Raw genomic sequence first — 141,513 nt, 5'->3', positions numbered from 1 at the left:
GAAAAATAGAAAAGTTTTTTCTGTTTTGTTTTTGTTTTAAGGTGAGAGAATTAAAGGGGAAAGGGGAATGGATTTCAGGAGGTGGGGGGATATCCGAGTCCAGAGAGTAAAGAGGGGCGGTGCAGCAGGGGGCAGGGCCAGCCAGCGCGCAGCCTGGGACGGCCCCTAAAGGAGCCCTCTTCGGGAAAGCCCCTCCCGGCTGGTGCGTGTGCTCGCGGGCCGAGATCCCCGGCTCGCAGCCCCGCCATCCAATCGGGGCTCTGCAGAGGGGGCGGAGTGAGGCGGGGCTTGCTGGCTCTGCGCTCTGCGAGTCCTCCTTTTTGCACACACACGAATACAAAGAGCCATACGACCTTCGGGTATCCTTTTTCCATTTTTTCCCCTCCTTAATCTTGTGTGTGTGTATTCAAAATTAAAAGAAAAAAAATAGAAAGTTTTTACAATGCTGGGGTGAGGAACTTGTTGTTAGGGGGAATTTGCTCTTCTCCCCATTTCTCTTTCTCTCTTTTCCTCTCTCTTATCCTTTCTTCTCTTTCCTGGTGGAGGTTTTAAATATACCAGTAAGTTGAGAGAAACAGGACTACCGTGTACAACTGCTTGCAGTCAAATTTGGAGGCATTTTTTCCTCTTAAATTATCACACCTTAAGGTTGAGGATTTTTTTTTTTCCTGGTTAAAGGGAAGACAAAAATTCAGTTGAAGTGTATATGCATCTATCTATATATAATATTACATATATAACATATGTAATATTATATATATATATATAGTCTACGGAAAATTATCTGTTTCCATCCCAGGTGAAGTCAAATGCAGAGATGTGAAGTTCCCTAATTTCCAAAGCTGATTGGTGTGCATCTTAACACACTCCCCAGTCCCCTAGCAGCAAAATTAAGTGGGAATTGTCCAAAGTCAACTGGTTTAAAATACTGTAATATTTTTATATCATAAGAGAGGTACCTTTCCTTTATCCCTTGGGAAAAGGTGAGGTAATTGCTTCTTAGAATGGGAGTGCTGCATTTGTGTTTTCTTTAGAACATTTGTTTCTCTGTGGATTTTTTTGGAGCAATAACATTTTAAGGTTATGTGTACTTGTGTATATATATGTTCAGTCTGTGTATATGTGCTACATGGGGAATATTTTATTTTCAGAAGTGTCCATCTTTTGGGTTTCTGTGTACAGATTGGCTTTAGGGATACACAATTGTCCATGTTGTGATGATCCCAAGTATAACCATAACAGGATTTCAGTAGGCAAGTATGCTAAGAAATTGTATGTTTCATATACAAAGACCCTTCTGTGAATATGTTGTTTTCATGTGAATGTTGTGTCTTTTCTTTCCATTTTCTAAAGGATTTGATTAGTAAGTAAATAATTGGGGGAAAGGGAAGATTACCAGTGATTCAATTGTAGTAATCAAGCAATCGAATCTATGGTTCAAAACCTTCTTTAAAGAACTGTTTTGCCTTAAGAAAAAAAATTTTTTTTCCTTTTATCATTTCTTTCTTTGAAATGTACAGCTGTGCATATTTTGGCCTTTATGTGTGGTTTAGTTGGTGTGTTATGAACAGAAATACTCTCTGGGTGATTTGACAAAATGGTCGTTTATAGATTGGAATTTAGTTTGAAAGGCTCTGCATTTGGCAAAGTTTCAGGAAAATAATCCAGGCAGGTCCAATTTTCAAAAATTTCTCATATGGATAGAAAGAACCAAGGCAACATAATGGGAAGGGTGAGAAATGTATTTTAGTTATGGTGTCACATTTTTGGAATGAAAATTCTTCCTATGTTGAATATCCCCAATGAGAAATATGTGAATTTGGGAAGGAGGGACTAGCAAATCAGAGTTATATTGGCAATATGGAAAATGTGCACAGCCTTCTAGGTATCACAAGAGCCTTATCCACATCACTGTGTTAGAACTAAGAGGGAATAAGTGCTTTTATGCAAAAAACTGCCACTGTTCCTAGTTAAGCAGTTAAAAACACCTCCTGAATTAGAGAATTCACATGCCTGAGAAGAGATACTATGTATCTTCTGGGTGATGAAAAGAAAATTGAAATGTCACAATTTCAGGAAAGCCGGTAGGCAAAAGCAGATATACAGGTCAGATCTCATCACAAGGAAAAAAGATTTCCAAGACCACACTAATGGCCTCATTAATGTTTAATACAACTAAATTTAAGGAGAACCTCCAAGAATCTGGACAAGCCCTTAGGATTTATGATGGAATTTGACCTGTATGACTTTTCCCAAACTTCATTTTCCCATATCCTCCTGGGGCAAATCAGCATTTTTTAAAAAATGGCTTCTTTGACATTGCTCACATCACATGCATGCCTGAATAGTATTTGAAAAGCAGATCAGTGCAGGTCAGCTTGGGCCTGAATGTCTTGGAGAGCCCCTCTGCCTGTGGCTCTAATCATTACTGTCATCACTCTTGGGATCTCTTTTGTAGTGGAAATTAAAAGGACTTGGTTACACGTGTCTCTAATTCCTTCTCTCCCTGGCCTCAGCATGGCATGTCAGCTCACCACATTAAACCCAGGTCTGACATTAGCTTTGCCAGGGCTTGGCAGAAGGGAGATGTAAGAAAGGAGGGCTCTGCACAGACGGGCATTTGCAGCCTGTCCCTTGAGTGCTCAGTCAGAGGGCTGGCCTCGGCCTTCCTTCTAGACAACTAGAACATTCCACCGGGGCTTCTTTACCAAAGGTTTTCTAGCCCGAAGTCGAACTGATTCTGCCAGGGGACCCCTGCGGTGCCCAGAGAGCTCTTTGTGCTCTCGGGGAGGCTCGCCTCTTTGTTCGGGAATTATTAGGGAGCTGCGCGATCGCTTCCGTATAGGGACCCAAATTATCTCACTGCATTCCGCCAGGAATTATTAATGGTATTCTCCAACCACTACCCTCCTCCCCCTTGTCTGGGGAGTTACTGAGAACAGAAGCGTGTAAACAAACACTCCGATTCAAGATGGCGCCGGGCGGCCATGAAAAAGCCACAGTCGTCGCATCCCTCCCTGAAGAGGCCCTCTCCCCTCCCTGGCCTGTTGAGTGACTGCGAATTGCAGCCAATTGAATACCTTCCTGCCTCCTTCCTTTCCCTCTCCCTCGCCCCCTTTCCCTAACCGCCAACCAGCGGGAAACAAAAGGAGGGGCTTTCCCGTGTGCGCGCCTAGGTACACGAGCCGCCGCCGCCGGCGGCAGCAGTTACTGGCGCGCGCGGGCCCAGAGCCCTTCTCCTAGGCAGCCGGCGCGCGCTTGAGTTCGTGTGCGCGCACAGCTTTCCCCGGCACACGCCGTGGAACACTGAGGGAACGGGAGCGGGCCCCGAATCCCTTGCGGCCGGCGCTGAAAATGAGGCTTTTAGCCGCGGCTTGACCCAGGCGAGGGATCCGTTGACCCACGGCCCTGACGGTTCTGTCCGCCGTCCCCGTGTCTAGCCGTTATGGGATCTCTAGACCCTCCGGCTCCGGGCCAGATCTTCCTGGAAGGGCTTACGTCGTGCCCGTCCCTCCTCATCCCCGGAGGTGCCTCCGGGCTCGCCACAGTCAAATGACTAATATTTAATCTTCGAACACTTACAGCGTATCCCCTAGGGACTCTGGTATTCTGCGCTACGTTCCAGGAACTAGCGTTTCAGTTTTTATAATTAACCCCAAAAAGGCACATCGGTAGAAAATTCTTAAACCAAATTAAGTGAATCCTGAATCACTGTACTTTTAGCAAATCCTGATTTTTCCTTTTTTGGCGGAGTGGGGAGAAAATAGTCTTGTATTGAAGTGAGCCCAATATTTTATTATAGTTAAATATGCTTAAAAAAAAAAAAAACTCAAGTCAAAACCGCAATTCTATCTCGTCTCTCTGTTTCTGTTCCCCCCTTCTATCCCATCTCTCCAAGTTTCCTAAATTTTCTTTCTTTTTCCTAATCCCAAATACTTTTTTCAATAATTTCAATCCATAAATATTTATTAAATGCTTACTACGTGCCAGCACTGTGCTAAATACTGAGCATAGAAAAAGAGAAGAAAAATCATTCTTAAGCATCTGTACACTGGATAAAGTTATTATAGAACGATATTTGGTCATCTGCCTGTGGTGTTAGCATCTCGATTCTAATAGAAAATGCCCTTTGAGCTGTCTTAATGTAATCTATTGAGTCATTTTGCACCTGTAAATGGAACAGCAGCAGGAGCTCAAAAAAAGTCTGTAGACTCAAATGCCTATTTGCTTATTTTAATAAGGCTTGAGGTATAAATGTTCTCAGTACATTTAAGAAAGTCCATTGCCATCTTGACCCTGAATGACTAAAGGACCTGAGATATATTATCATGGCCTGAAAACTTTTTATTTTTCATAGTTTGGAGGTGAAATCATTCGTGCAGAAAATGCAGACTCAAAATGGGGAAAAAAGTGAGGGAGCTGCCAAGAATGTGATATATTTAGTTCTAATACAAAACATGTGACTGGTGGAAAAGGATAGTTAAGGTTAGGGGCAGTTATACCCTGAACCACCTAAAAAAGATGAATTTTTGTTTTTCCTTTTATCTAAAATAGTGTTTATGAGAAAATATAAAAATAAAATATTGAAAAATATATTGACTTGCTAAGGCTCCTCTGTGAAGGGAGTCTCCTATAGAGAGTTCACTACACTGATGAAATCACATATCCAGATTTTTTAAAAAAATACTATCTATATTTAGGGAACTATGTGAAGTTCATAGGTTGGAAAAATAATTGAAATAAGAGAAGTCCTTCAGTCCTGATTATACTTTCCTGATTTTATTAATTTGGAAATTAATCTCAGTTTCTTCATCTATAAAAGAAGAAAAATAATACCTACCTCACCTTCTTAACAGAGTTGTTAGTATCAAGTTGGGGTCAATTTATATAGAAATGTCTTGAAAATTGTAAAATGCTGTGCAGATGTAAAGTATTATAGTAGATGGAGATCTTTTCCATTGCTTTTAAGCTAAAGACAAATATGATTTCAGGGTGATTAGTTTTCTTAATGCACTTTTTTTTTTAAAACAAAGTATATCTTAGAATTATTATTCTTAAATTATAAAATCAATGAGTACAGAAATGAACATTTTAAATGTTAACTAAGGGATCCAGACTTTGTCTCAATAACTAGTCTTACAAAACACACCATGGATGACAAAGTGTGGGTGACTTGACTAGGCTACAATAGCTTTACCTAAAACAAGTCATATGTCATAAGTTTTATATACACACATACTCATGCATGAACATATATGTATATACATTAATAATAGCAGCTAGGTAGCACAGTGGACAAAGTACCTCTCCTGGAGTCAGGAAGATATCTAAATTCAAATCTGACCTTACACACTTATAGTTGTGTGACCCTCAGCAAGTCACTTAAACTTGTTTGCCTTAATTTCTCATCTGTAAAATGAGCTAGAAAAGGAAATGACAAATCATCCCAGTGACAGTATTTTTGCTAAGAAAACCCCAGTCATAAAGCTTCCCATATGACTAAAAACCGAACTAAGGTTTTCAAGGGACTTGACATATATTATCTCAGTTTTTCCTCACAGGTAGATGAGATTGGTATTATTATTTCCATTTTACAGATGAGAAAATTGAGGGTGAGAGAGGTTAAGTGACCTGATAAAATTTACACAACTACTAAATTTGTGAAGTAAGCTTTAAACTCAAATCTTATTTACTCCAGGTCCACTGCTCTATCGATCATACCCCCTAGTTCCTTATACCTAAATAAATACACACACACACACACACACATACACATAAATATCCTAAGCATATCCATTGTTTCTCTGCAATCAGCATCCATGTCAAATGTGGCATTAAAAAAATGCTTTCTCATGTACTCTAACCTGCCCTTGCATTAGCAGATGTATGATATTTTTACAGAATGGAGAGATGGCCTGGCTGATCCCCTCTCAAAATGGTCATGTGACTATGACTAAATTATGTGTTTTTGAAAGAGTGGGGAATTCACTCCTATATCTAACACTAGCTCCTAAGTTTCTATTAGTGTACTATTTATACACTAATAACATTGACTCAAACATAAAACATTTACTAAACTAAAAGGCAAAAACAATAACATTTATTCAGTTGAAGACAAAGGCAGTAATAGACATCATGGTTATTCAGAAGGCAAAAAAGGAATAATCAAAATATCACAACATACATGAACTTTATTTAAAATGTCCCATCTATGCGTACAAGTTCTGCAGAAGAAATGTGTATAAACTTAGAAACTTAGGAGGGGGACATATGAATAGGGAAACTCATGCCTGGGACATCTTTAATTCTGGACTTCAGCTTTTGTTTACTTTTATCCCTTCAGGAACCATGTGTGCCATACAAAACCACTTCTACAAATTGCGCCTTTCTGGTCCCCATTACATTCTTTTTTTTTTTTTTAATAGCTTTTTATTTACAAGTTATATGCATGGATAATTTTACAGCATTGACAATCACCAAAACTTTTGTTCCAATTTTTCCCCTTCTTCCTCCCCCCTACTCCCATGGCAGGATGATCAGTAGATGTTAAATATATTAAAGTATAAATTAAATACAAAATAAGTATACATGACCAAACCGTTATTTTGCTGTACAAAAAGAATCGGACTCTGAAATATTGTACCATTAGCCTGTGAAGGAAATCCAAAATGCCGGCAGGCAAAAATATAGAGATTGTCCCCATTATTTTCTAAGCAAAGAAACTCTTCTTTCAGGCTTATGAATCATTTTACAATTTAATTTTTTAGCTTACAATCTCCCTTAGCAGGGTGCTGAGAAAGTGTTAACACTTTTAAAATCAAAGGATATATCAATATTGAACTTGGCCAGTAACAAGCAGTTCCCATAAGTCAGACAACTGCAAAGTTCCTCAAGTTGATACTGGGCAATGCAGACAAGCTCAACTAGTTCTTTGTTCCACAAGATTTTGTTTTGACCAGTAGCCTCTAGCAAAGTCAAGCCTTTCTAAAAAGTGTGGCTCACAGCAAAACAGAAGCAAAAGTTGTCTTTTTCCTTAATATTTCTCCCTCATACAGTGAGTAGAGCCATATTGAGCAATCAGGTACCCTGAGAAGGTTTTCTCCACTCAGGCTCTAGATGGCACTGGAGAGCAACAAGCAGAACATCTACCCAGCAGTTGGATTTCGCCCTCAGATCAGGATAGCAGTTAGGTTAGCAGTGTTTCTATTTCAGCAGCTCCCTCCAAAATAACTGAAGAGTCATCTTTCCTCAGTTAGAAGCAGTTTCTCTAGTAGTCTTTTAAGTCTTCTGTCCTTGTCTTCTTGTAGTTCTCCCTGTTTTGAGCTCACTCTCCTGCTTTAGCATATATCTTCTTTTGCTTCCCATAATCTTCCATTGTTTTGTAACTCATTATTTTATGAGGTAAATCAAGAAATCCATCTTTCTGTCACTATATAATCTTCCCATATCTCCCCAAAAAGTTCTCTTATTTACAGTTTCTCAGGTACAAATTTCAAAATCCTAAAAGCAATCACATGCAAATGAATTAATGGACCACAATCCTTGCAGCCATTATTAATGCAGTCATTGCTCTACCTTTAAAGAAGTCCTCTTAGTACATTCATTTGAGAAGGAACTGTACCTGGTCCTCAAAACAACTTGTGTCTAGTCTACATTTTATTAGTTTCTTTACTGTTTACCAGCCTTCTTCATACAAATGTGCCTTTTCTGCTCCTCTAAGTAATGAAAATGTCCATAGACAAGTGGGCAATATCTTACACAGAAACACACACACAGATACACACACACATGCACACAGAGGGTTGGTGAGTTTGTCAGTGTGAGCCATTCCTAGTATAGGAGCTCTCCTTGCCAATGCAGGCAGATAGCAACCCATTGTGACTGTAGATGAGTAATAGGGAACTGTTTGAAGCGCATAGGTTGTGACTTGCCCAGGGTCAAAGAGGTAATTGTCAGAAGTGGGATTTGAATCTGGATCTTTCTCATTCCAAAACCAGCACTATCTCCTATGTTGTAATAACTCTTACATAGGTATGCTGAAGGGACAGAATGTAGAGAATACAGGACTTGGAGTCAGGAAGACCTGAATTCAAATCCTGCCTTAAGACATTTGTGGCATGTGTGACCATGAGCAAATCACCTAATTTTTCAGTTGTCTCATCTATAAAATAATAATAGCACTTAGCACACAGAGGAGGAATGTTAGAATGTCACTGTTAGAATCAAATGAAGTAACATTTATAAAGTGCTTTGAAAACCTCATAGTGTTATATAAATATAGGCTATAACACTATGAGGTTTTCAAAGCACTTTATAATATTATAATGCATATATAGAGATCCTATACAAATATTAAAAAAAAAAAAACAAATTAGCTGGATAAAATGTAGGAGGTAGAGATTGCATTGCTAGAGGGAGTTCTTTCCCCAATAATTCCCTAATCCACTGATATCATAAATCCTATTTCTATTCCTTCTTATATTGGAAAGGTGACATTAACTAGAAAACTTTTAAATTTAGTATAGAAAACAAAAGGAATTAGATTTATTGTACTGATATGGAAGAAAAAACTCAAGAAGATACATTAAAAGATAATATCTGGTTATATATATATATAAATAAGCATACATATCGAGGAAAGGCATCTTTATCCATATATATATTTTTTTTTTTTTCAGAAAGAGAAAATGTGTAGAATAACTTTTTCTGCCTCATTCCAACTCAACCTATCTCTTTGCCCCTAAATCCATCCTCTTCTGTTTACCTCCATTATCTGAAGAAGAACTCATGGTCATCATGAGTCACACTCATAGTCACAAGTTAATTTCTCTTTGCATTAGATCTTATCTCTTTCTATGTCTGAAGGAATCTTGAGCCCATGTTTATCCATTTTCTTCTGCTTTTAACCATGTTTAAATTAGTGACATTGTTAAATAGAGCTCTATTACTGGTTCCATCATTAACAAACCTCTCTGGGATTGGGTTACTCAACTGTAAAATAAAGAAGCTAGATTATATTATCCCTAGGATCACTTTCTGCTCTAAAATTCTCTTTAACTTTAATTATCCTGCCTCTTTCAAATACTTTCAACTTCTGCCCTTTTCATAATTGTTGAATAAGTCATCTATACTTCCTGCCCCTGTTTCTTTACCATTGACTCCTTTAAAAATTCATTAGAATACACTTTAATGTCATAGAAACGTCTCTATAAAGCCTTCAAGACCCTCTCCTTAGCTATTTTAATCCATTTCAGTATCTCTGTTGTATTTGTCATCATTCATTAGCCCTTGATTCTTGAGGCTTTTTCTCCATTGACTTACCTCATTACAGTTTTCTCCTACCCCTGACCATTGTTTTTCTCTCTTATTAGTTCCTCTTCCTGCAGCACAGTAGATAAGAGTCAGAAAAAACCCAGAGTTTAAATCATCACGTACTTATTAGCCATGTGACCCTAAGCAAGTCATTAAACCTCTATTTGTCTTAAATTCCTCAACTGTAAAATGGGGATATCATCTACCTCACAGAATTGTTCTGAGTATCAAATAAAATAATATTTGTAAAGTGCTTAACACAGTGCTTGGCACATTGTAGGCCCTATGTAAATCCATTACCACAATTCTTCTTTTTCACCTTTCTGTCACTCAAAGAACAATTCTTCCTTTGCTGTTTTCTTTTGGAGACCATATTGATTCCCACAGTTTCAATTTACATCTTTAAGTCTAGCATTGAATGCATTTCACAATCTGGTTCCAATCCACTTCTCCTGCTTTCAGTTCACACTTAGTTCCCTCACATACTCTATATTCCTACTAAATTGGACTCCTCACCATTTCCTCAAATTTTCTTGCCCTTTCCTACCTTCCTGTATTTTTGTTCATGACATCCACTATGTTTGGAACTTACTCTCACTTCTTCCCACTCCCAGCCACCTTGCCTTATTGGAATCCTATTCATCTTTCAGTGTTTAGCTAAAATATATTCTCTCCCTGAACCTTTACTTGATTATTCAGTCCAAAATTTTTCTCTACTTCAGTGGAGCTCTCATGAAGATGACCACTCTATCCTATAAATCTTAAGTGGCAATGAAACAATTAGACTATATTTGTTTAAATACACTAAGGGAAACCACATACAAGGACTCTAAGTGATATATTTAAATATTTTTTGAAAGTACCCCTCTCTGCTTTGCCCCTTCCCCATCTCCTAGCTTTATCTTTCTCAGTTTAAGATCCCAACTCTTTAATTAACCAGTTCAATTTCAGTTGTCTTTGATTTTTGAATTCCTCGACACATTGTGTTATCTCTGCTTTTTTTTTTTTTTTTCCAAAATCCTAAACATAGATTACTTCTTCCTTCAGACTTTTTTTCTTTGCTCCTGGCTGCTTAAAAAAGTCACACAACTATACTGACCTAAGATATTAAAATTTTATGTAATCCAGATTCAGCTGAGTTCTCATTGCCACATGACAATCCTTTTATCCATCTTTACTGATTCTCCATTAATTAAGTTCTGAGCAACTGATGATTTGATGGATAGAGATCTGGATCTGGAGTCAGGAAGACTTTCATTCAAATGTATCCGTGGATACTTGCAGACCATGTGACTCCAGGCAAATCACCTCACTTCTGTTTGCCTCAGTTTCTTCCTTTGCTGTTTTCTTTTGGAGACCATATTGATTCCCACAGTTTCAATTTACATCTTTAAGTCTAGCATTGAATGCACTTCACAATCTGGTTCCAATCCACTTCTCCTGCTTTCACTTCACACTTAGTTCCCTCACATACTCTATATTCCTACTAAATTGGACTCCTCACCATTTCCTCAAATTTTCTTGCCCTTTCCTACCTTCCTGTATTTTTGTTCATGACATCCACTATGTTTGGGATAATAAAACTGTAAAATAGGGATAATAAAATGCAGGGTTGTTGTGAGAATCAAATGAGACACTATTTGTAAAAACAATAACAGCAACAACAAAAGGCCTGGTGTAGTACTTGGGCATTATACAAATGCTTATTTCCTTTTCTTGTCACAGAGTGTTCCAAAGCTTTTCTTCCTTCCTCTATTCACCTGTATTACCACTTTTCCCTCTCTTCTTAGCAGAAGACCTCACCTCTTTCATCACTGAAAATATTGAGGCCCGTCCATTGACATCCCTCATCCCCAATTCCATATTTCCAAAAATCTCAATCTGATCCCCTCCTTTGCCCTAGCCTCAGCAAATGAGACAGTCTTTGCCAATGCCAATCCCTTTCCTTCTGTCTTCCACCCATTCCCTCCCATCTTTCAAAATTTGACCTTTTGGACCCTCCCCAATGTTCAATTCTTATCTACTAGACTCCTCTGCTGCAATATCAACCATGCCCAGATCTCTCCCGTTCTTGAAAATATATGTATCTTCATTTGACTCTACTGCTTTGAGCTGTCATCTCTGGCTCTCTTCCTTTGTATTGTTTAATTAGAAGAAGCTGTTTATAGGTTGTCTCCACTTTCTACCCTGCCACTCAATTCTGTTGGGCTTCCAAAGCTTGATGGAAACTACTCTCTTCAGACCAATGTCTTTTCTGCCAAATTCAAGTCCTCATCCTTAATTTTTCTTCAGTATTTGTCTTTGTTGATTCCCTTCTCCTTGAGTTTTTAGGACATTTTTCTGTCATGGGCCATTTCCTACCGATAGAACTGATCCTTTTCCATTTTCTTTGAAAGTCATTATCCATGTCTTACCCCCTCTGTAGTTATATCGCAAAGCTCTCCGACCTTTTCTTTTTCTCTTTAAATTCTAAGTAAGGGATGGGGAAGGGCCCACAAAATCATTTGCATAATCAATTGCAGGTGATGATGAGCTGAAAGCTAGGTACAACAACCTCCCACTGCTTGCGTTCTGTAAATTGATAATTTTCTTTGGCCCTCGAATGATGTTATAAATATCCAAATGGCTGTTGGCAGGAAAAAAGTTCCTCATCTCTGCTCTAAGTGATCCTAATCTTCTCTATGCAGATGACTCCAAAATCTACATAATCCAATCCTCAGCTCCCTCTTCAGCACTAGTTTGACATCTCTATCTGCCTACTAGACTTTTCAAATTGGATTTCCTTTAGACGTGTCAAAACTCAACATGTGCAAAACATTATACTGATAACACCCATTTCCCAGGAATTTTGTGAGGATAACATGAGATAATATTTGTTTTGTATGTGTGTGTGTGCTTTTAAAAATTATTATTAAAGCTTTTTATTTTCAAAACATATGAATGGATAATTTTTCAATATTGATCTTTGCATAGCTTTGTGTTCCAAATTATCCCTTCCTTTTCCTCACTCCCTCCCCTAAATGGCAAATAATCCAATATGTTAAATCCAATATATGGAAACACTTGTACAATTATCTTCATGCACAAGAAAGATCAAATCAAAAAGGAAAGAAAATGAATAAGAAAACAAAAGGCAAATGAAAAACAACAAAAAAGAGTGAGAAAATGTTATGTTACAATCCACACTCAGTTCCTGCAGTCCTTTCTCTGGGTGTAGATGGCATGAGATAATATGTGTAAAGTGCTTTGCAAATCTTAAAGCACTGTATAAATGCTGTTATGGTTATTATTATTTCATATTTCTGTTGAGGGTAGCACCATTCTTCAATCTCCAAAATTTATAATCTATGAATTATCCTCAACTGTTCATTCTCTCTCACCACAACCAACAAGTTTTGTTGTCCTACCTCCTCACTATCATGTTCTGATATTTTTTCTTTACTCACAGTACTGTGCTAAGTCCTGGAGATGAAAATACAAGAAAATTCCATATTCTTAATATAAACTCTCAAGGAATTTAAATTCTAGCTGAGGATAATATTGTTGAAGTTGTGGAGCAGGCCAAAGAGTGAGATAAGTTGGGTGTTGGTATTCCCCACCCCCATCCCATGACTGATTTTATTTTGTATTATCCTGTATTTACTCATCTCTGAACCTATTATAAAACTTAGCTACTTGAGAATTGGGAATAACTCGCTCTTGTAAATGTATTCTCAACACCTACTGCAGTGCCTGACAGTAGTTAATACTATCAAATGTATTAATTGATTAATTAACTAATAGGTTGTTCATTCCAGAATTTCTATTTTGTTTTCTGCTTTTTAGTAAAACCTTATTTTGTGTTAAAAACAAACAAACAAACAAACAAACAAACAAACCAGAAAACCTCTCATAGCTCTTAACCCACTCTTAGATACTTTATTCTTATATTTTGTATTATAGTTACTAGTCTATATGTTTTTTCTTCCCTATCAGATTATAAACTTTCTGGGATATTTTCTTTATCTTTATGTCCTATAGCAGTGATTCTCAAACTTTTGTTTTCAGTTTCTTTATCCTATTAAAAATTATTGAGCATCTCTCCAAAGAGTTTTTGTTTATCTGGATTATATTTATAGACATTTACCATGTTGGAAATAAAAACCATTTTTGAATTTGTAGACCCTCTAAAAGGATTTCAGAGATTCCCTAGGATTCTCCAGTTATTCTCAAAGTCTGGGCCGGAGCATCCTGGGAATCTCTGAAATCCTTTCAGAGAGTCTACAAATTCATAATTAGTTTTTATTTTTAATGTGATCAATATCTATAACTATAACCCACATAAACAAAAACTCTTTGGACAGATCCTCAATCATTTTTAATAGGATAAAGATATTGAGAACAAAAGTTTGAGGACCACTGCTCTAGACCATACTTTGAGAACCACTGTCCTATAGCATTTAGCACAGTAAACCTTACATACAATAGGTGCTTTGTAAATATTTATTGAATTGATTTCAGAGCTATATCTCTAATTCTGACCTGTCACTTGTCATTAGTCTTTTATCCATAACTGTCTGTAGCATATATATCCCCTTGAACATCTTGTCATCACTTAAAACAAAATATAAAGGCAGAATGTATAATCTTCTCTAGAATACTAGCATTTGTATTTAACTTGTTCATTTTCTGTTAATGATGTGACTTACTCTTGTTCTCCTGGCTCTCAGTCTTGAAGCTGTCTGACTTCTTCTTTTATTCCTGCCTTTCCTTATCCTCCTCCTTAATGTCCTAAAATCACCAAATTCCACCATTTCTTCTTCCATAATGTCTCTGTTGATCCTTATTTCATTAAATTTAGATCTTTCACATGTGCCCAAATCCAGTGCCTTGCCACCTATATCTAAATTACTTGCAATCATTGACTAGCTATTTTTCTGGTCTCCAGCATGTTTCTCTAATTTCATTCTTTGAATTGCTACAAGATTAATCTTCCTAAAATAGTTTTTATTACATCTTCTAGTTCAAAACCCCACAAGGATGGCCTATTGACTTATTAGATCATATTCAAGGTTAAGATGTTCCACCTCCTTATTCTATCTTCTTTATCTGCCCATTTCATTCTTTCACAACTACCTAGCAAAACCAGATTGGTCGATCTATCCATCTGTCTATCTACATACACTTATATAGTATCCCTCTAAAATTTTCACAATTACAAAAGATAACCTTGAGTGAAACTTTGTTTTCTAGTTCCTTAACACTCAAAGTACTTCTTAAATGCTTGTTGAAAGATCCAGGATATATGTCACCATGTATACACCTTTTCTTTCTTAGTTCTTCAGTGGATCCATTGTTTAATGGATCACTCCACCAATACAGATCACAATTCCTAACCCCTATGCCAAACTCTGTCATGCACACTTTGTCATTGTGGGGATTAATGGACTGGCATAATATATGATTTCCTGAGTTATTAGTGGTCAATCTTTTGATTGTAGCCAATGTCTAGACTGAGCTAGGCTGATCCTTGGAGATCAAACACATACTCCATCACTGAGACTTGCACTCAGTAGGATCTGCCAGAATTTCTGTTCCTGGGGTAGTCTTTGGGATCCTAGGATCAATTTCTATGAAGCATCAGAGTTGAAGCCCACTTTGTAATAGTCTTGTAAGAAAGGGCCAGAAATTCATCAATGCATATGTTATTTAATTTGCCCAACCTTTAATGAGGATACCCAGAGAATATAATATACATTTATATGTATGTGTATGTATAGATCTTTGTATCTATGTATGTTTATAAATAGATAGACAGATAGATAGATTATCAAACTACCTTCAACAGACGAAGGAGAAAGTTAAAATAACCATGAGAAATTCAAAGAGTAACTCAACTCAAGGTGCAGAACCAGCAGGAGAAGAGTTTATGGGGATCAGGAGTGGGAGAAGTAAGTGCTGTAAGATAGGCAGATTAGGAAGGCCACTGCTACTGAGGGCAAGAGCTGGAGGGACAACATTGGAAAAGCTAGAAATACTCTGGGGGAAGGAGCAGAATCACCAGATGTTACAACTGTCAGATTGGGACCACAAAGGGGGTTGACAGCCCATGAAGCCAGCTGGAAACTAGGAGCCACGTGGTAGTCTGAGTTGATTGAATTTTAATTCCTAGTTCTATCAAGGCTATACACAGTCAACACAGCATTTTGAAGCCACCCTTTACTCTCCCAAAATGGAGTTTTTCTCTTAGCATTTGTGTTCAAGAGGTTTCTCTTGTCATAGTATATGTTATAAAAATCCTGAGAGAATAATGGGAGGAGGTTATTTAGTAGGAAAAAGATAACGATGACCACTATAGAAACTGACCAAAAAAAAAATCATATAATTCTGTTTTAACCTTTAGTTTTAATTTTGCTTTAACCTTTCATTTTAGATTTAGTTGAGTCTTTCAATGACTTTAATGACAAAGGAAACAGTACTGGATTTGGGGTAAGCCCTTTCAAATGTGCAGAGGCTGGGTTTTTTTTTTTTTTTTTTTGATATGGAGGTAGAAAAGAGCAAATTAAAAGCTATTCTTAATAACCAAATGTAATTAAAAGGAGTCATCAAATTAAGTTTCAGTACCTCAGAGGCACAGACATGTTGGCTGTTTCAGAGATGGGTTTGTGGATTCTAGAAAACTAGATCTACCAAAAATGAGCCAAATTATCTTGTGTGCTTTTAATTGTGATTTTATGATAAAATTAACAAGAGTAAGATAAAAATATATCTCTTGAGGAAATGCTAAACCTGCTTACATTTTTCTCACTTAGTTCACTGAGTTTCTCACTGAGTTCAGATAGGATTTTTTCTTAACTATAACCCAATATCATATAGAAAACAATAATATTTATAATGTTCTTTGAAGTTTTCCCAGTCATGGGACTGGGATTTTGGAAGATTTGGGGGTACAGGTTTAACTAGTTAAGTACCATAATTAAAAGGCTATAATATGATTTTTTGATAATATATTAGTCTTTTTTCAGAGGGGTCGAGGATCATGTGAAAGGAGGAAACTGATATAGTCCCTTCCTACCGGAAGCATTGATATTGGGATTAAGGAATTCATGAACATTAGTTCTCTGTGGTGCTGGAATTAATGGTAGGAAAAATCGACAGCTATCTGGATATAACATACATGGGCAAGAAGGATGGACCTTTTTTTAAAAAAAATTTTTATAAATGCATATGTTCTATTTTTAAAAAATAAGTTTTGTTTATACTTTCTGTTTTATAGATTGCTGTAGAATCACATGTATTCTTCCTATTTCCTATTCCAAAGAGTCATCCCGTATAACATAGTATTTATTGGAGATGAAAAAAAAAGTTAGCATAACTGATCAATATATTGAAAAAGTATGAAAACATGTGCGATGTGTGACAACAGTGGACCTCCCCTCTCCACAAAGGAGTAGGATGGGTCTGCCTTCTCATATCTCTTTTATTCAAACCCCACTTGATCGTGATAATTTGGTTACATTTACTTTTGATTTTTTGGTGTGTAATTGTTCTTTCCATTTACAATGTTGTAGTTACTGTGTGTATTGTTTTCTTGGTACTGCTTATTTCATTTTAACTGCCTGAAAAGTTTTTCCCTCATGACATATTTTTATTAGTTTTGTGATAAATCATGTTGTATGTGTTACAATGAAGAATCCAAGCCTTTGGTAGATGGTAATTCAATTCAATTCAACCAGTATTCATCAAGCTCATATTATGTGCTAGTTACTGGAACTACAAATACATAAAAATGAAGAAACTCCTTGCCTTCAAGGAACTTCCTTTCACTGTGGGGGAGAGGAAGGAGAGATGGGCAGAAAAGCACATGTATGCAAAAAAAGTAAATATTAAATACAAGTTTTTGGTGGTAGTGATGGGAAGTGCAAACAACTGGCAGAATAAGGAAGAATTAGAGAAGCTTCTGGATAGAAACAGTGACACGCAGTGGGTATGATTCTCAAGCTTTTGCACAAATTCTGCTTTGGCTGTCTGGATTTTTGTCTCATCAAATCACTTTTGAAAGGTTTGGAACAACAAGTAAAAGTAATTAAAAAAAAAAAAAAAGCCAAGTGCTCAGGGCTCATAAGAAATGCTGTCTCTTTTAACCAGTTCCTCATTTCATTCTTTTGCTATCTTTGCATCCCCATTCCTGGAAAAAAAAAATTAGGGTGATGTGCTCTTTATGACATAAGAAACAGTGTATGTCTATGGAACTCTTTTAGTAAAATCTGAGTATTCTTTTAATGGCTAAATACACCTGTAATATTTATAAAAGGGGTAATGTTCTTGACTTTCCATGTAAATAGGAAGCAGTAGTAAATAGTAATAATAAGAATAATAATTAATACAAGTAATGAACATTTATTAATCATTTTAAGGTTTAAGGTTGGAAAGAATGTTCTGGATTAAGAGTAACAAAACCAGATTTCTGTTGGCCAAGCAATGACCTTCAAAAGACACTTAATTTCTTTTTGCCTCATTTATCTGGATTTGGGGAAAATGTGTCTTACAGCCAGGACTGTGAAGATAAAATAACCTTTGTGAAGCATTTTGAACTCTTTAAAGAATGGTACCATAGCTGTAGGAGGTATTACTGCTGTTATTATAGTGATGATAGTAAAGAGACAGTCCTATATTTTCTTCCTTAATCTTCCAATTTTTCAGATGATGGTGGATCCTCTTTTCTATTTTATAGTCAGGTTTTTGGCAGGCTTCCATGACTGGGACCAGAAAGAATCCCTCTCATCTCCTGAAAAGTGAATTCATCAGAAAAGTTCCTGCAAGCCTTATCCTCATAGTAATCCATGTCTGTGATGCACCGTAGTGGGCTCTGAAGTCGGAGAGTGGCCCAAGGGCAGGCCACCGAGGCTCAGGGAGAAGGCCACGGAGAGCCAGCGGAGGGCTGAGGGGAGCGCTCTCCCACCATGGCCCTCCTTACCAGCTTTCTTCACAGCTCTCCTGCTGGCTGCCCCTGAGGGAGAAGAGGGAGCCTCTCCAGAGTCCAATGCTTGTTCTCAGCCCTGGGAAGCCAGGTCTGGCCCTGCACGTGCTCTGTAAAGCCCCGCTGGTGTGAACCCAAAGAAGCGTCGCTGACCCGGGCAGAATGTCCTTCAGTGCCACCATCTTGTTTTCCCCACCCAATGGCAACGAAGCCAAGTGCTGCTGTTGTGCCTGTAAGAGTGAGCCAAACGGCGGCCACACGGGGCCTTCGGGAGCTGACCCCCAGCCCTGCACCCCGATCACCGTGACCGGGCACGGCCTTGCCGTGCAGAACTCGGAGCAGCTCCTGCACATCATCTATCAGCGGGTAGACAAGGCCGTGGGATTGGCCGAAGCTGCCCTGAGCCTGGCAAAAGCCAACAATGAGCTGCTGAAGCGGCTCCAGGAGGAGGTGGGCGAGCTGAGGCAGGAGAAAGGCCCTTCCACTGACGAGGGCGGGGAAGACGGGGCCCACGGTACCCCACCTGAGGAGCCAGGGTCTCTCAAGGGGAGTCCTGGGGAAGCCTGCAAGTCACTCTCTGCAGTAGAAGAGGAGTGTGACAGTGTGGGCAGCGGCGTGCAGGTGGTGATTGAGGAGCTGAGGCAACTGGGAGCAGCCTCTGCTATTGGGACTGGACACCTGGGCTTCCCGTCCACCCAGAGGGATATCCGGCTTCCTGGCTGTGCCCTGACTTCCAGTGAGGTTGCCCCACTGCTCAATCCTGTATGTATGGCAATGAGGGAAGGGACGATATCATTCCCCTGCACACTTTCCATGCCCCATTTTCTCTCATTCCTTCTTTCTCTTTTTTCTAATCCCAAACCTTTCTTCTGGTTGTGACTGCAATAGAACTGAGAACAGTATCAAGTTTCTCTTGCTCCCAGAGAAAGTCATCCCTAGAGCTCTTACTTTTTCCTGAACCATGATGGCTTTGGCAGGAGGCATTTTTGGTGTGTGCATGGTGATGAGGGTGTCCTTCCCTCCCTCTCAATAGCTCCACATGGCACATTCTCCTCAGCAGCTGTCTCTGCTGCTCCATAGGCTCTGCCTTTCCTGGCGAGAGTGCCTGCCGTGCACAGACGGCTCATTCATATTTTATCACGGGCCCTCTGCTTGCCAAGGTTGAATTGAGAGAGGGGGATATAAAGAAGAGGAGAGGGAGACAGTGCTGGTGAGGGAAGATAGAAAGAGGAGAGGGAGAAGTACATGTTAAAGGAAGACAGAACGAGGAAATGGGGAAAGTTGAAAGTAGATGAGAGTTAAGTAAAAGGAAATAATGAAGAAATTAGAAAAATGGAGAGAAAAATCTAGATGGGAAGGGAAGAAAAGGGGGATTGAGGGAGGACAGGCAAAAGTAGAATAGAGAAAAGGAAATATTGAGGAAAAGAGATGAGGAGACAGTGGGAATCATCAACAGGTGTAGGAAGAGAGAAGTGAAGAATAGGTTTAATAACCTAAAGAAGCAAACATGGAAGGGGGGGAGGGAAATCTGTCCAGATTTCTTTTTTCCTTCTCCACTGCTCATAGTTATATATTGGTAAATCTGGCCTAGGTAAAAGGAAAAAAAAACAACAAAAAACAAAAGATATGTCACCTTATTGTACTGAGAGATAAGAGATACATAAAACTGCCCTCCTCTCTGTACTATCTCTACCCCATTCTCAGCTTTACATTCAATAATGAGTGAGGGTGAAGGAACAAAATATACAGGCTAGATGGGAAGAATGAAACTCCCAGACCATCTGCTGGTTCTGAGAAATGAATATATAAACTCTTTTCATCCCCCTCCCGCGTGGCACTGCCACTGGCCAGCTCCCTGGTCACAACTTTGTCCTAAGTATGGAATTGTGGGTAATGGTCAGTTACCTGAGCCTGATCATGACCACCAATAAAGTGGGAAGGTAGTGAGGGACTGAGCTGGGAGAATCAGGGAGGGGGGCAGGGGGGAAGATGGGAGGGGGCCAGACCAGGCAGTGCCCCAAGCTGTGTGTTTTCTTTCAGGCAGGGAAGGCTTCCAAGCCGACAGGATGGAATTAGATTTCACAGCGCAGAAAGCAGCTCACAGGTCTATAAATCTCAGCCTCCTCCCCCGCTTCTTTCTGTGCTTTTTCCCCCTCACTTTCACTGTTTTGTTTTCTTGGCTGCAGAAAACTCCCCTCCTTTCTCCTTCCCCCTGCCTCCCTCCCTGTTCTGTATGTCCTTGGGTGAGGGCACAGGCTAGTTAAATGGATGTCAGGGCAATGACATTCAGGTGCTGCCAGGTCAGGATCCAGGTGAGAACACAGTGCTGGCCTAACAGAGGGAATGGAGGGCAAGAGAGAACATTCAGACAGCTTCAACGCCGTTCAATGTATATCTCCTCTAGAGGTTTCTGTCTCTACCCCTCCCTTTTTCTGTCTCGTTCATCTTATTTTTCCCTGTCTGTTTCTGTCTTCTCTTGCTCCCGCTCCTGCTTAGTCTCCGTCTCCTACCACCCCACCCTCTCTTAGACAAAACATTAACCTAGATGCATTCTTGTGCCCAAGAGCAACCATTCACAAATGAGTAAGTACAAGTAAATACTCTAAAATGTGCTCCATCCATATAATCGGCCATGACAACCATATAACAGGAGAGACCCTGAACTCACAAAAGGCATTTGCCACCCTGCTTCTACTGAAGTCCCAGGAGAAGCCAGCCCTGTGAGGTTCCTCTGTGCCAAGGCCGCCTCCATTACTCTGTATGTTCATTATCTTTGACCGGGGAATGACAGGTGATGAACCCAGCTCCCTGCCCATCCCTCGCCTCCCCTCCCCGACCCCCTGGCTCTGGGCCTGACTGTCTAACAAGCGGTGTTTTTCTGTTCTTAGCTGGACGACTACGTGGCCTCTGAGGGGGCGGTGCAGCGGGTGCTGGTCCCTGCTTATGCCAAGCAGCTCTCTCCAGCCACACAACTGGCCATCCAGCGGGCATCCTCGGAGACAAGCCTGGAGAACGGGGCCAAGCTGCCCCCGCCCCGCCCGGAGGATGTGCTCAGTGCCGCCGCCGCCTTGGACAGCGCCTTGGAGGAGTCGGTCCCCGCTGGGGCTGGGGAGCTGAGATTATCCTTGGGGTTCGCAGCTTCTCCTGGCAGGGCCAGGGGCGGGGGGCAGAAGAACTCCAGGCGCAAGCGGGATCTGGTGCTCTCTGTGAGTGGGCTGAACTTTAACGTTCCTGAAAGGGCAAGCAGTAGATGGAGTGATCTGAAAGGGCAGCAAATTATACCACCTTTTTCAGTGATCTTATAATGGCCCTGACAGGATAATATTCCTTATGGGAATTCTCCAGGAATTCACTGGAATTGGTCTGCAGATTTATCCAGCAGCTCTGGGTAGGTGCCAGGGCCTCTCAGATTATAGCCGCTGCTCAGGAAGGGCCCACATAGGCTTACTCTTTGGACCTGAAGTAACTCCAGAAGGGGAACCTCATCTTCAGAAATGCCTGTCAGCTTTAAGAGACTCTTAAAGAATTTTTTTTGAAGCAGGTCTTTTAGAGCTTCCTCCTAAAAATGGTCTCAAAGGGCAGCCAGGTGGTACAGTGGAGAGAGCACCAGCCTGAAGGCAGGAGGACCCGAGTTCAAATCTGCCCTCAGACACTTAACACTTCCTAGCTGTGTGACCCTGGGCAAGTCACTTAGCCCCAGTTGCCTCAGCAAAAAAAAAAAAAAGTCTCAAACCCCAAAGGGGGAAGGGTTATCCATCTGAATGTCCTCTAGACTAGCAGCTGGCTATAGGTTAGTAAAGATATCTTAAAATAGTTGGACACAAGAGAAATAAGTTCCTAGTTCAGGTACCCTTCTGTTACCCTGCTCCTATTGCTAGGATCCTGGAATCTCTACCTGGTAGTGGGATAGTAGCTTCTAAACCCTTGTCAATATAGTCTCTTCATTAACAGAGAAATCCTGGGCTTTACATCTCTTCCTTATGTCTAACTTAAATTCTTGTTGCAGTAAAAATCCATTCCCCCACATTCTCCACAGTATATACCCATCTCTCAATCCCCCAGAAAATACTTCTTTAAGCTTAATTTTAGTGTCATTTGCCTTTTCTCAGAAAACCTATTTTTCAACCTTTCAGTTATCTCTGTGACTTTTATTTTTACCACTTCTCTCAAATGGGACCTCAGATTATGGTCTTAAGACTTCAGATGAAGTTACTTAGGTTTTCTGTTCCTTTGGAATCGCAACTCTGCTTTTGGTGGGGACAAAAATCAGTGAACTTTCAGGGTCTTTCCTGCCACAGTCAGATATGTTTAGTCTCTTCCAGGTGCATCAGTGACACCTCATACAATTTCTGACCTAATACAACTACTATTCCTGACTGAATTAGAAAGGGAGCAAAAGGACTCAGAAATGCATTAACATGTATGGTGGAAAGAAAACAATATAGGAGAGCAGAAGAGTCATGATATAACAGTGGCTCATGGACCCGTTAGCATTCTGGTGTTGCCTGTGGCTCCCCTTTCAGAATTATATTTTTAAATGCATAAATGAAAATATGGAGAATTCACAAAGGAAATCAATTATATTGAAATTTTGTGTGTTTGTGTGAAAGACATTTATACATCCCAGCCCCTAGATTGAACTTGGAGCCAGGAAGCTATGTGGCAAAGCAGAGAATGGAAATGGAGTCAGAAAAGTCCAAATTCCTATCTGGCCCCAGATACTTATTAGCTATGTGACTTTGGGCAGTCTTTGTTTCCTTGTTTCCTCAGTTGTAAAATGGGGATACTAATAGCATCTACCTCCCAGGTGTATTGTGAGGATCACATGAAATAATATTTATAAAGCAATAGCACAGTGCCTGACACACAGTAGGCACTTAATAAATACTAGCTATTATTATTATTACCAAGTTGAACAATAGTGAGATCCCTCACTAAAAGTTTTCAAGCAGGGGCTGGATGTTGAGTGTTATAAAAGGGATTCTTGAACTGGGGGGAGGAGGAGGGAGAGGAGGAGTTTGAATCAAATAAACTCAGAGTTCCCATATAACTCAAAATTCTTGGATTCAGGCTTGGGGTAACAATACCCAAGAGGTGATTTGGGAGCTCTAGCTGATCCCGTCTTTCCTTCCCTATCCTGTCTCCAATTAGGGAAAAAAATCTCAATTGGAAACTCTGAACCAAAGAGGTTTTCCTGCCAAGAAAGGACACCTATGTAATAAATAGTACTAAAGCTGCAGTAAGGTTCATACAGAAGACCCAGAGGGAGGCTAGTCTAAAAGTGGTCTTCCCTGAGTGGATAGTAACATATTAATTATATTACCAACAATATCAGCTAATAATAGCTAACATTTACATAGTGCTTTAGGATTTGTAAAGCATTTTATATAAGTTAATATTCACCATACTTTCTGTGATTCTATTTTTTCTCATTTCTAGAAATTGGTCCACAATGTACATAATCACATCACAAATGACAAGAGATTCAATGGGTCAGAAAGGTGAGTTCCTTCTAAATAGATGGCACCAGGAAGAGGTAACTCTTCTGAAGTAAATCTGGTGGGGAAGGAGGACAGATAGGAAAGGAGGACAAAAGGAAGTCTGAAGGATTGGGACCACTACTCCCTAATTGGAAGGTGACACCAGTAGAAAGTCCTGTATAAAAATGTCCATTTGGAATCCAGGAAATTCCAAATTTCCTAAAGGAAATTACTTTGGTGTCCATTGAGAACTGGGTGGTTTGTTTTGCTTTGTCCAGCATACACTGAAAACTGCTTTTTTTTTTTTTTTTTAATGTGGCAGTATCAAGTCCTCTTGGAACATTTCAGTGGTGAAATTCCTCCTGGAGAAACTCAAGCAGGAGCTGGTGACCAGTCCCCACAATTACACTGATAAGGAATTGAAAGGTAAAGGAAGCTTGGGGGAACCTCCATCTCTGACCCCTCTGTTTGCCACTCCTGGAGTCAGCAGAGAAGCATGAGCTAAGACATGAGCTGGTAGTTTTGGTATTAGAATGATGATGGCAGGAATTAGGTTTCCTTTTATCCTCTTCCCATCTAGACTCACACAACTAGCTCCAAAATGCCTATTTATCATTCCCTTTCTCAGAATTGAAAGTGAAATTAGGAGATAGAAGAGCACCAAACATTGTGATTTTGTATAGGGCATAAATCAAAGTTGGGGGGGAGGGGGAAGTAGTAGAGAGGAAATAATCAAAGTTCTCTGGCAGAGGTCTGACCCTTTGTCACAGGATCAGAGGATCAAAGATTTAAAGCTGGGAGGGATTAGTGAGGTTGTCCAGTCGAAGTCCCTCATTTTACAGGTTCTAGATAGCAATCCAGCCTTTTACCTCTTTGTTTCTTTTCTTCCTTACCTACAGTTAATACCCCAGGCTTATGAATCAGAAAATTCTGCCAAAGGGTGCCTTGTAAATCTTTTTTCTTCTTAGGGTTCCCACTAGCAGCATGCAGCAAGTGGCTAGCCCAGGGGCACAGGTATATGGTTCTGATGAAGGAGAAAGGCCAGATAAAAAAGGAATAAGTACATACTAACTTTGGCCACTTGAGGAATACAGCCTCTAAAGGATCTTGTGTCTATTCTGCCTCAGAGAGCTTCAGGAACTTCTCTTCTCTCATTGTAGGGGCTTGTGTAGCCTACTTCCTCACCAAAAGACGTGAGTATCGAAACTCCCTGAATCCCTTTAAGGGCCTGAAAGAGAAAGAGGAGAAGAAATTAAGAAGTCGCCGATACCGGGTAAGAGGTCTCCATGTTCTTCATTCCGGGTACCAAACCTCTGATACTACCACACTGTGGAGTTAGAGGGAAAAGGAACTAGGAATAGGGCTGAGACCCAGGAAAAATAAGGCTAAGGGCCACTAGGAGAGAAGGAGGGTAAAGCTTCCAACTCTAAAAATGATCTGAGGATTGGAACCCTATTGGCCAGAGCCTCAAATAGGGCAAGCAGAGAACAGAGCAAGCCCTCTGTGTTATAGAAAAGGCTCAGAGTCTCCGTAGATAAAACCGGAGATATTACTTTCTAAAACTTGTTTTAAATGTCTTCTAGTTCTGTCTCTCACACAAATCTCACTCATTCTTTCCCAGAATCCCTTGTTCCCCTTGATATTTCCTAAATTTCACCCACATTCTTGTCTCCCATTCTAACTTCTGTCCCATGATCCTGTGTAGCTCTTTGCTAACCGATCCAGTATCATGAGGCACTTTGGAGCAGAGGAACAGCGCCTATGGAAGGATGTGACAGAGGAATTAATGTCGGATGAGGAGGACAGTCTTAATGAGCCAGGGGTTTGGGTGGCTCGCCCCCCTCGATTCAGGGCTCAGCGCCTCACTCAACTTTGCTACCACCTGGACGCCAATTCTAAGCATGGCACCAAAGCCAACCGAATATATGGGCCTCCTTCAGAAAGACTGCCTTCGGCTGAGGCTCAGCTTCTTCCCCCAGAGCTCTATAATCCCAACTTCCAGGAAGAAGAAGAAGAAGACGGTGGGGATGAAGATGCACCTGTTTCTTCACCTTTTGACCAATCCCACAAAACCTTTTGCCCTGACTTGAACTCATTCATTGAAATCAAAGTAGAAAAGGATGAGTGAACACTATGACCAAAAGAAAAAACTCTGGCTCCTACCAATCCTTATTCCCTGGATTTGGGGTAATTGGGATTCCTAGGTTAACTGGATATTCCTTCCTTTTTGAGAAAGATTTTGCATCTTCATCCTTCATCTCTAATGAAAGTGGGAACTGCTCATTGGATAAAGTGGACATCAGATGGGAACGGCGGTGAGGGTGGTATATGGGACAAGATGATGAGAAAAAATTTATATTGAATGAAAAAAGTAATACTTGGAAAGGGCAAGCAAGAAAATGCTTTTTTTTTTTTTTTTTTTTTTGATAAACAGTGCCCGGAAATTGAGATAAGGATGAGGCAACAGGAGGGAAAGGAAGGAAGGGAGGGAGAGTTCTAAACAGGAATGTCATGGGTCCACAAAACAAGAGGCCTTTTTGTTACTTGTCCAAGCTTCTCTGAGTTTCTCTTTTTTGATTTCACCTCTAGCTCTGGGGAACAGCACTGGTTCCCCAGGTCTTGTGTCATGGGAGCAAGATAGGGTCAGGCCAGGCTAATGCCGCCACCTGGTGGGCAAAATCACTTCTGTGACTGAAAAACGGTCTTGCTTCTATAGGGAACTAGGCTTTCCCAGACTGCATGGGTGCTACTGCTCTTTATAATTTCCAGAAACGTGTTCCATGATCTGTCATTCAAGCTTTCTGGGGTGAAGATATCTCTGTATTGTAAAAGTCCCGGACTAGTTCCATACAGTTTAACTCCTAATAGCTCACAGGGATTATATAGCAACAACAGACAGACTTTATTTCATTTGGACCTCATGCTATAACAACTCTTTGAGGTACATAATGTAGCATCATTCCTATTTTACAGATGAGGAAACAGGTTCAGAGAGATTAGGAACTGCTTCAAGACCAAGTTTAGAGAGCTAATAAAAGGCAAAACTCACAATAGAACCCAGGTCGTTTGATTCAAAGCTCAGCCCTCTCTCCGACACATTTTGCTGCATCCCCTAGACTGAAAAATGTGAGTAGCCTAGTTCAGAAAATCCTTGCTACTTCTCAGGCCAGTCTAAGGAGTCATCATTTGTTAATAGTCACCACAAGAGTTATTCCTATCTATATTTTTTACTCTGCCTACCATTTGTCTTTGTGCACACCTTAATTATTTTATTTTTTTGAGATTGAGTCTCCCTATCTCTCCCAGATTAGAGCTATAGTGGCCACTCTTAAGTTGATCCCATCAATTATCCTCATAGGAACTTTGTTTCCAACCTGGTTCAGTTTGCCCCTTCTTAAGCAGCCTGGTGCCCTCCTTGGTCATGGGATCTCACTATATTGGTGCTTGACTTAGTGTGCACCCCATACTGCCTTAGCTCACAGCAGCTTAGAACTAATTTCTGATCTCCAGGGAATCCAACAAACTCACATTTCCCCAAGGCATGGATTACAGATATATCCCACTACACTGGACCACAGGCAGGATTTAAACCCACATTTTCTTCACTCCAAAACGCTAAGTACTTGAACCTCTACTATACATCATTCTGCTCTCCGAATAGTTTAAACGTTAGATGACATAGATAGGCCAGAACACTTAATCGGTTAACCCTCCCAGTTCCCTTTCCTGATTCTCAAGTTTCAGGCCATTCCTGACCACCACTTACTTTCTGCTATTAAAGCACCATCAAGCTCAGGGAAATATCCCAAAGTCTGATCAAGAAAATAGGAGGTCTAACAAGAGACTACAAGAGGAAGGAGACAGATTATTAGGTAGGATTAGGTTATAACAAATTAATTGCCTAAAAAGGAAGTTATCAGACAACTTTCCTTCTCCATTCCCTGGGGCCACTGAACTGTACTAGAATTTTAAAAAGTACCCAAAATGTTGATACAGGAATCACATTCAGGTACCTATGTATAATTTGCATAGTCATTTAATATTGATTGCAAATAAATCAGTCCTCTATATATTCTTTCCTCCACCTTCTAGTATGCTAATTAAAAAATCTGGAAGAAACCACAGGCTAATATCCAGAGGTATATTCAACCTTGGCTACTATTACTTTTTTCTTTCACTCCTGGACCTGCTAATCTGGTCACTCCTCCTTTATGTCCATCACTTTCCTTCATCTGGGTCCTATTTATTCTTTATTGGCAATCTGCTATGGGCTATCTAAAATGGTATCCTGCCTCTGACTGCTCGTCCCTGACATAACAAATACCTGAAACTGTCTTAAGAAATTCCATTTCCAAACACCAGGTGGGGTGTGTTTCGCCTGCATCTGCCTCCACTCTCCCTTTTTGCTCCTTTCTGTTGCTAATTTCCTTTTCCCATCTCTCTCCATTTGGAGATAGTGTGTGCATGCATGCATACATAAAAGGGCACACATCCTCGGAGTGCTTGTTGACTATATCTAATTTAATATATATGGATATGTTGACTATATGTCTTAGATTTATTTATTTTTAATAATTTTTTAGTATGTGAGCCAATTGGATTTAGTGACTTGCTCAGGATCACAAAGCTAGTGATGTAATAGGAACTGAGTATTCCCTTATCTTTGAGGGGGTGGACCTGGGTTGGAAAAACCCTAAATCTCAACCCCCAACCTCCCATTCATGAGGGAAATTCCCATAATAATTTCCACCTGCAATTCAATTGGAGATCTTGGCCTGAGGCATAATTACCACCCATTATTGATTAGTCTCTCAATTTCATCAGGAGATGGCTCCCTAGCCCTAGGCCATAGAAATTTAATCAAAGGCTGTGCATCCAAATCTTTGCTAATTCCTAAACAGGAAGAGAAGTTGTTCCTCAGTGTAATAAACCTTTTATTTTTATTTTTATTTTTTTTTGCCAAAAACCTCGCCGGGACTGCGAATACTTTCGCAAAAACCTGCAACACCGGCCTATCGCCGTTAGGGTATCTCTCACCCCTCATTTCTTTTATCTAAACACTAGGAAGTGTTAAGTGTCCAAGTCTGAATTTGAACTCTGGTCCTCCTTCCAATCCGGTGCTCTATCTATCCATTGCGCCATCTAAGAGTAGGATCATGGCTTTAGAGCTGAAAAAGAACGCCTTCCAACTTAATCCAGTCCGACCCCATCATTTTAAAGATAAAGAAACTCGAGAGATTAAGTGCTTTGTTCAATGATGCACAGGTACTATGTGGCAGAGCCAAAATTAGAACCCAAGTTCCTTGGCTCCAGAGCCAAACTCTTTCCCACAGCTGCCTCATCCTTTCTGTCCTTCCGCAGACCCATTTCTGTTTCTGTGCGCCTGGCTCTCTCACCTGGCCTTTTTCTTCTAGAGCACACTCCCATTTCCTTCTTTTATATGTCTGTCTTGCTTGTGCCCCATCCCTCCTTTTTGTATCTCTGCGAGCTCTCCCGTTTTAGCTTGTCTCTGTTCACTCTATTCCTCTATCCCCTCCATCTCTAGCTGTTCAGTTCTCTCTGTTTTCCATCTCACCGTCTTCACTCTAGGAACAAAGTGACCATGTTTGCGCAGGACATGCCTCTCTCTCTAGTCGCTTTCACTCCTTTTCCTTGGCTTCCACCGTGCCCCTCCGCACATTCCAACTGCAGACAAAGAGTCCTTCCACTGGCCCCGTCCACTCCTTCCTCATCTGCGTCTAAGGAGGTGCACTAACGACTCATTAATTGTCCCCATCTCTCCCGATCCTCTATCTAAGTCTTCACTAAGTCCATAAGAGAGAGTTAACCTGTCTTCCTTCTCTCAGAAAGCGTGAACCAAAGATTCCTGCGCTGATACCCCCACCTCTTTCCCTTCCTACGGACACCGCGCTCCGCCCTTCTATGAAAGTAGATCCGGCCGGGCAGACAAAAGTTTAGGAGAGAAGTTCGAGTCGGTGCTTAAGTGTGGAAGCTAAAGGGGAGGGGGGTGTAGCTAGGGGGGCGGGGGCCAAAGGGATCCGGGAGCTGGGGGAGGCAGGACCAGCCCGCAGACTGATGAACAGATAGACTGGTGGGTAGAGCAGCTGCAGCCTTAGATTCCCCCAACCCCGTATACTCCCTGATGGGTCAGGGAGCTGTACCCCTCTCCCTAGGGGATGCTGTGGGCTCCTGGGCGCCGGGCACCCGGGCCGCCAGCTGAGCCCCCGTGCCAGTCCAGTGCTCCTAGGGATCTAGCTTCCTGTGGCCAGGGAGAGAGGGAAGCAGCCCAAACACAGTCAGGGGCCGGGGCTAGGAGGGGGCTCGAAGCCCCGGACCCGAGGGCATGGAGCGCCTGGGAGAGAAAGCTAGCCGCCTGCTGGAAAAGCTGAAGCTCTCCGACTCCGGCAGCGCCAAGTTTGGCCGCAGAAAAGGGGAGTCAAGCCGGTCAGGGTCCGATGGAACCCCTTCTCCTGGAAAGGGGCGATCGAGCGGGTCCGGGGGCCCCAGGAAGCCAGGGACCCGGGGAACTCTTGGAGAATCTGGGGATGAGCCACTGGAAACAACCCGCGAGCAAGGCCCCCTGGAGGCTGAGCGAATCCGACGCTACTCCTTTGAGGCGCCGCGCTATGAAGTTCCTTTCCCCGGCGGGGCGCCCCAGCCCCGGGCCTTGCCTCTACCCCAATCGCTGCTCCCCGACTTGCGTCTGGAGACCCTGGCCCCCGCCTTAAGCCCGCGTTCTAGCTTCGCCAGCAGCTCCGCAAGCGATGCCAGCAAGCCGTCTAGCCCCCGAGGCAGTCTTCTCCTGGACGGGGCGGGGAGTTGCGGAGCTGGTGGCAGCCGGCCCTGCAGCAACCGAACCAGTGGCATCAGCATGGGCTATGACCAGCGCCACGGAAGCCCCCTGCCCACTGGGCCGTGCTCCTTTGGCCCTCCCTTCGCAGGAGCTCCTACAGGCTTTCCTTCGGGAGGTGTTCCCTCCGCCTACCCCGATCTCCATGCTGCTTTAGACCGGCTTTGCTCTCACCGACCCACGGGTTTTGGCTTTCAAGAGAGCCGTCACTCGTACCCACCGGCCCTTGGCAGTCCCGGGGCCCTGGCCGGGGCTGGGATAGGAGCGACTGGGCCCTTAGAGAGGCGAGGGGCGCAGCCTGGACGACATTCTGTGACCGGCTATGGGGACTGCGCGGCAGGCGTCCGCTACCCAGAGGAGCTAGCAGCATTGCTGCGGCTAGCTGTGGGAACCGGAGGGCGGGAACCAGGCGCCCACGGGGAGCCCCCCGGTATCGAATCCTCGGGGCCTGAAGAGCCGCCTGGCCCCTTCCCACTGGAAGCAGGCCGGGGTCGGGCTCGGGAACTTGAGTCTAAGGAGGATTACTTCGGTGAGTGAGGGCGGGGAAGGGTGGATTGGGGTTGGAGGGATAAGATGCCCGAGGGCCAGCACCGTGGAGTGTGGCTGACTCCCCAGATCTAAGTTGAAGAGACTGGCAGTGGATAGCAGAGGCCTCTTCCTTAGTCCAGTTTCTGATGGACCAGAATACCGAATTCTTTACATCTCCAGGTCCCCAAGTCATCCAGTGAGTCCCCTTCACCCCCACCCGCCAAGCGGTCACACCTCTGATTCTTTTGGCCGCCCGAGGTGCTTCAGGGGAACAGGGCAGGAGTGGGGTAAACGGAGCCCCTCCACCCCCTCCATCCTGGCTCCCCTTTTTCTGGCCGTGCCCGAGCAGGCGCCTGCCCGCCTTGCCCCCACCCCATCCCCTGTCTCCGCCCGCAGGAATGCGGGGAATGCAAGGGGGGTGGGGGGCGGGGAGGGCAGGCTGCGTGCTGGCTCCTGCCCGGCCCGCTCCAGGTGCCCGCGAGGCGGGGCGGATCGGGAGGGGGGGTGCCTTCCTCCGCACACGCCTTGCGGCCCGTCGGGGAAATGGAGCCAGTGAAGCTGGAGGGAGTGCCTTGGGGAGGGAACGGGGACCCAGGTGCCTGCCCCACCTAGCCTGCTTTCAGACTTCAAGCATTTACTAGTAAGTAGCCCTGGCAGTGCCAACTTCATACATACTCCCCCCACCTGTCCCCACCTTTCAGGGGTCAGGGCAGGAGCAGAGAACCACGGGGACGGCTACCTAGGACACATCATCCTTGAGGGAGTGACCCGGAGTGACTGCTAGCAACTACTAGCTTGGCAGGGGCCCTGGGTACTGGTCTCTATTTGCAGCTGGACCCAAAGACCAGAAGCCTCCATTATTCCCATCCAACCTTCCACCCCCACCCCTAGGGCTCAGCCTGAGCCTCTAGACTTCCCAAGTGCTTTGGGGACCCTTTTGTTTCCTTCAAGATTTCCCCTCCAGTTTAATTTAGCAGATAGGTATTGACTGAAGTCTATCTTCTGCCTAGCTGAGGAAAAACCCTAGTGTGGAACCTGACTTCAAGGAGCTTGTCTGCTGCTAAGAAAAACACTTGCTTTGAGGATGCTCCTAGAAAATGTTAGACCTTGCTGGCAAACGCCTAGACCAGTGAGACTCAGGCCGAGGGATCACATTCAGATGTTGAATCCTTGAATTTGCATATGATTTGCTTGCATTCTTATCTACTGGGGGGTTTGTCCCCTAGCAATTTTTCTACTTAAGGTTTCATTCTTGGTCCTGTGAATGTGGTCTTTTTCTCTTTCTCACCTGCCTCCATTGTCATTGATCCACAGCTCTCCACCCACCCCACCCCCAGCCCCAATTTGAACTCTGAGGGTTCTACCTCACTGCGGGGGAAAGAGATCCAGGAGAAGGGTTCCAGGGATAACTTGAAGCCTAGCTGGCTTGGAGGGCATTACAGAGCTCATCCCCAGCCCCCACTCCAAGCCAGGGGCTGAGAGGAAAGCAAAGGATCTGATTCCTGATCTGGAGAGTGCTCTACAGCGAGCAGGCAGAATTCACCTGGCAGGGCCTCTTGGGGTATTGCTTTGGGGGCCCAAGGAAGGTGGATGTTAGGCAGAAAGAGCCCAGAAAATGATGGAAGAACCCAGAAAGGACTGAGGAGCAGTAGGGGTGGGGGTGGGGGTGTTAGGAGTGCGATGCAGTGAGCAAGCCTGAGTGCACTCCCTGTTTCCCATAATCTCCAAGGCTTCCTGGTGAGGTGGCTCTGACACATGGCTCCTTGAGGCACGGCTGCACTGGCATGATTCTCCCTGCCAGGGAGGATGGTATTCAGAGCCCTGAGGCTGAGGCTCATCTCTCTTTACGCTGGGCACTTGATCTACTTTCCCCCTGAAGACTCCCTTTTCCCCCTTCCCCATGCACCTTGTAAGATCACCCCTATGGAGGGGCCCCCTCTCCCCGGTAGCTGCTCCTGGCCCATTTTTCCCTAGCTGTATCCTTGCCCAGCTGCTATAGGGTGGAGGCAAAACAGGTCCAGGCCCATCAGTTGCTGCAGCTGCAGCACGAGGCTCCCAAGCCCCTGGGCTCGGGCTGGGATGGGCCTCAACTTGCAGGTCGCAGGGCTGTGCTTGGGCAGGAGCACGCCACATCACAGGGGGAGGAGCGGGCCCAGGTCCCATTCAGAGCTGATTTCTTCCTGGGGTTGCCTCTGAACCTGGGGGCCCTAAGCTTCCACAGGCTTGGCATGGAGACGGACATGGGTGAGAGAGAACCAGAATAAGTTTTCCCCCATGCCCAGGAGGGTTGCAGGCATTCAGCCCCTTTCTCTCACCCGAAAAAAGAAAATGGAAAAACGGCAGGGAGGTCTCTCTGTAAACTTAGTCCCCTCCTGACTCTTCAGCCCTATTTTCTACTACTCCCTAATCTTCTCATTCTCCCATCCACACAGGCTTATCTCACTGTCTCCCCCCTACCCACCAGGCTGCTTCTTGTCTTCCAGCCTTTGTGCCCTTTTCCTTAGCCAAAAAAACTGCCCACTCTGAAGACTCGTAGAATGTGGGAGACCTTGGACACAGCTGATTATTTTGCAGATGAGGAAACTGAGACCTGGATAAACTATTAGGAGACAGCTCCTGCCCTAAATCCTTGCTGGAACCTTCCCCGATGACTTCTGCCCCAGCCCTTCTGAATTGTCCCGAGTTCACCACCTTGTCGTACCCTCCACCTTTGTTTGGAATTCCCTACATCTCGGCCTTTTCTCCCCAAGTAGGACGACTTTACGCCTTCTGGAAGGTCTCTCTTGTCTCTCTGGGCATGTCAAAACTCAAGCGGTGTATTTAATGAGCGCACAGTCCTCGCGCGGCTGGCTCTGCTTTTCCTCAGCGTTTGCAAGACTTTCTGCCCTTTCCCAGGAAGGAAGAGCCCGTAAAACCAACCCCCCCCCCTTTTCTCAGGTCTTTTCCCTGTGCCCAACAGGGAGAGGAAAGGGGAGAAGGGTCTGTTATTGGAATGCCAAGAGAAAGGATGCTGGGTGACGACTTGTCTTTTCTCTTCTCCTCACAGGCACATGTATAAAGTGTAACAAGGGCATCTATGGGCAAAGCAATGCCTGCCAGGCCCTGGACAGTCTGTACCATACCCAGTGCTTTGTTTGCTGTTCTTGTGGTGAGTGAAGCCCTCCCCCAGACAAGTATGGACGGGGCAGGTAGCAGGGTCTCAGAAGCAATGGCAGCATCTGGGGTAGGACGGGGAGGAGAGCCCCGCAAGAGCTTCTGAGCAGTGAATTTCTCCTGGAAAGCATTGGGGCAGCTACCAAGTATCTAGCACTAGTTCTTTTTCTTCTGCCTGCGGGTCTTCCTTATTTCCCTCTCTTTTTCTGTTCTCTCACTGCATCAGGTGGTTGGCTTCCCCTTCCCTCCATTCCTTTCCTGCTGTTCCCCCCTCTCCTTCGGGCAGCCATCCTCCTTTTCTTTTCCCTCCTTTCTCATGTCTGTCTCCCTTTCTCTTCTTCCCTCCCTCCCTCCCTCTTTCTCTGTTGTGTTCTCTGCCTGCATAGCCTGGGCTCTGGGCTCTGGGCTCTGAGCTCTGGGTCCGGGCCTGCAGCCCTATGCTTGGTGGGGTTTAGTCTTGGGCAGCCAAGTTGCCTGGGGCGACGGTGAAAGACAGGAATGTGGAAGGGGAGGGGGGCGGGCCTGGGGAATGGGGAGCTGTGGGGGAGCGGGGAGAGGGGTTTTCTCTTGGCTGGTCAGAGTTCAGCCACCTCTCTGGAGCGCAGGCCACTGGGCCGTGCCAAGCTGATGACATCACGCTGCAGGAATGCCCACTGTTAGCTCAGGAGGCTGTGCAGGGGCTCCCTGGCGGCACTGACTCCCCCGGCCCTCCCTCGCCACCCCCTCCACTGCTGGTCTCCTATTCTGATTCCTTTTCTAAACCTTTAATCTCCTATCTCTGTCTGTCGGATGCTCTGACTGCCCCTCTTTTTTCCCCTTTCTTCTTCTCCCTTTCTTCTCCCATTTGACTCTCAGTTCTTGTCTTTTTCAGACTTTATCTTATTTTCAGCTTGTACTTTTGCCCACAACTCTCGTCCCCCTTTGTTTTTCTCTTTAGTTTTCAGATGTTTTTAAATGAACATGAATGGAAACTAATGGGAAGATAGCAAAGGTGGAAAATATGCTCATTATTGCTTTGGGGGTCTCTCAGTTGTCTTAGTCCTCTTCCCCCCATTTCCCCCCACCCTTGAGGTGCTGATGGAGCTAAAGGAAATCATGGGAGCGTTCCGGGCGCATCCTGGGACTGTAGCTGATCTTTGGGGAAGTTGGGGTTGCTGAGATCAAGGGCACTGCCCAAGATATCAGGGAACACTCTGCTTTGCCTCCAAAGCATTTTGTCCTGCTTCCAGTGTCCCTGGATCCTCCACCAGTGTTCAGCCCCAGGAGGGAGTTAACTAAGGGGATGGGCCCAGGACTGAGCAATTCACAGGAGCAGAAGATGAGAACTTTGTCATTCTTTTTTATACAACTCCCAGCACAGTGTAATGTGCAATAGGTACTTTTAAAAGTATCTCAAGCTGATCATGTGACGCTGCTGCCCAAGAAAGCAAGGGTTAGGAGAGATTTGAGGAAAGGATTGTTCGAAGAGAGGAAGGGAAGCAAGCGCTTTATTAAGCACTTGCTGTGTGCTAGGCACTGTGCTAAACACTTCACAGGCCTTGTGTTATCTGATCCTCACAGCAGTCCTGGGAAAGTGGGTGAGGTCGTGCCTATTTTACAGTCAGGGTTCCTAGACAAATGGGTTAAGTGATTTGCCAAGGGTCACACAGCTAATAAGTACCTGAGACTGGATTTGAACTCATGCCTTTCTGACCCTTGGCCTTTTTTGCTGTATTTAGATGTGCCATCTGGGTATCTTTAGGGAGCATAGGTGAGAAGTGGACTGAGGGAAGAGTGGGATTTCGTGGAAGGCTTAGGGATAATGTTGTTTTTGTTGCTTTAGGAGTTGGGTCGGTGGCTTTGCTTGAGCCTAGCAAGGTGACTAAAAATTAGATCATGAAATATATGGCTTATAGGCTGTGGGGGAGGGAGTAAAAGACTGAAAGTCTTTTTCTTTGTTTTCTGGGAGGAACTTCTTTCCTGAAGAGGTAGTAGTAGATGCCTCTTGGGTCCTGAGGAAAGTTGGGATTGTAAATTTTCATTCCTCTTTACCTCTGTTCTCATTGGACTCCAGGGAGGACACTTCGATGCAAAGCCTTCTACAGTGTCAATGGCTCTGTCTACTGTGAGGAGGATTACTTGGTGAGTCAGGACTGATTTTTTTATTCATTATATCTAGAATTGGCCCCCACTGGTATCCCTTCCTCTTTGCCCATGAAAGGGGTTCCCTTCATTAAGTCCCTTCACCTTGTGCTCATATCAGTTTTGGTTTGATGACAGCCTTTTCTCTTTCTCCCCCCCTCCCCGGCTCCTACTCTTCTAGTTTTCAGGGTTCCAGGAAGCGGCAGAAAAATGTTGTGTCTGTGGTCACTTGATCTTGGAGAAGGTAAGGAAAATTTAACTGAAGAGTAAGCTATTACTGATAGAATGTTTTAGGAGGAGGCAAGATAGAATCAAGGGCAAAGCGAGACTGAAGAGTCAGGGATAACTTGGAAAGTCATGGTGCAGACAGTATAAACTTTCCTGTAATTCAGTGTGGTACAATGGAAAGAATGTTGGATTGGGAATCAAAGGACCTAGATTGAAATCCTACTCTGACATTTACTAGCTACGTGACTGGGGGCAAACCGCTTAACCCCTCTACCTCTTAATTTCCTTGTCTGCCAAATGAATAGGTTGGGCTAGATGGCCTCTAAGGTCCTTTGCAGTTCTAAAAACTAATTTCCATTTCACTCCCAATTCTCCAAAGCCTATCATAGCTACCTTTTGCATGGTCCTCAAAAATCCTCCAGTACATGACCTGGCTTTATCTAATCTTATCTTCCCCTGTTCTTCAACATAAAAACATGATCTTATTAGGCTTATCTTTTTCTTGTACTCTGAAGGCACACTCTGTGCATCTTTGGACCTCTTTCTTCCCATCTGCAATAACTTCCCCTTTTCTCTCCTCTTTCTCCAACACTTATGTCCAACTCCATCCTTCCAGGTGTAAATCGAGACCCTTCTTCTATGAAACTTTCTCTAATCCCAACACTGATCTTTTCCTTCCCTAATCTCTAGTGGCTTTGGAGTCTTTGCAACATATGTAAATTTGATTTCCTAACATTCTGTAGGGTTTCTATATATATGAAAACTTTATAAATTCTTTGAGGTCATTTACTGAGCAAACTTACTAAACTCCTATTATGTGCAAAAGTGCTCTGCCTGGTGTCTGGGAGAATTCCTTACTCTTTCCCTGTTCTTTGACATTTGACATTATAAATCTTGTAGAGGTGTAAAACACATTCAGGTAACATAAAGTTAGCTTTTCAAGGGAAAAGCTTATGACCATTCCTGCGTTTGAGATGATGCAATGGTTAGAGCACCAGTCCTGGAGACAGGAAGACCTGAGATCAAATACAGTCTCTGACCCATAACAATTACTAGTTCTGGGCAAGTCATTCAACTCCAATTGTCTTGCTAAATAAATAAAAATTGTTTAAAGAGATACAAAACTCAGAAATTTATTTTAAAAACTCAAATCTTTTTTTTTTTTTTTTGGCCTGTAGTATAGTGAAAAGCACACTAGGATGACAATCAGGAGACTTCTGGGATCTTGGACAAGTCACTGAATGAATCTTTCTAAGTTTCTTCATCTGTAAAATGAGGATATTGAATCTGGTGGTTTATAAGGATCTCATTCAGGCTTCATATTCTATGATTTTTCTCATATCTTTCCACTATGTTTTGCTCTGTGTGTGTGTGAGTGAGTGTGTGTGTGTGTGTGAGAGAGAGAGAGAGAGAGAGAAAAAGAGAGAGAGAGAGAGAGAGAGAGAGACTGTGCTGATCCTTAACAAATGCGTATTGGAACAAACAGAAGAGGTTAGGGAAGAACTAGAAGGAAAGAATATCGAAAACTGCAGCTGAAGGAAGTTGGTACCTGGTAGGATGGAATGGTACACAACTCTGGGCTCACATCCACACTAATAGCATTCCTTTCCCCTCCTCCCACCACTGAGTCAGATCCTGCAGGCAATGGGAAAATCTTATCACCCAGGCTGCTTCCGCTGTATTGTCTGCAACAAGTGTTTGGATGGCGTACCTTTCACTGTGGACTTCTCCAACCAGGTGTACTGTGTCACCGACTACCACAAGTGAGTTCTACCTGGGAAGCTGGGGGAGACGGAACCAGGGACTGATTTAGGACTGGTTCTCGGACGCCGAAGATATGTTTCCAATTTGAACTTGCCTCTGCCTTATCTATTCCAGAAATTATGCCCCCAAATGTGCTGCTTGTGGCCAACCCATCCTCCCGTCCGAGGTCAGTATGTCTGGGTTTATGTGCGACAAGTAGGTAGAGCTGATGTTAGTGTTTTGAAAGACCTATAACTTAGGCTATCTCCCTCCATCACTTCTCCCCAGCCCCAAACATCTTCTGCAAGCACTCATTCGGTTCAATCAGAAAGATTTCATGATGATTCCTTGGTAGCTTTGCATTTCATATTTAAAAGCACAAGACACTCATTTATACATGTTTTCTTTCCTGGAAACGGTTTCAGCTAAGACCCCCTTCCTCCTTGATTAGGGAATATGTCACAGAAACCTTGATCTGGCCACACTGAAGTAGGTTCAGAAGAGGCCTGGGAGGAGAGCATTTTTGCACTCATATCTTAGATGGCAGGTGGCGGAGAAAGAACTGAGGTCACAAACAAGAAAGTTCCTAGAGAAATTCCGACCCATCCGATCTTACTGTTTCCACAGCTGGGGTTCTCTCCCCTTCAGGCTGAGGCTGCCTTTCTGACCAAGCTCAGTCTCCCCTTCCCCAGCCTTCCTGGTGTAGACAAGGCAGGACTGTGTGAGGGGGTAGTCTCAGGATGCCAGAGGGGGCAGATCCCAAGGTGGGCTCGGGGAGCTCAGCTGGGGGTGGGGGTGCAGCAGCCCCCCCCCCAGGTGTGTTTCACCTCACAGTGCTGAGGGCAGCCAGCACCTGTGTGACCTCACAGTCTGTGCAGCTGTGTGCTGGTGGGTGGGCCCAATAGCCTCATTCCTGCCTGTGTGGTTGGGGGGTTTGCCTTTTGTTTCAGGGCTGTGAGGAGATTGTGAGGGTGATATCCATGGACCGAGATTACCATTTTGAGTGCTATCACTGCGAGGTGAGTGCGGGCCTGGGGAAAGGGCAAAATGAATTGGGGAGGAGATTATAGAGTGCTCACATGTTCATGGTACTTTGTAAGCCTAAAGGTTCTTCCCCCTCCACAAGGCCATGAGCCAGGTGGAATAAGAACAATTGCTTAGTCCCCATTTTATAGATGAGGAAACTGAGTCTTGAACAGGTAGAGTATTTCTCCAAAGGCGCAACAGCCAGTTAGTGACAGAGCTTGGACATGAACTCCGGTCAGACCGGGGAGTTCATCCCCAGGACTCTGACAGCCCAGGCTTCTTCCTTGTTTTGTGACACCCCCCCACCCTCCCCTTCTGCCCTTCTGGAATAATGGGGGAGGGACACTCAGCTCCCGGGAGATACCCACCCCAGCATTCCTGGTGCAGCAGCGACACCTGGTGTTCAGCAGGAGCACCGACCCAGGCTGTGTCTGGGAAGTTGGGAAGCCTCACTCCCTGGGGTGGGGGAGAGCTTGGAAGCTCTGGGAGGTCCCCGGCCGAGTCTCCCTGGGCAGAGGTGACCTCTGCCCTTGCTCCCCAGGACTGTCGGATGCAGCTGAGTGATGAGGAGGGCTGCTGCTGCTTCCCCTTGGACGGACACCTGCTCTGCCATTCCTGCCACATGCAGAGGATCAATGCTCACCATGGCACTGCCAACTACGTCTGAGCTGCCGCTTCCATCCGTTGCTTCTGGCTCCCAGGCTCCAGCAGTCCCACCCCTCCCGGGCAGCGGGCAGTGGAGAGCCCATTGGGGTGGAAGTGAGGGATACAGGAAAGAAGGCAGGGCAGGTGGGTGCTCCCAGGGCAGGTGGAGGATGGCCTGGGGGTCTAAAGCCCCAGAGAGGATGGTCTCCCGTTTGGGTGGGAGAGGGATCTTTCTCAGTACCAGAAGAATTCTCATGCAGTGAGCAACTAAACTACAGCACCCTCAGAGCCAAGAATTAGTCCCCCTTTCAGGTCTGAGAACAGCAATATGACAAAATAACAACCACACACACAGTCATGTCCCTGCACGGGCTGCTTCCTTCAGAGCTTCCCAGTTTCCCTTGTGGATACACCTGCAAAACCCAAGCAGAATTCCCGTTCAGAAAAACTAGGAGAAAGCAAAGACCTGCCGAGGGCTCAGACTCTTACCTTTGTCCCTCGCGCGCGGTGTTAACTGCTCCTGGGGGAAAGGGGAGTGGGACCTGTGTTCTACCACCAAAGCTACAGGGGCAGCCAGGGGACGCAGCAAACCTCCCAGCCTGTGGAAGAGAAGAAAGTTCCCAGACTCTGGGGCTTTCTGCCTCCTGGCGTTGCCATGTAAGGTTTGGTGTGGGGCCAGCCCCTGCCTGTTCTCAGGGACTCCGTGGTGCAGGCTCTGGGGAGATGGGAGACGCATGGACTGGATTTATCTGCTCTTTGCTCCCCCCTCCGAAGGCTGGGGGATTAGGGAAGCTGCCCGATGAAGAACGTGTCAGGGTGGTGGCTGGTAGTTAAGCCCCGTAGACTGCTGTCCCAGAAAGCCTCGCGCCCGCCCAGTGCATTCTGCCCCGATGCTCCCGTGCCCTCCCATCCATCTCGGGTCTCCCATCGCCAGTACCGTCACCTACTGATGACTCACAAACCCGGGCTTACGTACACTGGTACCCTACCCCAGACCCTGGCCTGGGCTCCAGGGAGCCGGAGGGAAGCAAGCACTTTGAGACCTGGCTTCCACGTAGTCGTGATTCACTCCCAGAATGATGCTCTCTCGAGCTAAAAATCGCATTTCCCCAAACTCAAGACACCCTGGCCAGCCGGACAAGGGATTAAGGGGGAGGGACAATATTGGTAAAGATTTTTTTCAGTGACTGGGAATGAGAGGGCAACAAGCTTGATTGTATGGCATGAGTGCCAGGGACCTCTAGGCTTGGAGAACAAGTCTTCTGTGCCCAAGAATAAAGAGGCCCTGTCCTTCCCCTAGGCAACTGGGACACTAAAATCTTATCACCTTTCAAAGAGGCTGTTTATATTTTTTAGATGATTCTTTCAATTTCATTTTCTCCTCTTCTTGCCCTAAAACTCCACGCTCCAAGAAGTGGCAGGATGGGCAAAATGCACTTTTTGGAAATGCATCAAGTTAAGATCTGTTCTGTGTCTTTTGTTACTGAAAAATAAGAATAAAAACAAACAAAAAAAGATTCATGGCTTAGAGATACTGGCTTAAACAGCTTTTGACATGAAGCAGGCTAAAAGATATATTCACAGTTTCTCACCTCAGTCTTCTTGTCTCTTCATTTTTGGTTTCCTAGTTCTCTTTTTAATCTTTCCTGGCCCTAAGTAGTTCACCCCCTGACAAGGAAGAGTGGCTTTCCAGGGCGCTATGCTGACCTTTGCCATCCCCCTCTTTTCCCAGTCAGACTGTTCTCTAGCTCCATATCCTTGCCTCTAACTTGCTGCTCTATCCCTTCTTGAGCAAAGACAGGTTGGCACATCTGGGCCACAGAGCCAAATGAAGGGCAGCCTGAGGCAGAGAAGCAGACACAAACGTGTCACTGCTGATGGGCTTCCTGACATTTCCTGCAGTTCAATGGCTGTCCCTTCCCTTGGTTGCTAGGAGGTCTCTTGTCCTCATTAGCTCTATTGTAACAAGAGGAAAGCATGGGAGGCTGATCAGAACACAAAGTAGGTCCTGTCTGGTCAGCTTGCCACGGGAGTACAACCAGAAGACAAAAATGGGGAAAGCAGAGGAATGTGATGCATTATCTCGGAAACAGACAAACACAAGATTCCCATGACACAGCTAGCTGGTTGGTACCTCACTTCTGTTCCTGGGGTTTTTACCAGAGACGGGATTATAGGGATGCTTTTTTCCCAGATTGATCAAGAGCTTTGATATGTTGACAATGAATTGTTCTCTTCCATCATGCAGTGATGTCAAGGAGATGAAAAGGTAACTTATAAAAAGGGCTGGGCACTTTGGCTTGGGGCAGAAGCTGATGCTATTCTAGGCATGCAGAACCACTTGGCACAGGACTATCAGAATTTTAGAGCTGACCTTCTGGGCGGACTCATTTCCAAAACACTTCCATCTACAACATACCTCATTCAGCCAGCCTTTGCTTAAAACTGCCAGAGAAGAGTCCAGTTTTACAAGAGCTCTCATTGATGGGAAGTTTTTCCTGACATTGAGCCTGTGTCTCTGCAACTTCTGCCAATTGTGGCTCTTAGTTGTGCCTTCTGGGTCAAAACAGCAAGTGAAAATCCTTCAGGTACTTGAAATTAGATGTCATAAGTCCTCACCCAAAGTCTTTCGCTCTCTCTTTTTTTTAAATTGAAGCTTTTTATTTTCTTCCTTCCCCTGTCCCCTGGAGGCAATTGGGATTAAGTGACTTGTCCAGCTAGGAAGTGTTAAGTGTCTGAGACCAGATTTGAACTCCCATCCTCCTGATGGGAGAATGCTGTTGCTCTAACTACTACATCACCTAGCTAATCCTTTTCTTTTTTGCTTTGAAGCTTTATATTTTTTTTTTTAAATAACTTTTTATTGACAGAACCCATGCCAGGGTAATTTTTTACAAGATTATCCCTTGCACTCATTTCTGTTCCGATTTTTCCCCTCCCTCCCTCTACCCCCTCCCCTAGATGGCAAGCAGTCCTATACATGTTAAATATGTCATAGTATATCCTAGATACAGAAGGTAGAAATAACTCGGGAAGAAAAACAAAAATGAAACAGTTTACATTCATTTCCCAGTGTTCTTTCTTTGGGTGTAGCCGTTTCTGTCCATCATTGATCAATTGAAACTGAATTAGATCTCTTTGTCAAAGAAATTCACTTCCATCAGAATACATATCCTCATACAGTATTGTTGTCGAAGTGTATAATGATCTCTTGGTTCTGCTCATTTCACTTAGAAGCTTTTTATTTTCAAAGCATGCAAGGATAATTTATATGCAAGCCCAATATAGGCATATATATTTACACAATTATCTTGCTGCACAAGAATTGTAATGCATGCTCAGTTCCCACAGCCCTCTCTGGATGTAGATGGATCTCTTCATTAGATCATGGGAACAACTGAATCATCTCATTGTTGAAGAAAGCCACATCCATCAGAACTGATCTTTGTATAGTCTTGTTGCCATGTATAGTGATCTCCTGGTTCTGCTCATTTCATTCAGCATCAGTTCATTTAAGTCTCCAGGCCTTTCTGAAATCATCCTGCTGGTCATTTCTTTCTTTCTTTCTTTTTTTTTAATTTTGAAAAAAATTTCTTTACAACATTATCCCTTGCACTCACTTCTGTTCTGACTTTATCCCTCCCTCCTTCTACCCCCTCCCCCAGATAGCAAACAGTCCTGTACATGTATATCCTAGATACAATATATGTGTGCTGAACCGAAAAGTTCTCTTGTTGCACAGGGAGAATTGGATTCAGAAAGTATAAATAACCCGGGAAGAAAAACAAAAATACAAGCAGTTTACATTCATTTCCCAGTGTTCTTTCTTTGGGTGTAGCTGCTTCTGTCCGTCATTGATCAGTTGGAAATGAGTTAGATCTTCTCTTTGTCAAAGAAACCCACTTCCATCAGAATACATCCTCATACAGTATTGTTGCAGTATATAATGATCTCCTGGTTCTGCTCATTTCACTTAGCATCAGTTCATGTAAATCTCGCCAGTCCTCTCTGCATTCATCCTGCTGGTCATTCCTTATAGAACAATAATATTCCATAACATTCATATACCACAATTTACCCAGCCATTCTCCAATTGATGGGCATCCACTTAGTTTCCAGTTTCTGGCCACTACAAAGAGACCTGCCACAAACATTCTTGCACATACAGGTCCCTTTCTCTTCTTTAGTATCTCTTTGGGGTATAAGCCCAGTAGTCTGCTGGTCATTTCTTACAGAATAATATTCTCTAACATTCACATACCATAACTTATTTAGCCATTCTCTGATTAATGGGCACCCACTCAATTTCCAGTTTCTTGCCACTACAAAAAGGGCTGCCACAAACATTTTCACACATGTGGGTCCCATCCAAAATCTTTTTCTAACTAAACATCCCCAGTTAGTGCAACTGAGTCATGGGATGAACTCAGGGTCCTTTACCATCTTGCTTGCTCTCTGCTCCCCAACTTAGTTTCTTTCCTAAAATCTGGCCCCAACCCTGAATATAAAACTTATAAACACTCATGTATAATGTATCTATATGGCTAAGGCAGAATATAATAATACATCACCTCTTTAAGCTGCGTTTCTTAGTGTAACCCAAAAGCATATTACCTTTTTTGACAGCCATGGCATACTTGAGCTTATATTCTATCAAATTTCCTTCCCCTTCCTCATCTGAAATGGGCTATGGAAAAAGGAAATGAGAAATGGAGATGAGGTAGGGAAAACCAATGAGATTGAACAAAGAGGGTGAAAAGAAGGCAGATAGGAGGCATGATGGATAGAAGACTGGACCTGGAGTCAGAAGTCACTTAACCTCTACCCATCTCTTGTCTCCCCATCTATAAAATGGGGATAATAGCACCAAGTTCCCCTGAGATCTTGTGAGAGTTATATGAGGTGATAATTGTAAAGTGCTTTGAAAAGCTTAAGGTGCTATATATAAATGCTAGCTGCTATTATTAAAAAGAGGCAGCTAGATGGCTCAGTGAATAGAGGATGAACCTGGAGTCAGGAAGACATGAGTAAAATTTGACCTTAGATGCTTACTAGCTGTATCACTTAACCTCTGCTTTAATCCACTGAAGAAGAAAATGGCAAATCACTCCAGTATCTTTGCCAAGAAAACCTCATACAGGGTTGCAGAGTCAAACATCACTGAACAAATTATTAAAAGAAGCAGGAGGAGATACATAGTCTTGGGGAAGAGATTATCAGCTGCAAACCTGCTAGCTAATGGGGAACAGGAGAAAGGGAGATGGGAGAGAAGTCACTAAATCCAGTTCCCTTTCTCTCCTCTAGAATAAGAAACAAAATGGAAGGATGGGTTTGAATTAATCTATACTTCTGGGCTTTTGCAAGTCCCTTATTTAACTCAGGATAAAAGAGGAGAGGAAAGCATCTGTGAATTCCACTTAGGGATTGTGATAAAATCTGGTTTTTGGGAAGTCTGGGAAGGAAAAAAAAAACTGACAAAAGAGTTCGTTCACCCAGGAAGGACAACAAGGTATCTATATAGGCAAGAGGAGATGAGAAATACTCAATGAGGGATACATTAGTTAGGATGTTAGGAACGTTGAATGTTAGCTCTGAAGATTCTGGTTAGTGAAAATTGAAAATTAGCCAGAGAAATTCTTAAAGATTTAATTGTTCCCATCAAAAGGACTGAACAAGTATTGTGCTAGGCAAATGCCCCCAAAAAGATACAGACCCTGCTCTAAAGTTTTTATTCTCCATATTAGATAGTAAACTCCTTTAGAGCAGGGTCTATATCTTTTTGGTTTCTTTATCTAGGGTTTTGTTCCAAGGGCAGAACATTAGTGGCAATCATCTGAAGTGTGAGTAGCTGGAAGTATGCCTTGAGCCTCCCACTGGGAGGAAGGAAAAGGGGATAATTAAAATAGGGTGGGTGGAGGATGCTGTCAATGCTCTCTAAATTTCCCAGCCACTGTAGGAAGGAAACATTTCCCAAGTTGAGGCTGCCTTTGGGAGAGTGGTAAGCTGGGAAAGGGAAGAAAAGGCAAGTATGTCCTCACTTTCAGATGATTGCCACCAAATTTCTCCCCTAACCCAACTTCCACCTGAATAACCATTAGAGTAGTAAGAGGGTCTTTCCTGGGTCCATTTCCTCCCCTGCAATCTGGCAAGATCCCATGACCTCACTCTTTCCCTGGGTGCAAAAATTAGCTAGCTATATTTCCAATGGGGAAACATTATTCTGGACATAGGGCACTATCCATGAATTCATGAAGACAGGAAAGGACAGATAGAAATAGAATTAAATCCTTTTTCTGTAGTGAAAAATGAATTGAGATGATTGGTACTTGAGACAAAATTTAGTGTCAAAAACTGTCATGTCCTCCAATGTTCTCTGTCAGTATATATTTGGCAATCACCATCTTGGGAAGCAAAAGAAGCAGAAAACATGGGACCCACCCTTGACTAACTTACACTTTATACAGGAAGAGAAATTTCCACAAGAATTTGAGAACAACCATAAGGAGCATGAATTACAAGAGTGAAATAATGGACAGACCTAAAATGTAAGAGGGATACAGAGCCTGGCAGGGTGTTGAAATGATTTTGAATTCATTGCTTTCTATTTCTCTAAGCATTATTTATGGTTGGCTCCCTATCTAGACACTCCTCCATTGAGGCAGTTGATTCTGAGCAATCAAAATTGAAAAAACAAAACAAAAAACCCCAAACACTTAAGATGCCGCTTTAGAAAAACACCTTATGTTTCAAAATGACCTATGTCTGTGTTCATCTTTGCAAGGTATGGAGCTAAGGGAAACCCAGAGGAAATATGTCTAATTCATTCTGCTGCCATAGTTTTAGATGTATATATATAAAATCCTTTTGGACAAATGAGATCTTGGGGATTTGCTAAATTGTTAATCATTTCTCCAGGATTTTGCTTCCTTCCAGGGTGACTTTCTTAACATAAGCATTTTTTTAAAATCAACATACATATTCAGTTAGTCACTTAGGGTTAAGCAGATTGTTTTTTAATTTATGTATGTTAAAAATGATACTCTTGACACTGAAAATCAGACGTCAAGAAAAATTTATTAAAGAAGAATCGTATGGAGTTGCCTTAATGTTTCTGGCCAGAAACAGGAAGGTCCCACTCCTCTTGGGGAAGAGGGAGCACTGAGTATTGAAATGGGGGAACCTTTATACTTGCTGGTATGATGCAGCCCCTCCCTTCAGAGAAGGGATTGGTCCATTTTCTCTAGGTTGCAGTCTTTCTGATACGCCCATTACATATTTCCCCTTAATATGTATTAAATATGTTCTTGCCTTATACATCCCATGTTCAAAAATGGTGGAAAACTCCTCCTCTGGGGTGTGTTGTTTAATATTCAATTAGCCTATTAGCAGGCAGCAGTAGTGATTTGGTCAAGTCAGGTCATTGACCCCAACCAGTTTGGGCTGGATAGGCTATTATCTTAAGTTTGTGGCTTTCTGAAAACCACCAGACTCTTTCTGATTGGCTGAATCCACCTGTGCCTTCCTATCCCCCCAATTTCTTGTTTGCTCAAGGCTTCTATTGATCACTTAATTGTTCTGTGAATCCTAATCTTCCTTAACCTCTAGCTTTCTGAAAACCTCTTGGTCAGTGATACCCACTATCCCAATCCCACACTACCTCAAAGTTTACAACACTGTGGAAACGCAACTTTTCAGCATTTTTCACACGTGTTCCTCAATCCTGATTATCTTCTTTAGGGAAACATCAGAGTACAGTTATCCTTTCCACCTCATAAGGGTTAGAGGTATAGTGCCCTTGCAATCTGGAAACTTTGAGTAAAAACTTTTGGCCCTCCTTTTGTATCAGAGAAGTGTGAATTATGGAATTAAAAGATAAAATATGTTGATATTATACAATGCTATACACATATTTTATGTATTTCTGAGTTTTTAAACTTTTTCTGTGTCATCTGCTGGTTTTTGTGAATTATTTGTAGCTTTTGCAAAGCTCCCATTTAACTTGTTTTACTGACAGAGATATATTGAATTCACAATGTTAGTGGTGATAACTGGATAATGGAAAGAGCCATTGTGGTTTTAGAAGTCCCGGATTTGAGCCTGGGCTCTGCCATTTATTATATGCATGACTTTGGGCAAATCTCCTAATCTGACAGAGCCTCGAAAAGAGCGTGGTTAATCTGGGTATTTTCTTACAATGAAGGTTCTAGGAAAAAGTCATCAGTAGGAGGAAGGGACCACAGGGACAAAGGGATCTTCCAGGGTGAGACAGAGTTCATGATAGATAAGAAAGGAAATGGTAGGTTTTCCTGACAAACTTTAGGAGAAAAGATTTCAGAGTTCACAAATAGAACAGATTGAATTCCACAGCCTAAAATCCTACAGGTAGAAGTCAGACCAAAATGGATGAAAAATTCTCAAGAACTAAATTCTGATGACACAAATATAAATGATTCCAATGAGGAAGAAAAGAGGGAGCTGTCTGAAGAGACTGATGTAACTACACAGGAAACTCATCAGGCAATTCAGATGTTTACAAGATAGGTACAACTGATGAAAGCATAGACAGATAACTGAGGATGAATACAAAAGAGTAGCATGGTCTTATATGGAAAATATAGGAATGCAAAAGGCCAGAATCAGCTAAAGTTTATGTTGCATCCAAGCTAAAACAAGAAGCAATACTTTATGCAAGGAAGGGAAGAGAATAAGCATTTATACAAGATCTATCATGTGCCCAGGAACTTTACAAATAGTATCTCACAATTACCCTGTGAGAATAGGTGCTATTGTTATGCCCATTTTAAAAATTGAGGAAATTGATTACAAGCAGAGGTTAAGTGACTTGCCCAAGAACACACAGTTAGGAAGTATCTGAAGCCACTTTTGAATTCAGCTTTCCAACTCCAAGCCTGGCATCCTATCCACTGTGCCTCCTAGCTGCCCAAGGCACTATTCTACCTGTTGTTGGAGTCACAAAGTTAAACAAGAATCAATTTCTTCCCTCAAAGAATTTGAGCTCTCCCTCAAAGAATTTAAGAAGGATGCAGTCTGTAAATAGATGAATATATAAATGAAAATTTAAAGGATATAAAAAAAGAACACTGATAAATATTAGATCACAATAGGTTTTCAGGAATGCTAAGAATAGCACAAGTTTGTTTGTTTTTTTTAAGTATGTTGGCATTAAGATGAAGATCAAAGAAGAACATATGTCTATTTTTTTAGCATTTATTTTATTTTTTATAGATTATATATGTACATTCATTTTTTTATACATTTTCACATGAGTCATATTGGAGAGAAAAATCAGAACAAAAGGGGAAAAGATGAAAATAGTGTGCTTCAATCTGCACTCCATCTTCATAGTTCTCTTTATGTATACAGATGGCATTTTTCATCCAAAATTTATTGGAATTAGGGCATAATACTATTGTGTGGGGTTGATGGCATAAGAAATAACAAAAAAAACCATATTCAATTGTTATTTTCTTTCTATTTTCTCTACCAAAGAGAGTGACATTCAGAGAGGAAAATACAAAATAGATAATATAGATTTGAAACCCAAATTAAGGAAGAAAATGTTAAGAGACCATTTACCATTCACCAGTAACTTCAAATAATCAGGTCTGAGTTTACTGCTGAAAGGATTCACTAAATGTGATTGTTGAAAATATCCTTAACATAAAAATCTTCCAATCCCACATCGATCTCATACTTGGGTCCTTAAATCATCATCTTGAAGGTTTCTTGGATACTTTGGTCACCCTGTTTCATTAACCTTGACTTCTCTGACTTCGATCATTCCCCTTTTTGGTTACAGTTTTTTCATCTATAAAATGAAGGTGTTTAACAAGATGAACCCTTCTTAAGTTCCTTATAATTCTAAATCTATGATACTGTGATCTTATGATCTCTACCATTCTAGTTATCCACAGGAGTAGTCACAGCTCAGATACTGTCATCCCCTCAAGTTGGACCAATTCCATAATAATGACCTTCAAAGTTTCCCTTGCTGGCTATAGTCTCCTATTCTTCCAACTCTCCTTTGGTTTCACTCCTAAAACTATTCTTTATCCTTATTTCAATTTCTATTTCTTCCACCTTTTCATTTTTTCTCATTTCATCACTCCTGCTCTTTCCTTCCCTCATAGTCTTGATCATCCTATAATTGATCAGTTCAACTCTCCTTGAATCTTTACATTTCTTACCAATACTCAGTCACACTTATTCATCTGTTTCCTTGATTCTATTCCCCAACTGATAAAAGCTACTATGGGAACTGTGCTAACTAGATTCTCTACAAGTTCATATAGTCTAATATTAACTAGACCCTGCATGGGGTCTATTGCATGGAAATTCTTTTATTCTTCTCTGATTGACTTTTTATTAGTCTCTATGCTATAGCCCCTCCTAAATATCTATCCCTAAGCAGCATCTCTACTAGACCCCAGTTTCTCAGAAGATAGTTTTACTTTCTTTTTTACTGAGAAAATTCAAATTTGTCAGAAACTCCTTCATTTCATGCACATTTTCATTGATCCCCACATTTACTCCAGCTTCTGAAAAAGGGTTGACCCTTCCCCAGTTAAGGATAATACTTATATTTTCTACTGAGTGTTCAGGAATGATTAGCACCATTTGTTCTTGTAGAAAGGAATCCTGCTCAGTTAAGGGTTGAGTTGAACTAGAAGACTTTTTTGTTGTTGTTGTTAATAACTTTTTTATTGATAGAACCTATGCCAGGGTAATTTTTTACAGCATTATCCCTTGCATTCACTTCTGTCCGATTTTTCCCCTCCCTCCCTCCACCCCCTCCCCTAGATGGCAAGCAGTCATTTACATGTTGAATAGGTTACAAACTAGAAGACTTTTAATGAGATTCTGAGAATTCTATTAATTGAGATTCTATGAATATTTATACAATTTATCTCACATAATTGTTTGGAAATCACTTTACAAAAACATAAAAACTATGTAAATGTGCTAGTGTAAACAGAGAAAAACACTTTCATATGTTACCTGGGTAAGGAATCAAAATCAGTTCCTTTTGACTATTACCTCCCTTAATCTACCCTACCTTGTATCATCACCTCCCCTATTTCTTGTCCCCTTTCCTCCTACTTCCCTATAGGGTAAAATAGATTTTTTTTTTTATGCCCTACTTAAGTGTGTGTTGTTCCCTCTTTGAGCCACATCTGATTAGAATAAGGTTCAAGTAGTCCTCACCCTGCTCCCTCCTTTCCCTCCATTGTAACAGGTCTTTCTCTCCTCTTCATGAAATACAATTTACCCCATTCTGCCCCTCTATTTTCTCTTCTCCCAATGTGATCTTCTTTCTCATCTCTTATTTTTTTTAATGTTATCCCATCAAAATAAAGTTAAACCTGCACCCTCTATCTACATATACCCCTTCTAACTGTTCTGAGTTCTTAAAAGGTACAAGACTCATTTTCCCATGTAGAAATATAAACACTTTAACTTTTTTGAATAGTTTGTGTTTTTTCTTTCCCATTTAGTTTTATGCTTCTCTTGAGTATTATACTATTATACTTGAAAATGAAATGTTCTATTTTGGTTTTGTCTTTTCATCCCAGGGAGCTTTGAAAATCCCCCTATTCATGAATGTCTGTTTTTTTTTCTCCTGAAAGATTATGCTGAATATTGCTGAATGATTGATTTTTGGTTGTAATTCAATTCCTTTGCCTTCTGAAATACCCCAAGTCCTTCAGTTCTTTATAATCCTGACTGCTTTATATTTGATTTGTTTCTTTCTGGTAGCTTGCAGTATTTTCTTCTTGTTCTGAGAATTCTGGAATTTGGCTGTAATATTCCTGAGAGTTTTTATTTTAAGATCTCTTTCAGCAAGAGATTGGTGGATTTTTCAATGACTATTTTACCCTTTGATTCTATTTCCTTGATAAATTTCTTGGGACCCTTTTTTTTTTGGATCATAGCTTTCAAGTAGTCCAATAATTCTTTTTTTTTTTCCCTGAGGCAATTGGGGTTCAGTGACTTGCCCAGGGTCACACAGCTAGGAAATGTTAAGTATCTGAGCCCAAATTTGAACTCGATTCCTCCTAACTTCAGGGCTGGTGCTCCTGCGCCACCTAGCTGCCCCTAGTCCAATAATTCTTAAATTATCTTTCCTGGATCTATTTCCCAAGTCTGTTGTTTTTCCAATAACATAATTTATATTATCTTCAATTTTTTTATTTTTTTGATAGTGTTTGATTGATTCTTGATGTCTCGTGAAGTCATTAGTTTTCACTTGCCCAATTCTGATTTTTAAGGAATTACTTCTTCAGGAAACTTTTGTACAACTTTTCCATTTGGCCAATTCTACTTTTTTATGGAGTTGTTTTCTTTTTCTACTTTTTGTACTTCTTTTTCTAATATGTTGATTCTTTTTTCATGATTCTCTTATATATAATTTTCATTCTTTTTCCAATTTTTCTTCTTTCTTAATTTTAAAAATCCTTTTTGAGGTCTTCCAAGAGAACTTTTTGGGTCTTCATTCATATTTCTCTATGAGGCTTCACATGTAGGTGTTCTGATGATATTCTCCTCTTCTGAGTTTGTGTTTTAATTTTCCCTATTGCCATGGTAGCTTTTTATGGTCAGAGTTTTTTGTTTTGTTTTGTTTCAATTTCCAGCCTATTTTGTGCCTTTTAAAGTTGAGCTCTGCTCCTGTAGTATAGGGAACACTATCCCCAAGCTTCTTGCACAGGGGGTCAGAGAACTAGTCTTTAACTTTTTGTGTCAGGGCCTCCAGGGCTGGCAATATGCCAGCTGCACTGGGTCCACCAGGCCTGGTTTAGCCAACTGTGCTAAGCTACTAGGTCTGGCAGGCCTGACCACTAGCCTGCTGCATTGGGGTTGGAAGCATCAAAGTTAACTCACTGTGCCGTGGGTTTATTGGGCCAAAACCACCTGCAAGGCCTTGGTTACCAATCTGTGCTGGGGATAGGTACCTTCTACTAGCTTACACAGGTACCAGCTGCTGTGCTATGTTTCTCTTTTACCCAAGCAAGATAGACCTTTCCTGCACTCCTTCTAAGTTACGTTGGGCTGGAAAATGGTTTCACTCTGTCCTTTTGTGGGTTCTTTTGCTCCAGGATTCACTGTGACATGTGATTTAAAGCTGTGTCAAAAGAAATTGAGTAGAACTCAGGCAACTTCCTTCCTTTTTTCCGTCATCTGCCAAAATCAGTCCTGAGGTAGTCAAAAGAAACATAGTCAAGCTCTAAAGCACAACCTAGATTTAAAAAGCATACCATACCTATGTCCTGATTTGGAAATTCAAGGGAAAAAAATCAGCGATTCTATTTTCTAGCCCAGGTCAGCATAGGGACAGATAGATAGAAAGGTGTACAGACCCGGGTCTATTCAAGAATAACAGTGCAAGGAGACACTGCGAGGTCAAAGGCAAAGCACAAAGGGGTCTGACCTTGTGCAGAACACAGAAACAGGGAACATTTGGCTGCTCTGTCATATGCTACCCAGTTTTGTGTCAGAAATTCAGAGTTAACTAAATTTGGGGACCTGTATTACCTAGGGTGCTGATCCCGGGTAAGGAAAATAACAGGCCCTAGATTATGTACTGACCAAGAAGCAAGTTCCAAAGAAAGAAACACCTGTTGTATGCTCTGATCCCAAGAGCTGAGAAAGATCTCAGTTCCTTGGAGCCATCTAAAAACCACTTTGGAATAACTAGACCAAGAATTTCAGACAAAAGGGAGCCTTTACTCTGAAGCAGCAGAACTTTTCAGCTCACTGATAGTGATTTAGTCCAGCAGCAGTTTACTGGAAACCAGTGCTAGTCCATAGGTATGTTGCTAAGATGCAAATCTAGGTCAGGAATTTGCAGACTAGAAGGATAGCAATCAGACTTTGTCCTAAACCATACCATTTTATTAACATTAAAAGCTTGTAGATCCTCAACCGGAGCTGTTTCTGAGCATAACAATATGTAATATCCTCCAAAATTTGCAATAGACATTTCTTCCAGAAGTACTCAAAGCCTGGCCTACCATTAAGTTCAAAGTTAGGAATTATTCTACAAGAATAAACAAAAAAAGCAACAACAACAAAAAGAATATATCACCATTTAAAAAAAAATCATTATGGTAACAGGGAGGGTCAAGATACAAATCTAGAAGAAGAGAATGACTCCAAAACATAAGCAATGCTTCCAAAAAACCCCAAAACACAGCTTACCCAAGCAACAAACTCTCTGAAAATTAATTCATCTATTAACTCTTGAAAGAAACTAAACTACAAAAGGAAAAATCTCAGGAACTTTATAGCCAAAATCCAGAGCTTCCAAGACAAAGAATTCAAGTACCAAAAAGCTACAGTCATTATCACAAGATTTAGTAGGTACTATTATTAAGGAGTAGAAAGCTTGGAATAAGATTGTCTAGAAGACAAAGGACACTGCTTGTAGTCAAGAATAACTTCTGAGAAAAACTGAATAAGCCTACAAAGGAAAAAATAGACCTTTAATAAAGGACTTCCAAGTATTTCTGATAAAAAAAAAAATCAAAGCTGCATGGAAACTTTGATGTGCAAACACAGGAGTTGAAACATAAAAAGATATTTTGCAGTGGCAAAGGGTTGCAAGCTTGCAGGAGTACCCATCAAATGGCAGATTAAGTTCTGGTTTGTGAATATAATGGAATACTGTTATGCTATGAGAAAAAATGAAAGGAATAGTTTCAGAGGAACTTTATTTGAAAAAATTTATATGACCTGATGCAATTTAAGTTGAACTGAATAAGGAGAATAATTTATATAACAGTATAATACAAACTTTAGAAGACTAGGGAATTCTAATCAATGTAATTAGGCTAACCATGATTTCAAAAAACTCGTGAGGAAACATGCTATACCCACTTGTTGATGGAAAAGTGATGAACTCAGAGCACAGATTGAGACTTTTTTTTTTTTTTGGATGTGGCCAATATGAAAATTTGTTTTGTCTGACTCTACATGTTTTAGAATTATTTTCCCCCCTTCTTTTTCAAGATGGGGATGAGAAATGGGAGGTAGGAGGGAGAAAAAGCAGATTTTTATTATTGAAAAAAAAGTTAATTAAAAAAAATCAGATCCTAAGCCAAAGATAAAAAATTTATGATGTTTTAACTTTATGATAGCACATTCATCTGTTCCATTTATAACAAGTATTATACCCATTGTTCATCTTTAGCTCTACAAGGTAATACCAATCTTTCCTTCTTCAAAAACAATCTCCTTTTCAGTGTCATTCTTTTCACAGAAATTGTTTCAATCTGTCCCACTGCTAAACTGACTCTCCAAGCTAGTATTTTCTACCAATCTTGTTTATTTATTCACAGTAGTATATTAAAGTGAAATCCAATTCATTCTAGCTTCTTTGGTGACAAAAGTTTCCATATTTGAATTTACAAGGGTGTATTTTTAAATCTCTCTAGGAGATGTTGAATAATTATATTCAATATCATTTCATGGACAGTCTGAATTTGGCATTTGAGGTTGTAGGTCAATTAAATATTTTCTCCAACTATTTTGTTTTTTCTATACTTAACTTGGGCAGGGAATTTTTCTAGTAAAATGAATCATTGGACTTTTTTGGGCATCTAAATATATTGTTTTTCTATGAACTCAATCTAAAATAGTTCTAAAATTACTAGATTTTGCCTATAACATTTTTTTTTTGAAACCAATCTGTTGGACTATAATATGGTTTGCTACTTCTCTACAGAGATTTTGAAAGTAGTGCTATAGACAAACATTTTTCCAAAATTAAAAGTTTTGTAGCAAGTAGCATACTAAATCTTCAATCTCTAATGTCCTAGTTTTGTACACAATTATCTAAATCCAAGTCTTCATGGTAGGAACTCATCTCTTCAAAGTTTCTATTATTATCAGGAATAATGAACAAGATGACTCCTTAAAAGCAACCAAATATTTGTCTTGAAACATTCTTTGGTGTGTCACCTTATGCTTCAGTGAAAGAGTATTGATTCCTTAAACATTCACAACTGGTCTTAACTCTTTTTTTCCCCCAACTTTCAGGAAAATATGATGTAGGAATGTAACAGTCCAAATAGTTAAGCAAACTCTTCTGGCACTCACATTACATTTACTATGTTACTATGGTTAAGTCTCTCAGTGTTCTGCTTTCAGCAGGCCTTTGCTAAGATTGTATTCTGTGTGGGTCTAGCTATATCCTAAATCTAGGGGTGTTTAAAGAGGTCATCTGGAGAAGATGTATAGAACCATATAGGCTCATAGACCTAGAGGGAATTTAGAAGGATTTAAGCGCAAATCTTTCTTTCTAAATGAAGAGCTAGAGGCCCAAGGTGACTAGAAGACTTGCTCAAAGTTACAAGTTCCAGGTACTCTGACTCCAGAACCATTACCCTTTCCATTATCCCAGATTGCCTAGTAGCTGAGAGGCTTTCACAACTATATATGAAAATGTGATTATCCTTCAATTGTTAGCTGGAGTTGGGGGATAAGAAAAGTGAGGGGGGTAATATGGGAAGCTAGGTATTACCTAGGAAGGGAGCTGAGGGTGCTAAATATTGGTGGGACAGAAAGGTTGGGGTAAATGTAAGATCATAAGGATTCTGAACATACCCTTAGTCTTTATCATCACCCTCAAACTATTTAATAAGTACTTGTATTTTGCTATAGCATTGTGCAAGATAAGGTGAACAGATACTGGTAGACAGTGTAGACAAAGATCAAACAGCCAACCTTAAAAAAAAAAAATCACTGAACATCAATTAATGTATCATCAACATCATGTACCAGGAAAGGGCGAAGTGCATACCTTTAGGTGGTAAGTGTAGGAGCAATCATGAGAGTCACAAGTCTAGACAAGATGAGCCTGGGAGAGTTCATTGCCTCAATCCTAATATTAAGAAAGGATTTATGGAGGAGGTGTCTTCTTAGTTACAATCCCAAATTTTAAAGAACAAGAAAGGATTTTCTTATTATTTTTGGCTTTTCTTGCTATTTTTGTCTTGTCCAGAGTACTATGTGACTCCTGAAGGTAGGGTTATCTTAGAGTTTAGTACCTCATTCTTTGTTCAAATGTGTGAGAATGCTTTGTTGTTCTATATTTTCACTGAGGAGAGACTATAGATTAGAGTTACCAAAATCTAGGCATAGATAATTATCATCATTATCAAAATCAACATTTCTCCCATTTCCCATTTCTATATTTTAAAGTTTTATTTTGATGCTTAATGAAAATCCTAATGATTATAACCACTGATGAGACCAAGCATTAATTTAGGTGAACTAGGTCTTGAAATAGGCTTTGTGGCTATGAATGGAGATAAATAGACAAATAGATAGATATAAATATGATTTTAAAAACAAACAACTATCAGTTCCATATATATTTGTTGTTATATATGGAGTAAGAGAAAGGATTTACTTAAAGTTTGTCTTGGTTTTTGTCTAGAGTCTTTCTGAATTGGGGAACTAGAAAGATACTCAATGTAAAGTGTAAATCGGGAATTGGATTTACAATCCAATAGAGGATGGAGGATTTATTTCTTAAACATGAAAGAAATGCTTAACACAAAAGGTTCTCACAAGTTTAAATTAGCAGAAATAAATTTACAAACAAACTCCTCAATAATAATTAAACTATAAATTTACTCAAAACATAAAGCATTTGCCAAAATTATTCACTAGGTATTTTATATTTCATCTAGGCCCTGTACTCTAAGTTCTACAGTCACTGCTCTAAAATCCTACAGCTATTGCAGGGTATTCCTTCTGATTACAGCCAACACTGAGTTAAAAACTCAGAATTTCTGAATTTACAGTTTAATTCATAATGTTACTTCAAGCTTCTCAAGATTTGTTTGGTTACCTAAGATTAGGCAAAAAATTATAAAGGATAAGAAGCAGTCAGGAACCTAGGATCAAGTTGTTTGTCTAAGCTCTAGTTCCCATAAATTTTCAATCAGTAAGTATTTATTAAACTCCTATTATTTGTCCTATATTATTGGCACTATACTAAGCACTGAAGATACAAACTCAGGCAAAAGACAGTCTATCAAGAAACTTAAAATATAATGTAGGAGACAATATGAAAACAAATATACAAACAAATTACATACAGGATAAATAGGAAATAATTAATAAAAGGAAGATACTGGAATTATAAGCTAAGGCTTCCTGTAAAATATAGGCTATAACTTGGTCTTAAGAACAAATATCCTGCTGCCTTCATAAGAAGACTCTAGAGTTACATGACACTACCAACAACATTTAAAAAAAAAGAGAGAGACTCAAGGGTATAATCAATCCCTTTTTAAAAGTCTAATAAGTCATTAGCTCTTCTGCTTAGTGGTCAATAAGGAGGACTAGCATCAGGCAGAAGCAACCAGGGAAGTTTGCCAGTTATATACATATACTACAGTCATTTCAAGCTCTACCTTGTAATATAGGAAAAAGTTTTTTTTTTTAATCTGCTATGATTTTTTTTATTAAAGTATTTTATTTATTTATTTTTTTAATATCTTATTTTATTTTATTTAATAATAACTTTATATTGACAGAATCCATGCCAGGGTAATTTTTTTTACAACATTATCCCTTGCACTCATTTCTGTTCTGATTTTTCCCCTCCCTCCCTCCACCCCCTCCCCTAGATGGCAAGCAGTCCTATATATGTTAGATATGTTACAGTATATCCTAGATACAATATATGTTTGCAGAACCGAACAGTTCTCTTGTTGCACAGGGAGAATTGGATTCAGAAAGTAAAAATAACCCGGGAAGAAAAACAAAAATGCAGATAGTTCACATTCGTTTCCCAGTGTTCTTTCTTTGGGTGTAGCTGCTTCTGTCCATCATTTATCAATTGAAACTGAGTTAGGTCTCTTTGTCTAAGAAATCCACTTTCATCGGAATACATCCTCATACAATATCGTTGTCGAAGTGTATAATGATCTCCTGGTTCTGCTCATTTCACTTAGCATCAGTTCATGTAAGTCTCGCCAGTCTTCTCTGTATTCATCCTGCTGGTCATTTCTTACAGGACAATAATATTCCATAACATTCATATACCACAATTTACCCAGCCATTCTCCAATTAATGGGCATCCATTCATTTTCCAGTTTCTAGCCACTACAAACAGGGCTGCTACAAACATTTTGGCACATACAGGTCCCTTTCCTTTTTTTAGTATCTCTTTGGGGTATAAGCCCAATAGAAACACTGCTGGATCAAAGGGTATGCACAGTTTGATAACTTTTTGGGCACAATTCCAGATTGCTTTCCAGAATGGTTGGATTCGTTCACAACTCCACCAACAATGCATCAGTGTCCCAGTTTTCCCGCATCCCCTCCAACATTCATCATTATTTTTTCCTGTCATCTTAACCAATCTGACAGGTGTGTAGTGGTATCTCAGAGTTGTCTTAATTTGCATTTCTCTGATCAATAATGATTTGGAACACTCTTTCATGTGAGTGGTAATAGTTTCAATTTCATCATCTGAAAATTGTCTGTTCATATCCTTTGACCATTTATCAATTGCAGAATGGCTTGATTTCATATAAATTTGAATCAGTTCTCTATATATTTTGGAAATGAGGCCTTTATCAGAACCTTTAACTGTGAAGATGTTTTCCCAGTTTGTTGCTTCCCTTCTAATCTTGTTTGCATTAGTTTTGTTTGTACAAAGGTTTTTTAATTTGATGTAATCAAAATTTTCTATTTTGTGATCAGTAATGATTTCTAGTTCATCTTTGGTCATAAATTTCTTTCTCCACAAGTCTGAGAGATAAACTATCCTATGTTCCTCTAATTTTTTTATAATCTCGTTCTTTATGCCTAGGTCATGGACCCATTTTGATCTTATCTTGGTATATGGTGTTAAGTGTGAGTCCAAGGTGTTTTATTTTTTATAACATATGCATGGACAATTCTTCAACATTAGCCCTTGCCAAACCTTGTGTTCCAATTTCTACCCTTTCCTCCATTCCCTCCCCTAAATGCTAAGTAGTTCAATACATGTTAAACATGGTAGAAATATATGTACTGGTATGAATATGCATGGTAGAATATATACGCATATATATTTATACAATTATTGTGCCACAAAAAAATTTAATCAAATCAGTTAAAAAAAAAAAAGCAAAATAAAATGCAAGCAAACAAGAATAAAAATGCTATGTTGTGAACCACAGTGTAGATGGCTCTCTTCATGACTGAACAATTGGAACTGATTTGAATCATCTCATTACTCAAGAGAGCCACAGCCATCAGAATTGATCATTGCATAATCTTGTTGTTGCTGTGTATAATGATCATCTGGTTCTGCTCATTTCACTTAGCATCAGTTCATGTAAGTGTCTCCAAGCCTCTCTGTAGTCATCCTGCTGGTCATTTCTTATAGAACAATAATATTATGGAATATACCATATTTATACCATAACTTATTTAGCCATTCTCCAAATGAAGGAAATCCACTCAGTTTCCAGTTTCTGGCCATTACAAAGAAGGCTGCCACAAACATTCTTGCACATGTTCTTCCCTTCTTTAAGATTTCTTTGGGATATAAAGCACTGCTTTAGCATTGAACTGTAGCACTGCTGGATCAAAGGGTATGCACAATTTGATAATTTTTTGAGCATAGTTCCAAATTGCTCTCCAGAATGGTTGGATCCATTCACAACTTCACCAACAATGTATTAGTGTCCCAGTTTTCCCACATCCCCTCCAACATTCGTCTTTATCTTTTCCTGTCATCTTAGCCAATCTGACAGGTGTGTAGTGGTACCTCAGAGTTTATCTTTGCATTTTTTCTGATCGATAGTGATTTGGAGCATCTTTTCATATGACTAGATATAGTTTCAATTTCTTCATTTGAAAATTGTATTTATCCTATGACCATTTATCAATTGGAGAATGGCTTGAATTCTTAATAGTTTGAGTCAGTTCTCTATATATTTTGGAAATGAAGCCTTTATCAGAATCTTTGAATGTAAAAATGTTTTCCCAGTTTATTCCTTCCCTTCTGATCTTGTCTGCAATCAAGGAAAAAGTTAAGGAAAACTAACAGATAAAGACACATTGTCTCACATTGCATGCAACATTCCACATCCATAGTGTCTATTTCACTACTGATTGTCAAGAGTGCTCATGAAATTAACTGGAAGTTCAGCAGCCTTTTAATGGTGATGGGAAAATACATTGTTGTAGTTATTACATATATTTTCCTGGTTCTGCTTCCTTTGTATTGTAACAATTTATGTTGGCCTTCTCATGTTTCTTTGAATTCCTCATATTCATTATTTTTATTACCTTCACATGCAATTTGTGCAACTATTTTTGCTACTACTTCCTTAGGGTATGCCTGGTAATGTGGATCATTAGGTCAAAAGCGATGAAATTTAGTGGGTTTTCTCCAATACCACCAAATTACTTTTCAGAAAAGTTGGATCAATTCACAGCTACATCGGCAGTCAGTCAGTCAATAAGCATTTATTAAGCATCTACTATATTCTACATTGTGCTAAGTGCTTTAAGCATCTACTATATTCTACATTGTGCTAAATGCTGGAGTTAGAAAGAAAGGCAAAAGATAATCCCTGTTCTCAAAGAGCTCAATGGGGTAAACTTCATGAAAACAACTATGTACAAACTATACATATATATACACACACACACACACACACTCTCACACATACAGGATAAACTGGAGATAATAAAGAAAAAAAGACTTAAGGAATTTCTTGCAGATGCGATTTTAGTTGGCACTTGGAAGAAGCTGGGAAAGCCAAGAGCAGGAAATGAGAAGGGAGAATATTCCAGGTACAGGGAGAGGGCATATGTTCTGATGAGACTCAGTGTCATTGGCGCCCAGAGAGCATGGAGAGGTGGGCAGTAAAGTATAAGAAGACTGAAAAGTAAGAGGGAGCTAGCCTGTGAAGTGCTTTGAATGCCAAACAGAAGATCTTATATTTGACTCTGGAAGGCCTCATTTTTTTCAGTGAAATATGAAGCATGATATCTAACTGAGAGGGTGGAGAAGGAGAAGCCATGAGGTATTTAAGGAAGGATAAGAAGCTTTGGAAGAGCTGCTGTAATAAGTAGTGTGATTGGGAAGGGTTAAAGAACTGTCTTGCAGCAGGGACAGACCAGTTGGGGTTAAGTAACATAAAACTGTAATGTACCTACTCAGCATGGTCTCATGCATGATTTTCTCCATTTTTATTCAGCAGAATGTGTGTAGGAGCAAAAGCTGACGGAGGGAGTGATCCAAGCCTGAAGCTTGGGAGGAGGGCAAGATCAGCAATATCATAAGAAACAAGGAACTCAAAAGAAAGAGGACAGTGAAGTTTTGAACTGGTTTACTAAGAGGTCATATTGGCAAAGGGAGGAAAGAGTGTGTAACTAGTGCAGGGATGATGACCTGGGAGAGAGCTGAGAGGTCTAGGTTAGATTACAGGTTGTTCTTTGTACTTCATTTTCACAGAGAACCAATGACTTGTTTTGTTATGTCTTGACTTGCTTAGTAAATTGGATGTAAGTGAGGCAGGAGATACAAAGTCGTCAGCCTCATTCTCTAGCTCTTGGAGACTACAAGACATAGGTCAGGACAATTGATGATGACCCCCAGATTATAGGTTACAGTGAAGATGAAGAACAAAGTTTGGAGTTACAAGGCAAAGGAAGAGGAAATGACAATAGACCGTGATCAGATAAGGAAATTTCTAGGTTCATGAACATGGAAGGTTGTACATTCATGGGTAATGGCAAGATCAAGGGTATGTCCATCCTTGTATGTGGCCAAGGTGAAATGGAAGAGTACGTTATGGGAAATGAGTAAATTGAGGCACTGGGATATAAGGATGTTCTATGGCAAAGAAGCTTAAACTGTGAAACTAGATCCCATATGGAATCATGTAATTGAATGTGTGGGGGTCATGAAAAATTTGGCAACAGTAAAAGATTTTCAAATGCAATGACCAAAAATTAATTTAATATCAAATATGTAAAGAATTTGGGGTGCTTCTGGCAGCACTTGCCTGCATTGCATCGACTTCACTCCAGTTTTGGTTCTGAACATATACAACGTGCAAACTTTGTACTGCACATGTATGAACACTGCCAGTAACACATTCAAGAAGGAATCTAGTAAAAATGTCTTGGACAAAAAGGGATCATGAGTAGAAAAAAGTTTAAGAAGCCCTGTTTTATGGAGTGTCAATATATGCTGAAGTACCGCTGATGTGAGAAAAGAAGTTGGGAGGGAAAGAAAAACTGAGCTAGGCACTGAGCTTTGAAGAAAAAAAATGTCCTGAAGGTTGTTAGTTTAGAGCAAGAGTCAGAAAATGGAAAGTATGAGAAAGAAAAAGATTAATAAATTTTGGGCAGCTAGGTGTCTTTGTGAATAGAACACCGGTCCTGAAGTCGGAGGATCTGAGTTCAAATCTGTCCTCAGACAGTTAATACTTCCTAGCTATGTGGCCTTGGGCAAGTCACTTAACCTCAACTGCCCCAGCAAATAAATAAATAAAATTAATAAATTTATCTATGGAACAAAAAGAAAACTTGTTATGAACAACATATACTTTTCTTCTCTCTTTTCTTTTTCTTCTTCCCCTCACCCTTCGCTTATTCCCTCCCTCATCCCTTTTCCCTTTTATTTTAGTTTTTTTTGCTGAGGCAATTGAGATTAAGTGATTTGCCCAGAGTCATATAGCTAGGAAGTGGTGTTAAGAGTCTGAAATCAGATTTGAACTCAGGTCCTTCTGACTTCAGGGTTGGTGCTCTATCCACTGTGCCATCTTGCTGTTCCCTTCTTTTTTTCCATCTCCTTTTCTGTCAGGGGACCTGGATTATTTTTGTTATTGGTTTTATTTTTTATTTTTATTTATTATTAAAGCTTTTTTATTTTCCAAACATATTCATGGATAATTTTTCAACACTGATCCTTGCAAAACCTTGTGTTCCAAATTCCCCCTTCCCCTTCTTGATTTTATTTTGTCTTTTTGACATATTAGTTATGTGCTATTGGACAAAGGACTTTATTTCTTTGTATCTTAGTTTCTTCATCAACAAAATATAGGAGTCATGACTCTTATACCATTGACCTCAAAGGTGTTTATGAAGAAAATACTATGTAGTGCCACACAAATGGGGGCTTTGCATAAACAAATTTAGAATCAGGTTGGTAGAAATTCCATGTGTCAGTATAGTATGGATAGATGTATTTAAAGTCAGAAAGTACTGGATTTAAGTCCTATCCCTACTAAATGCTAGCTCTGTAGCCCTGGATAAGATATTTAATCTTATATCCCCTATGAAACTTTCAAAAACTGTAAATTATGAAATAATTGCTGATGTGCAAACTAGACGAATTTCCTCATCTGGAAGTTCCCTATAACAATGAAATTACAGGTCTAGCTCCTATTGGTACTCCTTTCCTTGGCAGGAACATCAGGAGACACATAGTGAGAGTGATCTTCCTTGGGAGGCAGAAAGAACATGAAAGTTGCAGTTTAAAGGGATATAGAAAAGAGATTGATTCAATTTGTTCTTAAACCCAAAGAGCAGAACTAGTAGCAGTGGATAGAATTTACTGAGAGGCAGGTTTAAACCTAAACTTGCTATAAAGCAAAACTTCCTAACAGTCATAAAAAGTACAATGGGCTGCCTTGGTAGACAGTGTTTTACCCATTGCTAGTGGTTTATAAGCACAGGCTGAATAAGTGCTTGTCAGGGGTGTTGTAAAGGAGAATTCTGTTCAAGGACATGTCTGACTAAACTCTGACTCTGGGCTCTTCCAACTGAGAATCTATGATTCTAAATCAGCCAACCAATGCTCAAATGATTAATCTTCTTCACAACTATACAAAGAGTATTCTTTTTTTTTCCCCCCACTTGAAGAACTACAGAGTTCTCACTACACCCCAAAACAGCTTTGTTGAAAGCTCTATTAAGTTTTTCTTTATCTCAAACTCTGTTTCTATGCATTTTCTAAACACTCCTCTTACTTCTGCTCTCACATGACTAAGTAGAATAAGTCTTAATTTCTCCTTAGTGAGCAATTAGGTAACAGTGAAGAGCCTTGGACATAGGCTGAGGAAGACCTGAGTTTGAATTCTCTTATCTATTTACTGTTACCCTGGATAAGTTTCTTAATCTCTTTGACCCTCAGTTGCCTCATTTTACAAATGAAGATAATAGCATCTATTTCACAGGGCCTCTTGAGGATCAAATATAAAGTGCTTTGCAAATCTTGCTATTTTACATGGCTACTCTTCAAATAGTTGAAAACTATAATACCCTTCTCTACTATATTTTCTTTTCTCTAGGCTAAACAACCTAAACTTTCCTAGTTCTTTTAATAGATGGCATGGATTTTAGGCCTCCCTGGCCTACTGCTGCATGGACTCCAGCTCATCAGATATATGTGATTCTCAGAATAAAAAATAATTACTTCAGATGTGTTCTGACTAGGGAGAGCTGAATAAAATAGAAAGACCCTTCCGTTGGTCTGAATAGTTCTATAGTGCAACCTAATCATGTATTAGCTTTTTTTGACTGTTACAACAGATCTACAACAGGCCAATACTGAGTTTGTGGTACATTAAAATCTCCAGGTCTTTTTTTTTTTTTTAAATATAAATCACTTTCTAGTAGTTATAAGACTAACATGTACCAGCATCTCCCCACAAATTCTACCTTCCCTCTACTACAACAGGGATATTTCCCTAAAAGGAGACAAAGCTGTCCCTGGGACCTGATTGGCCCCAGCTTCCCTGGTGTAGCTTCCTGGTCACCTAAGGACATAAAATTTCCTAGTCAGGTAGAGTCTGGGCTTCTTAGACTTAGGAGATGCCTGAGATCACGTGAGGAGCCAAACCCAATGAATTTACATCAGGGATTGAGGCAGGTTACCTTTACCAAAGCTGAAACTGCTTCTGTATCTTTATGTATAACCTTGGAATATTAGGACAAAATAAGTCTTTTTGCTAACTGTTTGGTGACAATATGAGTACATTTCATCCTAAAATCAAACTTTAATTAAGAGAGTTGCCATTAGGTCCTCCTCTAACACTAACCATGTCTCTCCCATTCTGGATTTGTAAGTTGATTTTTTTGGAACCCAAGTGGAAAACTATATTTATCTCAATTGTTTCATCTTATCTATTTCAATCTACCACTCCAAGTGACTTAAGACCTTTTTTAGGTCCAAATTTGATTATACAATATATTAACTATCCCTCTTCACTATCACTTTCTTCACAATTCTGTGATATGCTTAATTCAGGTATTTTTTTTTTTTGTTGTTGTTGTTGTTAGTCTGGATCTGTGATTTTATCAATGTTGAAACTAGATATCAGCAATTTGTCTGCAATTTAAAGACTTAGCTGTCTTGGACTCTGAGAGGTTAAGTTTATAGGTAGTAGAGAATGAGCCAATCGACAGAGATTAAGATTTAAGAAGAGAATGACTTGAGAGAGGAAAAAGAAGAAATCTGTCAGAAGATATAGAAAGGGAATGGGATCAAGTGGATACACATAGAGATCCTAGCCCAGGGAGGAGGGGGGGTTTCTCGTACTCAGACTGAAGTAAAGAACAAATGGGGATGATGTCAAGAGGTTTTGAGATGCAAAGAGAGAACTTAAAGTGAATGAGTAGGAAGAAGGTTGAAGTTAGAGCTATGAAATAGATCCTGTGGGGTGTGATAAAGAATCAATTAGAGAGGCAAACTAGGTGGCACAGTGAATAGGACACTGACCCTGGAGTCAGGAGAACTTGAATTCAAATTTTCTTTAGTCACTTATTGACTGTATGACCCTGGGCAAGTCACTTAACCCTAATTGCTCTGCCTCCCAAAAAAAAGAATCAAAGAGAGGTAGAAGAATTGTCTTGCTTCCGTGAGCATCCAGTTGAGATTAAATAACTCAAATCTGGAGTGCACCTAGTCAAAATGGTTGCATGTTTTCTTTCAAGGTCATTCAGCAAGAGGACAGAAGGTAGAAATAATCTGGGATTACATTGGAGATCGACATAGTAGGACCCCCCCCCCAAAAAAAAAAATGAGGAAACAGGGCTGTAACTAGTTAACATGAAATTTAACCAGCAAGATTCACTATTTTCAAACAGATGCCATATTCTCCAACTTCTTTGTTTTACTCAGAATAGCATTCCCTACACATTTCTGCATTTTGAAATCCTACCTATGCTTTAGGTAGAATTTAGCTTAAATATCTCCTCCTCTGTGAAGATAACACCCACAGACTCACAGAAAGAGAGAAAGAGAGAGAGAGAAGAGGAGAGAAGAGGAGAGAAGAGGAGAGAAGAGGAGAGGAGAGGAGAGGATAGGAGAGGAGAGGAGAGGAAGAGAGAGAATCATTTTGTTTAGTCAATAAATATTTATTAAACAGCAACTTTGTGCCAGATACTGTGATAAAGGCTGAGGATACACACAAAAAGGCAAAATACCGTCCCTTAACTTAAGAAGAGAGACAACATGAAAACAACTATGTAAAAATAAGATTTTTCAGGATAAATTGTAGATAATCAAGAGAGGAAAGGCACCTGCATTAAGGAAATGAGAAAGGTTTCTTGTAGAAAGTAGGATTTTATCTGCAACCTGAAGGAGGCTTGGAATCGGGGAAAGCCAGGAAGTAGATATGAAGAGGGAGAGAATTCCAGGCTTGTGGGAGAACTAGTGGAGTCAGGAGATGGAATGTCTTGTGTGAACAGAAGAAGCTAATGTAAATTTTGCAGAGATAAATTGTGAGAAGACTGGAAAGCTCAAAAGGGATCTGGTTGTGAAAGTACACTTTGAATACCAAAGAAAGGATTTTATAGTTGATCCTGGAGGGGTTAGGGAGTCAATGGAATTTGTCAGGGTGACAAAGTCTGTTTCATGCTTTAGGAAGATTAATCTGTCAAAGAAGTAGAAGAGTAGATTAGAGACTTGAGTCTGGGAGAAGAAACTAGAGGCTTTAGTTATGGTCTCGATGTGAGATGATAGGATGGTGGCAGTTTCAGAGAAAGATACACATATGAGATGTTAGGAAAGTAAAATCCACAACACATGGCAGAGTAATAATTTCATGGAGACCTAGACTGAAGATGGTACCCAGGAGGAGAAGATGATTGTGCCAAAAGCTTCAGTGAGTCCAAAAAGATGAGGATTGTGAAAAGGCAATTAAGTGATCATTAGTAGCTTTGGAAGGAACAAGTTCAGTTTAAAGAGGTTGGAAACTAAATTGCTGGGTGAGACGAAAGGTATTGGCACCTAAATTGTTGTTGGTCTTGTTAAGGAGTTTAATCACAAAAGGAAGGCTATAGAATTAAGAGTTGAAGGTGGTGACATGGGCATTATTGTAGGTAGTAGGAAAGCAGATGGTAAATAGGAAGAGATCAAAGATGATGAGTAAATAAATTTGGGCTGTTGAAGGGTCATCTCTTCATGTAAGACAGGAATGAAGGTGGAGAAAATGTCAGAAAGCGTCTAGGTAATGAAAGATGAGGAGGGGAGAAGAAGGAATTCTTTTTTTCACTAAAATGTGAGGCAAAGAGAGGTGGATGAGGAAATGGTGAACTAAACTATATTTGAATAGGAATAAAGGTGGAAATGCACATGGTAGGACAGTAGTCCAAAGCTGAGGCTTAGCTGTCAAGATCTTTGATAGGATAAAGAACATAAGCATAAGATAAAGAGAAAAGAATATTGAATAGTTAAATTGGTTCTCAAAAGGACTTGTAACTTTTTCGTGCATTTCTTTTATAATTGTTTGTAGATAGCTCCTATCTCCTATTACTTTATAAATTCCTGGACTTATTTATTTTTGCTCAAAATCAGGTGTTCAAGAAGTATCTGCTGAATTTAATAAATGGAAGTACTGATTTCTTCCTGTTAACTTCATCATGACTCCTGTACAGTATTAAATTGATTTGATATGTGAGTTGATTACTCTATCTTCTACCTTGTTTATAATCCATATTTTTCAACTGGATCAATTTTAAAGAGGTGTTCTAAAACTCATTTTATGAAACTTGAAAGATCTGGGAGGGTGAAAAGTCTTAGGTAAAAAAAAAAGGCCAATCTTGACTGCTACACTAGTTATCAAAGCATGTTTGTTACTCGGGGATGGACTTTCTCATGGGGTATTTTTGGCTCGTGTTTAATAATATTCTATTGTAATATTGTGAAGGGCAAGCAATTTTTAAGTATTAAAATATTTATTCCTAAAATATGAGGGATTTTTAAAAAATGACAAAATAATTGAAACCATAGGAATTTTGTATCTTATTTCACTATTAATCTACCTGGTATCCAATGCTATGTGAAATAACTGGGGGAAAAAAATCGACATACAAACAAACCTTACAACTTTTTATATCTTACAAAATTTATGTATGTTATATAGTTTGCATTTGCTGTAATCATTTACTGTATGTAATTTGGCATTGAGTTCACAAGATTTTGACAGATATTCTTTTATTCATCACGAAACTATACTTTTATCACATTGGATATTAAATATAATGTTGACAGTCTCTGAGTCTAGCTTTCATCACAACCTACATGTTTTCAATGAGGTTTAAATTGGGCAAGCTACAGAAGCATGTTTATCTCTTAAATTTTTTAACCTTTCATGATGTATGGCATGGTACAAGACCATATTTCAGTATGCCAAATACGTTTGGGGATTTCTATAATTCCAGAACGATTTCTCTTCTCAGTAATAATAGCTAACATTTATTCAGTAGAGCTTTACATGTTTATCCCAGTAGATTCTCACAACAACCCTATGAGATGGGTATTATCTCCATTTTACAGATGAGGAAACTGAGGCTTTGAAAGAATAATTGACTTCTCCAGGGGATTTGAATGAGAAACTATTTCAATTCAGATCTTTCTTATTCCGAGTCCAGTACTCCTGATGAGAGGTGCAAATGATGAGATTAGTGGTAGTGAAGAAGTGTGAGAATTAGGGTGGGGAATCCCCTTTGGTAGGTGCAGGTCTACTGCAAATAGCAAACTTGAAATCTATATGGCAAAAGGGATTTATTGTTCACCAAGAAGAAAGTTTTTTTAGTGGTCAAAACTCCTGATTAGGAATTTGGCAAAGGTGGGTTAACAGACCCCTGGTTATATGGGTAAATGTTGGCCTGGGGCTGGCAGCTGGGCTAATCGATAGAAGACTATCAGACAGAGATCTCCAATTGAATAAAATCACTTAACTGGGAGTTGGAAGGCTTTTCTCAAGGTCTGGGAACTTCTCAAAGTGGGGTACAGTTATTACAGTATCACTAAAAACCATTTAAGTATGCTTTTTAAGAAGTACAACTTTTAGAATTAAAGCAATGAAATAGGTGTGTGGCAGAAAATTTAGCATTCAAGCTGAGACAGAACTAATTAAAGTTGGGAAAACCAGCTCAATTCAGTTTCATCTGGTCAAGTTCACTCATTCTGAGTCAGCAAAACCAATTAGACTGACAGTTGCTGTCAATCAAGTATTTATTAAAGCACTTCTGTGCCAGGCACAGTGCTAGGTGACAGGACTACAAGGACAAAGGATGAAACAATCTCCACTCTCAAAGAGCTTCTTTACAAGATAAAACTATATCAAACGTATTGCCTGTCCCAAATAATTCATGTAGTAGATATTTTACCTCTAACAAAATCCTGAGAAAACATCAGGGAAAAATGACCCTCCTCCCAACCAGATTTGCAGTGTTTTGCATTATAAAGATTCTTTCCAGATCACCTCGGGCTATCAACTTATTCTCAGATGCAAACAGACTTGATTATTTTTGTTAGGGCAGACAATATTTTCCCAACAACTGCAAAAGAATAATTCAACTCCTTGACTATACAACCTACTTTGAAGAGAAAATAAAATGGATTAAAAGTGGAAGATGAAAAGGAGAGAGGAGCAGAAGGATGAAATATGAGTCTTGAGCAGGAAGTAGGGAGACACAACCTAGACTTTTCTACCTAAACTTAAGCTTATCTCAAGGCCGGCCTGCTATTTAAGACTTTTGTTACTTGATCAGGCTACTTAATTTCCAAGCTACAGTGGCCCTTTCATTAAAGTGAAGCAATTATTTTAGAGTTGAAAAGGACCTCTTTAAAAAACCAACTCCTTCATTTAAATTGTAAGCTCCTTGAGGAAAGGGACTATCTTTTGTCTCCTTTTCTATCTTCAGTCCAGAAGGCACGGTGCCTGACACATAGTAGGTGCTTTATAAAGTTTGAAGATTTTTCAGGTGAGGAAACACTTCAAATTACGTTCCTAAGGTTCTACACTAATTTTCCAAATAGATTTTATTTGCCTTCACATCTTCTCACCCTACATTCAATGCTCGTTCTTTCGGGCATGGTACCCGATGTTCCACTCCGTAAAACGAACCAGAATGATCAGCCTGAAGCATATGACAAAATATCACGCAATAATATTCCTGGTAGCTGTGTAGTAAGAGGTGGCAAGCAGCCCCTTTTTATAGCGCGCCTGAAAGAGGGCGTGGCCAGGGCCCAGAGGGCGGAGCCTGCGTGGGGCGGCGGGATTTCCCGCCTTGGGTGTAGACAGCTCGAGCTTCCTCTCTTCTCTTGGTGGGCCTTCTTCGGACCCAGTGTTGTTGGAAGGGCGTGGTGGGGTGGGAGGCTTTCTGTTTTCCCACTTTACCCTCCCTACTCGGGTTCCTGGAGGACAGTTCCGGTCCGGCTCAGGGGTACATTGGAGGGCGTGGGAGGAGGGACTTGGGGCAGCCACCGCCTTCCCTAACCGACCCTTTTCGTCGCCTCAGCGGCGCGGCCACAGGACTTTGCTTTTGAGGTGTGTTTGAAAGCATTGGGGGAGGGAGAAGTGGTCCATAAGACTGTGGCAGGCCTCTAGTAAGAGGTCAATCCTGTCATTCTCCTGCCTCCAAGACGGGGGATGGGTTCCCCGAGGAAAGTGGTGGAAGGTGGTGGGGAATCAGCGAGGCGGGAGCGGAACGGAACAGAACGGTTTTCCCTCTGCTTTGCGCGCGCCATACTCTCTGACGTTGGGTCGATCGCGCGCCGCGCTTTGCGCGCCCCCGAGCAGAGCATACTCCAGTCTGCGGTCCATCCCACTAGCGAGCTGTCTCAGTGACTCCCCCGCCCTTACGGCGCGGTGCGGCGGGGAGCTGCGCGCGCACAGCACAAGCTCCGTGCGCGCCCCAGGCGGGATGGGCCGCCCGCAGTCATCACTGGCGTGAATCCAGGCGCATCTCTAGTCTTTCTGTCTGAGCGGAAGCAAGGTAGAGACTGGATGCTCACTGCGCATTTTGATTCTTGCGGGGGCCCTGTCTGGGTCACTTCTTGTGAAAAAGCTGTAAAATCCATTTGACTTTCCGTGCATCGTGCAAAGGCAGCGCTAAGAATTTGAAAGACGCCCGAGTCTGAACGTTTAAAACAAGCCCCTTGGCCTCTGAAGCAGCGTTTAACTTGTTTATGTTCTGCAGGTGCACAGTCTTATTGCCGGGATCGGAGGCACCGTTAACCATTCCCCTTAGCATTTGCAGAGTTAAGCCAGGTAAAGCAAAGTACCCTCCCCATCCCAAACATTAGTCAAGTCAGCTGGACCACAGGGGAAGGAGGAGCGTTTGTCTTAGTCCTTATTTCAGAGGTCCATGTTGACCCGCAAAGCCCATGCAGAGTTGGCTCTTTGTCATCACTGAAGTGCTGCTTTGAGTGGAAGCCTCTTCTGAGACTGCAGGTGACCCTGGGTTCTTGTAGGCTTCCCAGGTCTGCAGAGGCCTAGAGCTTAGACTTGACAGCAAACTATATGTGTATGCTGTCAGTCTAGCAAAGTAAAGTCAATGAAAGAAATTAACATTTTTTCAAAGGAGTTTTCAAAATCTCAGTCCTTGGAGTAATTTAGTACTTATTTATTTATTTGCTTTTTGCTGAGGGCATTTGGGGTTAAATGACTTGCCCAGGGTCACACAGCTAGGAAGTGTGAAGTGTCTGAGGTCAGATTTGAATTCAGGTCCTCCTGACTTCAGGGCTGGCTCTCTATCCACTGCACCATCAAGCTGCCCTGGAATAGTTTAGTATTAACCATTACATTTAACAAGAAAAATTACCATTTGCAAATTAGTTATTAATAATTGTGGCTTTTATCTAAAAGGCTTCATGAATATTTAAAAGAATAATTATCCTAGGTAGAAAAATTATGAAACAGATTAGTATTTCTCTTCAGTTTACATACCGAATAAACAGTAAAGCTATAAATTAAATCCTGACATGTCTACTCTTCATTTAGGTCTTCTAGGCTATACTACAAAACAAATGAATGGCTATTTTTATATAACTAATAAATACCAAGTGAAGCAAACTCTTTGGGAACACCAAGTAGTACTAAATCACGATAACCTTTTGAAGGTTCAGTTGTCACTGGGTATTGGTGAGCTAAATACGTTTAATTTTTTTTTTTAACAAAAGAAAGGGGGGGAGAGATCAAAGGAATGGAAAATAACTGTCAAAGAAGAAAATCCCAAGTTTCTAGTCCAAGCTCTGCCTATCTTAACTGTGTCTGGTGGTGATGTAATTGTTAGCCTTGCACTTGATGTTCTGTCAAAGTGCTGACAGCTCATGTCTGAGCAGCATTAACTATACCTTTTTGTTACTGTGGGTGCACTGACCCTACTGCCAGTCTTGTTTTGCTCTTTCCTCCAGGTACTTTTTACTAATGCTGTTATGTGAAAACCAGTTGTTATTTTTTGAGTTTGGAATGATTTGTCACTACAGAGGACAACTCTAGAGTTAATGATCAGAAAGTACCTACAGTTCTCAGGATGAAAGGAATGGCTAGAGAAGCAGAAAAAGACTTTTGGAATTTGAGATTTAGCCAAGCTATTTGACTAGAAAAAGAAGCAGACTTTAATGGTTCTTTTCCCCCCATTTCACTCATAACTGGGAAGGGGCAACTCAGTTTTAACTTAAACTGAATGGAGGGGAAAACACTACTTATTCAGATTTTAATGAAAATATGGAAAACTTCCTTGGAGAGGATTTTTTTTTCCAGGAAGTGCAAAGTAAGTGGAAAAATTAAAGGACTCACTATGGAAAATGTTATGTATGTCATTTGCTAGTCAGCATATAGAGAAAATTATACAAGAACTTGGTCCCTAATATGCATGAAGCATTCCTTTTCTTCAAAGGTCATTCTTGGTCTTCATCCTAAACTTATGGAATGAAATGTATTGAAGTGCCCTTCATTTCATCCCTTTGTTTTCTGTTGCTTTAAACAGGTGGAAGTCCCACGAAAAAGATGGCATCAGGAGATTATTGCTTACCTGGAGAGGGCATGGAATTACTCCAGCAAGGTAAATCTAATTATTTGCAAAGGGTTATGATTATTCAGAGGACATTTTTTTAGTTTTTTGATTTCTGTGCTCATGAGAACTGTCATCTATCACTGTCATCTATAATAAAAATATCTCAGTGTTTATAATAATTTTAGGGAAAACTAGAATTTGAGAGGGATTAAAAGATATTTCCAGAAGGAAAGAGTAGAGCTTGTCCTGAGTTACTCCCTTTGCACAAGAGGATTCTGAACATGGCCATTTAAGAAAACTTAGTGCAGTTATTAGTTAAATAGGAATAAAATAAGAGATCTTAGCATAGTGCAGGTATGTGTTCTTTGTGAATATATGAATCTTAAGTATTGAACACTCAGAAAATTAGAATTTCAATATCTTCTTACATCCCTGCATAATACATAGTATAACAGGATCACAGTTCTGCAGCATTAATATGAATTACTTAAATGAGTTCACCAAGGTGGGGATTTAGTGACTAAACTTTTTTTGTTGTTATTTTAAATTAAAAGACAATTTTCATCATTTTAGTTGTAAATACAGTAAAAATTGTCATTTAAAATACTCTAGGAACACCATTTATCCCCATATGAAGAAGAATATTGGGTCATGTGATTATCTTTTTGACTGTTATTTTATTTTTAATACTGTGTGTAATTCTCAATTTCATTTCCATTTTCTGTAAGATCTTTTAACTTTCTTCCTCTGATGATTCATCCTGTAATCCTTTATTAAGCATCCTTTTTTATAGCTTTCTTTTCAATCTCTTTTTAACATAAATCATTTTTAGTACTTTGGCACCATCCTAGGAGTATTACCTCAAGTATTAGTTAATATCATTCCAGTAGAATTTTAAAACGTGTTCCCATTTCTAACCCCCCTTTTTAAAAAACGGTGAGAATTTCTAAGTGTCTATCTTATTAAATCAAGTTAGTATGATGCTGGACTGCAGAAGGCAAAGTCATAACTTAACCAATGATGCATATTTTACTTATTTCCCTGGGATGGATCTACCATTAAGTGTGCAGCAAACAGCTGCCACCCTGTAACCTGACTGAAGAAGACCTCTTGCAGAACCCTCATTTTAGCAAGCTCCTGCTAAGTCTCTCTCAGTACATGGATGAGAGTGGTTTAAGCACTACCCTTGCAGAAGAGCAAGCTGAGGTAAGGACTAAAGGAGAAGGGATTGAGAAGGGAAAAAAATGCCACAATGCCCAGAGGGCATCATCCTAGCATGATCTCTGTTCCTTCAGGCATGGAAGGAGGTCCGACTGCAAAAGACAGCATGGCTAAGGTCAGAGATTCTGCAGAGACTTATACAAGAAATGCTTGTAGACTATTACGTAAAGACACAGGACACAAATCTCACCCCAGAGGATAAGAAGGTATTATTTTTAATTTAGAAAGATGAGGCCAAGTTAGCCCTAAGGAGATATTTTCCAGGGATGTGTGATCAAGCCAAGGCAGGAAGAAAGTAGTTAATGAGATTAATCAGAGAAGACAAGTGGAATATGGAATTTGGTGGGAAGATGGGAGGTCCCAAAAACTTGAAAAGAAAGCCTAAGAGGAACCATGAGGATTGTCTGAAGTGGACAACATGTTCCCAGGCTTGAAGAAGGTGTGGAGAACTGATTTATGAGGATGAATGAGGAAAACTTCTATTTCTTTTTAGTTTCATGAATCCCTTGAACAAAGATTACTAGTGACTGAACTGACTCGACTTTTGGATCCAAGCCAAAAGAAAGAGAAGCCACCTTTGCTGGGCCTGGAGAAGTCAGACTTGCTGGAACTGATGCCCCCTTCAGAGGTCAGGTGGGGTTGAGGCTGAAACTGAAAGTTGAATAAGATACTCCCGTTGTACATGTTATTTTGTGTGAATTTCCATAGTTTTGATATTACATTCATGTCTCTTTGTTTCTAAATTGGTAGGATTTTGTGAGAATGAGGGAGTGTCTGCAGCCAAAAATTGAGGAACAACTGAAGAAGAAATGTTTCACTCTGCTCTGCTACCATGATCCCAGTTCAGGTGAGCTCTTAATCTCTGCTTTCTCTTCATCATGGTCCCCTCATGTCCTATCACCATCCTTTGGAAAATAAATCGACATGCTCCTCTTCTGAAATCAGGAGCAAAAGTGAGAAAGTTTTGGAAAGAGTAGATGCTTGTTTTACTTGTTTCTCCACTTTATTCTCTGGAATGAAGAATATAGAATTCTTCCAGTTTTCCCTTTATCTAGGTAGGTACAGAGCAGAAAGCATTCTGTCTCCTTCTACATACTCCTTCCTTGGGTATTATTTTCCTAGAAGGCTGTAGTAAACAGAAAGGGAAAGTCAGGATCAAAAAGGCCCCCACAGAGGCCCCAAGTCCTGAATCTTGAGTTAAAGATGTAGGAAAGGGGGAACCTTTGTAAACTGAATGTGAAACCACTGGAAGGAAGAGCTTGTAGAGTTATTTCTAGGACAGGAGAAGAGGTTCCATCACAAAGTGCTCAAAACCCTGGCATCAGAAGAATAGGAGAATTCATTCTTAGCAATCTTCTTTCTCAGAACACTGGGAAATGAATGTAAACTGCTTGCATTTTTGTTTTTCTTCCTGGGTTATTTATACCTTCTGAATCCAAGTCTCCCTGTGCAACAAGAGAACTGTACAATTCTGCACACATATATTGTATCTAGGATATACTGTAATCTATTTAACATGTATAGGACTGTTTGCCATCTGGAGAAGGGGGGATGGAAGGAGGGAGAGGAAAAATCGGAACAGAACTGAGCAAGGGATAATGTTGTAAAAAATTACCCTGGCATGGGTTCTGTCAATAAAAAGTTACTTAAAAAAAAAAAAAGAAATCTTCTTTCACTGACTTTGTTCTTTTTTCCTTTTCTCAGATTCTGATAGTGAAACATTGAAAGCAGCAAAGGTATGGCAGCTGGCAGATGTGCTGACAAGTGAGAAGCAGGAAAACCAGAATGCTAAGAAACAGCAGAAGGAACAAACAGTACTACTTGAAAAGCAAAGTTCCACCTATTCTCAGGTGTGTATGTGTGTCTGTCTTGTCTGTTTTCTATAACAACTTGTGAAAGTCTTTTCCTTATTTCTATCCCCAATATGACTTTGGCCTTAATGTGAAGCTTCAGGAGAACATTTCTTATTTCACCTTGCATTTTATTTTTCACTAATTAAGCAATCATTTTATATTCATGGTGCTTTAGGTACTCCTTAGATGTCTTTCACTGCTACAGAGACTTCTTCAGGAACACCGACTAAAAACACAATCAGAGCTGGATCAGATTAATGCCCAGTACTTGGAAATCAAGTGTAGTGCCATGATTCTGAAGTTAAGGTAAATCTTTAGAACCAAGGTCCTAAAAAATTCTAATTCCATATCAGCTTTTTTCTTTCTACTTTTGCCCACCATTATACCTAGCAATGTGGTAAGCATTCAATAAGTGTCAGGTAATATTATAAGCCTTTGTATTGCCCAGAACATTCACCTTCATTAAGTCTTGTGAATCTTTTCCAAAATGGATATTTTACCAGGAGCTAAATTTTATAGGGGTCCAGAGTGAAGCTCTATATGCTATATCTGCTCATTTCATGCACTGAAACTGGGCAGTTGAGCTATTTAGGTTGTCTGTCCTATTCCTAGATTGGCTGCTGTCATTGATTTTGATCTGCTTGGTTACTTTCTTTCCATCAGAATGGAGGAGCTACAGATTTTGTCAGACACTTACACAGCTGAGAAGGTAGAAGTTCATCGCCTCATTAGGTGAGTGATAAGAATTTGGCATGTCATGTTTTCCCTTTTCCATTTGGTGTGTGTTTTCTCAGATACTACATCTCTCCTATTTTTCTTTTTCTTTCTCATCTTAGGGATAGTCTGGAGGGGGCCATTCGCCTACAGGAGCAAGACATGGAGAAATCACGCCAGGTCTTGAGCACTTACGAGGTGCTAGGTGAGGAGTTTGACAAGCTGGTGAAGGAGTACACCCATTTGAAACAGGCAACTGAGAACAAGCGCTGGGCTCTTCAGGAGTTTAATAAGTCTTACCATTGAGTTTTGCAGAAATTAAGGACTTAAGTGGCATACATTGTTTCTGTCCTATTTCTCCTATAAAAGTATTGCCTTCTCACTTCTCAAAATGGGGGATGAGACACCATTCAATACAGTAAGAACTCTAATGGATGGGGCATTCTCTTAGTTTCTGTCCTGTTCTTGCCTCCTCCTAGGAACAGATTTGCACATTTTGTGGTCTCTTAAGAAAATCAGTCCTGCCTTTTGCCCAATTGTTCCCTAAATAAAATGATGATAATGGTTTCCTGAACTACTAGTAATTTCTTTTGGGCTAAAATGGAAAAGAGGTAGTGCAAAATAGTGAATAAAAAACTAGCTGACTTTTGAATTTGTACTAATTGGGTTCAAGTCCCAACTTTGACACATACTTGTTATGTAGGTACCCAGGTCTGTTACTATATTTCAGTGTTCCAGATAGCTTCCCAGAAGACTATAAATTTCAAAGTAGTTGCTTATTACCTACATTGGTAGGACTAAATTTCCTTCTGGAAAGTTCCTCACACTTAAAGTATCATAGGTTTAGAACAATTAAAGAAAATAAAAAGGTGACAGCTTTCAAAAAAAAAAAGGGTACTTGTCCGGTGTTGGTAAGGAAGATGTTCTGACAGTTGTGGAGAGATTTAAGAGTAGGAAGGAGGAAAAATTAACCTTCCTATATGAAATCTTGAAGTCTTTTATTCTGAAGATTGTATAAGTAGGAGTAAAAGCAGATTTTTGCTTCTACGAAACTAAATCAATCAAATGAGTATAGAACTCCTCCCTACCCATCTCCAAGGATTGTAGGAATAATTGCTTAATACAACCATTTCTTTAAGAAACAAAAAATCTGATCAACTGGTGCTACTGAAAAAGAAGCAATGTTGCAAGCCTTTTTCTAATTTTACTATATGTATTATAAATGAGGTATGCCACTGATTGTGTCTGTAGAGCCAGAGCAATAGGTATGGGATAAGAGTAATCTCAAGAACTGGATCAGAATAGCAAAGGACAAGTACCTAAGGGGAAATGGGCCCTGTTTTTCAGAGAACCAGGATAGAGCAGTAAAGAGCACTCTAATTCAGAAGAATACATCAAACCCAAATTACTACCTAGGTAAGGTCAAGTATTGGCTGGCTCCTTATAATAGCAGTGAGAAGGAAATGAAGCTGGAAGGTTTTTAATCAAGATCACAAATATAATGTGTTGGGAATTAAAGGCAAAACGTCACTATGTTACCTGGAAAATTAGAAACCAAAGTCTGGAAATGGAAACTCAAAAATAGATGTTCCTTCTAGGTTTTATAACAGTCATCATTTATGATGCACTCATTACACATGTATGTTGTGAAGTTACAATAAAAAAAAAAAGAGAATTTCTACCTTCATAGAGTTTGTAATCTATCATTGGGAGACAGAAAAGAAACCAGGAAAAAAAAAATCCAAGGTCACTTAGAAACAAAGTAAATGGAAAAGTGAAGTCAAGTTTTATACATAAATCCTGAGAGAAGGAGGTACTATTGTAATCTGAATTTTATAGATTTAAGAAAGGCTTTATGGAGAAAGTAAATTCTAAATAGAGTTTTGGAGAAGGGAAGAGATAATGACTGATAGAAAAAATAGCATTTGTACTTTTGGGTGAGTGGGTATTTGGATATTTGAAGACACAAATGAAAACAAGTCTTGTTACTTCTATTTAGATGGACAGAAATTCACATCAAAATCCTTTTGCTTCAGACTAGGACAGTCTGGCAAACCAAGATTTAGGGGTATCACATTCTGATTTCTAAAAAGCTTAGGAAAGAAGATGAAATAGCTTCTTTATTATTGGTCTCTGAGACTTGACTAGAGATATGAATCTTATTCCTATGATAATTCATTGCTGAGGGGTACTTTGAGTTGGCTTAACCATTCTGGAAAACAATTGATATTATGCAAAAAATAAGTTACTAAAATGTTCATATATGTTGATTTCAGAGTCTCTACTATAAGGACTATATCCCCAGGAAGTTATAAGGCTCTCTCCTCCCCTGTCCATGTATAAAGCCAGCATGGTTTTCGATAACAATCCTGACATTTGAGAAATGGCTGAATAATGGCATATGAATGTGATTGAATATTACAATGTCATAAGGACAAAAAAAATAAGAATTCAGAAAAACCAGAGTAGTACAAAGTAATGTCTAGGAAAGAAAGCAGAGTCAAAAGAATGGATGTGCACAATGGCTATAACAATGCAAAACACCCCCAACATTGAAATGAAAGAAAATCTGGTCAGATATGTAAATACTAATTAGCACACACATAATAATACACACAAAGTGAAAGAGCATATCCCTCCATTCTGTTAACAACCAATAAATTTGGAGATGGGGAATGGGGATGGCGGGTGTATATTGTATCAAAATATTTCAATCCATTTTTTAAAAATCCTTTTTTTGGGGAGCAGCTAGATGGTGCAGTGGATAGAGTGTTGGCCCTGAAGTCAGTAGGATCTGAGTTCAAATCCATCCTCAGACACTTACTACTTCCTTGCTGCGACCCTGGGCAAGTTACTTAACCCCAATTTCCTCAGGGGGAAAAAAAAAGCCTTATTCCTTTGCCTAAAATTCACTATTAATGGAAACAGTTAAGCATTGGAGACACTAGAGAAAATAAAATTTAGGCATCACAGAGCAAAGGATCATCACAGAATTCCTATGTAATTACCATCATTCTTTTTCCTCCACACTTTCCCCCAAGAACAAGTATTTCCTCAATTTCTTATCCCACTTTCCTTAACCCTCTTCAATTTGACTTCCATCCCCAAAGTTCTATTGAAATGAATTCCTAGAAAGTCTTCAATGGCCCTTTCTGAAAGACCCTTAGTTTCATTGGCCTCTGTAGCACTGACCTTTGTAAAACGAAGGAGCTTAACTAGAGGATCTTGGGTCCCACCAGCTACAAATCCTGTGATCCTTTGGCTACCTATCATCAAACTTCTCCAAGTTTGTTTTCTGAGGCTTTGACTTCTAGTCTTTTATCACTTTGACCATTTCTTCTGTTTTCTGGCTCAGCTTTTTCCTTACCCCTCAAATATAGTTGTTCCCTAATGTTCTGTTCTCAGCACTTTCCTCTCTCCCTTGGCAATCTTGTCACCTGTATGGAGATAACTCAAATTTATCTAGCCTCTTTCCTAAATTCTAGCTCTGAATTTTTAACTTCTTGTTGGACATTTTTCTACTTGTCTCATTAAACACATTAGACTCAAGGTGTTCAAAACCAAATATCTCTCTAGGTTTCTTTCCCAAAAGGAAACAGGTAACTTTTTTGACTTAACTATTTCTGTTAATGTTTCTACCGTTTTCCCAGCCACCCATGCCATCTATTCCCATCCAATTAGTTGACAGGTGTTTCCTTTTTTTCCCCCAAGTTGTATTTTACATCTTGCTCTTTCCTTTAATTCTCACTGCTGCTACCATCCTACTACAAGACTCATCATTCCATGCCAGTGACACTGTAAAAGCTTCCAAAAATCTGCTTCTAATCTCTTCACACTTACTAGAGCAATCTTTCCAAAGTATTAACTCTGATCCTGTCACTTTCATGCTCAACATTTTTCAATGATTTCTCTTTGCCTTTTGAATAAGTCTAGAACTTAAGAGGCATAACATGCCATAGTGGATAGAGCAGTCTCACAGTTAAGGATTTGAATTCTGCTTCTCCCAGAATTTGACCTATTCATTTGACCTCTTAACCCTCTCAGGTTACTAAGAACCTGTCCAAGAATATTAAAAAGAAAATGCTGATGGGAATTGGTTGAAAGAGCTTCAAAATTCTAATTCTTTAATCTGGCATTCAAGGCTCTGCAGGGTCTAATTCCAGTCTACCTCTCCAACCTTCTTCTATACCAATCTCCAACACAGACCTAATGCTCAGAACAAATGATTTGTTTTCTTCCAATATCTTTTGCCTTTTTAATTATCTTTGTCTTTGCTCATACCACTCCATTCACCTAGAATGCTTTATCCTTCTGCAAACCTTACTTCTCACAATTCTATTTAATGTTTCCATGCTTAGCTTAGATGTTACTTCTTCCAGGAAGCTTTCCTTGATCAAGCATACTAGAATCAATTATTTCCTTGATATTTTTCATCTTATAGACCTTTCATTGTACATGGTACTTTATATTGTAGTTATTTATATCTGTGTCCCATTTCCCATATTAAAGACTTTGAAAGCAGCAGGGATTTTGTATTTCCCATACTATCTTGGACATAGTGTCTAAAAAATGTTTGTTGAATGTATGAAGCATTATCAAGCATTTACTAGATCTCTATACTAGCTATTAAGATATCTCTTTAGAATTTATTATATAGGTAAATATATGACATATTGCATTACAACACTGCAAAGGCTAAAGGATAGATTAGTGCTATGCTTGCTGCTGCTACATATAAGCAATAAGAGCAACATATGTTCAGAAATGGCAGTTATTGAAGGCAGGCTAATTGGAGAAAGCTTATGGGATGAGTTGCTAACACTGAAATTAGGCTTTGAAAGAAAGAAAACCCTAAATAAGGATCAGAACAGGAATTTGCTTTCAATTTTGTCAGATATAGTACAATACAAAACATAAGCAACATCAGAGTTGGCTTGGTAAAGAGAGAACTGGGGTTAAAAGAACCAAATTCAAGATCTGATTTTGACAAACTGTTTTTTTTTTTTTTTTTTTTTTTTTACCATTTAGACAAGTCACTTTAGTTTTCTGAGTTTCTCCCAGCATCTTACATATAGTCCTTGGCTTTTTACAGTAGGATTTGTCACCTTTTTTAAAAAATAATTTTTATTGAGATTTTCCCATAGCATCTAAATTTCTCTTTATATTATTCAACTCCTACCTTCCAGAGAGTCATCTCATATAATTTTAAAGAAAGAATAAGGAAAGAAAAAATCAGCAAAATCAATCAATACAACTGAAAAAACAAAACAAAACAGTTTATGCAATGTTCCCATACTTGTGGATCTTGTGGATCTCTACCTCTGCAAGAATATAGGTAGAAGTATTTTCTTATATGTCTTCTTCAGAGCTAAGCTTGCTTTTTTATAATTTTGCAATGTTCACTTACAATTGTTTTGTGGTTGTTCTTTTCATTTATATTGTAGTTAAGTGTGTTGTTTTCTTGAATCTGGATCAGTATACTTAGCATGATAGTTCACATAAATATTTCTATATCTCAGTGTTCATTATATTCATCATTCCTTACATCATAGTAATATTCCATCATATTAATGTATTACAATTTGCTTAGTCATTCTACAACTCCATGGGCATCTACTTTGCTTCCAGTTCTTTACTACTACAAAAATTTAGCCTTTATTTTTCAATAGAGCATTCCCTTGATTTTAAGGGAGGAATTGGAAATGATGGAAGAAGTAATAGGAACAATAAACCATTGTTTCCAACTTCATTAATTTGGCAACATAAGTTTGTTTATTAAGCACATAATGAGTATTACAACTTTTCTAAATATTGGGTAAGATACAAAGTTTAATTAAGAGATAGTACTGCTGTTATGCATCTGACTAGATGAAGGGATAAGGCATAAACACAGATAACTATGAGAAAAAATAAAATGCATTGAAGCTTTCAAAATTCTAGTATGGAAGACTGTCTTTGAATTAGAGGAATTGAAAAAGCTTCATAGAGGAGGATGATACTTGAATGGGACTTTTAAAGACCTGGATTTCAGATGTCAAGGAATGGTGAGGGAGGAGAGAAGACATTCAAGGTATAAGGAAAAAAGAAAGTACCAAGGATAGAAAACATAGGATATATTTAGGAAGTGGAGGACAAGTATAGTTTGGCTAAAGTAGAGAGATGCATTGAGATTAGCCAAAGTGGTAGAAGAAGTGAAAATATACATGAAAAAGCATGCTTTCAGATAATAGTAATAGTAATAGTAATAGTAATAGTAATAGTAATTTGGGGGAGGTGGGGAGGAATATAAAAGAATGATTGGAGAATTGGTATCCTGAGAAAGACCAGAAAAAAAAAAAAAGGAATTTGACTTATGGCAGAACGATAGGTTATAGGATAGGTTATTATGAAGGGAATCTACTGGCTTAATGGAAAATTGTTTCCTTATTCCTCCTACCTCTAGAGAAAAATTAACCTATTTAAAGGCCCTGTGACCCTATCTTAATATGGAAAGGAAAACTTAAAAATAACAACCAAAAAAGTATTAATTTTTTAACTATTGGGGAGAATGGTAAAAAAAAAAAAATAGGACTGTTGTAAGGGAGTAGACAATGATAACTAAGAATAGAAAGATGGCAGAGCTTAATTTTTATATTGCTTCTGTTTTATCTGGCAATAACAATTATCTTTGAACTGGAAATGGCAGAACAAATATATCCAATATGAATATGATGTTCAAGGTAAAGAATGAGAAGTAGTGTAGGTAGAGGGCCAGACTTGGAGTCACAAAGATTTGAAATTAATTCTTGACCCACAATAACAGTGTGAATAGAGGAATCATTTAATGTGTCAGCTCAGTCAGACAATTCTCTAAGCCTGACTTACTGATGAGTTGTGGAACTGCATCTATGAAGGGAATTTCTATACTAGGATTTCTCATACAAATGGGATTCCAACCTATCCTTAATGATCTAAGGCATCTGGCCCAGATCCTTTGGTGTTTGGTTTGATAGATATGTGGGACATTCATATAAACTCACTCTTAGTGAGTTGTTTGTTTGTTTGTTTTTTGGCTGAGGCAATTGGGATTAAGTGACTTGCCCCAGGGTCACACAGCTAGGAAGTGTTAAGTATCTGAGACCTGATTTGAACTCAGGTCCTCCTGACTTCGGAGCTGGTGCTTCACTCACTGCTACACCTAGCTGTGCCCCTCTTAGTGAGTTTTTAAATAAAAATGAGGAATTGGAGAAGGCAAATGCCCTCATTTTCAAAGAGGGGAAAAGAAAGCAGTCTGCAGATTATACACTAGTGAGTCTGACTTTGATCCCTAGCAATTTTCTATATGTATTGGTTAAAAGGATGATGAATTAAAAAAAAAAAAATAAATAAAGGATATGTGTGTGGCCCTGTGATATCTAACACTTTTATCAATGACTTGTATTTTGGGAGCAGAGATACATGTTTATCAAATTTTCAGATGACACAAAGCCAGGAGAGAGAAATAATCCATTAGGGGATGTTGACAGGTGAGAACGATGTGTCAAAGCATATAAGATGAAATTTAATAAGGAGAGATCTTTGTCAAAATGTCTTATATTTGAGTTAAAAAATTAATCTAACAAATGCAAGATATGGTGGATGCAGGACTGGATATCAAAAAGAGGTCTAGAAAGTTTTAGTGGACTACAATTGCAATGTGGATCAACAATATGAAATGGTGGCCAAGGAAATGAATATGATCTCAAGCTATGTTAAGAAAACCATGACTTTCAGGGCTTAGGAGGTATCAATCCCTTTTTACTCTGCTATCATCAAACAATATCTAAAGTATTTGTATTCATTTAGTGATGTCACATTTTTGAAGGGATATTAATATTCAGGAGATTGTCTACCAAGGGCAATCAGGATGGTGAAGACCCTGAGTTTATACCATATGAAGATTAAAGGAACTGGAAAGGTGTAGCTTGAAGAAGAGAAGATTTTAGTAGGAACAAAATTGCTATGGTCAAGTATTTAAAAGGCTGTCATATGGAAGAGAGAGTAACATCTTTTGTTTAGCTCCAGAAGAAAGAATGTCCTGGATGGAAAGTTGTACAAAGGTAAATTTAGGTACAATAATAAAGAAAAACTTTTTAACAATTGGAATTATCCAAAAATAGGATCTGCCTCAGGAAGTTGTGGATCCAATCTCCCTTATTGCAGGTCTTCAAGAAAAAGCCAGATGTCTACTTGTTGGAGAAGTCATAAAATGAATTCTTTTTCAGGTAAGCTCCTGCTGTTTCCCCCCTCTCCCCCCCAACTTTGAATTTTGTGTCTGTTCAGTGAAGGATCCATCTTGGTAAAGTTGAAAATAAACTCTTTCTCAAAGGTACTCTTCATTACATTGTATCCTTATTTCCCTCTATCTCAGCCATCCTTGGAGTTCAAAGTCTTAACATTCCTTACAGTTCTTCAAGTGAAAAAGAAAGGTTCCTCCCATCACCCTTTTAAAACAAAATACAGAAGGATGAGTAACTGAGAATTGATTTTTTAAAAACCCACCAAAAAAATTAAAAAAAAAAAAAAGATGGAAGGAACTAGTGCTCTTTGCTGTCTCTTTCTGACTCAGAATTGTAGGTTTAGTTGATAGTAAAGGGTATGTTTTAGATTAACTCTACAGTCTCTTATGCAATCATTTAACAAATAAGGCTGAGAATACATTTTGTATAGAATACAGTATTTATTTTTTATGGAGAATAAAACAAAATAGTCTTCGGATATTCTTGTCGTGGTTAGAATTTAGAGTTAAAGACTTTTGGTAGTCATCTGATCTAATTCTGTTACTTTCATTAATCCAAATTACTCTTAGCTCCCAAAATACTCTATGATATCCCATTTTAATGCCTTTACCTGAACCAATACCTAGGCAAGAAATACCCTCTCTCGTTTGTTTGTTGAATTCTTGCCTATTCTTTAAAGTCCAAGTTAAACAGATACCCTCTCCCCAAAGTTTCCTCTATTCTCCATGTTAGAAATAACCTTCTCTCTGCTCATCCCCTCATTTCACTGGGAAAACTTTATCAAGTGTTTTTGTGTATTTAAATTTCCTGAGTATGACTCTTAATCTCCTAATAGACTGTGAGTGTCAGTAGGATTTAATTGAATTCTTTCTAAACTTTCTATCTGCTACACACCTAGCACAATGATTTGTACACAGCATTTAATTTCAATGAAACTGAAGCCATCAGAAGTGGAGACTTGACAAAAGTCACACAGTAGTAAGTGACATATTCAAACCAAGGTCTTCTGATTCCCTGCTTTGGAAACTAATATAGTGATAGGGCAAGGTGGGCAGGATGGGAAATTGCTTACTGGTGTGATTTCAAGGGTATTAGGAAGATTCTCCCATCTAAAAATTTCCCTCCCACTCAAATACCAAAATGCCAGAAATTCCACTACTTGTGGGACATTCATATGCCCTTCCTTTAGTCTTTTAAAGTAGGAAATGTAACACACTGTCATTCTTACCCATTGGTCTGTAAGTTATCAGATGCTTTACTCCTAGGAGGGTTATCTGGGTAGCATAAGGTATAGGGAATATACAAGATACTGCTATTATACTTGAATAGAGAAAAATGTATAAAGGTTGCATAAGAAATTTTCACCAGCCTTATTCCTGATTCTTTAAACAAGATAGAGTATAGCTAGAAAGATAAAATAGATAATGCATTGATCAAGACAGTTAACTAGCATTTAGTAAGTCCTTACCATGTTCCAGGCATCATACTAAGTTCTGGGGATACAGTGAAAGGCAAGCAACAGTCCCTGTTTTTAAAGAGTTCCACAATCTAATGAGGAAACATGCAGGTAACTATATATAAACTATACATATGTATAGATATATAAGCATGTATACACGCACAAACACATACATACACGCATATATATATATATATATATATATATATATATATATATATATATGTACACACATATGATAAATAGGAGATAATTTCAGAGGGAAGGCACCAAGGCTAAAAGGGACAGAGAAAGACTTCTGACAAAAGAGGCGACTGTAGGTAAGACTGAAGGAAGCCTGGAAAGCCAGGATGCAGATGGGAGGAGGTAGAAAATTGTAGGCATAGGAAATATCAGTGAAAATGAAGTTGAGAAGAGAAAGAGTAAGAAGGCTAGTGTCTGTGGATTCCAGAAGAGGGAAATATAGTATATAAGAAGACTGAAGATATGAGAAGAGAGCAGATGATGAAGAGCTTTAAAAGCAAACAAGATTTCATATGTCCTGAAGGTAACAGTGAGCTACTGGAATTTACTGAGTTGAGAAGGTGACGTGGTTGGATTTGAGTTTTTAGGTAGATGAATTTGACAGGTGAGTGAAGGATGGATTGGAACTGCGAAGACACTAAGTAGAGAGACAACCAGCAGGCTATTATAATAGTCCAGGTGTGAAGGGATGCCGGCCTACACCAAGGTGGTTGTGGTGTCAGAGGAGACAATTGAGTGAAAAGGAAAGAAGTAAAGAGAGAAACGACAGGACTTGGCAGCTGATTGATTGTATTTGAGGGATTTGAGTATGACACCTATATTGGGAGGCTGGAAGATTTGGAGGATGATGGTGTTCTTGACAGTAATAGGGAGGGCAGGAAGGGGGGGGACAGGAAGGATTTTTTTTGGGGGGAAATAATGAATTGTCTTAAAATATTGAATTTAAGATGTCTACAGGACACATTCAGTTCGATATGTCCAATAGGCTGTCGGAGATGGAAGTCTGGAGATCATGTTCAAGTAGGTACTTGGTAAATTCTTTTTATTGCTTGAAAAAGCAACATCTTTGGGAGAGTTCTGGGTAGAGAAATTTGTGTGAGTTATTATTAGTGAAATGTAGTTTTCAAGGCACATACATATATATTTAATGTCTTTTTTCCTTCTCTTTGACTCTTGTTTCAAGAGAGCACGTGCATACTCTGAAGTGAATTTACCTTAGAGTTTAGAAAAGTGTCCTGTGTGTAGTGGGTTATTTATGTTGAAGGACTAGGTGAATGAATGTATCAATGGATAATAATAGACTGGAAGAAAACAAGGGAGTATATGTGAAATAAAGATTGCCGAAAAATAGCTAAAGAAAGAAATAAATATCATCCGTTCCAAACGAGCCAGCCAGGAGTCGAACCTGGAATCTTCTGATCCGTAGTCAGACGCGTTATCCATTGCGCCACTGGCCCGAGGACGAAAAAGCTCTTGCAGCAGTACTCCTTCAAGAGGATACCGCAGGGCTTCATGGGGGATGTAGTTTTTCGTTTGGATCAGTTTCAAATATTCTACATTAAACGATACGGGAAGTAGACTCTATTCACAAGCGGAACCCTCGGATTGGTAGGTCACTAGGTCTCACGTCTTTCGTCACGGCGCCACCACCTGATTGGCAGGGAGGCCCACACATCGCCCCGCCCACCCCTCCAGCTCTGAGTGGGAGAAGACGCTCGGGTTGTTAAGGAGACTCCTCCCGCCTACTGGGGAAACCCGGCTTTTTCTGTGCTTTGCCATTGGTTGTTGTTATCCAGGGGTCCCGGCGCGGACAACGTGAAGGGAAAAATGGCGGCGGTGGCAGTTGGGGCCCCCGGGTGCCGCGTGTCCAGCGGGCGGGACCTTAACTGCGTCCCAGAAGTGGCTGATACATTGGGGGCCGTGGCGAAACAAGGGTGAGGGCCCCATTTTTCCTTTCTCCCCTCTCTTAGGTGGGACGCGCGCTTTCTGGGAGATGGAGTGGGAGAAACTATTTCCAGCCCCGGGCGGGGGGGAAGGGGAGCGTGGTGGGAGAAACCATTCCTCTTGGGGATGGGGGGAGATGTGGAGAGGCTCGTCCACAGACTGTCTCTGAGATTGGGGGTGGGGGAGGAGCGGGTGGAGAGGCCCCGACCACAAGCAGTTGCTGGGATGGGGCAGGGAACAGAGTGGGAAGGCGTGGAAGGAATCTGGGGATACTTTGGGCATGTGGCACTCATGCCAAGGGTGAAATCTAAGGGGAGCTGGCCTTGCCGCTGGATATGGAGTTCCTGTTTCTTTCCTTTTTCTCCTCTTCTCCATAAACTTCTTTTTTGGAGGGCTTTGAGGCACATTGTGCGCCCTGGCACGTGGACTGCATGCTGGTCTGGCCCACGTGGAGCAAGGCCCCTCACGTGGCCTGCCCTAAGGGCACTGTTATTTTGCTAATAACATCTGGTTGGGGGTGGGGGGTGGGGGCATCTGTCTTTGTCTCAGCTTTGATTTCCTCTGCATGCCCGTCTTCCACCCCCGATTCAAGAGGGAGTTCACCCAAGATCCAGCCAAGTGTCGTCCTGGGCCCCACACACGGTCTGACCTGCTGCTGTCAGGACGGGGTAGGAAAAACTCCTCAAGGCCCCTCCCCCCATACCTTTAGAGGCAATGAACAGCCCACTTTTGAGAGTCTTGGCCACCTACTCTTCCTTCCTTGAATTAGGGAAAGTGATTGTCTTGAAATAAATAATAAGATATACCCATTCTACATCCTTTGTTTCCATATTAAAAAGCTTCCATGAGTGGGGTTGTCCCAGAACAGTGTTCCCTACCCATGATGAGAAAAGCTCTGTTCTCCGTGCTCCATTGCCTGCTCTGCTGGAGAGCTGAAGTCAGTTGTTGAGAAGCAGTTGTAAAGTTGTAAAGTAACCATATTTCATCAAGTTTTTGTTTTCTCTTTGGGGGATGCAGACTGGAATACATTGATTGTAGGAAAGCTGTCACCATGGATCCGTCCGGATTCCAAAGTGGAAAAGATAAGAAGGAATTCAGAAGCGGTAAGGCACCTAGATATATACCTTGTGGCCATCTCTAAAACTCAGGCAGGGTGGATAATGTTTCTTAGCTTCATATGGACCACAGAACCCTATGTACCACCTTGGGCAGCCCAAATTTCAGGGGCCCTTGGGATTCTTTGATGTCAGTTACATCTTGCACCACTATTATAGAAGACATTTGGGCACCATGTACTAATCTGTCTGTGTTGGTCTCTGTTCCAGGCCATGTTGCAGGAATTGAATTTTGGAGCATACCTGGGGCTTCCAGCTTTTCTGTTACCTCTCACTCAAGAAGATAATACTAATCTGGCCAGAGTCCTGACCAATCACATTCACACAGGCCATCATTCTTCCATGGTATGATATCCCAGAAGATGAATAGACAATGTTGTACTGTGATTGAGTTGCATTGAATACTTCCCAAACCAGGCTGCTTAATCCATTTTATGAGAAAAATATATTGGAAAGGCCCTACTGTTCCTCTTAAAAGTGATGATCAATCAATTATTGGGATAGATCAAATAAATATTGTTACCAAAAAAACTGAGTGTAAAGTTGAGTTGGAAAGCAAGACAGACTAATAGATATTAACCTAAACATATAAATGAGCATTTGTCTCCATGAAGAAGCAGGAAGGTTAAACACTGGTTTAGGATCAATTTCATTTTAATCAAGGAAGATTTTTCTGGATAGAGAAGTAGTTTCTTTCCTTCCAGTTCTGGATACGTGTTCCCTTGATGGCAGCAGAAGACCTTCGGGATGATGTCATTATCAATGAACCTCTTACAAGGACAGAGGCATACACTGGGGAGGAGAAGACATGGATGTGGTATGTGATTTTCTCCTTGTTATTGCAAGAGGTTAGGAAGCAGAGTTGTGAGAGGAATGGGCTGACTACTAGAAGGAGTATATTGATTGGTAGACCCCATGCTGTGTTTTCTTCCTGGCAGGTGGCATAACTTTCGTACCCTGTGTGACTACAACAAGAGGATTGCAGTGGGTGAGTGTAGCAGGCTGCCATAGCTAGACTTTCTTTTTCCCCCACCTCATATGAATAGAGTCTTGGCTTGAAGCTTCAGATTGGCTTCACTGCTAATGCTGAGACTTTTCAGTAGCTCTCTTTTACTTTATAGCAGTCTGCTATGTAGCAGGATTGTAATAGACTATCCTTTGTCAGAAAGAAAGTTTGTTTGGATTTCAGTAGATCTTTCCTTCTGTATTGCAGCTATTGAAGTTGGTTGTGACCTCCCATCTAATCACATTATTGACCGGTGGCTTGGGGAGCCAATCAAAGCAGCCATCCTTCCTACCAGCATCTTCCTGACCAATAAGAAGGGATTTCCTGTGCTTTCTAAAGTGCACCAGCGGTTAATCTTCCGTCTTCTCAAGGTAATAAAGGGAGTATATTAGAGTGAGGAGTTGTAATGTTCATCTGGTATTATCCCTGTGACCTCTCTACCTTGCTTATATGGGCATTTGACATTTTCCCACAGTGCAATTCCTTTTTCATATTTGACTCCAAAGAGCAACTTTTGCAAAGTTGTGGAGAGAGATAAAAGGAGAATGTGGCACAGGAAACTTGCTTACTTTTCATGGAACTCATCTTAAAAAGAAATATTTCCAAGGGTTTAAATCATAAAACAGCAACAATAGGGATCATTATTTTCCCCTCCTTCCTCAACCCCCAGTTTTAATATTTGGGCTCCTAAAACCCAGAAATACATTTGAGAAAGAAATAACAAAAAGGCACAAGGTATTCTAAGGCACCATGAGATGCACAGTGAACATTAAACATATGTTTAAACTATATGCTGATTGTTGGGGATGATATACTCAAGGGCATTGATTAAGGATTCGTAAAGTAAATGATTTAGATTACTCTTTGTAGATTCCTCTATCTGTTATTAGACATAGATGCTTGGTTTGGGAATCAGAGTTCTAAATCTTGGGACAGTGGGCCTTTCTTGGGAAGCTGTAGAGGTTGATCTGATACATTGTCTTATTTACAGTTGGAAGTGCAATTCATCATTACTGGTGCCAATCATCACTCAGAAAAGGAATTTTGCACTTACCTGCAGTATTTGGAATACCTGAGCCAGAACCGTCCACCACCTAATGCCTATGAACTCTTTGCCAAGGGTTATGAGGATTACCTTCAGTCACCACTCCAGGTGAGTTGTGAATTTAGGAATTGTGGGAATGATAGGAAGCAAGGAAGCATTTTGTGTGGAGGAAATCTAACTCTTTCCCTTTGTCCTCTCAGCCCCCTTTCTCCCAGCTAGATCCAAAGGACAAATAAAATGCTTCTTCAGTTTGGGGTGTCATCAGATTCTAGGACCCTGTTTAATTTAACTTGAATTTTTTCTTTCTCTTCTTGAGCCACTAATGGATAATCTGGAGTCTCAAACTTATGAAGTGTTTGAGAAGGATCCCATCAAATACTCCCAGTACCAGCAGGTCTGTGGGGTCTGGATTGGGGAGTGAAAGTGGGGAAATGCTCATGAGAGTGGAAGTAAAGCTGGAATATCTCTCCTTTCTAGGCCATCTACAAATGTCTCTTGGATCGTGTACCAGAAGAGGAAAAGGACACCAATGTGCAGTGAGTGTTTCTTATCCAGGATTTTAGTTGATACAGTGGATTGAATATAAGTTCTAGAGTCAGGAATATATTTGAGTTCAAATTTGGTCTTAAATGTTTATCAGATTTTTGATCTTAGGCAAGTCACTTAACTTTTGTCTGCCTCAGTTTTGTCAACTATAAAATGAAGATCATGATCGTATCTACCCCCCCAGTGTTATTGAGGATTAATTTTGTTACCACATTTGTGCTTAGCACACAGTCTGTGAGGCATTAGGCAATATGTGAAGGCTGCTATTGTTGCTGCTGTTGCTACACCATATTACACTCATTCTGTTTATTCTGTTTTATTTCTACTTATTGTTCTATTTTTATCTTTGTCTTTCTTCTCAGAGTACTGATGGTTTTAGGTGCAGGCCGAGGTCCCCTAGTGAATGCTTCCCTCCGGGCTGCCAAGCAAGCTGATCGGAGAGTGAAGTTGTATGCTGTAGAGAAGAACCCCAATGCTGTGGTGACGTGAGTAACTCCTAATGCAGCCTACTAAGAGCATGATGTTCCTACTAGGGCCAGCACCATGCTAATAAGGCCTTCTCTACTCACAGGCTAGAGAACTGGCAGTTTGAAGAGTGGGGCAGCCAAGTGACTGTGGTGTCATCAGACATGCGGGAATGGGTGGCACCTGAGAAGGCAGACATCATTGTTAGTGAACTCTTAGGTTCCTTCGCAGATAACGAACTATCACCCGAATGCCTGGATGGAGCCCAGCACTTCCTAAAAGGTGCCTTGTGATGGAAGACAGAGAAGGGCAGAAGTTGGTTACAGGGTGGGAGGACCAGTGCAAGCAACCTAGAAGACAATTCAGTTCAGCATTTATTATATCTACAGTATATCAGGCACTTCGTCAAGGTCTCAGGGATATACAATGAAACAGTTCCTTCCCCTCAAGGATCTTGTATCTGATGTTGGGCCTAGGGAGGAATATGTAGATACATGAGTGAATACAAAATATATAAAAAGTAATTTAGGAGATGTCATTTGAGCTTTGAAAGGGAGCTGGAATTCCAAGAGATAGAAATGAAGGGCAAGAGCATTCCAGATATGGAGATCTGCTTGTACAAAGGTTTAAAGATAGGAAATGGAGTGGTCTGTTATGGGAACAGCAAGTCAACCAGATTAGTTTCATATTTCTCCCTTTCACACTAAACTAGCCAAACTAGAAAGATTGGTCTTTAAATGCCAAATGGAGGAGTTTGTGTTTTATTCTAGAGGCAAGAGGGAGCCACTGAAGCTTCTTGAAGGTCAGTCAATATTTTTGTAATGAATAAAAAGTCCTAAAGACATAGTTTTTGGGTAATTAATAATCATTTTGTTAATTATGGTTAGCAGATAGTGAAATTGATATTTGTGGCTCTTGGGAAACCAAAGACAACCCCTGGAAAATTAATTATCATTGGAAGAGGGTATTCCCTACAGGCAGAGAACAACTGGGATTGGTTATCAACTAATGAGAGAATGAATAAATATGAAAGGTGGATTTATTCTAATGAGGGACTGGATACTGTGATTTTAATCTTGTTCACTCTAGGATAAAGAGATTTATCTCTCCTCAGACCACCCCACCTGGGAAGTCTAGACAAAAGGATCTACCTCTACCCAGACCATTTAAGTAATTGAGCTTTGGGTGGAAGTTCACCTACCTGTCTCATTGTCAAGGGCCTTCTCCCTCATAAGAACTGCACTTTTGAGGAAATGGGGGGGTGGGGAACAGGGACCTGGATTTCCCCTCCCCCTCATATTAGTAATTGATTATCAATAATAATTTTTCTTGTGTTCTAAGCACCCATTTTGTGCCACACACTAAGTATGGGGGTATAGACAAAAGACAGTCCTTGCCCTCAAGAAGCTCTCAGTCCAATGGGGTAATTATATGCAAATCAATATATAAATAAGCTATGTACAGAAAATAACAGGAAGTAATCACTAGAAGAACAGCACTAGAATTAAGAGAGTTTGAAGTCAAACCAGGGGAACAGAAGGTAGAGATGAAGAGGATGGGCTTTCCTGGCCTCATTTCCTGGGGTAAAAATATTTAGAACCAGTAGAGTTTAAGGAATAAGAATCCCATTTTACTAGATTGTAGTATATATGGGATAAGTACAAATTGTTGGGGAAGGGGTAGGTTATGATGGGCTTTAATAAAAACCAAATAAAGGATTTTATATGTGATTCTGGATGTAATAGGGAGCTACTGGAGTTTATTGAATAGCAAGGTAATGATGTCAGGCCTGCTTTTTAGGAAGATCACTTTGACAGCTGAATGAAGGGTGGACTAGAATCGGAAATCCTGGTGGTAGAGAGACCAGTCAGCAGGTTATTTTAAAAGTGCAGATTTGAAATGATGAAAGTCCTGGACACCACCTGTCTATGTCAGAGAGGCATTTGAGGTGGAATAGTGCACATGTAAAAGATAACGAGGTAAAAAAATAAAATTAGTAAGTCTTGGCAAAAGATTAACATGGCATAGTGAGAGAGTGAATAGTCAGTTACACCTAGGTTGGAAGCCTGAGTCATTTGGAAGTTGGTGGTGCCCTCAGCAATAATAGATTTGGAAATAGGAAGGATTTTTGGTGAAAGGTTAATGAGTTAAGTTTTAGATATGTTGAATTCAAGATATCTTCAGGACTTCTAATTTGGAATGTTTGAAAGGCACTTGGAGATGTGAGACTGGGATAGGGGGAAAGGGAGTCAGCAGAAAAGTTAGGGTTGAATAAGTAGATTTGAGGATAACAGCTTAGGCAGTGATATAATAAGAAATATCAATTTGGAGAAAGGAAAAACTGGAGGCAAGAAAAATTGTGGGAGTCCATTATGACAGGCAAAAGATGATAAAGATCTGAAATAGGCTATGGGGTGGCAAGAAACTGGTGAGAGATTTTATAGAAATACAATTGATATCTTTGTAGCTGACTGTATTGCAATAAGTTGTGAGGGAGAATTGAGGATTACCTGTGTGGGCACAGAAATAAGAGAAATCAGGAAGAGAATTGGGTTTCAGATGAAAGGTTATGCTTGAATCTAGGGTTAGGACATCAACATAACTTTCTTCTCCACGAGAAATTCATTTGCCATTCTTGTTTTTGCAGATGATGGGGTGAGCATCCCAGGGGAGTATACTTCTTTCTTAGCTCCCATCTCTTCATCTAAACTATACAATGAAGTCCGGGCATGTCGAGAAAAGGACCGGGACCCTGAGGTGAGAAGACTTCTTCCCTTTCTACATGCACAATTTTAACTAATTGTATCAGCAAATATTAAAAATATTAAATACCTGTTTTATATTTCATTAGAAAATATGATAAATTGGGAGTTAGGTTGAGTTCTCTTTCCTTTTATTTCTGTGTGTCCCTCAGGCTCTTGAGACTTTCCTCTCAGGTTCCTGGGAAGGAGGAGACTGTCCCTGTTCTCCCTTCCAGCACCTGCTTTCCTCTTCTTGACAGGCCCAGTTTGAGATGCCTTATGTAGTTCGACTGCACAACTTTCACCAGCTGGCTGAACCCCAGCCTTGCTTTACCTTTTGCCATCCCAATCGAGGTAGGTCTTTGAGTGGCTCCTTTTGATCCTCTCTTGAGAATTAAGTGTGCCCTCTCCTTTGATAGGTTTGCCTTTCTGACTCCTTACTGAATCTCCTTTGGGCTCTCACCGCTTGTCTCTTGACAGATCCTTTGACTGACAATAACCGCTATCGTACATTGGAGTTTCCTGTAGAGGTGAACACTGTCCTGCATGGGTTTGCAGGCTACTTTGAGACCGTGCTTTATCAGGACATCACTCTGAGTGAGTACTTGTGCTTCTAGCTAGCAGGAAATATGTGGTATCTGGGTATTCCCCTGTATGTATTTCCTTCAGAAGGTGACCAAGGGAACTGGTATTGCCCCTTCTTTCTCTTTTATAGAAATCATCTTTTGTTTTGGCAGAGGGCACAATCTTGGTGTGATAAGGATAAGGGAAGGGAGAAGCTCTTGAGTTCATTTGGTTCTTATATCCACAGGTATCCGTCCAGAGACGCATTCTCCTGGAATGTTCTCCTGGTTTCCTATTCTCTTTCCTATCAAGGTGAGCATCTTTAAAAGCCTGTAGGATATCATTTCCCTTGATCACAATATTTACTGTTTGCCCTTGACTTATCTCTCTTGGAGGTACTTTCCCAATTCTCTTCCAACATGATGATACTGCTCCCAAAATCTGTTAGACCCCTGTCCCAATTGTGGTGATATGACCAGCTTCTCCAAACATCTGTGTCTCTGTTTCTACAGCAGCCCATCACCGTGCATGAAGGGCAGACTATCTGTGTGCGATTCTGGCGATGCAGCAATGCCAAGAAGGTGTGGTATGAATGGGCAGTGACGGCACCTATCTGCTCAGCTATTCATAACCCTACTGGTCGCTCCTATACCATCGGCCTCTAGTGCTGCCTGCTAGTGCCCAAAGCCTAGGAACCAGGAACCAGCTCCCTGTTCCCCATAGCATTGAAAGAACCAATAATTATTCCCTAGGGCAGGATCACTGTTGCCATTCATCAGATCAGGGTATCCTCATCTGCTTTTCCTGTCTTATATACAAGGCAGGTAAGAGAGCAGAGTTAATTAGAGTGCCCCTCTGTCCCATTCTGTGATAAAAGATCCTGGGCTAGGAAACACTCTGCAGAATGTGAAGCTACAGGGACGGCACAGCTTCCAGAGCTTTCTGGGGCAAACCCTGAGGACACTGGACTGAGTGATTTTCAACCCTGCCCAACTCTGTTCTTCTTGGTTCTTCTGTGTCAAAGGAAATAACAAATAAAGCAAAGTTATAGCCCTTCCTGCCCCCACTCACCCTTGCCCCTGCCTCTGATTCTCAGGACCTGATATATAAACTCAATCACATGTTCATTTCTAGGCCAGGACCCTGATACTGAAATCACTTGAAGTCGTAGTCAGGAAGCTGAATTGTGCTCCCTTTTGGCTCTTGGAGCCAACGTTTTGCTAAGCCTTGTCAGTTGGGATGAGTTGTTACATTCATACCCTACAGGGAAAGAATTTCAGTGTTAGAAGGAATCTCTGAAGCCATTTAGGCCATCCTATTGCTTGAAGAATAATTCCCCTTAATGATAGACAAGTGGGCATCCAGTTTTGGGTTGGTAAACTCTACTGAGAAAAGATCCATTACTTCCCCAGATAGACTGATTTTCTTTTTTGGATGATTCATGTTAGATGGTTTTTCCTTACATTAAGTCTAACATGTACTTCTGTACAACTCTTTCACTCATTCACTCCTAATTCTGCTGGAGTCTGCAGAATCCAATTAAGAGAATGTATGAACATGAGATAATGTTTGTAAATGGCTTTGCAAACTTTAAAGTGCTATACCAGAGTCATCTATTATTATATATTGATTTCCTCTATCATGGAACAATTCTTTAAATACTTGAAGAAAGCTTTTGATTTCCCCAGAATTTTTTCTCTAGCCAATCTTAAATATTCCAAGTTCTTTCAACTAGTTCTCATTGCACATGATCTCAAGGTTTATCCAGTCTCATTGCTTTTCCCTGGATACTGTGTTGTCAAGCAGTCTACAAAAATGAATCACCTAGAACATTGTACAATACTCCAGTATACTATGTATGATTAGGTACCCAGGCTCTCACCTTTTTAGTTCTGTATAGTACTTGTCAGTACAATCTCGGATCACATTTGGGTTTTTTGGCTGCCATATTAACCTACTCATTCACCTTGATTCCATATCTTTTGAAGAGGAATTGCTGTTTTGATACCCTCTCCATCTTGTACTTGGGAAAATATTTTTTGAACCCAACTATGACCTACATTTGTCCCTATTAAATTTAAGCTTCAAAAATTTTTATTTTTGATACCTGTTTTTATATTACATTTCTCAATATATTCCCTTCTATCCATTCTAACAAAAAAATTTAAAACAATTAGACAAAACAACTAGCAATTTTACCGTTTTGACAGTTTGAACATATGTATAATTTCCCATCTATATCCATGTCTGTAATGAAAAGGATGCATAGTAAAACTAGTAAGACTTGGGTTCAACTCTTTTGTTGAAGTATTTTTAGATCAATTGTGAAAGATTGAATTTCGACAGATTGAAGATTGGATTATTTATAACATTTGCCTTGTGGTGGTCACACACTGATTATTCCAATCTCCTACCCCAATTTCTATTTTTTGGAGGCAGAGACTAGAAACTTGTATATTCGTTTCAGAAGTTACCTTACGGCCTAATTCTTTGCTATAGGAAGTAGACTTTGGAACTGTGAAAGCTGCGGAACCAAAAGAATCCTGAAAACGGGGCTGTGGGTGTCAGATTTTCACTTTTGGTCAAGGGACTTGTGCCCCTGCTCCGCGCCGAAAGCAAGAGTATGGCACCGGCGTTCTACTAGCATAGGACTTTATTTTAAGGTAGTGAAGAAAGGAGGTGGGGATGAGATTTGGTAAAAGAATCCTCTGCGTCCTTAAACCTTTTCAACTGCTGTCACACCTGCCTAGGATAGTTTGCTACAAAGAAGCCTCGGAAGCAGCAAGACCTGAGCAAGGGACTTGGACGCATGCGCGCTAAGTGCCAAAGGTGAGGTCAAGGGACGGATTTTATTCTCGCAAAAACCTAACTAGGGAAAGGATTTAAAGGACAACGTGACATCGTCAGCCAATCAATAGAGAATGTACTAAGGAAACAACTACAGCTCGCTCTTACTATCTCCACCCAGCGCATTGGTCTAGCCAATCGGTGTACTAGAAACGGTCATGTGGGTCTCCCTAACTCTAATACTACGTCTTGTATCAGGTTTTTTTTTTTTCTTCCACCTCCCCCAATGGCTCAGTAGCCAATGAGGGAGCGATGGGCGTCAACAAAGGTTGCAGGTAAGGCCCTTCTCTCTGATCTACAGAAACATTAGCCAATCAATAGGAAAATTGACGGTTGCTAGGTAACAGCGGAGAATGGCTCCACCCATAGTTTTAATTTTAGCCAATGAAAGGGTACAGTATGGAGAGTTGCCGCGAGACAACTAGGATTGACCCCACCCTAGCTTAGGTTTAGCGCATGCGCATATTGGGGGAAGGTTCTGGAAGACATCGGAGCTGCCGCCATCTTGCGGGAAGAAGAGCAGCTCCGGCCACGGCGCCGTTTTCTCTGCCGAGACCCTGAGAAAGAGCTGGGCTCAAAGCCCTTTACACACCTCAAGGAACGGAGAAACCCGGGACCCCCCCGCGGGGACCCGGAGCTGGTGAGAGACCCCCGAAGCTGAATAATCTTCCCCCCCACCCCCGATCGAGACGTCACCCGCCCGTGACGTTGCCGCGTGGCGCCTCCCCTTGACGTCACAAGCAGACAGTGATGTCGCAAGCAGAACCACGCAAACCTTTTAATTTTTTGTTTGTTATTTTGGTTTGGAAATGGCGTTCTCGACACAGGCATAGGGCACTAATATAGTTTATAGGCATCGAGCCCATCATGGCTTTCCCCTTGGGTTTGACCGTAGCGTTGCGCCACCCTTTTCCCCCTCCCCCCAGAGTCCTATGACTTTGATCTCTTCCCATAACAGAGCCCCGCAGCCATGACACTTTGTTAGCTCCTCCTCGCTGCCGTTCTCGGGCGAGGTGGCCACAATCCATGGCCTAGCGGGACTTTCGTCATCGACGGCGCAGAAAAAGGGGTGAGGGGATTAAGAACTCTCCCTTTGTTTTTTCTATGTCCTGGGTTCCGATATTAAACGCCCCTGCCCCCCCCCCCAAAAAAAAAAAAAACCAAAAAAAAACGCTGCATGGAATTTACTGTGTTTTTGTGTCGGGGTTTTTCTGCTCCTTTTCTGACCCAGAATTCCGGGTATAAGATCCGGATAGGCCCCAGGGCTAAAATGTGGCCCGAAGTAGCACGGCCATTTCTGGTAGCTGAGAGTATAAAGATCACTGAGGGAAAGGCCTAGGTGTGGATGGCTTGGCTCGGGCCACACTTGAACTTAGAGTGGGAGAGCGAGGCCTTTCCGCCAGTTTTTATTATTGTTATTGTCTTATTGTTCATATTGTTATTATGTTCTCGTGTATGTTTGGGCTCAGCAGTGACCAGACCTAGAGATTGTTCCCCCTTCCATCACCCCGGGACTCCATCGTGAGTTGGATTCTGGTGAACTAGGCTGACAGTGATTCTTAAGCACTTTCCTCTGCTCCTTCAGCATTGGGCCATTCAGCTTGTCTGAGTGCTGCCTGTGAGCAGGCCATTTGGTCGAGATTCCAGCACCCGGTGGCTATGGAATCTCTTTTCTCATATTTTTCTCAGGAGGGGGGAGTATAGGAAAATCAAGTCTTTGGCTTTTCTGGTGATCTCTTATGTAGGGGGGTGGAAAAGAGTACTTGGGGAATTTCTATTCTGACAGTGAGTTTTATGCAGATTGTAAATCAGTGTTTAGGTCAGAAAGAAAGGTGCAACTCTGGCACATACCCATTTGGATTGGGAGATTCCACAAAAGTTGTATTTATGTTGCAAGAGTGCACAAAGATTCACTCATCTATTCCTCTTTTGGGCTGAGAACAAGTGAAAATTTTGCTTGTTCTGAGGATTGTCCCTTTAAAGGGATTTGATTTCTTTCTTTCTTTCTTTCTTTTTTTTTTTTTTTTTTGGCAGTTATCCCCATCTCTTGCCCCTGTATGAACAAAGAGTAACTCGTGTCATGAAATCAAAAATATTTTAGGACAAAAAGTTTAACTGATATAACAGAGGAGTTTTTTGTAAAATGTGAATTTTGATTCAAAATGACTGAAGTGTGACTAGTGTGTTAGAAGCGAAAAGTTATTTCTAGTTTTTTACATTTTTTACATTTTATTTTTTTTTTGAGTTCTAACAGTGAGCTAAATAATTTATATTGATCAACATGATTCTGCTCTTGAATTACATCTTATGTACTACAGAAAACCAAAAAGCATATATGCAAGATGTGATCTCATAAAGTGATGGGGCTGATCCAGACATATTAAAAAAAAAAAAAAAAAAGGAAAAGGAAAATTATCAGAATGTGGGTTATCTTTTAAAGTAAGTTATTTTTATTTACATTTTAATTTCTCTTGTGGTGTTTACCTTTGTGCTATATAAAGAAGAGGCACTTAAAATATTAATTTTGTGACTCTATGTGTGTGTGCGCCCATGCATTGTTCGGAATGTTTTTGGAACTCTTGGAATTTACTTAATGGCTAGTTTATAAACTTTGTGGTAGAACTCCCACTGGAGTTTAGATCACCATTTTTAAAGAGGTATACGATCTAATCAAATCTAAACTTCTCTTGGCTTTGTTTTCTTCATGGGGACAATATATTTCAGGGCATTGTTGCTTAAAAAGGATCATTTGAGGTGTATGTAAATATATTTGTTAAATTTTAAACGTATGCAAATGTGGAAGGGTTGATGATATTTTGTATTCAAGATGGTGTCAAACTATATCATATCTCATTCGTCAATTTTGACTCTAAATGAATTTTGATAGATTTTTTAAAAAAAAGTCTAAGTCTCCAAAGTCTTTTAAAAGTCTTAAATCTAAATCAAACCCATTTTATTCATTGTATTTTCTCCTCATTTTTTTGGATTGAATAATAAAAGATGATAACATGTCGAAAATGTGCATTGACAAGGCCCTGGTCACTAGTTAAGATTCAAAGAATAACTGCCTACTCTCCTAGAGTGTTTAGAATACTGTGTTACAAGCTCTGAAATCGGTTCCAAAAAAAGAAATTCCAAAAAATTTTTGAGTAAGAATGATTGGTCCAAAAGTTATCATTGGGTAAATGTATATATATAGCTGTGCAGGTGACATCTTTTAAAAGAATTAGATATGTACTCATATTTGTCCAAAAAAATCTGACCAAAAAACCCAAATTATTTATAATTGATACAAATTAGACATTTTAATTTTAGCCTCTTTTCTTTGTTTAGGGCATTTCTGTTTTTATCATTTGCCAGACCTGATATAGATATCCAGGCAAAAGACTCTTGCTCTAGATATGGAAGTTTGGAGGAGCGGCAAAAATTTTTACCCTGTCCATCTTGTTTCCCAAGCAAGAATGGTTGTGTTTATTTAAAGTTTTTTTTTTCTTTATTGTCACTTTGTTGTATAACAGGCAGCCTGGACAAAAATGACCTTGGATCCTGGCAGCCTTGGCTCAAGTCTTGAGGCTGATGTGTGTCTGTTAGTTGTGAGACCTAACTTCTCAGTGCCCTAGGGCAACTGTCTAGTTCTGTAAGTTGCAGAGAAAGTGCTGACTTGTACTGATAATAGATGATTTCCTAGTCCCTGGAATTAAATGCCACTGAAATCAGAAGCCCAGTCCCTGGTTTTTATCAGTTTGTTAAATTTAATCATTAGTCATAGATTTAATCATTAATTGTTGATTAATAGTTTAATAAAATCATAGATTGATAAAAGCCCTTTTAACTGGTATTGTGAGGCTAAGTATGTAGGAAGAACTTAGGGAAGTCCTTGTTTCTCTTTTACTTTATTATTTTCTTGAATTTTAGGTTTGTATTAGTATAATTCTTGTTTTATTTCAAGAAATATATGCTAACCAAAACTTGGAACTAGTCAATTATAGGAGACTTGGGACAACAAGAGAAAGACAGTGAATCTCTTTTAAAGGGAAATTTTGATAAAAGATATAATGTATTCACAGGGCAGTGTTTGTACTGTCTCTTTGAGTTTGTACTCATTAAGATTGTAGTCATATAACAAAATTCTGTTTCATTTTAGACCATAGATTGTTTAATTATCTAGCTATCTCCTTATCCAAGCTACAGATCAGGACTAATTGTGATTTTTAGGCCACAGAACTAAACCCAAGGTTTGACAGATAGTTCCCTAAGAAAACATGGAACTGTAGCATCACAAAAAAATGTCTTTTCAAGGGCGAGGGAGCAACTTGAAAAGAGTCTCCTAGATGGGCTTGGCCTTCATCAACTTCATCTATCTCTCTTCTCCTTAGATTTTGACACGATGGCGTCAGATGACTTTGACATAGTGATTGAAGCCATGCTGGAAGCCCCCTACAAGAAGGAAGAGGTAATGTCTCCAATCTCTAGGTTCTTCATTTAGGCTTCTGTCTCTGAAGTGGGTATAATCTGGGTCTTAGAAATGAGGAGAATGGCCAGTTGTAGGTGGGACCTTTCTATAACACTATTCCCTTCTTTTATTAATTACCTACTGTTGTTTTTGCCAAAGAATGATAGTAGGAGCTGTTCCTTTTAGCACACATGATTGTGGTTGTAAATTTGATTTTATTCACAATTCATGGGACCTATCCAACAAATGGCAGTAGACCTCAGTTAGTCCTATCTCTTGTTTCTCATTAGTGAGAAGTAAATGCCTGGAAAAAACACCTAGAAAGATGCTTGCTGAATTTCTAAAGTCAAACCTATCTTCTCTATGGAGATTTGAGCTTGATTCCTTTTCTGTGCTTTGTGCTTCATTGTTTGGTGGAATTATATTCAAAGAGATGGTTAGAGAACTTGATCTCATGGGGTTTTCTTCCTTGTTCGCCTCTATCCTTTTTGTCCATTGGAACTTGTGTGTTTGGTGCCTGCACTCTTGGGACATTCTTCTGGCGAACCCCCCAGGATGAGCAGCAAAGGAAGGAGGTGAAAAAGGATAGCCCGAGCAATACCAGTACCAGCACCAGCACCAGCACCAGCACCAGCACCAGCAGCACTAGCAACAGTGGAGGAGGTGGCACCAGTGGAAGCAGCACCAGTGGGGAGACAAGCAAGTAAGTATGAGATATTTTTTGGTAGGAATGGGTTTTAGAGTAGGGAAGGAGCAAATAAATTGCCTATTTCAAATTGAGGAGACAGCCAGACCTGGGAGATGGTAATCCAAACTACTGTGAAGATTGCTTGACACCTTTGGTTCCAGTTTTAATCCTGTCATAGGGCACAATGGTGACTGGCTTGAGCCATTTTATTTGTAGATGACAATAAGAACATTCCTCATTTGGAACTACACAGGCTTTTGTTTTTGACAAAAATAGTTTCCTAACTTTGGAATTTAGAAATATAAACTGGTATTGTACAAGTATTATGCACTTCTGCCAGATCTTCCGCAGTTTTCATCTTATTATCTTAGTGGTCCCTGTTTTCCCAGTGTATTATTGTGGAACTTGTCACTTTAGAGGGATGAGTGAAGGTGCCTGTGGGAGGATTTAAAACTATTGTTTTTCATAGGAAGAAGAGGAGCCGCAGCCATAGCAGAAGCAAGGATCGGAAACGCAGGTAAATAAGGGAATCATTGGTCTTGGGAATGGAATCTGGGAAGGATGATGATGCTGATACATAAAGAGTTAGTAGAGAGATGTGTTCTAATTTAGTTGTTATCTTCAACTCTAGCCGCAGCCGAGACCGGGACCGACACAGGCGGAGAAATAGCCGGAGCCGCAGTCGGGATCGTCAGAGGCGTCACCGAAGCCGCAGTCGGGATCGCCGACGCAGTAGCAAGTCACGCAGCCGGGATCGCCGGCGTGAGGAGCGTGTCCGCTACAGGAGTCCACCCCTTGCTACTGGGTACCAACTTTTGTTGTGGAGTTTGATTACTTAGTAATAATAGCATATAGGGATGTGAGGGGCATGTGTGTCTTCTGCAGCCTTGTTTCTGGAGAGTAGCCCAGTGTGAGGAGCAAGACAACTCATTGTTGGAGACTGATGTTAAGAACTAATGAATATAAGAGTAAGGATCTCCATATAGATTAGGAAACTAATCTCTACACTAATATGGATAAAAAAAAATTTTTTTATGAAATAGTCTTATTTGCTTTTATTTATTTCAAAAACTATACTCTTTAGGCGCAGATATGGACACAGCAAGAGCCCCCATTACAGAGAGAAGAGTCCTGTACGGTGAGTTGGATAAATTGTGAAATCCAGAAGTTTGTTTGCACATAATTCCGTAATTAATAAGCTTCATTAAGGGAAGGAGCAGTAATTGGGAGATAGGAATCTCCCTAATCCCTTGTTTTTCTACAGGGAGCCTATTGACAATCTGAGCCCAGAAGAACGTGATGCTCGCACAGTCTTCTGTATGCAGCTGGCTGCCCGCATTCGGCCCCGAGATCTAGAGGATTTTTTTTCTGCTGTTGGCAAGGTAAACTGCTTATCATCTTCTGCCCTTTTGGTATAACTCTACCCAGGGATAGGAAAACTTTCTATTTCTTGTAGACCCAATCTAAGACTCAACATGGGTATAGTAGATAAAACGCTGATTCGATGTCAGGTAGTCCTGGATTTAAATCCTGACTTGGCTACTAGCTGAGTGACCCTGGAAAAGTCATGTAACATGTTTGAGTCTTAGTTTTCTCATCTGTAAAAAGAAGGAATTGAGCTAGAAGACCCTTCTGGCTTTTAGAGTCTACAATTCTTTAGAGTCCATTGTCTTATTCAGGTCCGTGATGTGCGTATTATCTCAGACCGGAACTCACGTCGCTCTAAGGGCATTGCCTATGTGGAGTTCTGTGAGATCCAGTCAGTGCCACTAGCAATTGGACTAACAGGGCAGCGGCTGTTGGGTGTCCCCATCATTGTGCAGGCCTCTCAGGTGAGTATGCAAAGGGCAATAAAATGTAATTGGAGTAATATGGAGAAAAACCTATTTTGGGGAGTGACCATTTTTCTTTTCCAGGCTGAGAAAAACCGCTTGGCAGCCATGGCCAACAACTTACAGAAGGGCAGTGGTGGTCCCATGCGACTCTATGTTGGCTCCCTGCATTTCAATATCACTGAGGACATGTTGCGGGGCATCTTTGAGCCTTTTGGCAAAGTACGTACTTTCATGGGATTTTAGGGAGCAGAGCTGGAAAAGGTGGGAAGAACAAGTGTTCTTCATTACAACTAAAGGTTCATACATTCAAATAGATACTTAGAATGGGTTGTATTAGGCATAAAACCTATGCTCAAAAATGCACATGAAATATTCTTTAAAAGTCAAAGAGGGAGTAATTTTGGTTTTGAGCTGATGAATGGGATTGAGTAAGGTTAATCAGGAAAAGGTTTTGTTGGGAAAACAGTAGACTTTTAGCTCTGATCTAAAACAACAAGAAGGATGTGATTGTGAGGGAGGAATGAAGTTTCAAATCTCAAATCTCAGGAACAGGTTGGATGGTTGGAATCAATGATGAGGCATAGCAAAGATAATCTGGACCATTCTCTTTTTGCTCGACAGATTGATAACATTGTCCTCATGAAGGACCCAGATACTGGCCGCTCTAAAGGCTTTGGATTCTTAACCGTGAGTAATACTATTATTTGGCCCATTTCTCTGAAATGTAATTCATTTTCTTTGTCATAATCCTGTTGTAGGGACTGTAAATGGTTTATTGATATTGTTGGTTAGTTTTGGGAATTCTTTGTTTGCTCTTATACTGTAACAGTGGTCTTAATGTTGTGATATCCTGGAGTCTGGTTAGCTTCATTCAATTATAATTTGCTCATTAGTTATTAATAGCGAGGCAATGCAGTGACTATTAGGGTCAGGAAGACCTGAGTTCAAATTCTCTTTGAGACATTTACTTGCTAAATGGACGCTAGGCAAGTTATTTAATCATTGTCTGCCTCTGTTTCCTCATTTGTAAAATGGAGATAATGATTATGTGTGCTAGGGTTGTTATAAGTATTGAATAAAGTGATAAAAACGTAAAGTGCTTTGCAAACTTAAAGTACCATGTTCACTTACTTGTTAAGTAATTCTAGAGGAATGGAGGGTCAGGTGAAAGTAGTGCTTTTATTGTACAGTAGATGATTTGAAGACAGAGTTGGGATTAGTGCCTTGAAGAGAGGCTGCTATTCTTGATGAAGGCAAAGATGGATTGTGAAAAGGAACAGAAGTGAGATGCTTGATAGTTTCTATTTTTCATCTTTCAGTTGAAACAGACTCCTACTTTTGATCTTTAGTTTCCCCCAGTCCCATAGCTTCAAGCTACTGACTGGTTGGTTGCCCAACATTAATTGTTAGTTTTCTTTGTTTAGGCCAAGTTGCTATTCCCACTTTCTAGACCTGGCAGTTCCATGTGTCTTAGGGAGGGTAATACTAGAATTGAAAAAAAAAAAAATCCAATATTCCAGTTGGTTTTGGGAGATTTCCAGGTGTGGTAATTCTCCATAGTAGCAGGCACAGTTTCCTGGATGGCTCAGGTCATATGGCTTTTTTGGAACCTGTTTGTCCCTTAAATTGCTGCCTTCCAAACAGCTCAAACAAGCAGTGCTTGCTTGTGGCCGTGCTATTATGGTAACTTTTGTCTTGAGTGAAAAAAAGAGGGGAGCCTTAGTCAACATAACAGTGAATTAATAAAAACCAGGATTAGGAATTCTAGCTATGTTATTTGTTGTCCCCAGATTGTGGTTCTGGATCATAGCATCCCAGAATATAGCATAGTTCTTGGTGATCCCAGATTACTAGTTTTTGAGCCCCTAAACTTCATTCATTGTAAGAACTGAGTGAGAATGCAAAACCTTGGATCCTCTCCTATTATTTGTTTATTGTTTCTCTCTAAAATGGGGGTTCTTAACTAGGGGTATGTGAATTTGGTATTAAGAGATTTTGATGATTATTTTAATACAATTGGTTTCCTTGTAATGTTCTATGTATTTTTTGCATTAAAAAACATTTAAAATCACTGAGAAAGGTTCCATAGATTTCCCAAACTGTGCCTCATGGCAAACAAAAAGTTTAGAAAGCCTTGATCCAGAACATTGTCAAATGAAGTTTCATAAGAATGGTCTTCCTTTTCTAGGGCTGGAAAAATCAGATCTTTGTTATTGGACATAGTTTTAGAATACCTTGAATAATAAAGGGGACTTTCAAGTGTTAAGTCTCTTGGGAAAGGAAAATATATATATAAAGGCCTAAGTGGAACTGTTCTAGGGTGGTGGGAGTCATAAACTGTCGGGAGTAAGGTGTGGGTTCAGGTCTATGGCCAGGAGCTTACTGACATTGTCTTGGTGGTCCCTGCAGTTTTCTGACTCAGAGTGTGCTCGGCGGGCATTGGAACAATTGAATGGCTTTGAGCTTGCAGGGCGACCTATGAGGGTGGGTCATGTGACTGAGCGACTGGACGGTGGCACAGATATTACCTTCCCCGATGGTGGTGAGGAGCTGGACCTGGGTACTGCTGGTGGGCGGCTGCAGCTCATGGCTAAGTTGGCTGAGGGTGAGTACCACTCTGGGGTGCAAAATATGGGAATAAACTTTTAACCAAAGATTTTGGACTCGGTGCTATATTCTCTACTCCTTTAGGCTCTGGTATTCAGCTCCCAACCACAGCTGCTGCTGCCCAGGCTGCTGCCCTGCAACTGAATGGAGCTGTTCCCTTGGGAGCCCTGAACCCTGCAGCCCTGACAGGTGAATATTGATTGTTCAGAGGGAAGAGGAGGAAGGGAAAGAGCCTCTGACAGTGTACTGACTCTTGTTTCTTTGCCCAGCTCTTAGTCCAGCCCTGAATCTCGCCTCCCAGGCCATTGCCTCACAGTGCTTCCAGCTCTCCAGCCTCTTTACTCCCCAGACTATGTAAGTTCTAGAGACTTGCCTTTTTTGTTGTTTTTAAAAACCATTCTATTCTGTTTTCTTTGGTTAGTAGTTTACCTCTCTTTGCTCTTCTTCCTACAGGTAAGAGCCCAGCGCTGCTTCCCGGTGCCTCTGGGTTCCACCACCTCCTTTCTCCGTGTCTGCCCCTCCACAGCCCCCTTCTCCCCACTGCCACGGACCACGCCAGCCTGCGGGCACGGACATTGGCTCTGGGGTGATTGGGGACAACACTGGACACCAGGAAGAGCAGCTGCTCCACGGCCCCACTGGGGACGGACTCTGTGCTGAGCAAAGCCCCCAGCCTGGGGGAGCAGAATCTGTACATACATCGAATACAAGTGTCTCTCTGTGTATCGTCTCCCTGGGTGCCCTTCATTGCCCTTTTCCCATCTATCATCCTCTTTTCCTCTGCTCGTCCCCCTTTCTGGGGGGGTGTGGGGGCCACAAATGAAGGTGCCACCCTTCTCTTTTCCCCTTTCCCTCCCTCTTGGCCTACCAGGGAAATCCCTTAGGACCTCTGGGTGAAGAAGCTTTTTGAATTTGGGGAAAACCTTATAGATGCTGGGATGCAACAAATGGGCCTGGCAGATGGAGGTGGACATACATACCTTGTGAAGCCTATAACCTCAGCTTGGTGCAACCTGAGGCCGGGACTGCTGTAGGCTCAGCGTCTTGCTGGGTGGTACATGAGACATCTACCCATCTAGACATTCTGGATGCCTTGGGGGCCCCCCAGGAGTTGAGTGAAATATGGGGTGCCTTTCCCATGCCCTCCATCTTCCTATGTACAGCTCCTCTTCCTTCCAGTCCATCTTCATCTCTTTGGCCCAGGCAGGCAGGGAGGGAGGGGAGTGAGCACATCCATTCCCCTCCTCTTCCCCTGTGCCTCCACAGCTGGCACTGCCCCCATCTCTGCCACTTCTTCCTACTCCCACCCTGGCTCACTTGAGCCCTTTTCACTGGATTTTATACCCCTGTGTCTGTGTATATAAATATATATAAACTTTGTACAAAGGGCAGCCCCCCAGTAGCGGCAGCTGCTGCCCGCACGTCTGCTGTCTCTGTTGGTTGGTCTGTCTGTCTCTGATTTTAACTTCTCATGAGCCAAATCCACAAACGGTTCTAGGGATAAAAGTTTGTAACGCAATTGCGTTTTTTTTTCTTTTTTTCCCTTTTTTCTTTTTTTTTTTTCCTTTGGCTTTCTCTAAAGAAATAAAAATAGACAAAAGGCTCTTGCCCGGGCTGGGCTCCCCATCTGTATCCGCGTTGTAGCTCCAAGGCTTTTAGGCCTTTTCCTATTCTTGTACTCCAACCTTAAGGCTCTTGGTCTGTAATTATCTGATCCCCTTCCAGGCACTCTAGACTAGATCCTCCCCTGCCACGAGGTGGCAGTGTGATAGAGTTTCACTAAATACCTCCTAGGCAGATATACTCCCTGCATGATGTCTTTAAGTTTCTATAGACTGCTTGGTCCTAGGAGAACCTCTAAAAGCCCTTTATTCCATACATCCCAGCACCATGCCAGTCAATGGTATCTGCCTTGCACTGTGAATTGATAACAATAACCAAAGGGATTATGGAAGTTTGCCTCTATTTTACAGGGTCAGTTTAACATGGTGGCTAATGTTCTTAGCTAGATCCTTTTAGATGCTCCTAGTTCTGCTATCCATAAAAAAGCATAGCTTAGGAACTTGGAATTTCAAATAATATTTATATACTGCTTTAAGGTTTGTAAAGTAGTGCTTTATAAATGTTATCTCATTTTAACTTAATAATGTTGAGAAGTAGGTGCTATTTTCTCCATTTTATAAAGAAATTGGCACAGCGGTAATTTGCCTAGGATCACACAGTAAATATCTGAACTTGGGTCTTCCTGACTTCAGGTCCAGTTGACACCTTGTTGCCTCTAGCCATATAATTTGAAAGAAATTAGTTTTTCCTCTGTTTTTGAGGAAGGGAAGCTTCTTTCAAGGAGGTACGGCAGAGATTGTTCCACAAACATGAGGACTTTAAGGTGCCAACAAAAAAGGTCAGGGGATAGGTCCTTATAAAAATCTCTTAATTCACTTTTTCTAATCTATGGCAACAGAATGTTTGAACTCCCCATGTCACCAATCTAAAAATACAAGTAATTGCTGTTGTGTCTCAATTTCTTTGTTAGATCTTGGGTTTATGGTTTGGAATTCCAGTGGTAATATTTGTCCCTGAGGCCATTTTACTAAATGCTTTCTAGAATGAATGGTAGCTGTTTGGTGCCTGGCTTCTAAAAACACCATTGGAGATCAGCACAGATTTTGTCTTTTCCCTGGGGCAGGCTTCTTTCAATCCATTGCCACCACCTCTGGCTTCAGCTGGTTGTGGTCTGGGGATTTGGGATGGGTAAAAGGCTGCTTTATTTTTAGTTAGGAATTGCTGGCTGTGGTTTGTCCATTATTGATTTGATCTCTAATCCATTATAAAGAACTATCATAGGAGTCAGCTCCATTATTCACCACAGTGCCATGGACGTTGCTTATTTAATATAAAAACAGTTTTCCATTCCTTTTTTTATGTAAACTTAACTCCTTACATATTAAGTGCTATCTTGTGATTGCTTTTGGGACTTGTCTCTGACCCCTACCTTCCACTTGAGTTATTCCTTACTCTTGCTTCATATTGTCCCTTGTTTGGAAAGAGTAAAGCTGAAGGTGAAGAACATTGTAGAAGAGCTTCCCTCCCTCCCTCCACTCAGGATTGACGTTGTCTAGTGTATGACAGCAATTGCCATTGCCTCTGACTCTGCACTTTATCACCAGGCTGCTTCTGGGGATGAGAAGGGGTCAGCAGCCATTGTGGGGGGGAGGGGTGGCCCCCACATAAGGTGAAGGGAGAAATCCTTGTTGGGACTGGTGTGCCCGCTGGGTTATGGATAGGGCAATGGGGCCTCCCTAGGATAAATAATGTGAGCACTCAGCTTTCTTCAGTATTGCCAAGTGGGTTGTTTTTTTTGTTTATATTTACAGATGGGAAAACAAGTTTGAGAGATGAAAGACATATCTTGCAGCTGGTGCTGGCATTGAAGCTAGAAGCTGGGACTTTCAGTTTGGAAGTCTAATGTTATACTGAATTAAAGCACCTTATTGGTGCTCATCCACCACTACATTTGCTCATTCTGCCTATGTTCAGTCACAGAGGAGGCTGTTCTGCCAGCCCTTTACTCTCAAATGTGTCCTTTACTCCCTTGGCCTTCTCTTTTCTTCTCTTCCCTGGGATTGATCCCTTTGGTTGATGTTATTGTTGCAGATCCTATTATCTTAGCACTTAGCACTACCAGGGCTCTGGCAGTGAGTAAATAATGTCCTCTGCTCAACAAACATCAAACACTTTTGAAGGATGTGCTAAACAAATGTGATGTTCAGAATCTTGGTGTCAGAAGGGATTTCATGTGCTTTCAGGACAACCCACACCTGAAAAGTCATCTCTGTAATACAGTCCTACTCCACAAGTGACCGACTAGCCTCTACCTAAAGACTACGAAGGAAGAGGGGAACCATTCCTTATCGAGAATACCCATTTCAATTCTGGAGATATCAAGAAAAGCTTCCTATATATTAAAAGCTGTGTCCAAATTTTCTTCTTGAGAGCTTCCAAACATTAATCCTGATTCTGCCTGCTGTGGTCTATGATACATCTATACAGTAGCTTCAGGTATTTGAAGGGGTCTGTCCAGTCCTAAGTTTTTTCCTAGGCTAAACATGTTAAGTTTCCTTCAACATGCCCTTACACGGCAAAGCTCTTTATTGTCCTTGTTGCCCTCTTCTAGCAACTCTAGCTTATTAAAGACCTTTCCAAACTGCCATCCAGAATTGATGAGGAGGGAGAAGACAGAAGAACTCCAGGCAGATCCTCCCCAAACTCCATTCCCATCATTGCTTGATATATTGCCTAGTAAACTCTTAAATCTCTAAATAGGTGATAAAGGTCAAAACTCACCTAGGCTACCACCATTTCCCTTGCATTAATCCCTAGCCTTCAAGACCTGTTTATGATGTTGGAGCTGGGAGACTAATTTTTGAGGCCTTAAACCTACCTTCTAGGAATCTAGCATTGCCATGTTAAAATACCATTTTAAGGCCTTACAAAACATCTCAAAACTAAAGAAAAGTTTAATTTCAGTTATAATCCAGAAAACTAATATTAGAAATGAACACAAAGCATTAAACTTGGTGCTACCATGTCTATAGAATCTGCTTTAGTCAGCTAAAGGTACTTGTCTTTGGCTCTGACATCTGACAAGCCTGTAGATCCTTACTAGTTGTGTGAACTTTGGCAAATCATTTCACATCAGAGCTTTGGCTTCTATAAAATAAAGGGGATGGCTCTGAGTAGTATGGTTTAGTCCCTGACTTCAAGTTTACAGATTCCTTGGCTGAATTTTTGTTTTCAGACTAAGGAATGTAGAAGGTGTGATAGACTTGGTTGAAAAGGATAAGTCAGGGTATGGTGAGGAGAGGTGATAACTACTGTCTTAGACTGGAATATTGGACCAATAAAAGCTATTCCTATTCAGCCTTGGGTTGCTGGAAGAAAATTATTTTTCTCTTCTCAAGAGGCAATGTAGGATAGAGATAATGTAATGGGGAAAAAAAAAATTGGAACGTATGTGCTAGCAAAAAATGGAAACAGTGGGTGTCTAACGTTTTGGGGCATAGCCAAGTAAATTGTGGCATACGAATGTAATGAGACATAATTGCATTGTAAGAAACTACAAATATATGCAAAACTTAGAAAAGCTTGGGAAGGCTTGTATGAATTGATGCAGAATGAGAGAAAATATACATAATAAAATCGAGGAAAACTAATAAACATTAGATCTCAATCTCAAATCAATGAAATGACTAACCAAAACAACCAATGAAATATATCTTACATATAGAATGAAGCATATGATGTTAGATGTGGCCAACAGGTCATTTTGGAAGAGTTCTACTGGAGTGGACAACAAGTATTTTTTCTTTTTAAAGGAAAAAAAAGGGGTGCTCAGGATTTGGAACCAAATAGCAGAAAAAAGTGTTCAAATTTACCTTAAACAATAGCTATGTGACTCTGGGCAGGTCATTTAACTTCTTTGAACAGTTTCTTCATATGTAAACTGGGGATCATACTTGTAGCATTGGCTTCACAGGATCATTATAAGCCTCTAATGAGATAAACTGCCCATAAAGCAGTTTGCAAACCTTTAAATGTCAGGTTAACATAGTTATTGTTTTCCTGGAGGTATTATGGAAGTTTGCAGGCCCTATTAAAAACCTGAGTCAAGCCTCCCAGGGAGCTAAGGCTCCTGAGCTGCCACCTCCACCCGTTCCTTAACCAACCTCATCCATTCCCCCCTCACTCCTCCAGGGGGAAAGGATAAGACTCTGCTCTTTTTGGTGTTACCATGGTTGCCTGCAGTACTCCTTGTCTGCAAAGTACTGTTCACCATCCACCAGAGACTGATGTTCCCATAGCAACCAGGTGAAGTCAACAATGATGAGCTGGACCCAGAAAAGGAATCCTGGGGCTGAGAGGCTCAGTGGGGCTCGTGTGCTATGCTTGTTCCTCGGTCTGACAAACCACGTCAGTCCTCCCAACATCCTGTGCCATAGTGCCCAGGAGCTAATCTGATTTCACAATGTGTTTGTGGTGATGGGACTTTGTGAGGATAAGGTTACAATAGACCATCTAGCTTCCTTAGATTCTGTGGTAGGAGAGGGATGGAGGAAATTAGTCAAAGATTATTTTTAAAAGCTGAATGTGTTTTGTCAGTTGGCCCTGATGACCCACTCTCAAGGGCCCTTAAGGAATTGTCTGAAGTTATTGGAGAGCCATTAGCAGTTATTTTTGAGTACATGGGGTAAATGAATGGAGGAGGTGCCCAAAGACTGGAAAGATGCCAGGAGAATGCCCATGTCTAAAAGAGAGAAGGGTGACCTTGGGAATCAGAAACCTGTCAGGCTAAGTCAATATCTGGGAAGCTTTTGTAAACAAAGCATCCATCAAACCTGCAACACTAGAGAATGGGAAAAGCCAGCTTGCTCACTGAGTGAAGTCTGTAGGAGAGACATGGGGCCTCTATAGGAGTTTGATGTCATCTTCCAAACACCATCTCCTCTGAGTGTCTGCTGGCTTTATTTCCCTTCTGACTTCTCCAACTTAACTATTAAGGGGGAGAGAGAAGTAAGTAATTGTACAAGTGATAAGTAAGTTTGGTTTTGTTTTTTTTTTTTAATGTGCTTTCGTGTTGATTACTAGGCTACCTACCAGCCTAATTCTTGGAACAAATTTCATCTGATCAGTCTTCTTCCTACACTTGAGCCTAGAGAATCACAGAATCTCAGAGATCCTAAACAGAAATATCAGACTACAACATCCCTGACAAGTAGCTATCCAGTCTCCTCTTGAAGACCTTTAGTAAGGGAGAGCTCACTATTTTTCAAGGCCATCCATTTTTTAGATAGTTCTAATTATTGGAAGTTTCTTTGAGTAGATATCTGCTTTAGTCAGCTAGCTTCCAACTACTAGATAATGTACCAGTAGAGCTCCTACTCTGACAATTGATGGTGTTGAATAATCAAGTTTTCTTCAACAGACCTAGTTCTCTCTTAGATGCTCTGCTTTCTGAGGTCTCAGAGCTCTGTTTTCTCTTTCTCCTTAGTCTTGTCAATCCATAAAACACTTACTCCTTTTCATTCCTCACTTGCAATTCTAACCCAACACTATCTCAGCCTCTACCAACCCTTTCCCTGCAGTGGAATTAGTCTGAACAAAAATGGACAGTTTTTCCTTTAATTCTTCCTACTTCATTCCTACTACATGCCAATATGACCAGATCATAGGGGGATCCAAAGGCACTCCAAGCTGAATGCCAGTTGTCACCACTATGCACACAGGTACCAATATGCAGTAAGAGATGGTACCTGATTTGTGCCTCTATATGGCAAATTCTATCTTTGATAAAACAAGTTCCATAGCTTCTAGGTTTCCTGCAAGGAGAAGTGATAGATTATCATGAAGCTGAAAGTTTTCTTCCTTTCCCCTTATGTTAACACTGACCTTGGTTCTGGACAGTGACTAGTTGTATATAGCATCTATTCTGAATAAAATCATAGGGCAAGGAGCCAGATGCAGTAACATTCCAGAAGTATGAGGAGGGGTATCAGATATTAGGGGGGATGCTAGTGATTCCCCAGACTGGCAGTGCTGCTTTTCACCAGACTAGAATTTCTTCAGCCAGGTCATCCTCCTTCCAGCCACACTTCCCATTCTAAGAGATTGTAATTGTCCAGGTCCCATATTTCTTCTTTCTCTCCTTCTACCTCAGCCCTAAGTTTTGATATTAAGTTCAGATAGACCCCTCACCCAGGGTCCTCTAGGGATGTGGGGAGGAGTAGTACTTTCTACACATAATTTCTAAGTTCCTTTATTGGGATCTTGCTCATAGGCTCACTCAGGGATAGACCCACACTCAGTACCAACCAATTCTGGTCTACAGCGGAGTGTGATTATTTTATATTCACCCTTATCATTCACCAGGGCATCCTGTTCTGTTTGACTGCACCAAACAATCCTCCCACCACCTCTGCCTCAGAGATAGTTTGACCCTGCTCTGCCTAGCCTCACATTTTTGTTTTTGTGCTTCTTTTGAATAAATAAAAGTGGAAAAAAAATATTACTAAGTATTTACTGTGTGCCAGATGTTATACTAAGTATGAGAGAAACAAATGCCAAAAGCAAGACAGCCTTTCCCATGAAGGATTTCATATTCTAAGAGGAGGAGACAACACATAATGGGGCAGCTGGTGACCAAGAAGGGATGTTTCAGGCAGGGAAGTCAGTGGGGATGTTCAATGAAGTCATCGAGTAATAACTGACTGACGTCCTTTCCCCAAATGGTCGTGCTGATTTGCTTCCTGTTACCAAAGCTGGAGACTACTCAGAACTAAGAACTCCCTCCCCAAGTCAGTCTTAATGTTACATGTGTATGGCAGTTCCCCCCAAACTGATGTATATGTGTATGATGTAATGGGATCCAAAAGGGGTCCAGTGGAAAGGATCCTGGTCTCCAAGCTAAGCGCTCTGCCATTAACCATTAGTAAAGTAGGAGTTGGATTGTGGAATCAGGGGCCAGGGGGAAGGGGAAGTCTTGCATTATCTGGAGACTGGGCTAGGTCAGTGGTTCTTAAACTTTTTAAATCTTTGGACCCTTTTCTATCATTGAGGATCCTCCCAAAGAGCTTTTATTTGTGTATGTGATATCTATCAATAAAAACTCTATTATAAATCAAAATGTCTTCGTGTCATTATGAAAAGAGTTGTGCCTTTTCAGATTTCCTGAAAGGTTCTTAGGGACTGCTGGGGCTCCCCAGATCACCTGGGGACTCTTAGCTCTTTATTTCAGCTGAATTTGTTTTTGACTTTCAAGTACAGTGAGGTGTCTTAATTCCTTTTTATCACTCTTCTCTTTTCCTGGTTAAATCTCAATTTTTTTCAACCATTCTTCTGGGTTCAGCCCATTAAATATTTACTGAGTGCATATTATGGGCCTAATTCTATTCTAGGAAAGGGTGGAGTCACAAAGAAAGTATAAATCAGGATCTTTGCCCTCAATGAGCTTATAATTTCATATAAGTTTACAATTGGGCAAAAACAGAAAACAAGTAAAAATGGAACACAGTATTGTAATTAAATACCAACTTGCAGACTACATATCTGTTGTGGGACTTTGGAAGGAGAGCACTGGAGCTAGAGTAGTTTGAGAAAGCTTCCTGAGGGAAGTGGGTTGCATGAGAATATGGTGGTTTGGAATGGAGGAAAGGACATTGTAAGGATACCTCCTGAAATAAAGAGCTGATTCTCTCAAAGTGCCACCACCCTTTGATTCTTTAGAGGCAGTTCAATTGGCAAAGGGAATACAATACAGGGAAACCAGAGTTCAAATCCTGCCTTAGATGCTACCTGTGTCACTGAGCAAGTCACTTAACCAACCTCAGACTCAGTTTCTTCATCTGTAAAATGGGGCCAATAGTAGCATTTACCTCTCAAAGTAATTAAAGGATTTCCAAATCTCAAAGCACTCTATAAAGTCTGGCTTTGATTATTTCCAATCTCTTACTCCCAACATCAAATGAGCTCCCATCCACACAATCTCTCCCATCCATTGCTTTCTCTCTACTCACGCGATACTGGCCTAGTTCTGTCCCTCATTACCTCTGGCCTGAACTGTTTTAATAGTCTTCTAACTGGCCTCCTGGACCTCTGCTTATAGCATCTTGTCTCTGTCCAGCTCAACACTTTCAGTGGCTTCTTATTGCCTATGGGACAAAATACAACTTGAAGCCCTCTGCTCAAGTCTTCTTCTTCCTCTAACCCTCTTGCAATTATTTTGCAATCCAGCTCAAATGAATGGCTCTCTGGTCTCACATTTTGTTTCCTTGTTGTCCTAGTACAGGCTGACTCCCATACCCTACACATGGTGTTTTAGGGGATTTACCTTCTTGCCAGCGCCTCTTCAAAACCCCAGTTCAGGTGCTACCTCTTTCATGAAGCCTGAAATCTTTTACTCCTCATGCTTTCCCGGAGCCCTTTGCCTGCTTGTCTTCTTAGGTTTCATCACTTTCTATCACATAGCATTCTTATTTACTTATATTTTGTTTCACCCTACCCGACTTATGTCTATGTGGATATCACATTTATATTTGTATCCCTAGGACTTGGCATAATAGATAATAAATGGTCAACTGAGTTGAATTTAAAAAAAAATCACCCCCTGCCCCCAGACATGTCTGGGAGTTAAAAGAATGATTCTTATGTCTTCTTCACTTCCCTGGAACCTTTTCAAAAGAGAAGGTTCCCCACCTGTCCCAACTGGTCTAGGAGACTAGATGACCGAGGGAAGCTTTAGCCAAAGGAGCAAAATGAGACTCCAAGATAGAGGGATAAATGGATCTCTCTTTATGCAGTTATCCAGCTAGCTCTGGGAGGAGACCACAGCTCTTCTGTGCCCAGGTCTCAGGAAGAAGAGAGAAGAACAGAAAGGAGAGTGGGGTGGAGCTGGTAGTGCCTCCGGGGACTGGGGAGAAGAGAGGAGGACAATGGCCTGCAAGTAGCCATGGAAGCTCCAGAAGAAGTGTCAAATGTTGGAGATGAAGTATATGGAAGCCCAGGACCCAGATATTCTCCATACCCAGGCTCAGGCTAGCAAAACCACCTGTGGTCTGATCCCAGTTGGTTGAGGAGGGGAAGGGAACTGGCCCGGGGGGGGGGGTTTGGACCCCAGCCCCCCAGCCTTGTTCACTCCCAGGTCTGTTAGGAGTCTGGTATCAGCTCTGTCTGTTCTGAGCTGTTCCCTGTAGGCGTCTGGAAAGAACACACAGATGGGCTGGGCTGATGGGACTGGAAGGGTGGGGAGTCTTCCTGGGGGGAGGGAATGGCTCCTATTGCAGAGGGTCATCATAGTCATCATCATCTTCAACAGTGTTTGCATCAGGCCTGGGGCTCCTAGTTGGAGGATCCTGCACCACAGCAGGGGAGCAAACTTTGCCCTAAGAAAATGGCCCTGAGATGCCTGCCTTCACCTTCCATCTCAATCACTCACCTTTGTCAGCCTTGCTAAGCTCTGGCTATTTCTGAAAATCTTTCAACCTTGGCTTCCTTTAAACACATTGTTCCTGGGAATAGAGCTTTAAGTGGTTAACGCCTGCTCCTTTTGATCACCCACAGTCCCCTCACTCTCCCTCGTCCTCCTTATTCCCAGGGACATCTAGGACATCTCTCTGGTCTTTTCATGCATCAGGAGGCTGATCTTGTGTCTCAGGTGAGGAGTTGAGGCCCTCCCTGGGGGAGCTGAACTAGGGAGCTCAGATAACTCTCTAAGTGTTTAAGTGTGGGGGAAGGGGTGCTGGGGGGGGAGTGGGGGTGGAATATGAGGGGGAACTGCTGCTTTTGTTCAGGTGCACGGCAGAGGCAGGAGCAGCCGTGGGCGTCCCCAGGGTAGGGACTGACAGCTCCACTTTCCCTGCAGGTGATGGGGCTGCAATGCAGTAGTGGGGGCACACCAGCCCCATTCTACTCCTCCACCTCCAGCTCCAGAGAGTGTTTAGAGACCAGATTGAGCATGCTAGGGGAGGTCCTTCCAAGAATTTTGCAAGGCTATGGAAGAGAAGCAATGGGGGCTGGAGATAATTCCTGTGGAATTTGATATTAAACCAGTGTTATGACATTGAACATCTATTATCTCTGACTGTCAGAGTCATTAAAACTGACACAGAGGCCAAGGGCTAGCTGGATTTTTTTTTTTTTTTAACATTAGGATTCACAGCCAGGATTCCAAATCCATCACTACAACACAAAAAGCCTGGCTCTCTGGAAGGAACTTTAGCAGACCCTGAATTTGACCCAATATCCTCTGCCTTCAAATCTCTCCCACTGAAACTTACTAACAGCTCCATTATTACTAGCTGGGCACCTTTGGAAAAGTTACTATCCTCCTCTATGTTCTAATGACCTTAGGTGACCCAGGGGATAAAGCTTTCAACCTGAAAATCAGAAAAACCTGAGAGTTCAAAGCCAGCCTCAGATATTTATTGGCGGTCACTTAACCTCTGTCCCCACTAAGCGGTAAAAATGTAGCCCTCTCCGCTTTGGGCAAAGTTGTGAGGATAAAATTAATCTTTTTAAAGCACGCATGAGACCCCAAAGCCCTAAACCCTATGACCTATACCTTCCTACCAGTTAAGGTATGGCAAAAGGAGGTCTGGAAGCTAGAAAGGGTGTCCCCATCCTCCTCCCCCGTTGTCCCCCATTTCCGAACTTGCATTTACTATTGTGTACAAGTCACTTTACCTCTCGGGGTCCCAGGCTGCTCGTTTGCAAAACAGGGACAAACCCCACAAAATCTAAGGCCGGGTGCAATCTCACAAACCACAGAAAGGGCTGACTCTCTACCAATGTAAACTACGGGGACCCCTCGGCAACCACGCCACCCCGACGCCAAACCCTGCGAAGCCCAGAGAGGCACGAGGCATGGGGTGCAGTAGAAAAACGCTTCTTTATTTCAAAGGGGGCGGGACGCCCTGGCTAGTGCCACTGGGCAGCGATGGCCAGGGGTCAGCACGGGAAGCCTGCGGACAGCTAGACTGCCAGTTCTTACCTTTAAGAATCTTAAAGGGTAGGTGCCCAAATACAGCAGGCAAATCTGAAAATCCTGAAAGGAAGTCGCAAAATATTGCATGTCCAGGCCTCTGCCTTTAAGAACCTCTTAAAGGAGAGGCGAACCAAGTGCAAACGAAGGGGGGAAGGGGGAGGCTGAAATGTATCTTGTTAAAAAGTCTCAAGAAGGGTCCTTCAGGACTTTGCCTTTAAGAATCTCTCGAAGACTTAGTTGTACAGAGGACAAAGGCAGCAAATCCTGCAATGAGTTTCGACAGAGCATTTTCAAGCCTCACTTCTAGGAGCCTTCTAAAGGAGAATGTGGTCAAGCACGGCCCAAAAAATTAATCACAATAATAAAAGGAATAATAATTGCAAACAAATCGTTCTCCTTCCCTCCCTGGCCCACGTGTCAATATGCCTGCCTTTAAGGTGCCCTTAACGAGGCAGGGCGCCTGGACAGAGATGTCCGCGCTTGTCCCTGTGCCCCACCGGCAGGCGAGGACCACCTCTCCAGGTTCTCTGGTCTCGGTCAGACCCGTGGAATCCTGGGAGTTTTTGGTTTCCTGGATGGGTCTCCTCTACGGAAACCCACGGAAGGGGCGCAGGGAGGGGAGGTGACCATGGCAACCGCAGTGACCATGGCAACGACTCCTTTCGGGATCTCCCTTAGAGCACAGAGAGGTCGTGGCATGATTTGGAACGCTGCTTGAAGAACTTGGCGTGCCGGGGCACCAGGTTGGCCAGGAAGCGCTTGGCCTTCTTGGTGAGACTCTCGCGGCGCGCTGGCGGCGGCGGGGGCTGCGGCTGCGGCTGCGCGGCGCCGTCGGGGCACTCGGGGTTGCCTTCGGCCGCAGCCGCAGCTCGGGCCCGGCTCCGGCGCAGGCGAATCTGGCGCACGGCGCCCTCGAACAGCTCCCGCGTATTGTGGTGCAGCGCGGCCGACGTCTCGATGTGCTTGCAGCTCAGCATCCCGGCCAAGTGGCGGCCTTCTGCGGCGGGGACACGAGACAAGGTCCGCTCAGCGCCCACGGTGCAGAAGTGCCCGCGAGGCGCCGAGGTACCCCGAACTAGATGCCAACCTCGGCTCTGACGCAGCCCCCTCGCGGCGTGGGCTGGAAGTGCAGAAATAATCGGCCCCGCCCCCCCATTTACAGATGACCGGAAGCCTCCGGATCGCTGCTAGTACTCGCTAGTACTTGCCCCCGGGCCCGCCCGCCCCGATCACAGAACCCCTTTAGTTTTTATTGGGATACACAGTGTAAAGTACAGGAGAAAGGAGGGGCAGGGAAGGGGGCAGGATTGTTGTCCATCGGGAAGAAAAATTAATTTTCCAGAAATTTCCAAGCTACACAGAAAGTTCATGGGTTATGATTCTGTGATTCATAGTCTCTCCTCCTCCCAGGGGTGTGGACTCTCCCGCAGGTTCTGTGTACCTCACCATGACCACTGAGGGCTCCCAGGTGATGAAGCTGGAGGATTTGAACCCAGGTGCCCCCACCCTATGCAGTCTACCACATTTCATCATGCCATGGGGACTGAAGGAGGAAAGGGGAATGGGATAGTTATGGGATGCGGAGGAATCAGGGGTGGAATGGAAAGAATGGAGTGGGATGGCTGAATAGGGAGGGAATGAGGGAAGCGTGGAGGGGGACTCTACAGGGAGTCATGAAGAAGGGAAAGGATGGGGAGAGGGCCTGGAAGAGGAAGAGAGAAGGAACTGGATTGACAGGAGGAAGGTTATTGATTAGAATAGAATAGGGGTAGGTATGATAATAGCAAGCATTTATATAGCATCTACTATGTGTCATGCACTTTATAACTATTTTTATCTCATTTTATCCTCACCACAGCCTTGGGAGGTACTGCTATTATTATCCTCATTTTACAGTTGAGGAAACAGAGGCAAATAGAGATTACATATCCAAACTGGGAACTGTCTGAGGCTAGAAGGAAACTAAGATATTCCTTACTCCAGGCCCAACATTCTATCCATTGCACCATGTTGCTACCTGATCTTGGTGTAGGAGATAAGGAAGACTAGGGTTCAAGAACCACTTCAAACATTACTCAGCTGTGTAACCCTTGCAAGTCACCATGGGCCTCAGTTTTCTCATCTGTGAAACAAGAGTACTGGATTTCTTGGACTTTTAAGATTTCTTCCAGTTCTTAATCCATGAGTTTATGATTACTGAGAAGATGAAGGGAAGAAGCAGAGGACTGAAGTGCATGAGGGAGTTATATGTGTGTAAAGGGACAAGGAAATGGGATCTGGCTGAGAGAATGGAACCTAGGGGCATTGGAGAGGCCAAAGAGACATGACAGGCCAGGAGATAGATAGCTTGTTGAGAGGAAAAGGAATTCCAAGCCCCAGAGAAAAGGAGACTTAGAAACCTGAGCCTTGATGAAGGTGAGGACTTAGGTACAATTGGGTTTAAACAAAAGGGGGCCAGATGTGGGGAAGAATCTTCTTAAGGGAGATGGGGAAGGAGTCTTGGACCTGGAAAAAAAAGGAATGAATTCAGGATATTTACCTTCTAGTGATACCTCCCTGGACCGAGCAAGATCACTCTTATTGCCCACTAAAATGATAGGTAGGTCATGATGGGGACGACCAGCCCTAAGTCGGAGCAGTGTCTCGGGCACTCTGGAGAAGCTTCTTCGGTCAGTGACAGAGAAGACAATGAGGAAGGCATCCCCAGTCTGAAGGCAGTGTTCCCGGAGCCAGCTACCTGCTTCTCCCTGTGGGAAGGAGAGTGAAATCCATCACTGAATATTAGGCTAGAAAAGGGACATTAGAGATCATCTCTTCCAATCCCCTCCCCTAATTGAAAATAGTTGATAAAATAGGCCTAGAATGGGGAAAAATATTTGCCTAAGACTCAAGTGGTAAAACTAGTGTGCTTGTGGGGGGAGTGGGATCCCCAGGTGTTGGTTAAAAAATGTGATGTCACCTTGATGCCATTTTGCTATCATGTAAGCTCCCCTCTTTGACTTAGAGCTCTAAGTTTCTGCCAACAGGTTGGGCTCTTCCAGGCTAACTTTGCATGCAGCACTTCATTCTTTTATTCCAACATCCTATTCTGTCAAGGTAGAGGAGTAGGGGGTCAGTTATGACATTCAGAACAGGTAGTGGTCTTATCTACTTTGCTTAGTCAAAATGATGTGACCAGAAGGCCTGAGCCCCTGGGAAACTTTTTGGAGCCGGATTCCTGAACCTTTAGCATCTCCCATGATGGGACAGTCTCCCTGCACCTTTCCTACTTTCTCCCAGTTTTAAAGCTATTGTGAATCTCACCTGCTCCCAGATGTCATATACCACCAATGTTACCTCTTCTTTATCCACTATAATATGTCTTTCATATGTATCCTCTGTTGGGACAAAAAAAAAGGGATAGGGAAAGAGAGTCCTTTTAGTAGGTGGCCCAGCCTGGACAGCCAACCCAGGGATCCCAGCCACTAAGGCAATCTTTCTAAGCACTTTTTACTAAGGAATAACCCCCTAAAGGCTATAGACCTTCCCCTCCACCTTGGGTCCTCAAATACTGGCATCTTAGGTTTCCAGGGACCCATCCTTCTACTATCTTTATGGCCATATGTGAACCCTATCCTAGTACCTGTATTCTCAGGTTCATGGGCATTATCATCTTGGAGTCCTCCGAAAGCGCCTGCCAGGGCACTTTTGCCCACGCCACTTTCACCCAGGAGCATCACCTTGAAGACACCACCCCTCCCAGCTGGTGCTGCCTCCCCTGAGCCCAGAGAGTCAGAAGAGCCAGAAGATAAGGCTTGGGGCGGCCAGTCCAACTCATCCACGGCCTGGGCCCGTCTCAGCTGGTGCTTGTAGGGCACGGGCATGCTGCCCCTCCGGCGAGGCGCTCCCCCGGCTGGGGACAGCCCAGCCCGCTCCAGCCCTGCCAGTAGCTTGTCTCGCTTATTCAGCACTGGGGCATCTGTTGCAGGGGGACAGAGAGAGGTCAGTTACACAGGGTCTCTCCTCCTCTCTGAAGGAAGGCCATTTTTATCCCCTCTGCAGAAAGAACCCTTGATTTTGTACTCTCTGGGCTTCTCATGGTAGGATGAGGACCGGCCTTAGAACCCTTCACTCCAACGACCTGGGGTGTCAGTGTTCACAACAGAGTGACCTTATTTCCTCCTTGTGATTTCCCTCACGAAGGTCCTTACAAAAGGTACATCTGTATGGGGTGGCACATGCGCACCTCCCGCTCTCACACACCCACTCACACATGACACACGCGTGAACCCCAGGCCCGGCCACGGCCCGAGAGCTCTCCCCCTTCCTCGGTTCGGCCGTGCTTCGTGGACAGACCCGCTCCGAGCCATCCTTCTTTCATTGTTAATTCTGAAGTCAGCTGCTAGGCAAGGAGAGAGTGGGTACACAGGAGAATTTTTGGGCAGCGTGACAGGCTACTGGGCTGAGGAAGTAGGGTGAGGAGAGAACACGTTTCCGGAGAGTGCGGGTGAGGGCGTTCGCGTCCAGGTATCAGCAGGTCCCTGGGTGTTTCTGTGTGAGGGGGACTGTCCTGTCCTTTTACCTCCGCGGGAGCACAAGAAGGGATGTGCAGAAGGAAATTCGTCGGTGTCCCAGGCTGTCCCTGCGAGTGGGAGAGTGTGTAGTGTTTGCGTAGGGGGAAGCGCAATGGGAGTCTGTGTGTGTGCGTCTCCGTGCTTCTTTGTGCGTCTGTGAGTGACAAGGTACGGGTCAGTGTAACAGGAGGAGGTTTAGACACAACAAAGAGGGACTCGAAGAGGCCAGAAATAGCCCGATCGATAAGCAGCGGCAGCCGGGCTCCGGGAGCCTGGAAGAATCCTTCACAACAGGTCTCGGGAGCGGAGCTGTCCCCCTCCCAGCATCTCTGGGATACATTCTGGCTTTTCCATTCTCTTTTTCCCTCCCCCTCGCGCTTCCCTCCCTCCCCCCTCAGCCTCTTTCTCTCTCCTTCTCTGTCTCCCTACTTGGTCCCCTAACCTGCGCTCTTGGGGAGTAAGATGGGGCAAAGGGAAACCAGAAGCTAATTTAAGGTGGTAAGGGATTTTCAACCAGTTTCCAAAATCCGAGATGGAGAGGGGACTGCTAACATCCCTACTTGCGATCTTAGCCCCCAAAGCTTAGCTGGGAATTCCTACACAATTCTGAGGGGCTGTTTTCTTTTTTGGTTGTTGTGGTTCAGTTTCTCCAGTCTTAATTTCCGATCAGCCCCTCCTCTTCACCCTACCAAAGATAAATAAATAAAATCCTACAACCCCCCTTTCTCCTCCCCCGCCCCCCACGCACACGCAGGGCTGCAGTCAGTCTGTCCCAGGGTTGAGGAATCAACCCCCCTCACCTGGTGCTGGGATCACTGGGGAGGAAGCCCCACCGCCTGACGGACAGAGGGCTGCTGTGTCCGTATCCGTGTCCATATCTGTGTCCGTGTCCGCATGCATCTCTGTGCGAGTGCAGCAATATTGGCTCTCTGAAATCTTTCTCTCACTCAGCAGCTCTGTCAGCTTTTCCCTTTAAATACCACCCCTTCCCCCAAACACACGCACTCTCCACTCCCCCTAGACACCTGGGGGAATAGCCCCACCTCCCGCTGAAGTCACATATGCTAATGAGCAGTGATGTCATCGGGATTCCCTCCTTTCAGATTCCCCACCCCACCCCTTTCTTTTCTCTTTCTTTGTGCTGCTTTCTTCTGGAATCCCCCAGCCACACACCCATACACCCATCCTACTATCTGGACTTGAACGTGACAAAGACAGCAAAATCTGAAGGCAGATACAGTGAGGCAGAGAAAAAAAGGGATATTGAGTAAGAGATTTGGACAGAAAGACATAGGGACAAAAACAAATGATAAAGAGAATGAAGACTATACAGGAGGGTTAGAAAGAGGAACAAGCAAATAAAGAAATGGCTTTATTTTTATGCTTCATTTCCTCAGGTAAAAACCACTTTGGGGATTCAAAGGGTTTGTAGAGTTGTGGGGAAGGGTCCTGAGGCAGACTGAGTTAGGATTTAAAGAGTCTGAACAATCAGAGCTAGAGGAAAGGGCATTTCAGAAGGAAGGAACAGCATGAGCAAAGGCATAAAGGCAGGGAAGTACAAGACTTCTTTGTGGAATAGCTTAGTTTCTTTTAATTGGGATATGAGATACATATTAAAAAGTAATGAGAGTAAGACTGAAAAGATGCTTGAAAAAGCTTGCAGAATCTCAAATACTAGCACAGTTTTGACTTTATTTGGTAAGTAATTAAAAGTTTTTTTTTTTTTTAAAGGAGCCATTAAAAGGTTTGTGAGCAAAAAATATCATATGGTCTTGTAGGATTGTGGGGTTGGTTGAGAGGCAAGGGTTAATTTGTGTTATTTAAAGCCCCTTTTAAGCTCTCTTATTCTAGTTTTACATTCTAATTTGTATTATAGAGGTTTTTTGGTACACATCTTATCTTCCCTGTGAGACTGTGAGTTTCATTAAAACAAAGACTGTGTCTCATTAGGTAAATCTCTTTTTCCTTCGGGGGACTCGGTTACTTTATCGCAAAATGAAAGGGGTGGAAAGAAATAATTCTCTCCCTCTCAGCCCTAATCCTCCACATTCTTTTTATTCTCTATAAAATTTTGATCATCAGGAGTTCAGTAAATGTTTGATGAATGAATGAAGGATGAAAAACTAAGATCCCCCTATCAAAGGAAGTTCATGACACTCAGTATTAGAAGGAAGGGACACACTATTAATTTAGGGAGAGGCAGGACCCAAAATAGAAAGCAGGGAGAGTATGTGCTTCTTTTTTTTTTTGACCACTTAATTTTGCTCCCCAAATTGGTACACTGTGGGGCCACATTCCCTGTGATATCATGGTGACTTCATTGACAACTTCCTGCCCCAGGAAAAGGGAAATGTGAGCTCCTCCTTAAGTCCAAAAAGGTGGAGGAGACAAGGACTCAGAGTTAATTTTCAATAGTGTTTTATTTTTTCAAATATATGTAAAAATAGTTTTCAACATTCATTTTTGTAACACTTTGTGTTCCAAATCTTCCAAAGTGCAGCCCTTTGTGTATGGCCAATGGGAAGGAGAATATTCATGAACAGGAGAACAATTACACCTCATTATTTAGAACACAGGATGATTTTAACTATGGTCCATTTCTTCTATCCACATTACTTCCCTCATAAATTGATATTTCTAAGAATGAAGTACATGAGAAACAGTGAAAGTAATGAGGTTCTCTGTAGCTGGATGCAGTTGACAGAAACTGGAGCATTGATGGAATTGTTCCCTGGGGCAGGCAGGGGAAAGGCTCTGATAGAGATCAATTTAGCATTGTGGTTCCACTCTCTGTGGAGGTCGTGGGCAGCTCAGCCATGTCCTGTCAGAAATTCAAGGCATGCCTCAGAGGGTCTTTTCCCTATAAATCTGTTATGGCCTATGACATCTTTGCTGAACTCCATTTGGATCAGTTGTCTCTACACTCTGCCTCCTGGTGTCTTTCCCTTCATCTCTCCCCCATATCATGTGGTGTCTGTCCTCTTGTCCCCCCACTAGTCTCTCCTCTCAATCCTCACCATGCCTTATGGTGTCTTTCTCCTTCTTACAGCTAACTAACTCTTTCAGGGTGCTAAATCCCTTTTAGGATTTAGCCTGCTAGCTAAGGGCATACCCCAACCTTTTGGAAGTGTTTTCTTTCTCCTGGCTAATTGTAAGTTCCACTGGGAACTTGTCCTTTCCATCATTAATTATTAAAATCCCTTTCTTTTCTATGTGTTCTCCCAACTCTATTCCATATTTACTATTCCTGGTGTCTGTTATACCCCTTCATTTTGTCTGTAACCTTTTCTCCTAAATAAACCCACCCTTTGGCAAAGAGAATGGCCATTGTGAATTCTTCACATAATCGAACCCCAACATTTGGCGCTTCTCCTAAAGTACAATATCTTGTGCCATATAATTTGCAACATCAAAAGAGATAATTTTAGAGAAATCTCAGGTTTCAAATCTATAAACTGATGCAGAATGAAGAACCTGAGAAACAACTTATATACGATAATATTTTAAAGACAGGCCTAAGAACTCTGACCAATTCAGTGAACAACATGATTCCAGCAGCCTAGTCAGTCACTCAATAAACATTTAGTTAGCACTTACTAAATACTAGGCAATGTACTAAGAAAGCACTGGGGATATGAAAAGAAGCAAAAGACAGGCCTGTCTTTGAGAAGCTCACATTCTATTGAGGAAACATGATATTCATTCCCTAATAGAGAAGGAATGGTCTCAAGATACAGGCATTTTTGGACATGACCAGTTGGAGAATTTGTTTTGCTTTGACTCTTATTTGTTATAAGGGCTTTTTTTTTCTTTTTTCAAAAAAAAAGGGCGGGGGGAGTTGGGAAGGAAAGAAATTAAATTCTAATTCATTGAAAAAAATTTTTTTAAAGAGTAAGTCACAATAGATAAAGGGATAGTACAGCAAGGTTTATAAGGATTAAATAATACAGAACTTCTTTTCCTGAATTCTGAACTGGCAAAAACCACAGGTGGATCCTTTCTTGCCTCTCCTTCTTTTCCTTTCTCTACTCACCTTCCTCTCAAAGGGATGGTGAAATGACTTCTCTCCCTTCCCTGACTCTGACCTCCATTCTCTCAAGCCCTAGGAAGAAGTGTTAAGGTTTGAATCTAAGGAAGCCCCATTGATAGCCCTCTAGATTTAAGAAAGATTGGTTGTCTTGTTGGGTTTGTCTCTCATTTCTACTTTACTGTTCAGTCCTCCCATTAATTCTTTGTCCCCCTCTCCCATTTTTTTCCCTCATGCCTCAATTCCATCTGCTGTGGTGTTTTTATGAGCTACTGGGAACCCTGAAGTTTCACAGAAGGAAGGGACAAATGGAAATCTCAGGAGTAAATTCAGTGTCACGTACTTTAGTAGCAACAGCTGAAATTTATAAAGCATTTTGAGTGCACATTATTTCATTAGACACTCATAACAACCTTGTGAGACAATTACTACAGTATTTTTATCCCTTGAAGGTCAGAAGAAGAGATTCAAGGACACTTGCAAGGTGTTTCTGAAGAACTTTGAAATTGATTGTGAGACATAGGAGATATTGGAACAGGACTGTCCAGCATGGTGTACTTGCAAAGAGGGAGCTGGGCTTTATGAACAAAGCAGAATTGCAGTAGCTCAAAAGAAATGTAAAATGTGTAAATTTAGACACATCTCCACTCTAAATGTTCCTATAAACTATTTGTGCACAACATGTGTTAGAGCCTTTCAATCTCATATTGATCTATCAGCTACAAATAGACCCCAACATCGTGTTATCATTTTGTTTCTGTTTTACAGTTTTACTCTACTGAGGGTGGGAAAAGTTTGGTGATTTGTCTATTGTCATAGAGCTAGGAAGTTTTGGAGTTGGGATTTGACCACCAGTTCTTTCTGTTATACATTACCAGTCTCTCAAGAGAGGTTACATATTGAGTAGATTTAACTATCTGGAATATACCTGAGAACTCAAAAAGAAAGTTTAAAAAAAAAAAAAAAGACTTTTAAATAAGCAAAAAGATATGGCACAAAATCCATTCCTAAAATTCCAGGTAGAAAGTCCTGGAAGAAGTTCACTGAAAGCCTTACTCAGAATTATACCTTTAGCAGTCAGATAGAGAAGCCTCTAACAGTTTAGAAGCAGGGGAGGGGCTGTTAGTATTATCAAGAAGTAACAACTCCAAGTAGAAGAAGGAGATAGAAAAACTATGAAAATCAGACATAACTCAAAAACATAATAGTATGAGATCATTGAGTGTAAGGACAGAAACCTTACACATATACAGAGCCAAATAATAGACTAACCCTGGTTCAAGGAGTCCGAAAATATGCTTTCCTCCAAAGGGATCCCATGCTGGGTTCACATTCTAGTAAATAGTATAATTTTACATTTCAGTTGACTCTTTTAAAACAGGCACTGTTCATATTGAAACATACTATTTTTACTTTATTTTTTGTTTTTGTCTTTTCTTTTTTGATCTTTTGGTTGTTTTTCTTCAACATGCCTGATGTGGAAATATGTTTACATGATATATTAGGCATATATATATATATATATATATATATATGAGGGAAGGGAGAAAATTTGGAACTCAAAATTTTAAAAAATGAATGTTAAAGAATTGCACAAAATGTTTATAGCAGCCTTTTTTGTAGTGACAAGGAACTAGAAACTGAGTGGATGCCCATCAATTGGAGAACGGCTGAATAAGTTATGGTATATGAATGTCATGGAATATTATTGTTCTATAAGAAATAATCAGCAGAATGATTTCAGAGAGGCCTGGAGAGACTTACATGAACTGATGCTAAGTGAAGTGAATAGAACTAAGAGAACACTGTATATACACAGGAAGAACAAAGTTATGTGAGCATCAACTCTGATGGACTCTTTTCAACAGTGAGGTGATAACAGGCAAGTTCCTATAGACTTGTTGTGATGGAGAGAGTCATATGCATCCAGAGAAAGGACTGTGGGGATTTAATGGGGAGCACAACATCATATTTTTCACCTTTTTGTTGTTGTTTGCTTGCTTTTTGTTTTCTTTCTCATTTTCTCCCCTTTTGGTCTAATTTTTCTTTTGCAGCATGGTAAATGTGGAAATGTGTATGGAAGAAGTGCACATGTTTAATTTATATTGGATTACTTGCTGCCTTAGGGAAGGGGAATAGAGGAGTGGGAGGAAGGGTGAATGTTGAAAACTTTAATGTACTTTGAAAAATAAAAACTAATATTATAAAAAATGAATGTTAAAAATTATCTTTATAATTGGAAAAATGAAATACTATTAGGAAGAGAATAAAAAGAAAATGGGAACTATTTGTCTTTTGGCCTTTGGATCCTTAGCCCTATCATCACATTGAAGGCCTTTACACATAGCAGCTGTTTAATGAGCCATTGTTGGGCTGGATTAAATGGGAGCCAGAATTTCAGTCCAGGTCTTCTGATTCCAAGACCTCTGAGTACTCTTCCCACTGTATAGCATGTATATAGAACAGTTCCATGATTCATGGATGGCCCTGAGTCACGAAGGAAAAAAGTTATTTTATGTTGAAGGCCACGAACACGTACGATATAGTTTAGAATGATTCTCACAAAATTAAAAATAGCAAAGATGTTTTTAAAATGATGGTGCTTAATACAGGTGATCAGCAGTTATTAAAAAAAAAAAAAAAGATTCAGTCACATGGAACCATGTGTTTTCGACTAATGCTGAATAAATGAGGCATAAATTCTCTACACAGGAACAGACACACCAGACTGTGAGTCCTGCTTGCTGATGTCTGAAATGGCTCTAGAGACTGATTCTTCAGAGACTTTGCTGACCATTTAAAATTCCTGTACTCTGGGAATCAGTGAAACTGCTCTGTTATTAGTCATTTATACCACAGTATGAAAGCAGGGAGGACATTGCTTGGGGGGATTTAGAGAGAGAGAATGATATGGTTTTCCTTGTGAGTCTGGGGCAAGAGAGATAAACATTTGCCGACTTTTTAATCTTGTCCAGAGCTGTCACCATTCAGAGAGTCAGGTCAGTACTTGGGTGCACACATACAAAACAGTTTTTTACAAGAATTTTTCTAGTATAAAAATGCCAGCCAGAAGCATAACTAGAGATTCTGGCATAGGTAAGAAATTCAGTTAGGTGAGGAAGAGACTGACACCTGGATTGTTGCTGGGTAGGCTGCCATCACCAGGGATACGGATTGATGGGGATCCCCAGACTTGGTAGTCCAATACAGAGATAGGTACATTCTTGCCTTTTGGGGAGTAGGGAAACGTGATCCTTGAGGACTCTGGGGGTTTTAGTGCCAGGGGCATATAAGGGATGGAAAGATTCTCAGGAAGAGAAAATGCTCTTGTGCAAAGCTCAGGTAGCCACTAAGTAGATGGCTGCAACTCTGGCTGATTCTTTCTCACCTTGGGGAAGACAGGATCCTTAAGTGAAACTGGCTACAACCCACCCTCAATATCCTGAGAGGGACTTGAAGAAAAGGAAATCACTTGCAGCTCTCTGCTGAGTCATATAGGAGCCAGGCTACAGGGAGAGCTTTGGGTGAATCCCCAGTCCTCTCCTGTGGCTTCCTTAGAACTTCCTCTGACTCCTGCTGATTCAGGAGAGGAGAGAGAACATTATGCAATTAACTTTGTGTGGAAAGATGTTCACAGTGTATAATCAATATCTGTCTTTCTGCCAGTATGGAGACGGACTGGGGCAGGGTAAATCAGGGCACAGAAAACAAAGTTTCCGCCCCCTACTTACAGTGTCTCTGGGTGACATCTCATTCTTTTTTTCTTTTTTTCCTACTCAAGACTACAGCTACTAGAGTTATACTGGCAGAGTCCGAAGTGCTTGTAAGAATTACCATGGCAAAATCTGCTAGCAAAGTCTTTGAGAAAATGTCCACAGAGACAGGACATCCCAGAAGGGAAAGGGCAAAAGTAATCAGACAAAGGTGAGTTGGGGGGAAGGGATGAGTGATGAAATAGAACTTTAAGTTTGAATCTGACAATGGATTACATCTGTGTTTCAAATATTAATTCTCCCTAAGTGCGAAGGTTGGCTATAGTCATTTTTTTTGATCATAGGAACTGGCTTCAGTGGGAGTACCTACACTGAGGAAATTATGGATCTTTTAAGGCAGGCAATCTTCACCTGGCATTTATAAACTTGTTTTTTTTTTTTTTCCCTTTTCTTTGTAAAATATTTCAATAGCTGCATTTTAATATAATTGATTCCCTTTTGTAATCCTAGTTTAATTTAAAAAGTTTATTTTGAGAAAAGGTCCATGAGTTTTATCAGACTGCCAAGGGAATCTGACACAAAAAAAGTTAAGAATCATTGTTGTATGTTTAACATGTATGAGACTGCCTACCATCTAGGGGAGGGGGTGGAGGGAAGGAAGGGAAAAGTTGGAACAGAAGTGAATGCAAGGGCCAATACTGAAAAATTACCCATGTATATGTTCTGTCAATAAAAAGCTACAATAAAAAAAAAGAATCATTGTTGTAAAGTATTTTAAATATCTTAATATTTAATATTGTATTCTTTGAGCAATTTTGACTGGGGAAAGTTGATCTTTCTTGTCTAAAAGAAGACTGTAAGTTCTCTGTGGTCAAGAATTATACCTTCACTGTGACCATGGAGACATATATTCTTTGTTCCATAATATCGTGTCCTGTGCATCATATGTATAGATATCCAGAAATGCACCTGGAAGATGAAGAGCGAGCTCTCTCTGTGGGATTCTCCTGCTCTATGAAGACAAAGTTACACAATGCTACCCAGTGGGGTGAACATCAAGAACTGTACCTTTGCTTGGGGAAGCACTGAGAACATCCGTACAATCTGGCACAGGTCAGGGGGAAGAGCACACATTAACAAGACTGGACCGTCCCTTTAGCTTCAGTCTCCTCCCTAACTAGATTCTTCTCTTCCTCTGCACAGACTGACAGGAGGATGGATCAGAAAGGCTTGGCTCTGGGAGGAGGAACTGAGGGTGGAAGACCGGATACCATTATTCTGCAAAAACTTATTTTTTAGTCACTTTTTTATTATCTTCACTTCTTGTTGAACAAGAACCAGTGCAGGTCTCCTAGACAGCAGAGCTCCAAATCCTGTCCCAATCCTTCCCCTGGGGGCTGGAGATATTTGCAGATTGGTGTGCTTCCCTGTTCTAATAATTCTGGGCAAGGGAGGAAGGAATTATCAAGGGAGGAATGTCCTGCCACCTGACCCTTTCAAAGCTTACTTATTTACTCATTTTTGAATAGCCACAGACTCTGGGGATAAGCCAGAAGCACGGCCTATTTTTGGCCTTTATATGGGAACTCTGTGTAGGCTCCTTATTCAGGATATAGTAGGCACTGCCCTGATAGTGAGGGAACAGGGTTGGGGTCCCATTAGCCCTGGGACATTCAACTTTACAGTAGCTACAGCAAGGCATTGGGCAAGATATGAGAAGAAGAGTATCATTTGGCATCTCCTCAGGTCTGGGGCAGGGGCGATCTCTCCAGGCTGCACAGACTATCTCCTGGGCTGCCTGGCAGAGGGGCTGTTGCCATGGAGACCTAAGTCAGCATCGGCTCATCCTCCTCCCCTGCCCATGGCCCAGGTTCTGCCAGAGGCAGCAGCAGCACGTCATCCTCATCCTCTTGGGATGGGGGCACTGTTCGGGGGTCTGGTGTGGCCTGGGGGGGTGTAGGGGACCGAAGATTGGGCATGAAGCGGCCACGGAGAGCCTGGACCACTCCAGATAACAGAGACGATGGCGGTGGAGGTGGGTTAGTTGGAGGGGGTGGGTCTTCAGGGGCTGTACAGGGGGTATTGGTAGAAGAAAGGGACACCTTGACAGGCAATGGAGGGGCCTCCTCTGGATCTCGCCCACCCATTGCTCCTTCTAAAGGGGTGCCCTGACTGCCCTCTGGGGCATCAGAGGTAGAAGGGGCAGATGCAGCCTGTAGGTTGGAGTCCGGGGTCCTGGAAGGGGCATTTGCACGGGGAAGCAAGCCCCAACGACGGAGACGGCGAACCAGTCGTCGAGTGGATCTGCCCCGCTGGCGGCGGCGGCTACCCGACGAGCCCCCTGAAGACACATCCTGGCGCAGGATTTGCAGCAGAGATCGAAGGTTCCCCAGCACCGAATTCTATAATGGGAGAGAGAAGGAAGCATCAGAGTGGAGAAAGACAAAGAGAGTAAGTTCTTTTCTGTCTCTCCAAAGTGGGATGGACAAAGAAGGGAATGAGCCTATGGGGGGCTGTGTAGTTAGCAGGGAAAGGCAGTACTGAGCTTGGGCTCGGTCAGGATGCCTTTATCAGGCTGTGAATCAGTAAGAAGGCAGCTGAGGGATCATCTGTCTTAATCTTCTCATTTCACAGATGGGGAAACCGAAACACCCCGAGGCAGCTTGCCCACCTCGACACAGGTGGTAAGTAATAAAATCTGGCTGCTTCTAATCCAGTTTTCATATTCTAAATCCAAGGTTCGGCTGCCACGAACGGCCAGGCCCAGGAGAATAACTCACGTCATTGGGGTTCTCTGTTGGGAAGTCCTCGACAGGTGGGATGGCACCTTGAGCGATGAGCTGGCCATAGGAGGGCGGTGCTTGCTGCTGGACAATCTCGGCCTCCACTCTTGAAAGGGGGGCAAAGATGCTGTAGGGAAGAAGAAGATGGGCAGACTCTACTACGTCGGGCCTGCCACCAGCTCCCTCTGGAAGGGCACGGTTGGCCTGGATTTTTCTAGCCTGTTTTGGCTCCCAAGCTGGCCCAGCCTCCTTGTCCGTGCCTTCCCCTGCCCTGACCCTCCCCCGCGCCGCGCTGACCTGTACTCCTGAGTGCGGATGGCGTAGAGCTTGCAGGTGCAGCCCAGGGCGATGACGAGCAGCAGGCCGCAGATGAGGCTGCCGATGACGGCGGCCGTGATCACCTTCCGGGGCAGGGCGTAGGCGCAGTCCCACTCGTCGCTGCCGTCGGAGCAGTCGGGCTGCCCGTCGCACACCCACGTCTCGTACACGCACCGATCGTCCCTGCACCGGAAGTTGCCCGGCTGGCAGTGCCGGCACTGCTGCTCGTCCGCCCCGTTCACGCAGAACGTCTGGTAGTTGCAGCGGTCGGCAGACGGGTAGCAGGCGCTGGCGCCGGGAGTTCCGGGGGCCCCGCAGGGGTAGTGCCCGGGCAGGCACCCGGGGCAGTCCCTCTCGTCCGTGCCGTCGGCGCAGTCCCAGACGCCATCGCACCGCTGCGCTTCGCTGTAGCAGCCCTCGCCCGGGCCCTCCCCGGGGCCCTCTCCGGAGCCCGCGCCGCAAGGCCGGTCCCAGGGCAGGCAGTACCCTTTCACGTGATAGGTGGCGTTGAACCCGCCGCTGTTCCAGGGCCCCATGTGGTAGGTCACGATGGCCTTGCCGGACAGCGTCTCCACCATGATGGCCTTGCCGTTGCTGAAGTAGTTGAGGGTTCGGAGCAGGCGAGCGGGGTCTGGGGGCCCGGGGCCATCGTACACGTGCACGGAATCCCACTTGCCCAGCTCCAGGGCGGTGAAGCGGACGATCAGCCGCCGTCCGTCGTGCGGATCCAGCAGCCAGAGGCAGGAGTGAGGGCTGGGGTACAGGACGGAGTTGGGGTAGCCCGGGGAAGAAAAGACGCCGTAAAAATCTTCCAGGGAGCGGTTGCAGGCAGGGCTGGGGAGGACGGTCAAGCTGTGGAAAGGGCCCGGACCACAGCTGGTCTCATCCGACTGATCGCCGCAGTCATCGACCCCGTCGCAGTGCTGGGCCCTGGGCACACACCTGCGATTCAGGCATCGGAACTCCTCCCGCAGACACGTGGACCGGTCTGTGAACAGGCCCGGGAGCTCAGGAGGGGCCGCAGACCCACTGCCCCTCGAGCAACCCCCCTCCCCTGCCTCCCACCGCGGCCGCTGATGGATCTTCCCCCTTCTGTTTCAGGGCTCCAGTAACTAGCTCACCTTGAGTATAGGAAAGCAGGAAGCCTTGTCCCGGGGGCCGGCCGTTCCCGGCATAGCCGTAGGTGATGGTGATGTTGCCCCCAGAGAACCGGAGCGGGCCGGAAGGCGCTTCACACAGGGAAATAAGTGGCTGCAGGGGGGACTGCAGCATCAGGTGCTCCGAGCCACATGCCAGGTGCAGCTTCTGGAACCTACAAGAGCCAGAGTCATCCCAAGGGCTACTTCCCTGGGCGGAAATAAGAGCCAGACTTTTAAAGTTATCTTGGGCAGGGACTTAGGGTTCACGGAGGACCTCACAAGAGCAGCTCCTTTAATCCTCACAACATGGAGCGGGGGAAGGAGGGGAAAACCTGGAACACAAGGCTGTGCAAGGGTCCGTGTTGGAAAATCACCCATGCATAGGTTTTGAAAATAAAAAGCTTCCCCAAAAAATCCTCCCAGCTCCAGGAAGTAGTAAGCATCAGTGGAGTTGTCCGTGTTTGACAGCGGAAAGCCAGGAGGCCTGAAGGGCTCGAAGTGACTTGCACCAGGTCACATTATTTTTAATGCATCAGATCTGGCCCTGAGTCTGGTCCTCTCGCCTCTGGTGCCCATCCTCAACTGCCCTGACTGGGGAATGTGTCTTTGGGGATGAACTGAACAACTCCACCTTCTCTTTGCCTTTTATTTCTCTCTCATGTGGCCAGAGAAAATGGAATTATTTCTCTCCCTTAAGAAGCCTTAGATGGAATCATGATTCAAAGGACTCATGAAGAAACAGATAACTGCGACTTTGCAAAAAAGATGGTGGACAGGAGGTGCAGAAGGAGAGACATTTTCAGACTCTGCCAAAAGGTTTATTTGTTTTGCTGTACTGTATTTCTTTATCATAAGAGAGAATTTTTTTTTTGTGGAGGAAGGGTCATGGGAGTGGAGTAAAGAGAAGTGAAAGTGATGTTAAAAAAAAACAAAAAAACAGAAGAGCATCTTTTTAAAAAGTCTTGTATAACTGAGAACCCTGACTGCTCTGGATTCTAAATGCAGCAAACGTCTATTTATCTAAAACTCAATAATAACCAGAATTTTTTTTGTAGTCTCATACAAGGATAACCAGTGGGCATTTTTATAACCCTCAGGCCAAAGGAGATTTTTAGATGGTCTTCTGGATCATCTCACACAGACAGGATTATTTTCAATTCAATCAAAAAAAAAAAAATAAATGCAAGGTACTATCTCAGATACTGGAAACGCATGATGAAAAATAATACAGTCCCTACTCTCAAGGAGTTTATAATCTAGTAATAGTACGATCCATCCACAAATAAAAATAATACAATGCAAAGTCCAAAAGGGCAAAGGAATCTGTACTATTGTACCTTCCAAATACTAGTAATAGCTTACATTCCTACAGTTCTTTCAGGCTTTTCTCATAATAACCCTGTGATCGTATAGACTCTCTACTTCATGGATGTGGTACCAGAAGGTTAGAGGGATAAAGTGTCCTTATCCAAAGCCACACAGCTAGGAAGAAGCATCTAAGCATGGCGCTGATGTCGAATCAGTTCACTCATGTTAACCAGAATTCTCCGTTTCCTTAATTATATCTGGGGGACATGATGAGAGAAACTTTTTAATGTCATTTTATCATAAATGAAAATTATTCTCTTTTCCCCCTCAACATTTTTATCGATGCATTCCTTGTTTGCACATCATAGTCTCTTTCAATTATATTCCTTCTGGTCTTTTCTATCCATTTAAAAAGGAATAAAAGAACAAAAATCAGTTTTTCAAAACTAACCAATATATTGATTTATGTGACAGCAGTCAGGGTTCAATACTCACAATTTTTTACCTCTGCAATGAATGGAGGTGAAATGAACATTTTTTTAAATTCATTTTTTTATTATAACTTTTTATTGACAGAGCCCATGCTTGGGTAATTTTTTTACAACATTATCCCTTGCACTCACTTCTATGAACATATTTTTAATGCCAGAAAATTGTTTTTCAAGGACATGCATGTATTTATTTTGTGATAAGTCAAGGAATACTGCAAAAGTTTAGGACCTCCAAAAAATAGTAAGTACAAAGGAGGAACAATTTGCAAAGTGGGGGGGGCAGAGTGTCCAGGTATAATATATATACTTTTGTCTAGGGTTTGCTTGTTGAGTACAGTATATCTGACCCATCTTTTACAGGATATTCCTGACATACCTCCTCTTGTCTAGAGCACTCTATGCCTTCTCTGGGTACCCAATTACCAAAAATTTCCAAGCTTCCACTTAAAAACAAAACAAAACAAAACTACAGACTTCCACTGCCTGCTACTCAGAACAGCAGCTTTGCTAGGCACCCTTATTTTTACCATTCTCCTTAGCCCCTTCCTCCTTTTCCTTACTGACCTTCCCCTAGTCCAGGTCTTACTGCATCTAGAAGACCTCATTGATTCAGACAGAGAAGTCATTGGACTCATGATGCAAAATGAGATTTTTGAACTTGATCAGCTTGGAGATTTGTTCTGCTAGAGTATGCATATTTGTTACAAGAGGTTACTAGACTATAAACTCCTTGAGGGCTGGGATTATATTATTTTTTAATCATATCTTTCTAGTACCTGAGACAGTACCTTGCACTTAATCCATTTTTTTTGATTGGATTAAAAATAATCACATCTATGTGAGATGATCCAGAAGATCATCCAAAACCTCGTTTTTCTTTCTTTTCTTTTCTTTTTCTTTTTCCATTGGTAGTGTACGA

At 41.6% G+C, this 141,513-nt stretch overlaps 7 protein-coding genes and 1 non-coding gene across 18 annotated transcripts in view; 5 read left to right on the top strand and 3 right to left on the bottom strand.

Annotated features, from left to right (window-relative positions):
• Positions 1–245: 245 nt before the first annotated feature.
• On the top strand, positions 246–26,298 carry C2H14orf93 (chromosome 2 C14orf93 homolog). The gene is made up of 7 exons (XM_051980450.1): positions 246–359; positions 17,995–19,033; positions 21,160–21,477; positions 23,711–23,772; positions 24,074–24,177; positions 24,912–25,024; positions 25,457–26,298. Exons 2-7 carry the CDS (start codon positions 18,434–18,436, stop codon positions 25,877–25,879), a joined length of 1,620 nt encoding a protein of 539 aa, XP_051836410.1. The 5' UTR covers positions 246–359; positions 17,995–18,433; the 3' UTR covers positions 25,880–26,298.
• A 3,484-nt stretch (positions 26,299–29,782) lies between these two features.
• AJUBA (ajuba LIM protein) lies at positions 29,783–41,562 on the top strand. The gene is made up of 8 exons (XM_051980449.1): positions 29,783–31,130; positions 34,176–34,277; positions 36,336–36,403; positions 36,585–36,647; positions 38,264–38,394; positions 38,510–38,561; positions 39,325–39,393; positions 39,942–41,562. Exons 1-8 carry the CDS (start codon positions 30,095–30,097, stop codon positions 40,065–40,067), a joined length of 1,647 nt encoding a protein of 548 aa, XP_051836409.1. The 5' UTR covers positions 29,783–30,094; the 3' UTR covers positions 40,068–41,562.
• On the top strand, positions 40,097–78,704 carry HAUS4 (HAUS augmin like complex subunit 4). 4 transcript variants are annotated; one of them, XM_051980452.1, is made up of 11 exons: positions 71,410–71,768; positions 72,525–72,595; positions 74,316–74,390; positions 75,406–75,548; positions 75,638–75,769; positions 76,057–76,191; positions 76,314–76,410; positions 77,268–77,413; positions 77,592–77,722; positions 78,080–78,148; positions 78,253–78,704. In XM_051980452.1, the coding sequence occupies exons 3-11, from the start codon at positions 74,336–74,338 to the stop codon at positions 78,434–78,436; spliced, it is 1,092 nt and encodes a 363-aa protein (XP_051836412.1). In that variant the 5' UTR covers positions 71,410–71,768; positions 72,525–72,595; positions 74,316–74,335; the 3' UTR covers positions 78,437–78,704. The 4 variants fall into 4 exon arrangements, with proteins under 4 accessions (XP_051836414.1, XP_051836412.1, XP_051836411.1 ...); XM_051980451.1 differs by having other exon boundaries at positions 71,410–71,872; XM_051980454.1 differs by lacking the exons at positions 71,410–71,768; positions 72,525–72,595 and adding an exon at positions 40,097–40,189.
• Positions 78,705–89,255: 10,551 nt separating this feature from the next.
• TRNAR-ACG (transfer RNA arginine (anticodon ACG)) lies at positions 89,256–89,328 on the bottom strand. Its single transcript has one exon. It is a non-coding gene; the product is annotated as a tRNA-Arg (tRNA).
• Positions 89,329–89,555: 227 nt separating this feature from the next.
• Positions 89,556–98,363, top strand: PRMT5 (protein arginine methyltransferase 5). 2 transcript variants are annotated; one of them, XM_051980446.1, is made up of 17 exons: positions 89,570–89,805; positions 90,365–90,483; positions 90,833–90,918; positions 91,141–91,275; positions 91,635–91,747; positions 91,869–91,918; positions 92,144–92,307; positions 92,928–93,089; positions 93,298–93,375; positions 93,459–93,517; positions 93,890–94,012; positions 94,099–94,274; positions 96,640–96,749; positions 96,994–97,087; positions 97,214–97,330; positions 97,545–97,609; positions 97,810–98,363. In XM_051980446.1, exons 1-17 carry the CDS (start codon positions 89,699–89,701, stop codon positions 97,960–97,962), a joined length of 1,911 nt encoding a protein of 636 aa, XP_051836406.1. In that variant the 5' UTR covers positions 89,570–89,698; the 3' UTR covers positions 97,963–98,363. The 2 variants fall into 2 exon arrangements, with proteins under 2 accessions (XP_051836408.1, XP_051836406.1); XM_051980448.1 differs by lacking the exons at positions 97,214–97,330; positions 97,545–97,609; positions 97,810–98,363 and having other exon boundaries at positions 89,556–89,805; positions 96,907–97,005.
• Positions 98,364–100,610: 2,247 nt separating this feature from the next.
• On the top strand, positions 100,611–111,334 carry RBM23 (RNA binding motif protein 23). Of its 7 annotated transcripts, none has more exons than XM_051980445.1 (15): positions 100,613–100,784; positions 102,463–102,583; positions 104,521–104,597; positions 105,161–105,300; positions 105,755–105,802; positions 105,917–106,090; positions 106,370–106,423; positions 106,550–106,667; positions 106,965–107,117; positions 107,202–107,339; positions 107,742–107,807; positions 109,530–109,725; positions 109,812–109,916; positions 109,997–110,081; positions 110,181–111,334. In XM_051980445.1, the coding sequence occupies exons 3-15, from the start codon at positions 104,532–104,534 to the stop codon at positions 110,182–110,184; spliced, it is 1,347 nt and encodes a 448-aa protein (XP_051836405.1). In that variant the 5' UTR covers positions 100,613–100,784; positions 102,463–102,583; positions 104,521–104,531; the 3' UTR covers positions 110,185–111,334. The 7 variants fall into 7 exon arrangements, with proteins under 7 accessions (XP_051836402.1, XP_051836405.1, XP_051836401.1 ...); XM_051980441.1 differs by having other exon boundaries at positions 105,152–105,300; XM_051980443.1 differs by lacking the exon at positions 102,463–102,583.
• A 10,813-nt stretch (positions 111,335–122,147) lies between these two features.
• Positions 122,148–127,900, bottom strand: REM2 (RRAD and GEM like GTPase 2). The gene is made up of 5 exons (XM_051980438.1): positions 127,616–127,900; positions 125,885–126,220; positions 125,566–125,639; positions 124,802–125,009; positions 122,148–123,259 (listed from the first exon to the last, which is right to left on the bottom strand). The coding sequence occupies exons 1-5, from the start codon at positions 127,713–127,715 to the stop codon at positions 122,937–122,939; spliced, it is 1,041 nt and encodes a 346-aa protein (XP_051836398.1). The 5' UTR covers positions 127,716–127,900; the 3' UTR covers positions 122,148–122,936.
• A 7,425-nt stretch (positions 127,901–135,325) lies between these two features.
• Positions 135,326–141,513, bottom strand: part of LRP10 (LDL receptor related protein 10) — a 9,834-nt gene continuing 3,646 nt past the window's right edge. The window contains exons 4-7 of the mRNA XM_051980436.1: positions 138,778–138,968; positions 137,636–138,644; positions 137,336–137,465; positions 135,326–136,957 (exon numbers count right to left, since the gene is read on the bottom strand). Of these exons, the coding sequence (XP_051836396.1) occupies positions 136,382–136,957; positions 137,336–137,465; positions 137,636–138,644; positions 138,778–138,968 (1,906 nt within the window). The 3' untranslated portion in view covers positions 135,326–136,381. The remainder of the gene's footprint in view (positions 136,958–137,335; positions 137,466–137,635; positions 138,645–138,777; positions 138,969–141,513) is intronic.

Source organism: Antechinus flavipes, chromosome 2 (assembly GCF_016432865.1).
Source record: "Antechinus flavipes isolate AdamAnt ecotype Samford, QLD, Australia chromosome 2, AdamAnt_v2, whole genome shotgun sequence".
NCBI classification, from domain to species: domain Eukaryota; kingdom Metazoa; phylum Chordata; class Mammalia; order Dasyuromorphia; family Dasyuridae; genus Antechinus; species Antechinus flavipes.
Note: the sequence above shows the minus strand (reverse complement) of the source record. Positions and strands in the feature narration are given on the sequence as shown.

Coding starts and splice junctions, on each gene's coding strand:
- C2H14orf93 (XM_051980450.1), top strand. CDS start 18,434: ATGTCCTTCAGTGCCACCATCTTGTTTTCCCCACCCAATGGCAACGAA. Junction 24,178..24,911: donor CACTGATAAGGAATTGAAAG/GTAAAGGAAGCT, acceptor CTCTCATTGTAG/GGGCTTGTGTAGCCTACTTC. Junction 25,025..25,456: donor TAAGAAGTCGCCGATACCGG/GTAAGAGGTCTC, acceptor GATCCTGTGTAG/CTCTTTGCTAACCGATCCAG.
- PRMT5 (XM_051980446.1), top strand. CDS start 89,699: ATGGCGGCGGTGGCAGTTGGGGCCCCCGGGTGCCGCGTGTCCAGCGGG. Junction 94,275..96,639: donor AGCCCAGCACTTCCTAAAAG/GTGCCTTGTGAT, acceptor TTGTTTTTGCAG/ATGATGGGGTGAGCATCCCA. Junction 96,750..96,993: donor AAAAGGACCGGGACCCTGAG/GTGAGAAGACTT, acceptor TCTTCTTGACAG/GCCCAGTTTGAGATGCCTTA.
- RBM23 (XM_051980439.1), top strand. CDS start 104,532: ATGGCGTCAGATGACTTTGACATAGTGATTGAAGCCATGCTGGAAGCC. Junction 107,118..107,201: donor TCATTGTGCAGGCCTCTCAG/GTGAGTATGCAA, acceptor TTTCTTTTCCAG/GCTGAGAAAAACCGCTTGGC. Junction 109,726..109,811: donor CATGGCTAAGTTGGCTGAGG/GTGAGTACCACT, acceptor CTACTCCTTTAG/GCTCTGGTATTCAGCTCCCA.
- REM2 (XM_051980438.1), bottom strand. CDS start 127,715: ATGCATGCGGACACGGACACAGATATGGACACGGATACGGACACAGCA. Junction 126,221..127,615: donor CCCAGTGATCCCAGCACCAG/GTGAGGGGGGTT, acceptor CCCCTGCAACAG/ATGCCCCAGTGCTGAATAAG. Junction 123,260..124,801: donor CAGGGAGGTATCACTAGAAG/GTAAATATCCTG, acceptor TCCCCGCCGCAG/AAGGCCGCCACTTGGCCGGG.
- HAUS4 (XM_051980454.1), top strand. CDS start 74,336: ATGGCATCAGGAGATTATTGCTTACCTGGAGAGGGCATGGAATTACTC. Junction 75,770..76,056: donor TCACCCCAGAGGATAAGAAG/GTATTATTTTTA, acceptor ATTTCTTTTTAG/TTTCATGAATCCCTTGAACA. Junction 77,723..78,079: donor GCCATGATTCTGAAGTTAAG/GTAAATCTTTAG, acceptor TCTTTCCATCAG/AATGGAGGAGCTACAGATTT.
- AJUBA (XM_051980449.1), top strand. CDS start 30,095: ATGGAGCGCCTGGGAGAGAAAGCTAGCCGCCTGCTGGAAAAGCTGAAG. Junction 36,648..38,263: donor GTCACTTGATCTTGGAGAAG/GTAAGGAAAATT, acceptor CCACTGAGTCAG/ATCCTGCAGGCAATGGGAAA. Junction 39,394..39,941: donor TTGAGTGCTATCACTGCGAG/GTGAGTGCGGGC, acceptor CTTGCTCCCCAG/GACTGTCGGATGCAGCTGAG.